General features: G+C 38.0%; 1 protein-coding gene across 5 annotated transcripts; it reads right to left on the bottom strand.

Annotated features, from left to right (window-relative positions):
• Nucleotides 1-60,086: 60,086 nt before the first annotated feature.
• LOC131047825 (auxilin-related protein 2) lies at nt 60,087-123,190 on the bottom strand. Of its 5 annotated transcripts, none has more exons than XR_009106292.2 (10): nt 122,426-123,190; nt 103,414-103,500; nt 65,633-67,532; nt 65,375-65,519; nt 65,092-65,189; nt 64,793-64,858; nt 63,694-63,783; nt 62,182-62,358; nt 61,838-62,031; nt 60,087-60,443 (listed from the first exon to the last, which is right to left on the bottom strand). XR_009106292.2 is itself a non-coding variant. In XM_057981602.2 (10 exons), exons 2-10 carry the CDS (start codon nt 103,601-103,603, stop codon nt 61,993-61,995), a joined length of 2,607 nt encoding a protein of 868 aa, XP_057837585.2. In that variant the 5' UTR covers nt 103,604-103,641; nt 122,426-122,557; the 3' UTR covers nt 61,276-61,992. The 5 variants fall into 5 exon arrangements, 4 of the variants coding, with proteins under 4 accessions (XP_057837585.2, XP_057837583.2, XP_057837586.2 ...); XM_057981602.2 differs by lacking the exon at nt 60,087-60,443 and adding an exon at nt 103,554-103,641 and having other exon boundaries at nt 61,276-62,031; nt 103,414-103,455; nt 122,426-122,557; XM_057981600.2 differs by lacking the exon at nt 60,087-60,443 and having other exon boundaries at nt 61,276-62,031.
• Between the last annotated feature and the right edge of the window lie 20,989 nt (nt 123,191-144,179).

Raw genomic sequence — 144,179 nt, 5'->3', positions numbered from 1 at the left:
ATGTATTGCCTCTTCCCTTTTCTTGTCTTCTTCAATTTCAACTTTTATCTTGGTGATCAATTGATTTTCTTCTTCAAGTTTCTTCTTTAGATCTTTGTTTTCCTTTAACGTTGAAACACTTTATTGTGTGACCTCTTTCTTCAATCTCTTGATTTTTTTCTAAAGCACACAATAACTCTCCTTCAATACTTATCTCACTATCTTCATCATCTTGCATCTCTTCATCACTTTGGTCTGCACTAAATGGTCCAACTACCATAAATAAAGTTCCAGCACTATACTCTCCACTGTTTTTTGAGTTTTTATTGTCTTCTTTAATGCATAAGCATTTCTTATTTAAAAAGTTTTTTTTGTTTGAAAGAAGGGTGTCCTTTATAATTCTTTTTTAAGTCTTCCTAAATATCTTCGTCATCTTTTTTATAAGGTCTTCGAAATAGAATCTTCATGAAATATTCCACAGAAGTTTTCATAAAATTTGTATATCAGTCCTCATATAACTTTCATATTCTTTTCACCACCATCAAATACTCTCACACCAAAAATATTGAATGAATGATGATAATATTTATGACTTCTTATTATCGGTTAGGAAGTTGTAGTTCTTCCAACACTTGTCTAACCTCTTATTATCAGTTTCTAGTTCAACTAACCATTGTCTTAACCACTTTCAACGTGGCTTGTCATAACACTCTAGATTTTGCCACCAAGGCACATATTCTAACTAACCAAGACAATGTGAATAAATAATTTAAACGATATGTTATTGATAAAGTCCAAACCCTTTCACCCGTTGAACTTTAAAACTTTTTAAGAAGTTTAAACAAAATCACAAAAAAATCTTTTTGCAAACCTAATGAAACCATTTTTTCTAGAACAAACAAACCATCAAACAACCTTTGTTGATGTTGTGTGCATTATTCAAAATATTTTATATGACCCAATAACACAAATCAAAGATCGTCTTTAGACGTTTTTTTTTTGTTTTGTTTTTTCTGAAAACACTTTCATGATGCATGCAGTGCAAACTGATAATTCTTAGACATTTTTTTGGAAATATTTGCATACGGGATGCAATGCAAATTGTATCACATAAGTCTGGTAAGATCTCACATGTTCGCAAATTATGGTTAGTTGTATATATTGTTGTCATAACAAAAACTGTAATATGTACATTCATTCTACTAATGTAGAGTCCAAAATGTGAAAATGTGAAATATTATTCAGTTCTCCAAACAAATATATCTTCAAGAACTATATTATTGAACATATTGACATCAATGACAAATAATAATGTCAACAATATCAACCCTAAATTATGAGTCCTATATCATAATCATGCGATTAAGATGTTATAATCAAATGTTATCTCATCTCACTTAAAATTAAGCAAGAAAGATGCAAAGATCAAGGAAATGGAGAGCCTTGTAGGGCAATAAAGAGACTTCAAGTTATAGTAGGAATAGTTTGAGCTTTTGTTCAATAAATAGAGGAAGATTATAATAGTTTGAAGCGAATTGAGCATAAGGTTGTGTACTTAACAACCTCTTTGTAAGATGTTAAGTGAAAAATCCAAAAGGCTCAAGCCAACAATTATGCATGCACCGTGAAAATTACACTTCTTGATCTAGGGAAGGATTCTTGCTTGCACCTCATATTTGTCTAAGAGCCTTTTATTTAATAGTCTTCTCAAAAATAAAGTGGACACAAAATTAGTCATCACATCAATTAGCAAGTAAACTAGAAATATAAAGGTCAAAGGGCTCATGAAGTTTCTTTCTTGCTTCCCTTCATAACAATAATTTTGAAAGTGCTGGTGTTATTGATAAGAATACAATAGCCATCCTAGTCATTGAGGCTATCAATTTCAATTGGAAAATCAAACAAGGTGAAAGCTAACAAACATTATCAATTAAAATAGTTTAATAATCGTGAAGGGAATTCAATAGTCTACACAAAAAGGGTTTCCAATCTCCACGAACTCTATATGACAAAAGTCTTTTTGCTCCTCTATCAATAGAGGATTTTTCTAAAGTTATCCAACCACTTGCAAGAACTAAAAGTATATATCAGTACTCTAGCATACTGCTAATAGATATTATCATTTGAAGATTTTTTATTATTGTCCATAGACATGGCCACAAGTAAAGGACACCAGGTCCCATCCAATTATTAGTAGGAAAAAATAGTAAATTCCCTTGTTTAGTTACCCCCATGATGTTCTAAAATTATTTGGATTCTGCTAGAATCAATGAACACTGAGAGGGGGGTGAATCGGTGTTCTACAATTTACAAAGTTATTAAATTGAATCTTTAACAATCGGATGCATAAGAATGAAAGTAAAGTGCAAAAACATAAACCAATCAACCACAAAACCATAACACCGAGATTTTTACTTGGAAACCTGAAAGGTAAAAACACGGTGGGATTTGAACCCACGATATTATTATACTTTGATCAGGAGTATGATAATATTACAAAAAAGGGGAATGCACTTACATTCAGGCTCACTGCCTAGAGCTCACTACTCAAATAGATAAAAAGGGATAAAACCCAGAGGACTCACTCTCCTACAATTGATTACAAATGATTATAATAATGAATGAACTGAAGAATAGCATCTACTAATGTCAAATAGCAGTTCCTGGCAGGCTCAATTTGACTTCTGCAACGGTTATGTCTGTCTGCTTTGTTTTCCTGCTCTTTTATATATCGGAGCACCAAAATCTTCAATCACATTCACCAAACCTCACACCTTCGCTCATATAGACTTCTCACTCCCATACTCTCTACCAAAATGCTCAACCAAATCGATCTTATATATCTGCACCAATAAAACAAATCAATTCTAATGTTGGCTTCCAAAAATGCTTAACATGCAACATGAAACGTGTGCCAACATGTCGGCCCAAACCATCCACAAATCCATACACAGACCCAAACAAAATGATAAAAATCTTTATATATGTTGGTCCAAACTCCTCGAACACGAAACCAATCACCGAAATCATCCCAAAGATTTTGAACCACACGTTACACCAAAGTAGCTCTGATCTACTTGAATTACCAGATATCGGACCTTCAATATCGCTCATGAATCAACACCGGTTACTAAGATTAAGGAATAATCTACCTCAAACCTTGAATCATCTGCCTCTAATACAACAACCAAAATCAGGATATGGAAACTATACTCATGCTCTATCGATTTCTGTATTCCACCTTCCAGACTTATGTTGTATGAAAAATGCAACTTTCGGTAAATCAGATCTATGTACACCAGATATGATTTTTGAACTGATTTTCCATCAATGACAACTCCTAAGCATTTCTCATGCATCAATCTTCACCAGAACAGTGTCTCTTACCAACACATTCACCCCTAAAAACTCAATTTTTTATTGTTTTATGTTTTCTCTCTTTTCCTTTTTGAGATAATATGTCATAGACCTCGATATTTCATTGACAATTTGAATTCACCCATACAAGCCCCAATTTTACTTCTTTTGTGATTCCTCTTGTATTTTTTAGGACAAAGTGCCTCTTATACCTCAATATTTTGTCAATAATAACAATATTTTGGTTGTTGAGACAAAGAAGCAATCTACATTAGGAAGATGAATGAAGAAAATCGTTAGGAAAAAGATGAAAAAACCCTCTACGCAATTAGAAGTCTCATGGTAAAAATTCAAAGGTTTAAGATTTGACAAGGATGAATAATGTGTCTGATCAAAATCATCCCGTTCAAAGAAACCCAAAGAAAATACGCTTTACACATTTGAATACTAGTAACCTTACCAATGGAATGTCCCATAGCACATCACATAAAAGATTGCATATGTACCCTTGAAACTTGAATTGATTTAGTGAGTAAAAAGTGCAAAACACTGACACTATTACACATGTGAAATGAACAGAACTAATCCAAAGGATTTCATAACTAGTTATAAATCAAAGATTGGAGGCCTCACTCAACCACAATAAAGACTTGTCAATCTATAATTGGAAGAAGAAAAATATGAAGGCTTCAAGAAATAACTATATGATCTTCCAAGGACATGTAGATGAAGGACCACCCATTCAGTTTTACTAAAAAATAAATGAGAAGGGAGGATTTTGAAGAGTTTTTCCAAGGTCAAGTGCTTGGAAATGTTGATATCTAAATTAAGGTATTCAATTACTTGGTTTGTGTGGACAAAACACCTATGGTTTTATTGGCCCATGGATCTGTTAGGATTACCAGTGAACAACTGAGAGGGGGGGTGAATCAGTTGTTAATAAATCATATCAATTAAACCACTTTATAACCTTTAACCGGACCACATAAACATTAAGTACCGGAATAGCAAAAACAGATACTGGTAAGCAATAAAACTTAAGAATGAAACAGAGAATTAACACAATGAAACCATACCACATAACACCATGATTTGTATGTGGAAAACCCAGAAAGGGAAAAAACACGGTGGGAAGACTACCCACAGTTAGATGATACTTCTGTAGAAAGTATGTGATACAATGAAGGGCCTGCACATACAGGAAGGCACGCTGCCTAGAGCATACTGCTCATTACAAAAGAGTCTCACTAACTACAAAGAGGTTATAACCACCTCAAGATAAATGGAGAACAATCCAGAATAATGAACTGCCAAAGATAGCATCTACCATGCCTGATTACAGTCTCAGTTAAGCTCAATACCAGAGGCCTTTGACCTCTTCCTTAATCCCAATTCGATCACCTATGATTGACCAAATCTCCTTCACATATGATATTACATTTTCATTCACATATCCTATATCTAAAATGAGATCTTACATCAATTTATACCAACCCTAAGGCCTAAACCAATTAGGTTGGCCACCTAAAAGATATTACAATAAGATCATTACATACATCCATATTACAATGATATACCATGTTGGCTTGAGACCAAAACAATAATAACCAATTCATAAAACATCCTGGTAACGTGTAGAGAACACGTTAACATGATACCAGTCCATAACCTAGATAGGCACCGGACCTAATCTGGGTCCACCACGCCAAAGCAATGTCTTCAATCAGTTGAGGCATGAACAAAGAACATCTTCAGCATCCTGAAATCCATCTAGAACCACACCAAAACCACTTATGCATCCTATCAAGATTTCTCAGTAAAAGTGCTATTGGTTAAACCTTCAACCCATATCGGTAAGGGTTTACAAGAGTGTATGATAGCATCTGATTACCAAATGAATACCAACTGACCAAAACATGCTCTAGGAAAATGTAACACATAAAAGAAAACATACTCCATTGATCCAAACATGTTGGAAGTGTCCAACAAATAGTATCTTATGTCGGTAACACTAGATCTTCTACCGGTAACCAAAACCTGTTTGTCGGTAACCAAAACATGTCTGCCAATAACCAACCATAAGAGCTAGTGTTGACATCAATGACAAAACATCAATGCAACACATAATCAATTCATCCATATTTCCAACAATCTCCCCCTTTGGCATTGATGGCAACACTAGATGTGAAAAATATCTAAATGCCAAATAAGTCTCCCCATGTGGAAGACAACCAACAATCTCCTGAATAACTCTCCCCCTGTGAATGATATCTTTGTAAAGTTCTGAATTTATTTTTCACATCACTATCTCTCCCCCTTTCACATCAATGCCAGAAATCTGACAAAAATATCAAAGCAAGAATATAAACCTCTGAATCTCAAAGCTGACTACTCCCCCTGAGTAGTAGCACCACTCATCAGTGCCAGAATAAATAATATCTCTTATAAGAATGCCAGACTGATGCCAAACTGCATCAATCAAGTCTCTATCGGAGGGACAAAAACCCTTAACCTGTCTCTCAAATACTCAAATGATTCCTTAGACAACGGTTTAGTGAATATATCTGCAATCTACTCTTTAGTGTTCACATAAACCAATTTGACTTCCTTTTCTTCTACCTTGTCCTTCAGAAAGTTATACTTTATTGATATATGCTTAGTCTTAGAGTGAAATACCAGATTCTTAGACATGTCAATAGCTACTGAGTTATCATAGTAGATAACTACCGATTCACTACATATTACCTTGATATCCTTCAATATTTGCTTCATCCATAAGACTTGAGTGCAATTAGTTGTTTCTGCAACATATTCAGCTTCTGCAGTAGATAAAGAAATGCATGACTATTTTTTGCTGATCCATGAAACCAATTCTTTCCAAGAAAGAAAGCTCCACTAGAAGTGCTCTTCATGTCATCAGTATCTCCTACCCAATCTGAATCAATATATTCACATAAAGTGAAATCATCATCTCTAGAATACCACAAGCCATATTCTGTTGTTCCTTAAAAATACCGGAATATCCTCTTTACTGCACATTCATGATTTTATTTAGGATTACTTTGATATCTTGACACAATACTTACGGCATTCATAATATCCGGTCTAGTCTGAGTTAGATATAAAAAACCACCAATCATAGACTTATACCTTGTCGAATTTACCGGTGTAAATGTATCCTTGATAGATAATTTCTCACTTGTCACCATAGGAGTACTTACCGATTTGGAATTATCCATACCAAACTTCTTCAAAAATTCTCTTACATACTTAGTTTGATAGATAAAGATGCCTTTGTCAGTTTGAGTAATCTACAAACCTAAGAAAAATATCATCTCACCAATCATGGACATTTCAAATTCATTCTTCATATTATTAGAGAATTCCATGCACAATTTATCTTCTCCTCCAAAAATGATATCATCAACAAATACTTCAATAATTACAATATCATTATCAGTGATCTTATAATATAAATTACTATCAGCACTGCCTTTAGTAAAACCAAGCTTTAAAAGATATTTATCCAACCTTGCATACCAAGCTCTAGGAGCTTGTTTCAATCCATATAAAGCTTTCTTCAATCTGTAAACCATATTTTTATCATCTGTCAGTGAAAATCCATCAGGTTGCTCAATGTATACTTCTTTCTCAAGTTCACCATTCAAAAATGCACATTTAACATCCATTTGATAGACCTTATAGTTCTTATAAGCTACATAGGCAAGAAATAGTCTAATAGCTTCAATTCTAGCTACAAGTGCAAATGTCTCACCATAATCAATTCCTTCCAGTTGAGAATATCCTTTACAAACCAATCTAGCTTTGTTTCTTATAACTTGACCATCCTCATTCAGTTTATTCCTAAAAACCCATTTAGTTCCAATAACATTCTTATTTTTAGGCCGGGGAACTAAATTCCAAGTCTCATTCTTCTCTATCTGATCTAATTCATCTTCCATATCCTTTAACCAATGTTTATCTTTACAAGCTTTAATAACAAATGCCGATTCAATTTGAGAAAACATACCTCTTCATTTTCCAGTCTTCTTCTTGTCATAACTCTCTTGTTCCTATCTCCAATGATTTGATCTTCAGAATGATTTAATCTTACATACCTTGGTGTCTTCTTAACTTCAGGTTCATTGTTCTGATCATCAATCACAATTGAATTTTCTGATTGTACTGATGTAACTCTTTCAATTTCTTGTACCAGTTGAGGCATTGTCGGTTCAGTTATGATCATTTTTAATGTTGGTTCCCTTTCATATGATATAGATTGATTTATGTATTGTTCATCCACTTTCGAATTAGCGCTCTCCACAATTTTCTGCAATCTTTTGTTATAACATCTATATGCTTTGCTTTGAATTGAATAACCAAGAAATATGCCTTCATCACATCCAGGATCAAACTTCCCAATTGAATCATCCATTTTGATATAGCATTTACTTCTGTAGCGTCGTAAATTGTACGCACTCGCTAGGGTGGTACAATTTCACACCTAGTTTAGCACCCGCCTTAGTGCGTTTTGCATTCTACATTGCATTTCTCCTTAAGCACTTAATTAATCAAATTAATTAGGTCTAAGGTCCTATTTCATCATTCTCTACATCACAAAGTTGGGCCCTTTCACTAAAGCGCGCCCTTCGCATTTTATTCCTCCAATACATCACTTAATCAAAAACCCTAATTAAGTCCTATTTTGAACTTGGGGGCTTGGTTTCGGGGTCAAAACATCTCGAAATCACCTGTAACTTCAGGATTCTCTCTAAAATCATCATATCCGACAGCCCTGAAAATTTGGTGAAAAGTTGTCGGGACCGTGGTGCCCGGTGCACATGGTCCCGGACATTTTTCCCGAAATTTTGGGAGCACGATCCAATCATAAAATAAAGCTTAACCCCAAGAAATTGGCGGGATATTCAATCTCTAGGTCGACCAAAATACAAATTTACGATCTAGGGTTTCCTACATAAGAGCTCTCTTTCTTCATTGGAAGGGATCCGATTTTTGTTTCCAGGAACTTCATATGCAGCGAAAGAGAAGATCTTTGAGGACTTCAACAACATTCAACATCATTCTATCAAGCATCTATCAAATTCATTCATCTACTTAGGGCTTGGAAGACATTGAAGAACAATAGGAGATTACCGACTGAAGATTGGCTTGTACTCCTCCCTTGAGGGTTGGGTATGATTTCGTATTGTTTTCATGTCTTTGCATAAGCTTTGATACATCATTTATTCATGCTTTAGATCACATTGCATCTTGATTTAGAGCATTCGCATTATCATTTACAAGCAATTAGGGTTTACTTTCTAGGTTGCTCTAGTTTGCTTTCTTGCATCTTTGGACCTTGCACACACACTAGGTCTGCACACACAATACATTTTACAAAACAACTTGGCTATTCATGGAGGTGGAAATCACCGAAGCGGGGGTTTGACTAAGGCAAAACCCTATATAGCCGCTCCTCCCCCTTTTCAGATATTATTGCAGGTTTCGGGATTCGGACGACACCGCGGGATACAGATCCGGAGAGAGAAGGTCGAGACAGCACCGTGTGTGAAATTGCAGAGCAGAAGACTAGGACAGGGGTGTTGGGCACCCTGGTCCTGCCAGGACAGGGGCGCTGGGCGCCCTGGTCCCTGGGACAGAGGCGCTGGGCGCCCTGGTCCTCCGGACAGACAGCTTGCGGACAGTTTCCCGACAGTGTTTCAGAGTGCAGAACAGTGGTTTCCGGTGCAGTTTTCAGGACAGTGGCGCCCGCGCCCCCGTCCCGAACATTTTCAGTCCGATTTTGACTCCGGGTACATATCTGTATTCTTATTTCATCCTTGTACTTACAGCTCTTCATTGTTTAATCTCAATTCTGCAATCTTGTTATTAGTTCATACTTGCATTTTGAGATTAGGGTTTGAACTTACATTACTTGATCTTACAATTTCAACAAGGGAATAGAAATCCTAATAGATATCTCGTGGCTCTCTCTTTCACCAAAAGAAGTAGCCAATTGTGCGATATCTCTAGGCTCTTTCGTATTCCGTAATGTGTGTCAAAAGGTAGGATTAGGACATGTTAACCTAGTCTCGCTTTTTTCCCCTACACATTTTGGTGAACCCGATGTGAATCTATCATTGCTTCCTCTTGCATTGCATGTGTTAGATCTAGATCTAGAGTTAGTGTGTCTTTCATTTCATTTTTATTAAAAGAGAAAAAAAGAAAAAAAAAAAGTGTGTTTCTTTGCATTGTGTGTTTAAATTTTATGCAATCTTTTCAAAATGTCAGATTTTTATTTGCAAAATGTTCATGCTTTTGATGATTATTATGAGTATAGCCAAGATGAATTAGATGAAGCTTTAGATGAGTTTTTAAACCCTAAGGATGCTAAACCTTCATTTTACCAAAAACTCATAAACCTTGTTACTATGCCATTTAGGTGTGATGAGAAAGATAAGTCGAATGATTCCTCTCAAGGATACATTCCTATCCACTCTTCCCCTGAATCTAGTAACATGGTTGTTTTCAACAATCCCCTCTATGAGGAGATGTCCCCTTTTGAATCAAAAGACAAACCTTTTAACCGATATGATCATGCTTTGTTGGGTGATGCTCTTGATGACTTTGTGGCTTTGTCGAAACCTTTAAACAAGAACAAGACCTCTAAATTGGTTAACATGATAAATTTGAATGAATATAATAAGCCTCTCTTTGAAGTCCAAGGTGCTTATCCTTCTCCCACCTCTCAAATTCCTAAATCACCTCTCCTTACTGTCCAAGGGAGGTATGATCATGATTCCTTTCATACCCCGAATAAACCGATCATCACTATACAAGGAAGAAAACCTATAAGTCCTTACAATTATGCTAAGCAAATAACTAGAGAGAGTTATCATGCGGTTGCCCATACCTATCATACCAGAAATAATAGGCAACCTAATCCTCCTCTTGTTATTCCAGTCTCTCTTCCTAATCCTCAACCAATTCTTCCTCAAGCTCCCCGTATTTCGCAAGTTATGGGTAAGGAATATGATCTCATAGAACAACTTAAAGCTACCCCTGCTAAGATATCCCTTTGGGACTTGATTCAAACTTCTTCCGCTCATCATGGAATGTTACAAGATGCTTTGAAAGACTTGAATGTTCCTCCACCGAATACATCTAGTAATATAGCATCTTTTGTTAACTCTGTGATGAATCCTAAAGCTCAAATTGTGTTTACCCAAGATGAGTTGCCTACAAGTGAAATTCAACAACAGTATGATCCCTTGATGATTGTGGTTGTCATGAAAGACACTGCTATAAGACGAACACTAGTAGATAATGGCTCTGGCCTTAATGTGTGTAGCATCAATTTATTGCATAAGATGAATGTGGATACATCTCTTATGGAGCCTGACTCTCGTTCCATTCGTGGCTTTGACAATGTGGCTAAGACTTCATTGGGTATCATCACCTTACCTCTCACAGTGGGACCTGTTACTTTGCCTACTCCTATCCATGTTATGCCGGGAAATTTAACATACAACTTGTTATTAAGAAGGCCATGGATTCACAGCATGCAAGCTGTCCCCTCTACATTGCATAGACAAGTTAAATTCGTTTATAACAATAAGACATATACTTTGATAGGAGATACTAATTTTCAAGCTTGTCTACAAACATCTAATTCCAAAGGAGATTCTTCTAAGCCATCCTCGTCTAGTGATGACTCTTTAAACAAGAAACCTATCGATGAGTCTTCGCTCTCCGATGATCAAAATCCTTCGGATGAGTCTGGAACTCCTGAAGAAGATCCTTCTCGACTTGAAACTACACATAAAAAGGATTTTGATCCTGAGAAGGTTCTCGCAGAAGATGATTGGGGATCTCTTGATTTTAACCCTACCTTTGTAGGTGAATATAAGGTTCCTTCTAGAGAACTTAAAGTTGAAAAGAAGGAAGAAGCTGAGAATCACAAAGTTGAAAATAAAGAAGAAGCTAAAAATCAATCAACCTTACCTGAATCTATGAGTAATAATTTTGTGGCCACTTCTCAAACTTCTTCTCCTCACATCTATAATTATGAAGAGTTTGATTCTTTGTCTTATGAAAAACCACCTTCTCTTCCTGAAATGGCTGATCGTTATGGTCGTGGTTTTCGCATTTTTGCTAAGCATGGGTATCATGGAAAAGGTTGTGGTGCTAATGAACAAGGGATTAGAGTTCCTCTAGAGACTAATTTTCAACATTATGCCTTTGGGCTTGGCTATAATCCCTGCAGACGTACTAAAGCTTCTAAAAGACCATGCATTAGTGTTAATGCTATCTCTACATCTTTATCAATACAACACCCTGAGTATATTGATGAGGATTCTTCGGGTGATTGTGCTTTGGATATCTTCCCTACCGACGATGCTTTAGCTGAGTTCTTGGGAGCCTATGACACTCTTCCTCGTTATCATCACAATAGGGGACTCCCTTATTGTTTGAACATTGAAGCCTATTTTGGAAAAGAGATTGATAACAATGAGATTGTTAAAGAATTTCCTCAGTTAAAGGATACTCCTCAACAAAGTAATCTTCTCATAAGTGACACCACTGATGTTAAGATGGATCCTTGCAACAAAGAGAAAGTTATTAAAATTGGAAAATGTTTGGATGAAGAGAAATAGAAACAATATGAAGAATTATTGCATGAATTCCCTGCGATCTTTGCTTGGACATATTCTGACATGCCCGGTATAGATCCTAAGATTGTTACTCATAATATTGTCTTAGTTCCTGATGCTAAGCCCGTGAAACAAAAGATTCGAAAAATGAATCATAAGGTGGCTCTGCTTGTTAAAGCTGAGATTGAAAAATTATTGGAAGCTGGATTTATCCGCCCTATTGACTATTCCCCATGGATTTAAAATATTGTCGCTGTGGCTAAACCAGATAACAAGATAAGAATGTGTACTGACTTTTGGGATTTAAATAAGGCTTCTTTAAAAGATGATTTCCCTCTTCCAAACATTGACATGATAGTTGATTCTACGGCAGGACATGCCTTGCTATCCTTCATGGATGGTTTTTCAAGCTACAATCAAATTTTCATAAACCCTCAAGATCAATACAAAACCGCTTTCACTACTCCTTGGGGTACGTTTTGTTGGATAATGATGCCTTTTGGACTTAAAAACGCAGGTGCAACTTATCAACGAGCGATGACCCTTATCTTTCATGATTATATGCATAAGATTTTAGAGGATTATGTTGATGATATTTTAGCCAAATCCTTTCTTCGCATGGATCATGTTAAAGTCCTTCGTCAAATCTTTGAAAGAATTCGTAAATATCACATGCGCTTGAATCCTCGAAAATGTGTTTTTGGTGTGGATAATGGAAAACTATTAGGGTTCATAGTTTCGCATCGTGGGATTGAGGTGGACACTAAGAAAATAGATGCTATTGTTAACATGCCACCTCCTAGAAATGTCTCTCAACTTAAAAGCTTACAAGGAAAGATTCAAGCTATTCGTAGGTTCGTGTCTCAACTTGCGGATCATACCTTTCCTTTTACTCAATTTCTTAAGAAGGATATCACTTTTCAATGGAATGAGGATTGTCAACAGGCGTTTGAAGATTTAAAAATGTATTTGGCTAGTCCTCCTATTCTTCAACCTGTCGAACCTTATAAACCCTTTATCCTGTATACAGCTGCTTCCTCTCATGCTCTCGCAGCATTGTTAGCACAACATGATAAAGATGGAAAGGAATGTCCGGTTTATTACATAAGTTGTACCTTACTCGATTATGAGACCCGATATTCTACGATAGAAAGACAATGCTTGGCCGTGGTGTTTGCGACTCAGAAATTGAGACATTATCTTTTAAATTCAGAAGTCCACGTCATGGTTAAGTTTGATCCTTTGAAGCATCTTTTCTCTAAGACTGATTTATCAGGACGTCTAGCTAAGTGGGTTATGATGTTAACTGAATTTGACCTTAAATTTGTTTCACAAAGAGCAATTAAAGGACAAGCATTGACCGATCACTTAGTTGAGGCCCCTTCGCCTTTCTCCTTCCCTAACCCTGAGTCCTTTCCTGATGACTTCATTCTTTCTATTGAGAAAGATGAAACTTGGGAGTTATACTTTGATGGCTCTAAGTGTCGTACGGGATCGGGGGCAGGTGTTGTTCTAGTTTCTCCTACAAAGAAACCTATTCCCTTATCATATCATCTAAATTTCCTATGTACCAATAACATTGCTGAGTATGAGGCTCTTATAGCGGGAATAAAAGCAGCCTTAGCTCTGAATATAAAACACATACATATCTATGGAGATTCGCAATTAATTATAAGACAAGTAACAGGAATGTATCAAGCAAAACAAGACAAATTATCACAATATAAAGACCTTGCTATCTCTTTATTACAAAATTTCGATTCTTATACCATGGAACCCGTTCCTCGAAAAGATAATCGACATGCGGATGCAATGGCATGTGTGGCTTCTCTAGTATCTTTAGAGGACCCTATGGTCAATCTTAATTTCGTTATTCACAATCTCATTTCTCCAGCTATTGAAGATGATTCTAGCTTGGTAACATGTTGTGACTTTGTAGACTTAGATGAATGGTTCTCGCATATCGTAAGATATTTGACCGATGGTACCTTTCCTGATTCTGCTAATAGGAACACTAGGGCTAGAATCCGCAAGCTGTCTGCTAGATATATCGTCCTTTCTAATATCCTTTATCGAAGGGGTCATGATGGTCTTCTCCTTCGTTGTCTTAACAAGTCGGAAATCCCCGTTGCTCTTGAAGAGGCACATTCAGGTGCCTGTGGGGGGCATTTTGGGGGCAAATCCTTGGTTCATAGATTGCTTCGTATGGGATACTATTGGCAAACTATGCAGAAGGATTCCTTTTCATTTGTTAAGAAATGTCATCAATGTCAACAACATAATAATCTGATTCATGCTCCTGCCCAAGAACTTCGTTCTTAAGTAGCTTCTTGGCCTTTCTCCGCATGGGGTTTGGATCTTTTTGGAAAAATCTCTCCTCCTTCATCTCAAGGACACACCTTCATTATAACCGCAACAGATTACTTTACGAAGTGGGTAGAAGCTATTCCCCTTCGCTCTACTACTGCTGAAGTGATTTGTCAATTTCTTCTAGAAAACATCATTTCTCGATTTGGGATACCTTCCACTATTATCTCAGATAATGGGACATCGTTTAAGAACAAGGGCGTGAAGAAATTCCTCGAGAAGTATCATATCAAACATCGATTGTCTACACCATATTATCCTCAGTCAAATGGTCAAGCTGAATCATCCAATAAGATAATCGAACAAATTCTTCGTAAAACCGTGAATAAGCATGGTAAAGATTGGAGTAACCAGCTAATCTATGCTCTTTGGGCCTACCGAACGAGTGTACGAATTGCTACGAGAACTACTCCTTATAATCTTGTTTATGGTGCTGACGCTATTATGCCCTTAGAGTTAGAAATTCCATCACTTAGGGTTTCTCTTAAAGGTATAGTAGATGATGACTCTTATAGAGAACAATGACTTCAACAGCTTGAGATGCTTGATGAACAGCATATAAACGCTCTTGAGCATATTCAAGTGTATCACAAAACTCTACAACGAAGCTATAATGACAAGGTTATTCAACGTTCCTTCTCAGTAGGTGACTTAGTCCTTTATGAGAATCAGCGCAATGTGAATGCCTTGCCTGCCGAAAAGGGAAAATTTAGTCCTAATTGGCTTGGACCATATATCGTTATTGAGGATTATGGATCAGGTGTTTACAAAATAGCAGACGTAGACGGTACGCCTCTTAAAGAACCTATCAATGCTATGCACTTGCGTAGATATTATGCTTAATTCTTCATTTCTTATCTATCTTCTTTTCAATTCTTCAACATTGGATAATATGTTAGTATTTCTTAATTAAAGAAAAATAGAATTAAATGTTATGTTGTTTAATCTATATTGCTTCGTTCCTGACAAGCGTGTCTTCTTACTTTATAGTTTGTCTTGAATTCATTAATGTAAATTGTAAAAGGTTTACATTTCCATTATGCTAGCATATTATACAATGTCTTTATGTGTTAAGTAGAATCGTATCATGTTGTGTTTAAGTTCAAAATTAAATCACATTAGTTATATGATTCTTAGACTTAATGCATATTTCTTCCTTATCATCAATGTTGTACTTGATTAAACATTTTAATTAAGTCACACATGTATCAATTTAATCATGGAGCATTGAGAAATCAATCACATGGAAATTAAATTCAGAACATACATGTACATTTACCAAATGTATTAGATTTAATCAAAACAAAACATACATTGTTTTAAGCATTAAAGATAACACATTTGAGACAAAAGAGAAGCATGTATATATACATATATATGTGTGGATCGTATACAAATCTAGGTCACTGTATATCCAAAATGTGACCTCTCTTTTACATCATACAATCATCTCCTATCCCTAGGGCTAGTGGCTGGAGAGTGTCGACTGGATGCTCCCTCCTGGTCTGGCCGTGAAGGTGGACCCATGGGTGTGTAGGGCGATACAGATCGTGAGTGACTCCGAGAGGAACTCCTACGATCCCTATCCATAAGGATCGCACGATAGGTGGTAGCCTCGGTCTGAGCCGCTGCTAGATCTCGTCGCGCCTGCTGGAGGTCCTCTGATAGGACTCTTTCTCTCTGCCATGCCTGCTGAAGGTCCTCTAATAGGACTCTCTCTCTCTCCCTCCATATATCTACCTATACTCGGAATGGGAAAAACAAATCCTCATGCCGACCCGCGTTCCCCTGAGGCCTGTAAGCAATCTGTGAGGAACTGGGGATCTGTGCTATCATGGAGATATCTGTCATTGCCTGTTGAATCAAGGAACACCATTCCTGCACATTAGCTGTGGCAGTAGAACAGATTTTTGTTAGTACCATTCTATATCATCAAAACATTAATCAATCAAAATAAACCTACTATACCTGGATCTCCCTCACGCCAGTAGGGATCATGATATGGTAGCATCTGTGACTGGGAACTGCTAGGCTCTCCTCGCTCACATACTCTATCCACGATGGGTGTAGGCTGGATGGTACTGGTGACAGGTCTCCGTATCGCCTCCTGTTCCCCCTGTTGGGGAATAAGAGGTGGATCCAGAGCTATGGTATCGTCTCCTAAATGGTGGGGAGCTGCATCCGACTCCTCCTCATCATCTCTATCATCCTCTTTGTCGTCCTCCTTGTCATCCTCATCCTCATCCACATCATCACCTCCATCTTCCTCGTCTTCCTCTCTATCTGCATCCTCCTCCTCCTCCTCCTCGTCACTGGGCTGATCGCCTGAAGGTGGATCAGGATCTCCCGCCTCCTCATGACCCTCTCCCTCCTCTGGCTTCTCTAACCTGAATCCCTCATCCTCATCTCAGTCTCCATGTCTCCACGGGCCTGGATAGCCTGTCGGATGATTTGGTGGAAAGATAGGACCTGGATATGATCTCATGAACCATGAAATATATCTGCGTTGTGCTCCAGGCTCTGCGGAATAGTCAGTGACTACATCCTGATCAGATCCCTCTTATGTCTCTCCATCGCTCTGATACACCATGTGAGGCCCCCATGCATGTGTGTCCCTCACCCATTAGGGCAGATGGCTAGTGCTATGATGGCTATCATAAGGCGTCTCAGAAGTGGTACCTCCCCTGTAGGATGTAAGAGCCAGCTGACCATGATGTGACCTCTAGTCTCGCTCGGCATGACTCTCCCTATGCAATACATCTGCTCTCTCTGATGATCCTCCGCTGACCGATCGGTCGCATATGTAACTGTCGCTCCTCTGATAGGAAGACGAAGTATACGGTACACATCCTCGAGTGTGACCGTCAGCTCTCCTACCGGAAGGTGAAAGGTACATGTATCAGGATCCCATCGCTCCATCAGTGCCATCAGCATCGTAGGATGAAATCGGATGGTCGGCATGAGAACCATATACCACAATCCTACTATCGATAGGGTGTCTCTCTCTTACTGAGTCAGCCGTGGAATCTGATCTCGCAAAGTGCGAAGAATATGTCCCGCTGTATGCTCTCTCATGTACGGGAGACCCTGCAACACGAAAACATGACCGTAATCAGTACTCGATCATCGAAATCGCAAATACAAACCGTTGCACATCATATACTAGCCTTGAAACCCCTCGTCGGGCCCTGATTGGGGACCATGGTGCCCTATCAGGGACCATGGCGCCCTGTCAGGGACCATGGCGCCCTGTCAGGGACCATGGCGCCCTGCAAGGACCATGGCGCCCCTGTCAGGGACCATGGCGCCCTGGGGGGACCAGGGCGCCCCTCAGGGACCATGGCTCCTTGGGTGGGCCCCGGTCGGCATTCAACGTCCACATACGATCACGAAAAAGTCAAACATGCGAAAAATCAAAAGTCAAACGTTCAGTCAACTCACCTCGTCCAGTGGCTCGTCGTCGATCACGGCCTGGCGCAGGATCTCGATCCTTGTGGGACGCTCTGGTCGTCGTGAAGGCATGGTGATGGCTAGGTGGGCTCTGCTGCACTGAATAGTATTCTGAAATCGACAAAGTGATGAATACAAGTGTCACTTTCGAAGTATATACTCTCGTTTGTTTATTCTTACTTTGTGAAACCCTAATTTTTCCTCTCTCATTCATCTTATCATAACTTGAGTTTGGGAGATGCGATTTTTGAGCCGTTTGTTGCGTTGGAATCGTATTTTCCTTCTCCTACTCTCGGGATGTTCCAAAAAGTGCTCTGATGAAGCCTATTTAGTGAACACCCCTCATCAACACTCTCTTACACAATTTGTCGCAAGTAAACATGCTACCCTGTTTCACCTCCCTAATAAGCAAGTCGAAACAGGGGGGGGCATATAGCTACTCACAGATTTCATCACTTTCCTTAGTAAGCATTAGGTGATTTTGTGATCTAACGTTTGTTTTGTAGGGTGCGGTTCCTAACTGTGTACTGCAGATACCGCTGGGGGCTTCGTCCGACAACTTATGGATATATCCTTTTTCAAATGATGTTTACTTTTCTGTACTTTAGCTTGCATATGCATGTAGTACCCATATGACCGCTAAAGTGGGGGCTAAATGTAGCGTCATAAATTGTACGCACTCGCTAGGGTGGTACAATTTCACACCTAGTTTAGCACCCGCCTTAGTGCGTTTTGCATTCTGCATTGCATTTCTCCTTAAGCACTTAATCAATCAAATTAATTAGGTCTAAGGTCTTATTTCATCATTCTCTACATCACAAAGTTGGGCCCTTTCACTAAAGCGCGCCCTTCGCATTTTATTCCTCCAATACATCACTTAATCAAAAACCCTAATTAAGTCCTATTTCGAACTTGGGGGCTTGGTTTTGGGGTCAAAACATCTCGAAATCACCTGTAACTTCGGGATTCTCTCTAAAATCATCATATCCGACGGCCCTGAAAATTTGGTGAAAAGTTGTCAGGACCATGGCGCCCGGTGCACATGGTCCTGGACATTTTTCCCAAAATTTTGGGAGCACGATCCAATCATAAAATAAAGCTTAACCCCAAGAAATTGGCAGGATATTCAATCTCTAGGTCAACCAAAATACGAATTTACGATCTAGGGTTTCCTACATAAGAGCTCTCTTTCTTCATTGGAAGGGATCCGATTTTTGTTTCCAGGAACTTCATATGCAGCGAAAGAGCAGATCTTTGAGGACTTCAACAACATTCAACATCATTCTATCAAGCATCTATCAAATTCATTCATCTACTTAGGGCTTGGAAGACATTGAAGAACAATAGGAGATTACCGACTGAAGATTGGCTTGTACTCCTCCCTTGAGGGTTGGGTATGATTTCGTATTGTTTTCATGTCTTTGCATAAGCTTTGATACATCATTTATTCATGCTTTAGATCACATTGCATCTTGATTTAGAGCATTCGCATTATCATTTACAAGCAATTAGGGTTTACTTTCTAGGTTGCTCTAGTTTGCTTTCTTGCATCTTTGGACCTTGCACACACACTAGGTCTGCACACACAATACATTTTACAAAACAACTTGGCTATTCATGGAAGTGGAAATCATCGAAGCGGGGGTTTGACTAAGGCAAAACCCTATATAGCCGCTCCTCCCCCTTTTCAAATATTATTGCAGGTTTCGGGATTCGGACGACGCCGCGGGATACAGATCCGGAGAGAGAAGGTTGAGACAGCACCGTGTGTGAAATTGCAGAGCAGAAGACTGGGACAGGGGCACTGGGCGCCCTGGTCCTGCCAGGATAGGGGCGCTGGGCACCCTGGTCCCTGGGACAGAGGCGCTGGGCGCCCTGGTCCTCCGGACAGACAGCTTGCGGACAGTTTCCCGACAGTGTTTCAGAGTGCAGAACAGTGGTTTCCGATGCAGTTTTCAGGACAGTGGCGCCCGCGCCCCCGTCCCGAACATTTTCAGTCTGATTTTGACTCCGGGTACATATCTGCATTCTTATTTCATCCTTGTACTTACAGCTCTTCATTGTTTAATCTCAATTCTGCAATCTTGTTATTAGTTCATACTTGCATTTTGAGATTAGGGTTTGAACTTACATTACTTGATCTTACAATTTCAACAAGGGAATAGAAATCCTAATAGATATCCCGTGGCTCTCTCTTTCACCAAAAGAAGTAGCCAATTGTGCGATATCTCTAGGCTCTTTCGTATTCCGTAATGTGTGTCAAAAGGTAGGATTAGGACATGTTAACCTAGTCTCGCTTTTTTCCCCTACACAACTTCAAAAATTCTAAAATATTTAACAGTAGGTGTATGTCCAAACCATAATTCATAAGGGATCTTACCGGTTTCACCTTTGATGTGAACTTTGTTGAGTGTGTAGATTGTTGTACTCACTGCTTCTCTCCAGTAGATGTGAGGTTGTTTTGGCTTCCATAATCATAGATCTTGATGCATCCAAAATGGTTTTGTTCTTCCTTTCCACTACTCCATTCTGATGAGGAGTTCAAGGTGCAGATAACTATCTCCTAATTCCATTTGTCTCACAATAACTGTTAAATTCATGAGAAGTGAACTCGTCGCCTTGATCTGATCTTAAACATTTAATTTTCAATCCAGATTATCTTTCAACCTTTACTTTAAAGATCTTGAACTTCTCAAAGGCTTCAGACTTCTCCCTAAGAAAAGTAACCCACATCATTCTAGAATAGTCATCAATAATCAGCATGAAATACCTATCACCTTGAAAGCTTCTAATCCTTGTTGGACCACATAAGTCGGTGTGAATCAAATCAAGCACATCATTAGATTTATCATGTATGCTATTAAAATAAGTTCTAACCTTCTTTCCCAATTGACATTCCTTACATACTGGATTATGAGGCTTCATAATCTTAGGTATATCTCTAACTGCCTAAGTTGAACTGATCTTAACAATACAATCAAAATTAACATGACACAACCTCTTATGTCATAGCCAACTCTCATCAATATAAGCAATCAAACATGTCTTATTACCAGTATTCAAGTGAAAGATATTACCTCTAGTCTGCATACCGGTTGCAATCTCCAAACCAGTTTTGTTAATGATTTTGCATTTTCTATCTTTAAATTGAAGTTGGAATCCCTTGTTCACCAATTGACCAACACTCAAAAGATTATGCTTTAAACCTTCTACATAATAGGCATTATCAGTATTCTACTTACCATCTAGAGAAATAGTACCTCTACCTTTGATCATACATGCTTTGTCATCTCCAAATCTGACTTGACCACCATTGTATTCTTGCAAGGATAGAAATTTTATATTATCTCCATTCCTTTCCATTGTCGGATCCACTAGAAAATTTTGTTGTTGGTTCATCCTTAGAGTCATCACTTACTCCTTCCTCATCTGCTATGTAGCACTGTTTACTTTTCTTGAATCTATATCTGTTCTGATTAGGCTTAAATTATTTCTTAACTCTCTCTTCAAATCTTGCATTCCTTTCAGGACATCTAGATGCAAAATGACCAATCTTATTACTTGCAAAATATTTAAAAGGTGTTTTTCCTTCATAATTACTTCATGTCGGTCCTCTAGGTACTCTTCTAGCAAATAAGGCTTCAAGTTGCTCAAATTCTTCATCTTCTTTCCTCATATCTTCCAATTCTTTTGTATATAGGGATTTCCAATCACTTTTGTCAGTAGATGATGATGCATTAAAAGCAGGTTCAGACTTTACAGCTCTAGAAGATCCAAATTCTTCAAGCTCAAAAGCAGATAATTTCCCAGTCAGAATGTCTTTGTTAACTGAAGAGTTTGCCATTGTTATCAGCTCATTAATTGAAGCTGCCTTCATCTTGTAAGCCAGTGAAAGGGCTCTCAAGCCTTTGGAAACTATTTCATCTTCACTAGGAGATCCTCCACAACATTAAATTCCCATAACAATCTCATTTACTCTTTCCATAAACACAACAATTATTTCATTATCTTCCATCATATCTTACCCAGTAACCATCAAGTTTAGCAATTTTGACAATAGGATCACCTTCATTTAGAGTTTTCAATTTATCCCACATAACCTCTGTCGATGATTTATCAATCAATCCCATGATTTGTTGATCAGTAAGTGCTCACATGAGGGCTTCTTTAGCTTTGCAATCATTTTCAATATTCTTGTCCAGGTCTAAAGGAGCAGGATTGTCGGATATCGGATCATAAGGTGTATATCCTTTCTCAGTGATCTCCCAAATATCCTTGCAAAGACATCTAACATGAGTCTCCATTCATATTTTCCATATCCCATAATTTATTCCATCAAGCTTAGGGATTTCTCTTCTGAAAATAGTTGTCGGTGGATTAAAAGTATTAGCTACCATAGGATCTACCTCAAGCGGTTAAGCTTCTATAAAAGAGGACCAAATCTCTGATACCAATTGTTAGGATAACCAGTGAACAACTAAGATGGGGGTGAATTAGTTGTTAACAGATTATATCAATTAAACCACTTTATAACCTTTAACCAGATCACATAAACATTAAGTACCGGAATAGCAGAAACAAATACTGGTAAGCAATAAAACTTAAGAATGAAATAGAGAATTAACACAATGCAACCATACCACATAACACCATGATTTGTACGTGGAAAATATAGAAAGGGAAAAACCACGGTGGGAATACTACCCACAGTCAGATGATACTTCTGTAGAAGGTATGTGATACAATGAGGGGCCTGCACATGTAGGAAGGCGCACTGCCTAGAGCGTACTGCTCATTACAAAAGAGTCTCACTAACTACAGAGATTTTATAACCACTTCAAGATAAATGGACAACAATCCAGAATAATGAACTGCCAGAGATAGAATCTACCATGCCTGATTACAATCTTAATTAAGCTCAATACCAGAGGCCTTTGACCTCTTTCTTAATCCAATTCGATCACATATGATCGACTAAATCTCCTTAGCATGTGATATTACATTTCCATTCACATGCCCTATATCTAAAATGAGATCTTACATCAATTTATAACAACCCTAAGGCCTAAACCAATTAGGTCGGCCACCTAAAAGATATTACAATAAGATCATTACATACATCCATATTACAATGATATGCCATGTCGACTTGAGACCAAAACAACAATAACCAATCCATAAAACATCCTAGTAACATGTAGAGAACATGTTAAGATGATACTGGTCCATAACCTAGATAGGCATCGGACCTAATTTGGGTCCACCACGCCAAAGAAATGTCTTCAATTAGTTGAGGCACAATCAAAGAACATCTTCAGCATCCTGAAAATCCATCTAGAAGCCGCACCAACACCACTTATGCATCCTATCAAGATTTCTCAGTAAAAGCTCTACTGGTTAAACCTTAAACCCATGTCGGTAAGGGTTTAAAAGAGTGTATGATAACATCCGATTACCAAATCAATACCAACTGACCAAAACATGCTCCAGGAAAATGTAACATATAAAATTGAACATACTCCATTGATTCAAACATGCTGGAAGTGTCCAACAAATAGTCTCTTATGTCAATAACACTAGATCTTCTACTGGTAACAAAAACCTGTTTGTCGGTAACCAACCATAACAACTAGTGTTGACATCAATGACAAAACATCAATGCAACACATAATCAATTCATCCATATTGCTAAAAAGATCTAGGTGGATAATAGTCAAGGTGGTTGCCCATCCTAAGCCCCCTTACTGATATTAGAAAATAATAAAGAGATATTTGGTGAGAAAAGAGGATATGGATAATGGAAGGAAAGTATTACAACTCCCTCCCACTATTAAGGTTGTTACTATTTCACCAAAGTCCCCTTGCAATAACTAGGAAAGTCTATATGTCTCCCTTGGGATTTGATTGGCTTGATGCATTTGGATGAAAGGGCCATGACAGTAACATTTCCTTGAAATAAAGATCCCTTGTATCCACCAAAAAGAAAACCATGATGTGAGATTTGTGACTCGATATACCAATCATTCATAGTTTTGATTCTACATCTTTTAGGTAAGAGTCATATAGTCACCAAAAATGTTGAGTTTTCCTATGCACATCATTCATCGAAGAAATTTGTGACACATCTCTTCCCTCTCACCTCCATTTTCAACATGGTAGAGCTTGTGTTAAGTAGTAGATCTAAGAATCTATATAACCTTTTGGAGGATATTGGAAATGTTCATCCTTGGGAGAAAGGCTTGAAAGATTCAAGCAAATATTTTCATTAATTTTGAGCTTTATCATGAAATTAAAAATTTGTCTACCATTAATATCATATCAAGCACCAAAGATCTACCAACTAAAAATGATAGGCCCTCATTAGGACCCACCACCCATATGCACATCCATTTGAGAACCCTGAAGTTTACATGGACATTTGCAATAAAATAAAACCATGAAGGCCTTTTAGGGCCCATAGCTCATCCAAATACTAGGTCTAGTGCTTCATGCCAGCTATTCATGCATACTTGTCTTTCTTTTGGACAAATGTTGCTCCTCATTGTGTACCATATATTCTAATAGTTTGGCACGCATATTCTATTGGAAATTGACACTCATATGGTGGATATTGATTCTTAATTAATGGTTTAGTGTTGTCATTGATAGCAACTCTCCTTATAAATCATATCCGGTAATCACATATTTTGGTATCTAGAAGTTATTGTGGCGCGGTAATTGGTAATCTGGTTTCGGTAATTCAGGTTGAGTAGAGTAGTTTTGGTTTGGAAGCTTTCTAGTGATTGTGGTGGATAGATTCATCCTTGGGATGATAGTGCCTACTTATAAAAATCATTTTATCATTATTTGGGTGATCCACATATGTTTTTGATCATCTGGTTCAAGCTAACTCATGATTACACATTACACTACAAGCCGACTTGATAATTGTTTATTTTGTGATTGTAGATATAAGGCCGGTGCAGATCTTTTTGATGTATGGTATAAAAGTAATATGAGTGATTAGTGATCGATAATACCTTTTGGTGCAGTTTCACATGTACATTCTTGATCTGGTAGCTGACCTGAGACAGAAAATAGAGCAGGGTTGCAGAGCAAATACAGTCAAAGTTTTGCATTTAACCAGAACCCATCCAAGAATTGTTAGATGCTATTTTGGATCTTATTCATTGTAATTGAGTTGTAAGCTTTAGGCAGTGTGCCTGAATGCTAGTGCATTCCCCTTCGTGTAATATTGTTTTGCTACTAGCCATAGTGGAATAATATTGTGGGTTCAAATCCCACCGTGGTTTTTTCCATTTGCGTTTCCACGTAAAAATCCTAGTGTTATGATTTTATGGTTGATTGTTTTGTGTTTCTGCATTTCAGTTTCATGCTTATGTTTCTGGTGGTTTAAGGTTGTAGTGTCATAAAATTGTGACCACTGCAATTTTAACCACATTTTTCGGTCCTCACCTCAGTGACGACATCTCCTTCCTTAAGCGAGGCCTATTTCTACATTTTCATCCCTTTCCCCTTTCTTCTCCAAGACTTGTGGTTGCTCTATATCTTGTTTGGGGCCCAAAATAGGGCAAGACAGGGGCGTGGCACCCATGTCCCTCTACGACAGGGGTGTGGCACCCTTGTCCCCACCCCTTAGGGTGGCCCTATGTTCAGTCTACCCAATCTCCTATGCACTACTTATCTTCGGGGTTTACAACTCCTCTTTGTTGGCCTCAGGTGGTTGAAAATTAATCCTTGAGGCATGTATAAAAAGGAATTAAATTCCCTCATTGATGGATAGACAGATGATAAGAGATAAGGAGCATAAGGAGAAGATACAAAATTTCAAGGTCATCATCAATCATTCAAGCCTTCAAGTCTTCTTTATTCATCCATTGGAGCAACATTACAACATTCATTGGCAAGCATGTGTGCATGTTAGGATTTTGTCATGTTACATGCCATTTCATATGATATTTGTGGTGCATTCAAGAAGCAAAGAAATCATCGTCAACAAGTTGCAGATCTAAAAGGTATACATTTTCATTATTTACATTCAAGCATTTGCAATTACTTTCTTTCAAGGTTGATTCCTCAATCAGGGTTTGACTGAGGAAAACCCCTATCCACAACCATTCCCCCTCCCTTTTATGTGTATAGGTTGCAAGTGTGTGGCTGTAATTGCAAGTTTGGGCTTCATTTGAAGAGATGAAAGAACCCTTTTCATTTCACAGATTCTTTTCTCCAAATTTACAGGGAAGATCCTCATCAGTCTAATTAGCTCATATCTAAAGTTACAGCGCGATCCCGAACTCGTAGCTCCTCATTTCACTCATTTCCTCTATTTTCCACATAGTCAACAAGTAAAATTTATCATTTACAAAAGAGGGTAAATCATACTTCAACCGCTTGCAATCCACTCAAAATTCACATCCTTGTTTCTCTTAGATTTGGATCTAATGGATTCAAGCCTCTTTTGAATGTAAAGTTCTTTTCCAAGTGAAAATCATCCTAGTGGCTTCCTTTCTCTCTCGTAGGTGGGGAGTCACTAAGATCCAATTTTCCACTTTACAAAGGTTAAGTCAGAAAATTTAATAACTGGTAGAACACTGATTCACCCCCCCCCCCCCCACCTCCTAGTGTTCCTTGATTCCAACAATTGGTATCAGAGCCTAGTTCCTTTGAGAAAGCCTAATCACTTGGGGAAGGTCTGGGAGATTGAATCAATAGATTATGGTTTGCAGAGACATCTTTGTGTGGCACTTAAGGATCTTGATGCAGCAAGAAATGAGATCAAATCCTTGAAGAGAAACCTGAATGCAGCTAAAGACTTCATTAATGACTTGAAGGATAAAGTGAGCACTTCAAGAGAAAAGAGGAAGGAATTGATGGACAAGCTGAAGGAGAAAGAAGAACTAAGCATGGAAAATCAGGACAAAACTGATTAATGTGATAATCTTGCAAGAGAGAATGTTGTATTGAATAATGAGATGCAATCCATTGTAATGAAGTTGTCTAAGGAGATTGAAGGCCAAAAGAAGAATGAAGAAAGATTGACACAATCATTGAAGGAAAGAGCAGATGAATGTTTCAGGCCTACCTATGAGAATGATCAGTTGAAGCTTGAGTTAACACAATCAAGGAATAATTGTCAAGAACTTGAGAGACAAATTGTTGGCCTAATAGATGAACTTGCTACTGCAAATGAATACAAAGACAAATTCAATGCTAGCTCAGCAAAGCTTGACAAGATGCTAGAAAGTAAGAGACATAGGAAAGATATGAGAGGACTTGGATTTGAGAAAGGAGAATCCTTTGGATCTGGAAAGAGCAATGCAAAGCCAAATCATAAGAAGAGCAAGAATCCTTCGGTAAGACAACCTAATGCTCATAAATTCAATGGTAGATGTTTTACTTGCTATAAATTTGGTCATATGGCGAATCAATGCAGAAGTAGGATGAATAATGGAATGAATAATATGAACAATGGTCCTACCTTTAGTGGTCATTGTTTCATATGCAATAATTTTGGTCACAAGTCAAATATATGCAAAGTAGTAATGAATAATTTTCAAAATAAGAAATGTTGTGCTTGTGGGATGTTTGGACATATCTCTAACCAGTACAGGATGATACCAAATCAGATGAACTTCAGACCTATGTAGAGAAATGTTGTTTGGCATGCATGCAACAAACTTGGTCACATTGCAAAATTTTGCAGAAGAAAAAATGTGAACGAGTTCTTTGGTAGACAAGAACAAAACTGATGATAAAGGCAAGGCAAAGGCAGAGGAGATCATAGACAAGCATGAGAAGATGTGGGTCAAAAAGGATGAATCTAAAGCAGCTAGTGGATCTGTGCCTAAATATGATGCAGATTAGCCTTAGGGGGTGGCATCTTCATGAAAAATCTTATAGAACCCCCACCCCTTGGAAAGATCTGTGATCGATCATGATAGATTGCAGATGCTTGTAGATGATTATTTGAATCCCTAGATCATCCAGTGAGTTGATTGATGTTGGACAGGGCATCCGATTGAACCTTATCAGTGCATTTATGTCAAGTTGAAATTAGGGTTTGCGAGGTTAGAAAGGGAAAATGTGAATCATTTCTCACATTACGAGCGAAGAGTTGAAGCATCAGAGCTAGCTGAACCAGTTTCCAAGGAGATCAAAATCTTTGAGGCGATATGATAGAAGCTATTATGCATTCGTCAGGAGCAAGAGGTATTTACACAAGAACACTCTTAAGCCTAAATTTCTCAAAATGGAATCTTCTTCCTCTGTTGATACTTCATTGGTAGTAGAGGTTTTCAAGAGAGAAAGGCTGCAATTTAAGAAGCACCCATTTAAGTCTATAGAGGATGATCCAAATGGTTCCTTCTCATTTGTGCCCTATGGTGTTTTGCATATGGATGATGTAAGAGCCTATATTCACTGCAATATTGAAGAAACCGGTAATGAGGCAATCCTTGTACTATACAATAGGCATATCAGAGATAAGGATGGGAACCCAAAACTAGAATACGCTTAATTGTGGAAGAAGGGTTTCATGTAGTTTAAGCATTTCCCCATGTTCAATGAGGATGAATGGATGAGGTACATCCTAAGTTGTGTGCATGATGAATTTATCTAGCTAGAAAATCCATACCAAATCACCAAGCAAGCCATCATTGTCTACATCAAACCAGTGGTAAGCCGAATTTGAGAAACGTATCAAACACTAATGTGACAAAGGTAACCGGTGCGCAGTTTGATAGCAGGTCCATGACTATTGATGATATCTGAGAGCATGATGTGAGATTTGTGTCCATGATCATTGGCTACAAGGTCTACCAATCTAGCAAATTGAACTCAGTCTTCGGAAAAACCATTTATGTAGCATACCAAATGGTGAAGGAAGACATTCAGTATGATCTTTGTTCAGTTCTTCTTGAGGATCTCCTAAGCAATTTGAAGAAGATAAAATCTGATAAGAAACATGTATTTAAGTTCGGTTCTCTAATTGTATGTCTAGAATTGTACTTCATGAACCAAATTCACAGTACATGAAGAGTGCAATGGGCTTTTGACATTCCGATGGTGACCCAGATCAAACCAAGTTTACAAAAAATTGGGAAATAGGGAAAATCAGACAGCAGCCTTGTGGAGTTTCTTTAAGACTTTCCAAGGCCGGATGAAAGATAGAGAAAGGAATCTCAAAGAGATTGTTGAGAAATATGAGAACACTATCTGCTTCATGGTGGACAAAGACTAATGTCACATGGAAGTTGTGGAGCCCAGGACATTATGTACCTTGCCAATGGGTTATGAGGTGGATGGTCAGACCCTTGAAGTTTATGTTCAACACCTTTTGAGCAAACCGGTGGACCCCAAAGAACCCAGGTTTGGCACCTTCAAGGAGAAAGATATGGAGTTGCACAAGAAGTTCATCGAGCCTGCAAGAAAGAGAAAAATATCTAAAATGGCTAACAAAGTGGCGTAGTGAAGCAAGCAAGGGAGAAGCATGCTCACATGGAAGCTAAGGAGGAATCCAAGAAGTCTAAGGTTGAACCGGTTCCCTCCAAGTAAAACCAAAGGAGGTCAAGTCTACCCCTACTCTGGTAATACCATCAATGGGACAGACCTCATCCAGAAAGGGAGTTTTGAAGCAAAAGGAGAAACCCAAACGAACCTATGTTGTTGTATCTCTGGTGGCATTTGAGACTGAATTAGATGAAGAAGCAGAAAATGCCAAAAATAAAGGAGAATTTGTAAGGGTGGTGAGGAAACCGCAATCTAGTGGTGCAGAGAAGAGAAAGAAGGATAAGTCAGAACCTACCCTTACTGGAAGGCCCAAGAGGGGAAGGAATCTCATAACACAAATTGATGATGATCTTGAAACCGGTAATTTGCAAGGTAAATATACCTTTGTTCCTCCAATGATAGCAGATCAATTGATTGATGAGATAATTATTGATAGAAATTTGAAGAACATTGGAGAATACTATGAAAATATAGTAGAGGAAGATCAAATAAAAGTTGAGGAAGTTGTTGTTTTCTACTTACACAACTTTAGTAAAACTTTGATTGAACTGGAGCGTGGCATCCCTAAGAATCTGTATAATATTATTGATGTGAGGAGGTTGATAGATAGTAAAATAGTTAAAGAAATGAAAGAGATAGAATTGATCAATATCTGCACCTGTGTCTACCAGGATGAATCCAAAAGGTTCATTGAGGAAGCAAATAAGAAGGAATTCAGAAGCAGGAATAGAGTAAACAGATTAATGATTGGCAGAGTTGAAGAAGTGAGGAAGGAGACTGGAGAAATCTGGAATAAAATCATCAAAAGAAACCCTATATAATGATGCCACTCAAAAGGAAGAGACTTCCCATCTAGAAGTAAAGGAAGGTGTCTCTGGTAATCAGAAGGATGAAACTCAAATAGAGGGACGTCCGAAAGATCAAGGCCATGTAACCATTGATGTTGAGATCAGTACGAATCCTTTGGTGGTAGAAAATATTGAAGAAGTCCCTGAGATTTCAAATGGTGACACCACACCAATGCATGGGATAAAGGTAAAGATATTGAGGAAAAGGAACCGGAGAAGACAGAGGTCCAAGGTGCAAAGGTAGATAAAGGGAAGAGAGTCATTGATGCTTTGACAAATGACACTCCTTCAGTCAAAGGGACAAGGACCCTACCTCAAATCTTAATCAATCTTGATAGACCCTTGATATTGGACAAATGTCACATGCTAAGAATTTGATGCTTGCAGCAGTAGTACAAGCTTAGGCCAATCAAGATATGGTCAAATCGGAAAATGAAGACAAAAAGCTTATTCGGGTATCTATTGATGTTTTGCAGAAAATAGTGTTGGATACAACACTAGATCCTAACTCTAACCCCTCCGGAAAACTATTTCAGTTGATAACTAATATAAACACCAATTTTGAATTCTTGGAGAAGACCACCACCAAGCAAGTATTGGACACATTTAAAGAGGTTTGTATGCAAACATTCTCAAAAATGATAGAGGGTGACAGAGTAAGATTGAATAAAGGTTTGTAGACAATCTTTGAAGCACTAACAAAAGGTGGTAATATAAATAAGTCTTGTCTAATTTTGCCAAAGTTCACAACTGACATAGACAAGCGAATAAGTATTTGCCAGGGTAAGCTAGTTGGTATTTCACAATCTTTTGATTCTAATGTAGCCCTAACCAGCAGTATAGAATGGCAAGTAATGGCTCTCAACGATCAGATCATGAGCCTAAATGCAGAGAAGGGTAGAATTTTGAGAAGAGTTTGTGAACTCCAAAACCTTATTGCCCTCTAGATGGACACCATGTTGAGCAATAAGGTTGGTTGCCTAAAGACAATGGGACAAGAATTTCCATCTGAGTTGAAGGTGTAGCATCATAAAATCATGACCTTGCAATTTTTTCGACCACATTTGGGTCTTCACATTGGCAAAATGAGTCCCTAAGCCTGATTGGAGACCCGAGACATGCTCATACCTCCTGAAACATGCATTTCCTCGCATCCCACACTTTCCTCCTGCACTTCTTGTCCTAGATTAGGGCAAGATAGGGGCATGGTGCCCCTTTCCTCCTATGACATGGGTGTGTAACCCTTTTCCTTTCCCTATTTTGGGCCCCCTCCACTTAAGTCTTGCATTGGGCTTGTCAATGGAAAGCGGGAAAAGGTTTTCTATGTCGGCCTAAGACGGAAAATCAGTTACAAATCCTAATTGGCAAGTATATAAGATGCATTTTCCCCTCTCATTTTCATAATTTTTATAAGTTCAATCAAGTGAAGGAGTTCAAGAAGTTCAAGAAGCAAAATCAAGCATTCAAGCATCATTTCAAGTATTGAGCATCTCAAGTCTCCTTTCAAGGCTAGGTGTTACATTCAAGTCAAGGATTCAACCATTGAAGAGGAGATCCTTATCAACATTCAAAGCATTCAACTTCACATATCCTTTCAAACAGCTCTATCAACATTTCAATTGCACCCTCTCTTGAGGTGAATTCTACTTCAGTCATTTACGTGCAAGAACTTTTCATCATTTGGTTAATTCCAAAATCATGGTTTGACCTAAAGGCAAACCCCCAATCCCAACAACATTTCCTCTCTTTTATGTGTGTAGGTTGTAGGTGTGTAGTTGTATTTGCAAGTTTAAGCTTCATTTTTCAGAGATGGAAAAACCCTTTTAGGCACAAATTTTTCGGAGGACCAAGTACACTTTCAACACAGTCCCGACAACTTTTGCTCAAATTTACAGGGGAGCTTCATCTCGGCATTTTACTACTAATTCCAGGTGCACAACTTCATCCCAAATTTATATCACAAGTTATAATCATTTCTTTGCCATCTTTACACTTAGTCTCAATTCACTTAATTTATCTCATACATTCTAAAAGAGGGGTTACTTTTACTTTCCAAATTTATTGTTCATTCACTTAGCATTCAATCTCTCCATTGATATTGGATCTAGTGAATTTAACCCCCTCTTTTAAATGTAATGTGTAAAAGAGGTTGAAGAGGATCCTTTGTGAAACTTTCACTCCTTTCTTGAGGAGGGTAAATCTTTCCACTTGATCTCCATCATCCCCTCCTTTTCACCATTACAGAAGGATGTAGAGGTATATGCATATGTTTTTAGTGCATTCATTATAGTTTTGGACAACTTGAAGACAGGGTGGGATAATCACTTAGGATTTTTGAAGACCATTTTTGTTGATATCTTCAAGTATATGTAAAGTCTTCGGTAGATATCCCTGTATATAAGTTTTGGAAAGCACCCCATCTTTGGCATTGTTGTCAAAGGAAGAGATTAAAGGTGAAAAATGTACACCGACTAAGGGAATAGAAGAGTGCAATGTACAGAGCATGATATGGGTTTTGGATTTTTTTTTGTCTAAGGGGGAGCCTTAGTAATTTTGATAGCAATTTTTATCTGGTATCTAGGTTGTTTCAACACTTAGTCATTTTTCTCGAGTGTTGCCATCAATGCCAAAGGGAAAGATTGTTGGCAATTAACACTCATTTGGTGGATATCGATGCTTGATTAATGATTTAGGCTTGTCATTGATGGCAACTCTCCTTATAAATCCTATCTGGTAATCACGGATTTTGATATCCAAAAGTTATTATGGTCCGATAACCGATAATCCAACTCTGGTAATTCAAGTTGAGCAGAGAAATTTTGGTCTGGAAGCTTTACGGTGATTGCGGTGGACAGATTCACTCTTGGGATGATACTGCCGACTTGTAAAAATCAAATTATCATTATTTGGGTGATCTACATATGTTTTTGATGATTCGGTTCAAGCCGACTCATGATTACACGTTACACTACAGGTTGACTTGATAATTGTTTATTTTGTGATTGCGAATATATAAGACTGGTGTAGAAGATCTTTTTGATGTATGGTATAAAAGTAATATGAGTGAGTAGTGATCAAGAATCCCTTTTGGTGTAGTTTCACGTGCACATTCTTGATCCAGAAGCTGACTAAGACAAAAAACAGAGCAGGGTTGCAGAGGAAATACAGTCAAAGTTTTGCTTTTAACCGGAACTCATCCAGGCATTGTTAGATGCTATTTTGGATTTCATTCATTGTAAATGATTTGTAAGGCAATGAGCCTTCCAAGGTTGTATCCCTTATTGTAATTGAGTTGTAAGCTCTATGCAGTGTGCCTAAATTCTAGTGCATTCCTCTTCATGTAATATTGTTTTGCTACTAGCCATAGTGAAATAATATTGTGGGTTCAAATCCCACCGTGGTTTTTCCCATTTGGGTTTCCACATAAAAATCCTGGTGTTATGATTTTGTGGTTGATTGTTTTGTGTTTCTGCATTTCAATTTCATGCTTATGCTTATGGTGGTTTAAGGTTAAGTTAGAAAATTTAATAACCGGTAGAACATTGATTCACCCCCCCTCTCAATGTTCCTTGATTCCAACATTTTCATCAAGTACATGTATTTAGATAAAGCCATCATCACCAATAGCGACCACCAACTTGCCCATATAATGGCTTATAGCTAGTGGATTTATTTAGCACATCTTAAATGGTTATCAAATTATCCTCCAACTTATTCAATCCCATCATTGAAGAGGGTGTGAGTTGCCTAACCATCACTATTAAGCATCTCATTGCTTCAATAGGAATCTTCATCTAGTCATCAAGTGGGTCATCACTCTTGCTTGACATATGTCTCTCTCTTTTCTTTTGTACATTGTAATTCATTTATGGCATAGATCACTATAAATGGTGTGATCCTTATGGTTGTCTTTTATAAATTGGGATTAACTCCCTCCTACAAATATCTTTTAGTCAATTAAGTAATATATTATCTCTACTTTTTTTGCTTGACACATTCCCTCAAGGAGAGTCCTTAGATTTAAAAAGTTGCATTTATTATGTCTACTCTTTATCCTCAAATAGAAGTGTCTTTGATTAAAAAACCCTTGGAATGCCCAATTACTTTTTTTTATCCTTACATTTTTTATTTATTTTTTTTAATTAAGCCATGGATGTATGTTGAACCAATTGTAGTCACATAGTCAACCCAAAGTGGATGGAAAATTGAACGTTGAAGAGGGAACTAAATTGATCTTCTTCTTTAGTGAAAACAGAGTAACCCTTCATCTAAAAGGAATCAACCTACTCTAAAAAAAAAATTCACATTTAAGGAAAGACTATAGAGCACGATGAATTTTCATACGACTAAGGTTCCAAAGTGACAACACGAGAACAAAATATTAGCAAAAAAATATTAGGCCTAGTGACCAATGCAATAAGGATAGCTACTTACAACAAACCCTTCTACTCCCTTATCAAGGTATACCTCGTCACACTTACCCTTTCGCCACCCCTACAATTGTGGACTTGAGACCTTGTTGCCTAGGCAAAGACGTGACAATCAAGGCCACAAAGACATAGGCCATCTTGAAATCATCATGATCTAAATATAAAGGTAGTTAAAATATATACTTCAAAACTCTAGTTGATACCTTGTAATAACAATAACAAAAGCATCCTCAACTCTCTATAGATGCCAAGGAATCTCTAAAGCCTGGCCTCCTCTAGCATTGGGTCACTATCCATATGAATAACTTAAATTCCCAACATGAAGCTACTCTTTTTTACCAAATTTCAATCTCAACCACTCTTCTTCCTTGATATGTCAACCAATGATGGACACTTATCTGTATTTTCAACACACTAAGCCCTTTCAAGTGTGCCCACCAATCTCAAAAACTCATCTAATACTTTCATATGCTCAATTTTGTGTCATTCAATTACAAGATTACATGAATGGAAATTACAAAGAAAGAAACTTTTCCACTCCCATCCAACCTAGCCATTTAATCTCCCAATATAATTGTACACATAAATTTTTTCATACCCAACCACACTTGACCTTATCCTATTATAGCCAATTAAATAAATATTTATTATTTATTTAATTAATCTTATACCTTTACGTCTCACCCTTAATTAAATAAATTTATTTAATTAACTTTAACCTTCACCTTTGACCCTCATCCTTAAATAAATTTACATTTATTTAATTATGCCTAACCTTGTCCTACAAATCCTCCTACTAAATTAATTAATTAATACCTACTTAATTACTTGACTTAGGCTAATTAACCTACATTACCATTTTCCTTACTATTATATTTCCACCTCACCTCAATCTTTCACCAGTCAATCCTAATCCTTGAATCCATCTACATGGATCAAGGTATAAACTTGTCATCATGTGACAAGTGCCCCTACCCTCCTCTTTCTTACATGTGTGAGCATGAAAGGTCACCTCATAGCCACCCTACCTATTACACATGGCATCGACATGTCACTTTGACAAGCCCTCTACCTTTTACACATGTGAGTTTCAAAGTCACCCTATCTCTTAAATGTCATAGACATGTCCCTTTCATGAACTTTCGCATGTGTGCTCATGCATGTGTGAGCACATGCACCCTCACACCTGACTTCTCCTTGTGACAAGGCTAAGCCTCCAAATTTGGAACCACATTCTCGTTTAAATCCTAACCCTCTATTTGAGATTGAATCTTGGCCATTTATTTTCATCATAAAAAATCTATTAATTGAGGCCTCTTCTCTCATATCTTCATATGTTATCATCATAGTGTCCATCTTATAATCCTTCTTCTTCCTACCCTTATGTTGTCATTCTTTTTATCCAATCCATCACAATCCCAACATCATGTTGTTGGTTTAAGCAAACACATTCCTCCCAACAACAATCCATCAAGAGCAAATCAAATGGATCATGGGTGCACTCATTTCTAGCTCTATCCATTAAGGAAGGTACTTTGTGTTATGTTTTACATTTGATTTTATGTTTTACATGTTAGCTAACACATTTACTTTTTATTACTTTCATTTTGACATGCCCGGTAGGACCCATGCCCCTAAAACTCAAACAAAGATTTTAAGTTTTTTGTGAGTTGACATGTACAAGTAAATGGAATGGTATTTTTTACTATGAAATGATGTCTCCACCTCTAAATCAGCATCTCCGATTCTACAAAATGGCATTTGTGCATTAACAAGTTTACTATGCTTTGTGGGATTTTTTAATTCTTTTGTTTTTAAGCTAATTGTTCTCTGCAGGTCCTTGAAATGGCGTCTCCACCTTTGAAACAACATCTCCACTTATGCATCAACGTCTCTGATTGATCAGAACGACATCTCCACTTTAACATTTTTTATATTGTTTGTCTGCTATAGGACCCTAAATCGACGTCTCCACCTCTAAAACAACATTTTCACCTGAGTTTCAACACCTTTGCCTAAGTTAAGATTCTTTTCCTTGAGTCTTTCATTAAAAATTATGAATCGGCATCTCTGCCTATGAATCAGCATTTGTTCCTATGAATCTAAGTATGCATTTCAAAAAAAAATGTAAAACAGGCATAACTTTTCACTCAAGTGTCAGATTTTAAAAATTCAAAATTCATTGAAAAGAGGACTCCAATCTCTAAAATGGGTTGTTAGTATATTATACATATCTTTATTAAAAAATAAAGTGCACACATTAAAAGTTAACCTTTCTTTTTGAACTTCAATACACATAACTTGGTCATATAAAATCATTTTTTTTTAAATTATTTAAAAATCATAAGGAATCCATTTTTGTAGTTAATGTTTTCTTTATACAATATTTTTGGTGTGTTTTCCTCATATTTATAAATTTGGGCTTAAAATTAACTCACATTTGGATTTGGCTCTAAAAATCAACATGTCTTTTAACCCAATACCACTTACGTATGCTCTCCTCTTGCATGTCTTAGTGGAAAACTTGAGTGCACCATAAATAAGTGGTCTTGTTTTCTTTTTTTTAGGAGGCCTACTTGAGGATTTCATCACCCCAAAGGATGACCTCAACTCTCATGTTTCAGTAGAGTATAAAAAGCGAGAGGTGAATCTAAAGACACTCCTCTTGGAAGTAGAATCTTGTCAATCTTGACTAAGCCCCAAAGAACTTTATACCTTTGGGAAGTCAAGGTGGAGATTGGGTTACCATCTCCTCCTAGTTTTTTGGCATTATTCTCTTCATTTATGGACTTGGGCCTCACGTACCTTGTGTATATAGAGGAAACCCCCTAGTTGATCTTATGAAGCCTAGTTAAGACTTTTTAGCCATCTTTCCTTGTGGTGCCTTGTGCATACAAGAATTGATAGTACCATGTGAGTAGGTTTGTTGGTGTGTCTTATGTGTTTGAATGTTTCGATCACCTTCCCCACTTGACAACAAAATGGGACACATCATCCAAATTGAGCCATAGGGTTTGTATCATTTCATTGTATATTTTCATATTAAATCACAAAACTCAACAATCCAAAAAAAATTTAAAAAATTTAAAAAACTCATCAAAATCAAAACATTTAAAAAGCCAAAAAAGATTTGTTTAAGTCTAGATGCCCTCCAAGTTGATCTTTCCACATCATCTCCAAGTCATATATTTCTTCTATCAACCTCATCCTAATTACCTCCTTAATCATCCCAATCATCCATCTCATCCTAATAGCCCCTAATCATCTCAATCATCATCTCCTAATCATCTTCCTAATCATCCTAATCATTCCTCTTATCCCAATTTTTTGCAAGGTGTACACCCTTGGTCTCCTTGTATTGTACACCACAACACTCAGGTTTGTGACATGGCTTAACCACCTCTCGTGGATTCATTAAGTTTGGTGGTTGTATCAGGCATTAACAGGTAGATCTTTTGGTGTAACGACAACCGTATTTCCAACAAGTGGCATTAGAGATTGGGTCAAGGGTTCAAACCCCTCGCTTGCACTGGGGATAAATTATTGCTAGGTGTGTGTCCTTGGTCTCCTTGTGTTTTGCAACATAATGCTCGGGTTTGCAACATGGCTTTACCACCTCCCATGGATTTATTAAGTCTTGTGGCTATATCAGGCATCAACAGGTCGATCTTTTGGTGCAATGGCAACCATGTTTCCAACACAATCATCCCCAATCCTCTCTTAATCCATTTATAATACATCCATTAGGAACCTAATCCTCATAAAATTTATTAATCTAATAAATTTCCTAATTCTCATCCTAATCATCCTCCATAATCCACATCAAAATCCACTTCTCTTAATCCAATATCATAACTCATCATTTTCCTAATCATCTTCTATTCATTATCATCCTTAATCCCCAACCTTCATCATCATCATCATCATCCTAATCCAATTCCTTTGTCAACCTAATACCATTCCAACCAAATCTTATTCCAAACCATCTATCCCTTCATCCAAAATTAATAACTCATTATCCATTCACTTATATCAATCAAACCTTCAATCTTCAATCATCATTTAAAAATCATATCCAAACATCTAGCATCCTTCACATTCCAAATTTTCTCCATCCTCCAAATGAAAATCCAACTCTCTTAACCAACATTTCCTCTATCATCATATTCTTCTAGCCTAAACCCCATCTGAAATCATCCCTAAACATCCATCATCCAAATTTCATGCATACTTGATCCCAATCCTCATCTAATCCAAATCCAAAACCCATATCCAAATATCATGGGTTGGTTTGAAAAAATGGTCATGGAAGTTGCGCATCCCTCCCATGCAACCTATCAATCATGCCCATCCAGCTCATGCATGCCTCAAATTCATCCAGCTTCCACCCATTCATGTCTCCCACCCCAACCCACTTACCAAGTCAATCCCATAACCTCACATCCATATTCCATACCTCCCTCCATTCCACCTCAACCAATTATATCCGATCCCAATCTATCTCATATTCCTTATCCGTCCTCTACCTTTAACAAGGGAAATCCATCTTATCCCTCCTCCATGTCTCCATCTAATCCTTCACAAACACACCCCTCCCATCTAGTATATATACCTCCATCTTCTCCCCCATCCACATCCCAAGAACTTGACCTAGCCAAGAAGATCCAAGACATGAAAAACATGCTCAAAAACCTAAAGGAAGGAACTCACAAGAAAACTTATACATCCCAATCTATGTCTTTTTACAACACCACCACTCACCATCCAAATCCCTCAGACTACAATCCTTCAAACCATAATCCTAATCTTCCATCTAAGCCTAAGCCTCCATTTATTTCAATCCCCTTCATAATCCTAATCCCCCAAACTATAACCCCAATCTTTTGTCTAATGCTAAACCTCACATAATCCTAATCCTCCAACCCATAACCCTACTCTTCTAATCCTAACCATCCATATAGTCTTAATTCCCATTAATCCAAAATCACTCCATCAAAATCCACATTTTCCCCATCTCCTATCCAAGGCATACTCCAAAAAACAATCGAAGAAATACAAGCAAAGAAACAAAATCCCCACCTCCCAAGAAAGTTGTCCAATCTCCTCAAGTCATACATCCACCTCCATCCCCTCCAAATCAAGACAAACCCCAATCCCCTAAGTGTCATTATAATCCCATCCCTCCATCCACCCAAGTTAAACAATCCATATCCTCCTCCATCATGCAATCCCCAAACATACCAAGACCTTCCAAAGCATGCTAGCCTAGATTCCTCTCCACCTCAAGATCAAAACATCCCTCCATCTCATGATACCTCTCCATCTCAAAAATCCAATTCTATCCTCCACTCCATCTCATTATCCCCTTCTATCTCATGATAATATCCCCTCCACTCCACCTAAAGGTCAAAACATCCCTCCAACTCATGATATATCCCCATTCATAATCCCATTATATTTCAAGAGGAAAGTATCCTCTCCACTCCATTGCATGATCCCTTTCCATCTCAAGATTCATTCATCCCTTCCACTCCAACGTATGTTCCCATCCCACATCAAGATAAAATTATTCCTTCATATCCATGTCATGATCCTAATCCATCTCAAGTAACCAATATTCCTCCTACTCGACCACATGATCCCAACCCCCCACATGATCCCAATCTTACACAAGATACAACCACCTCTATCCATTAATCCCATACCTATCAACTTGGCTCTTCCACCTTGATTTACTATGGTTTCCTCCAAGAGCTTACAATCGCTTCCACCTCCCATCCCTCTCAAAATGCACTCGCATCTTGTTTCCAAAATAATAAGTATTCTATTGGAAAAATAATTTGTGAAAAAATGAATTATCAAGCAAAAGGGTTAGGCCTCCATGAACAATGCATATTGGAACCCCTCCAAATCAAATAAAATACAAGTTTCTATGGCCTTGGATACCAAGCTATGCTTAAGATGTTGGTACTCCCATCCCTTCCAAATCTAAAAGCCCTCCATCTAAATCCAAAAGTTCCCATTCCCCATATTCCAAATCCCTTTTGGGTCCTTATGTTCTAAAGTCCATTCCTTCCTCATCCACATCCATTTTGGGTCCTTATGTTCCCAAACTACACCCTTCATACCTTCCATCAATCTTGGGTCCTTACATCCCTCCATCCACCACTCCATCACCTCAAATGATCCCTAAGAAATATCAAAAAAGGCATATATCCTTGAATTACTTCCAACATTATCCTTGTTGATTGGATTAAAAGCATCAGAATACTAAGAGAGGGGGGGGTGAAGTAGTATTACCACATATTCAAAAACAATAAACTTTTCACCAATTATAACTGTTATCAAACACACTTGACTAATATAGAGCAATTAATGCAGAATAGACATGAAGAACACAACCACAAGATAAACACCAAATTTAATACATGGAAAACCCAAATGGGAAAAAACACGGAGAGTGTTAACTCTCACGAGAATATAACTAGCTATAGTTTGAGTTTAGAAAGGGGTGACTCGCTGCCAAATTACAAAAATGACTCACTGTCGGACTGCTCACTGTAGATATACAAAAGATGGCTAACTCTCAGAATGCTCACTGCAATTGAAAAAAGTTTGCATCTCCAAATGCATAGGATCAATTCCAAGTTTAATCTCAGATTACAAATCTCAAACTCTACAGTAGATCCGATTAGAGATATTTGTACAACTATCCTATAGCAGGTCCGGTAAAGGACTACTGCAACATTGATTTCCTTTGTTGTTCGCAACTCACACTTCACACACTCTGCTATCTTCGTTGTTAATTATCTTTTGCACATCACTCACCTTCACATTCACACTCACTTGTTTGATCTCATCTGCCACTACACATGTATAATTATATATACCAGAGGGTATAGATACAAAATAGTGTGTTGGCCAAGCCCAACACGTTACCAATATGCTCATGTTGGCCTTCGCAAGATTTCTACATGCTTCCTTTTCATACTCTGATTATCAATGCATATACTGGGATTACCGGAAAGGTGCAGGGTCATCTGAAGCCAAGAATAGCGACCCATTATCTCAAGATCAAGCCCAATATCTTCAAAAAGGTAAACTCCACATGAACCAAGGAAACCGAAACACAAAACTCAAAGAGATACTTCTGATAATCACTAAAGCTGCTAACACCGAGACACATAACCGATATTGAGATCTATAAGAACTCCTAGCACTCGGATACCGGGATCAATGAGAACTCAATGAATCCAAAAAAATCATTATCCAGAAATGTTTATGCTACATACTAACTTCTGACCAAAATTGCAACATCTAAATTGCACATACATACTGCATACAATATTATAACATCCATAATATCCAGACTAATATCCGGGCCTCAAAACACAATCTGGTCCAAAACCGGATGAGTGGTTTAAGATCAATGAAAATATTATTCACACAAGTCTAACACTCCCTCCATCCACCCTTTGATAAATTATCTAAGTTATCCATCCTCATGCACCCCTACCATTGCTATTGGACACACTTTGGATGCCAAAGCTAAAATACATAAAGCCAAAAATCCACAAAAAACCAAGGTTCAACATGTCCCATCAAAAAGATATGCTCAAGAAAAGAACAATATGATCCAAAAGAAAGAAAAATCCAAGAGGTCACAAAGGCCCAAAAAGAGAAAATCAAAAACTATGTGGATTCCCAAACTACTCATAGAAGAAATGCATCTCAAAGTAAAATCCAAATTGGCATCCAAACTTGCTCCTCCAAAAGCTCCCTCCACTATTAAGTCCTCCAATCCTCCACTAACAATCCTCCATCTTCAAAATCCATTTTGGGTCCTTATGTCCCAAAATCCACTGTCTTAAGTCCATCATACCCTTCATCTATTTTGGCTCCTCATGTCCCAAAAACCATATTTTATCCTTCATCTAACCTAAAATCCTCTCCCACACAACTCCACCACCCTTCAAGGTGTGTACCAATGTTGATCTTCCCAACATCCCCATCCATTTATCCACAAGTGCTCCAAAACCCCATCCATTATCCAAATGCCATCTTCCATAATCCCATTCCTTTAGTCCAAACTTTTGCATAACTAATTTATCCCCCTCCATCTTCCATCCATTCCATCACGCTATACATTTATACCAACATTTATGAGCATATCTCCAATTATTTTGGTTAATTATAGCCTATCTTCAATGGATACCATTCATGTAACTCGATGCTTGAGTCCTCCATCTTCGTTTCACACATCCACTATCTTCCACATTCACTTATCCTCATCCATATCCATCCAAACTATTCCAAAAAAAGGAAAAAGTAAAGAAAAAAATATTGTTGGTGTAATTAATTATTCATGTTGGATATTATTACACCTTACTTAAGTTTACTTAGGTACATGCATTTCATAGTAGTTTGGGTATGAGACACTCAGATGTTTGTGCCACATTGGGATAGTGTGTTGTAGGAGATTTCCACCTTCTATGGTGTGATCTTGTTATTTCTTTATCATATCCACTTATTCAGGGGTGATAATTCCACTTTCGGTGGGTGATCCACCTCATGTGGAATATTTTATTGTCTCCTACCTACCACACTTATTTCTTACCTACCCTTGTTTCTCATTGAGCCACATGTCATAATTGTGTGCTCGCATATTCATATAGTCTTTCCTATATAAGCAGGCTCATCTACATTGCATGTATTGGTTGATGATCCAATTGATCAGTATTTTCATCTTGATAGAATACAATTTCTTCCTATCATCTATTTTGTCTCTCTATTGTACTTTTCATTGATCTCTTGATCTTGGAAAAATCTCCAATGGTATCAGAGTCTAAAGGGCTTCATTGATTAGCCTTTTGGAAACATTTTGAAGGCTTCAATTTTTGGATTTTGGGATCTATATTTTTTGGGGGTGTCATATAGCGATTTGGACATCACGATTGTGTTAGGGAGGTTGTTTCTATGAATTTTGAGTATAAACTCAGCCTATTTCGGAGAAAGTCGATTTTGGCGGAAAAATTTAGCCTATACTGCTAGTACGATAAAAAAAAATCAAAAAAAATATTTTTTTATTCTGTGAATTTTTTTATTTTTATCATTTACAATTTCGCAGAAGTTTTTTTTAATTATTGTAAAAAGTTAAAAAATAAAAAATAAAATAAAATAAAGTTATTTGTTTTAGGGGGGGTTCCCCCCCTCCGACCTCGGTACTCTGTGCTTTTTGCAGAGTTCGTACTCTGCAGACCTGTACTGCTTCGGCCCCCGCACCACTATTGGCCATCCTCGCCGCCTACCTCTGTTGCAGCCCGTCTTCCGACAACGTCACCCGTCGAGGTCTCTGGCAACCACCCTACAATTTTTGCTTTTCTCCGTGACCGGGACTCCTACCTGTCACCCCTGCTTTGACCGCCGCCGATCGTATTTGTCATCAGCCTACACTCCCACCCAATTTCTTCTCCCCTCATCAACCATTAGCGGCTTCTCTCTAGTTGCCAACTGACCAACCGTCGCAGCTCTAGTCTCCTTCTGCCACACGGCCCATTTTGCCACACAGCGAGCCCTGTCAACATCCACTCTGACAACACCTCCACGTGGACCCTGCCACTTTTGTTGCTAGACACGTCAGTCATTGGCTACACCTATTGCCACTTGGACTTTCGTACTGCCACACAGGTATTCAGTCAACAAGTCACATCAGCACTTTGCCACATCAGCATGACACCTAGACGGACACGTCAGCATCACCTATTAATCACATCGCACCACATCAGAATGTTCGTACCATATAGATGCCACACAAGTAGGGAGGAAACTTTTTCATGACAGCTTGACGGTCATCAGTTTGCTAAAATCAGCAATTTTGGAAAAAAATTGGACCCCCTCTCATTTGCATTTTTTATTTTGCAGTTCAACTTCAAATGGCTATATCTTGCTCATTTTTGCTCCTTTTTTGGTGCAATTTTTTTTGCAATGGGCTATAATTTTGTGTTCTTTGCAGTGGTGGAGGAATTTTCTGATTTTAATGGATGGAATTTTCATAAATTGCATATTCTTATGACTGTACCTGTCTAATCCCAGATTTTGCAACTTCAGAGGTTTCGTTTGGGGTCATATGACCTCCTTTTCAGGTGCTGTTTTTTTTAAAGTACATAATTTTTTGTCTACTTTCATAATAAGCCTTTATTTTGCAGTGATTTCGAGTAGAAATTGTACTTTCAGTATTTGGTCATTTTTGGCCTATTTGGTACTTGCATTTTGCTTGGATCTTAGATTAGATCACTTGCAGTATTTGTTGAAGTCTCTTATATTCCATTTTGAGAAGTTGTAAAATTGAAATTAGAAGTTTGTCTTGCCTTGTTTTGCAAGTGGCCCATTGTATACGCACTAAGTATAAAGTGTCAAATCACCATTTTATTTTTTTTTGGGGGGGGGAGGGGGCGGGGGGGGGGGGGTTTCTTGATTGAGTAGTTTGGGGGGTGTCTTGTGTGATTCTTCCTCTCTCTATCTTGTGTTTTTTTCATTTTGGTGCTATGGGTTCTCCTAAATTTCCACTTTTAACTCCTCATAATTATGCATCATGGAAGATAAAGGCATGGAGTAAACTAATGGAAAAATGACTCATTCATTATATAAATGGAACTATAACAGCACCACCTGATCCTAAGGTTGATCCTAATGCTTAAATTGAATGGCTCACTAAGAATGCTATGGCACTTGGAACTCTTAGAAAGTATGTATCAGATGACCTCATTTTTCACGTTGATAAGTGTACTACAGTTAAAGAGTCTTGGGATATTTATGAGAAGTTGTATGGTCAAGTTGATGAGATTAAGGCCTACAAGCTTGATAGTGAACTCAGAACTTTGGATCCCAAGGATTTTGATACAATCCAAGATTATGTCACAAAAGCAAATGAGCTAAGAGAAAAGCTAAAGGATTGTGGCATTGACAAAAAGGATGTTCAATTGGTTTATAACTTGTTGGACAAGCTTCCATCAGAGTATGCAGCCTTTGTATCTAGCTTTCACACCCATAGGTTAGCTCAAGGTTCCTCATACACTTCTCCCTCATTTGATTCATTCATGGAGATGTTGATTCTTGAGAAATCTAAGTTTACCAAGATAGAGATTCTCAAATCTTCAAATTCACAAGCTTTGGTGGCTAATAAGGGGAATCAAGCCATCCAAAAGGAAAAGGCAAGAACCAAAAGCAACCTAAGTCCAAACCACAACAAGATGGAGCATATTCATCCTCTCCACAACAAGGTGATTCTACATTCTCACCTAAGAAGAAATCCTATAAGGGCAATCTTTTTTGTGCATATTGCAAGAAGTCAGGACATGATGAACAACATTGTTACAAGAAGGATATTGATGAGTTGAAGCATCTTCTTGAGAAGGACAAAATCAACCTACCTTCTAGAATGTCTACACTGGCTTCTTCTTCCAAAGAAAAGGATAAAGGAAAGGATCACTCTTTTGGTACAAATAAAGGAAAGGGACAAGCTCTTTGTGCTACTACAAGTCATGATTCAGGGAGATGGCTTCTAGATTTGGGGGATTCTCATCATATGGCATCTTCACAGACTATGTTCTCTTCATTTGAGCCTTGCCACATGCCATAGATTTTGATGGGCAATCATACATACATCAATGTGATTGGGAAAGGATCTATTGCCATTGAGGATAACTCCTTTAATGATGTGTTGTGTGTACCCCACTTGACAAACAATCTTCTTTCCATCTATCAAATCACACATGGGGCAACGAGGAAAACTGTGGAGTTCACACCTGATTCAGTTATCATTAGAGACTTGGAGACTAGAGCTATCATTGTGACTGGGGTGGTTGATCATGCATCTCGGTTGTACTCCTTTTCACATTTTGGTTCTATTGATGAGGTTGATTCTTCACCTGATGATTCAGATTTTCAGGAGAACTTTGGGTACTTGAACTTGGGGATTCTCACATGTGACCCTGTTCTTGAGCCTTCCATTTCATCTCCTCCTATTGATATCACATCACCTATTGCACCTGATGATGCAGCTAGTGCGACAGTTTTGTCTTCTTGTGATTCAATGCAGCAGGATATTCCATGTCTTCCAGCTTCAGTTGATTGGGATGACTACTTGACAGACATTGCAGGTTTGTTTGTGGAATCTTGCATTGCAAATTTGGGAGACATCATTGATGACATTCATCTTCTCTTTGATGAAGATGATCCTTCTTCGATTATTGTGAGGGAACGCTCTGACCCTCTTGTGCATGACCATTCTTTCGAGGTTGACATGATTGTGGATACTTTTGTACAGCAGTTAGAGGAGGTCTCTTTATGCTTAAAGGAGACATATGAGTCTTTGGCTATTGTTCTACATTCTTCTCCACTAGATCTTGGAGTGCCTTTTTCAGCAGTATGGAGCAGTTCACCACCTTTGGAGAGGGTAACTTTCAGCATCGACATGGGGACACGAGCAATTTTCAAAGATTTCATTAATCATGAGTTTTTTTTCCTGCATCTTCCCTTCATGATTGGGGAGACTTCATGGATACACCTTTGGTTTTGTTTCTTCCTAAGGGGAGGAACGTTGTTCGACATTCATGGAGGAGTTTCTTCATTCATCTCCGAGCTTCTACCATTGGTGCATATTCTACATTAAGAGGGGGGGCACCTAGCTTCTCTTCTTCTCTCATATTGGGGGAGGGGGGGGCGGGGGACTTTTTCCTCACATGGGGTTTTGTTCCTCACATACTTCTTTGAGATTTCTATGTATATAGTTTTCATCTCTCTTTTGGGGGAGGGTTTTTTCCCATTGTGTTTTTCTCTCTTTCCCCGCTTTATGAGAGATTTCATTGCATTTGCATTTGTACATGGGTACCTAACATGGCCTAGTAGTCGGAGCCCATCTTGCATTGCTTAGTTGCATTGTAGACTTAAGTGCGTTCCCCTAAGTTGCACTTAAGCGGGGGTGTTGGTGTAATTAATTATTCATGTTGGATATTATTACAGTTTACTTAAGTTTACTTAGGTACATGCATTTCATAGTATTTTGGGTATGAGACACTTGGGTGTTTGTGCCACATTGGGATAGTGTGTTGTACGAGATTTCCACCTTCTATGGTGTGATCTTGTTATTTCTTTATCATATCCACTTATTGTGGGATGATAATTTCACCTTCGGTGGGTGATCCACCTCATGTGGAATATTTTATTGTTTTTCCTAGCTACCACACCTATTTCCTACCTACCCTTGTTTATCATTGAGCCACATGTCATAATTGTGTGCTCACATATCCTTATAGCCTTACCTATATAATAAGGCTCATCTACATTGTAAGTATTGGTTGATGATCGAGTTGATCAATATTTTCATCTTCATAGAATATAGTTTATTCCTATCATCTATTTTGTCTCTCTATTGTACTTTTCATTGAGCTCTTGATCTTGGCAAAATCTCACAAATATTCATCCAATGGTGAAAACCACTTCTTGTAGTGCCTTGGGTAAGTACCAAAATAATAACTTGGTAAACAAGCATCAAATGTAATTCCCCGTCCACTTGCACTCTACACTTGGAGACAAGCTTCATCCATGCCATCCTACCATCCATATTCTCCATATCCTTTTTCTTTCATCCAAATCTTATCTATGTCCATCTTCCTTTCCATCTTTGATCTTGACTATCCTACCCATATCCTCCATCTCATAATCCCCAACTTATCCAAATACATCCTCCATTCCTACCTTTGATCTGGATCAAAAAACTAGAAGCAAAGAAAAATGTAAATGCATGCTTTGGAAACTACAAGCCTTAATTCCTCCACCATCCATATCCCTTACACCTTATCCTTCCATCGCATACATTTTTATCCACCACCCTTCAACTCCACTACTTCTAGCATGGAGCATTGCACTCTGTAATATAGTCCTTGGGTCTCCATCGTCCTACCTTCCATCCTTTAGTCCTCCATCTCCTTTTCCTATCCATCCACTCAATCTATCTATCTTCTCTCCAAGAAATCTCTCCATCCATCCATCATTTTACCAAGCCTTGGTTTTCCTTTGTCATTGGTCCCAATCTATATATCCTTTATCGACCATCCTATCTCATCCCTTTTAGCCTCCTTTTCCACCATCCAATCCTATCCTATCCAACTAGTCCACCTCTTCATATCATATCCAATCATTTATCCTCCTCCTATCATATCCAATCATTTATCCTCCCACCATTCTATCCAACCCATCAACCCCACCAGCCATCTTATCCAATCTATTTATCCTCTTCCCATCCAATTTATTTATCCCTACAATCCACAAATCCCAAATCAATCCAATCCAAATGCAATTATTACTAATCCATGCAATCCAATCATGTAATCCAGCCCAACATCCTTAATCAATCCATCATCTTGATCCAAATCAGTTGATAATACATTGCTCACCTTTAATCCAATCATCATCATGGGATGTATCCTTCCCAATCCTTGGGGTATGCATTGTTCTTATCGTTAAATTTTCTATCATCTTTATCAATTGATCAATCATCAATCAATTGGTTTTCATCTTGACTAGGGGCAAAATTTTGGGTTTGCTTTTGGCTTGTTGTGCATACTTGCTTGTTGCTTGTGTGTGTTATCATTGTTTGCATTTATCAAGGTCTTTGCATCCTATTGCCACAAAGGAATCATGGTCTTTCCATATCATGGTGTCATAAGGCATTTGTTTGCACTCGACCCTTTTGATCACATACTCGGCACATTGTTATCCCAGTTCCTTATACCGTGGTGCATAACGTCAAGTACAATATCAAATCTAGGTTGCTCATATCATTGCAGCATTATTCTCCTTTATTCTTCTGATTATCCACCCCTTCATCATCCTTATCTTTTTCACATCCTTAATCCTCTACTCCTCATATCCATTTCAAGAGCACACATGTGTTCTTAGAACATGCATGTCCTCTTGAGGGGGCATACCACTACCTCCTCGTCATCCTTCCTATGACTGGGGCATCATGCTACTACTTTTTATCTCTTTTATCCACTACATTTTATTCTTCTTCGATATAACATCACTTAATGATGCTATATCAAAGAGGGGCAAAATGTAGATACATAAATTTGTCCATACCCAACCACATTCAACCTTATCCTATTCTAGCCAATTAAATATTAATTATTTTTAATTAATCCTATACCTTTATATCTTGCCCTTAATTAAATAAATTTATATTTGTTTAATTAACTTTAACGTTCACCTTAAACCCTCACCCTTAATTAAGCTTAACATTCACCCTTAATAAAAATAAATTTACATTTATTTAATTATGTCTAACCTTGTCCTACAAATCTTCCCACTAAATCAATTAATTAATACCTACTTAGTTACTTGATTTAGGCTAATTAACCTACATTACCATTTTCCTTATTATTAGATTTCCACCTCACCTCAATCATAACCCTTGAATCCATCTACATGAAACAAGATCTAAACTAGTCATCATGTGACAAGTGTCCCTACCCTCCTCTTGCTCACGCGTGTGTGAGCATGAAAGATCACCTCATAGTCACCCTACCTCTTACACATGTCACTTTGACAAGCCCTCTACCTTTTACACGTGACTTTCCAAGTCAACCTATCTTTTACATGTCATAGACATGTCCCTTTCATGAGCTTCCCCATGTGTGCTCACACGTGTGAGCACACATCACTTCTCCTTGTGACACTTGTCACAAGGCTAAGCCTCTAAATTTGGGACCGCATTCCCATTTAAATCCTAACCCTTCATTTGACATTGAATCTTGGCCACTAATTTCCATCATGAAAAATCTATAAATTCAGACCTCTTCTCTCATATTCTTCATCTCTTCATATGCTATCATTATGATGTCCATCTTATCACCTTCTTCTTCCTACCCTTATGTTGCCATTCTTTCTATCCAATCCATCACAATCCCAACATCATGTTGTTGGTTGGAGCAACCACATTCCTCCCAACAACAATCCATCAAGACCAAATCAAATGGAGCATGGCTGCATCCATTTTTAGCTCTATCCATGAAGTAAGGATGGTAATTTGTGTTGTGTTTTACATTTGATTTTATGTTTTACATGTTAGCTAACGCAATTACTTTTTATTACTTTCAATAATAATAGCCTTATCAAGATCTAAAAAACCAAGTAAATGAATGATCTTTGTTAACAATCACCACCACACACATCTCAATTAACTTCAATTACCCAAGGGTATAAATAGGTTTGAGATTTTTCTACGAAGCTGTCATAGGTGGAGACTGTGTCCATCATGCCATTCTCCAATTCTAAAATCTCATGTCTCACTATCTTCACTTTGGACATCACAACATAAATTCCAGCACCTTTGTCTCCTATTGACAAACTTTATTAATACATTTCTTTATGTTCTTCCCATGTGACTTACTAGTCTGATCACCCATACTGCTCAATGAAATTGAAAGTATAAGGCACAAAATGTGTGGGGATCAAAATGATTTGTAAAAGATAAGCATTGTATTCCTAAAGTTGTTAGTTTTCAACTTTGAGGTCTAACATGTCCTCGCCATCCTTGTGGACTCTCTCCTTGATATTCCCAATAAAAAACATTAAGAAATTGATATCTCCTTGGCATGACCTTGATACCAAATCAACAATCTCTTATCACCTAAAAATCAGCAAGCTCAATATCATGTGCTACCTTTTCCTTAAAATGAATATAAATCTCAACAATCAAGGGCCTTCATTTCTTCACACTTGATTGCTTCTTTGGTTTATTTGGCTTTGCCTTAAAAATAAGACAACTTGTCTAATAAGAGGATACAAGATTAGTCTTCCTCATAACCTCAAACATGACTAACTTCATTGGTTTGTTTTCCAACTCATGTCATCCAGTAGTGCTTCTTACAAGAAAGAAATAGTAAAAATGAACTATCTTGGGGATGTGGTGGATAAGGTGATGGGATGCTAGGGATTTAGAAACTAGATGCCAAGACAACATATGTAAGTTTGGGTGGTGGATAATGGCATATAGGTAAAATAGATGGTGACCTATAAGGTGGTTAAATTAGACTAATAACAATGCCAAAATGGTTGATGGGACTAGAGGCTTTTGATTTAGTTGAAACAAAGGAGACTTCAAATATATTTGCAACCAACTTGACTTTTCTAATCTTCAACACTAAATCAATACCATAAGAAGTATTTGTGTTCTTTATGCCTCCTTATCACCACCACTACCTTTGTCAACTCATGTCTAACATTTTATGTGAAGAAGATGAAGATGGAACCACTTTTTCTTCTATGATTTACAATGGGTTGAATGATTTTAGGTGTTGGCTTGATGATGATGATGATGATAGAATTGTAATAGGTTGATTGATGACTTGAATTGTGTTGTCATTGATGGAAACCATGTTTTGTCATTCATCTAAGTCATTTAGTCCAACCGGTAGCCAGTAAACAGGACAGCAAAACCGGTAAACAAGAACAGTGCTATGTTCAAGCGACTACGGAAGATCGGTGAAGAGTTAAGTTTTGCGGTTTGGAATGTATGTTCATGACATTGGTAGGAGTCTATGACTGGAACCGCATTAGCAGATTTGAAGTTTGGATCGAGTTATGATGTACTGAGCAGTCAATCAGGAAGAACAGTTAACCGGTAGAGCAGAGTTACTTGATCAGTAAACCGGTAGACTTAATGTTGTATTTTTTAGTTATGATGTATGTGGCCGACATGAGTAAAGAGTAATGTGCAAGATTGTCTATATACATTGCACCTAGAAAATTGTTCCAAGGATATTTGTCGGCTTAGCAAACTTATTTATAAAAAGGTGAATATTGTGTGATGATGTATGAGATGAAGGATCTACAATGAGAATTTGATTGTGCAGTGTAGGTGAAGCTCTGTATTAATGTTTTGTCCATGCTGAAGCGGATCTATCAAGCACAGAGGTGCTATATGCAGATCATTTACATGTTGTTTCCTAACAATTGTAGCAGTATTAAAATCTCTTAACCGAGTAGGTCCTAACAGGCCTGATCTTGTAAATCCCTTCACCGGGTGACTCATTAATTTGGGTGTAAATCCTTTAGCAAGGTTACTCCTAACAGGGTATAGCTCTTAACAAGGTTGAGGTTGAAATCCCTTTATCGGGTGACTCCTAATAGGGTCTGCTCTTAATCGGGCATTGTTGTAAAGCTCCTAACCAGGCTAGGTCTTTAATAAGGTGCATTCTGCAAGAGTGCATATTTTTGTGGGTACCAATTCCCACCGTGGTTTTTCCCATTTGGGTTTCCACGTGAAAAATCTATGTTATGAGTTGCATGTTTTATTGGTTGTTAACTTATGTGGTTATCTTTCTTACATGCCTATTGATTTTGAAGTTGATTAAAGTGGTGATCAGATTTATACTATTTTTGCTTGCATTGATTCACCCCCCCCCTTGCCCCCCCTCTCAGTGCCTTATAAGTTTGTCAATTGGTATCAGAGCCTAATTCCCGTAAGGCTTAATCGCTTTGGAAGGATCCTTAAGGCTATCATGAGGGATATTAGTTATAGAGAACTTTCTAACCAGCTTGCAGAATCTGAAGAAGCCCTAGGTGAGTTAAGGGTCAAGTACAGAGCTTCATTGGCTAAAAGGAGAGAGCTAGCTGAGCAGTTGTATGAACTTAGTGAAAACGGTTCATCTGAAGAAGCTAACATTGATGCGTTGGCTAATGAGGTAGAAAAGTTGAATGATGAGAAGTCAAATCCGAGAAGAGAGTTGGAAACCCTAACTATCAGGATGAGTCAAGAGTTGGAAGCCAGGAGGACTGCTGAAGACAAAATAAGAGAGAAGGATGATGAGATCTTAAAGCTGAACCGAGAGATTGGTGCCCTGCATGCTCATCTTCATGAGGAAAAAGAGAAGATACAAGTTGATCTAGACATGGCTATGTCTCTTAGAGAGAGTCTTATGAAAAATAATGAAGATCTTACCAAGGAGTTGGTTGATGCTAATGAGATATTGGCTAAATACAACAAGAGCATTGCTATGCTTGATGAGCAAATTTAGTCACAGAGGCAAAAATGAGAGACACATGGCTTGGGTTACACAACTTTCGAGAAAGGAGAACCATCTGATACTAAGGACATCATGCATGAAGATAAATATGTACCTAAGAACAAGAAAAGCACCGATAAGAAATCCTACAAACCAGTATGCTTTAACTATCATAAGGTAGGTCATACTGCTAATGTTTGTAGAAGTAGATCCAGTGTTGTTAATGGTAATAGACCTAATACATATGATGGATATATGCCTAGCACTTTTAATGGTTATTGCTACAATTGCAACAAGTATGGGCATAGAGTTGTTGAGTGCAGATCTAGAATGAATAATCAGAGACCTTACATAAATTAGAGGTCTGGTGGTGATTGGCAGAGATCTTTAATGATCTGAGAAACCCTAAATGGCAGAGACCTTATGTAAACCAGTCTAGTCCTTATGAAATGGAGAACAGATGGAATGTGATTTGCACTATTTGTCATAACTATGGACATGTAGCTATGAATTGCAAAAGAAGAGCTAGTAGAGCCAATGATGGACCCTGGAGAGCATTTGGAATGGCTTGTTTTCATTGTCACAAATTGGGACATATTGCAAGGTTTTGTAGAACAAGGATGAACCAACTGGTAAATCAATTTGTTGACCGAAAAGGGAAGAACAAAGTTGATGTGGAAGAGACCAGGGCTGAGATGAACAAGATCTGGAGAAAGAAAAGTGAGGAGAAACCATCGAAAGATTCTAATTCGTCACCTAGTGTGGAGAATCCCTCACCGATAAACTAAGCTATATATAAATCTTAAGGGGAGCTTATTGTCAAATCTATTTTTGGACCCCCTGAATGATGTGCAGTAAGTTAAATCAACATATTTTGATGCATTATGATGTTGTGAAGTGATTGTGTTCTAACCAGTAAGATTGAATGTGTTATGTGAACCAGTAAGCGTGTATTAGGGTTGAACGGTGTTTAGGGTATATTCAACCGGTAAAGCATTTAATGCAATTGGTAAAAGGAAATAAAAAGGGAGTTTTTCAGTCTCATTTCTCACCTAGAATTTTCGAGAGCATTTGGAGAGCGAGAAAAACTTGAAAGAACTTTTGATTGTTGCATTGGCGAAGTTGACAAGGGATTGAGGAGATTTGCAATGAAGTGAATTGTTGAAAGTGCATTTGGTTTAGAAACCCTAGCTACAAAGGAGTTGAAAGGTATTCTTCTATGATTTGATTATGTGTTTGATATTTTGCAATGGATACACCACACATTGTTGATGTTGTTGTAAGGCCTCGACCGGAATTCAAGAGGCATCCTCACAAGTAGACAAAAATCGATCCAACGGGAGCCCTATCTAGCGTGCGCGACAGAGTACTACATGTAGAAGACATCATATCATACATTCACTGCAAATTGGAGGATTTGGGTACATTTGCTATTTTCGATCAATACCGGAAACTGTGGGATAAGCAAGGATTGTTGAAGGATCAATTTAGGAGGGTTACCGATAAAGGTTTTCATCGTGCTTTGAACTTTCTTGATGATTTTGAAGAGGAGCATGTTAGATATGTTTTGAGCAGAGTTCATGACCAATTTATGTGGTTGGATAGACCACATAAGATTACTAAGGAAGAGATTCATGTTGTCATTGGATTGTCTGCCACTTGTGAAGTTCCTGTTTTAAGATCAATCCCAAAGGATGAGGTCAATCGAATCACTAACTCTAAATGGGATGGTGTGCGATGACTGTGAATAATATTGATGATCCACAAGTAAAGTTTGCATCTATGGTCATTGGTTACAGGGTTTACCAGTCAAGCAAAATGAATAGCATTCCCAAAGCTGCTATCCGTACAGCTTATTGGATGTTGAAGGAAAATGTTGACTATGATCTTGCAAAAGCTTTGAGAGCTGAATTGGTGTTGAATCTTGAATCTATCAAGAAGGACAAGAGACAAAGATTCAAGTATGGTCAATTGATCATTGGTTTGTTTTTCTATTTTCAAAACTTCTTTCTCGGTATAGGTGAAATACAATGGTCAGATGATACACCGTCATCCCTGCAAATCAAGAACAGTATCAAGATGCTTGGTAATAAGTTTACAAAGGTTTTCTAGGGATACTTTAAGGATTTCCAGAAGAAGATGCATGACAGAGAAAGGATACCAATTTAGGTGGTGAAAAGGTATGAGGACTATCTATTTTATGGTTGATACAAATACATGTCAGATGGAGGCGACAGACCCTAGAACTTCATGGGTTATGCCTATGGGATACAAAGTAGAAGCAGATATTTTGACTATGTATGCTGATCATCTTCTATCTACACCGATACCAACACTGGTATGCAAACTAGGAGTGTAAATGTGAAGAAAGAGAAGCCTCTGATAACTCAATGATGAATGAATAGTACCAAACCGGTACTGAGAGGGGGGGGTGAATCAGTACAGGCAAAAACACAGTCTTAAACCGGTTTGACAACAAATACTTCAAATAGCTGGTAAACAGTGATACTAGTTTGTAACAGAGAGAAACCAGTAAAGCTAAGAGTGACTGAGACAAGCATTAACCGGTTGATCACTTAGCTTTCCACTCAACTCAAAACAACACTACCATTTCACCCTTATGCATGAACAGTTAATCTATCATCAAAACATAATAACAACTAGTTCAACATGTTTTATTGACAGGCATAAAACACAGAACCATCACATGCTTGACAGACAATAACAAGGCATCACAAGATAAAAGCATCACACATGACACACATATTTTTCACGTGGAAACCCAACTGGGAAAAACCATGGTGGGGATGAATACCCACAAGCTTGTTTTTGAACCCTTTAGAAGTCCGCTCTGTTAGGAGCCTTGTCCTGTTAAAGACATTACAATAGGTTCTGCTAGGAACCGATCCTGTTAGGGATCACCCGGTTAAGGGATGGCTAGAATACCCGGTTAAGGGTTAAACCTTGTTAAAAGATTTCAAGAACTCAATAGCTAAAGGATTTCATTAACTCAATAGCTTCAAGTTACCCTGTTAAAGGATTTATAGCAAGCCAGTTAAAGCTACCTTGTTAAAGGATTTCACAACTGTTGAAGTGGTTTAAGATCAACAAGGATAACAATGATCTGATGATAGCACTCAATGCCAATGCAGATCCGCTTAAGCTCCTCTTTACCTTCTGCATTTACACTCTACAGGTATCACTTCTCTCCTCTGGTCTGGCAAGAATCACGTATCCTTTCTCTTGGATACACACAACTTTTGCCAACAACTTTAAAAAGAAACACAACATCGACCTTATAGGAAACAGACAGATCGGAAGCATAAACCCTAAACCCTAAACCTGTTAGGTTAAGCAATTCAAACGGTTCAATCCTAACCGTTGAACATAATGCATTAAATGCAACAGTTCTTGATCCAATCTCAAGACTTCCTCCATCGTCCATTTTCCACCGATTTCATGGCGACTAATAACCCATCACGCGTTATCATCTTTTACAAACTTCGCACATTCCCGAGGTAGATAGGGATAGTCTTCTTCATGCAAGATCTTTCACGCGCATAGGGCTTACGTGGCAACACGATCTGTTCTTCGTTACCATGTTAGCTCATCACACAAAGATCACCGATTGAGTCACACAGGCTTGAGGCGCTTCAACCGAAAACCCTGACACTACCAACCGGTAGTCACACAAAGGTTCCATGTACTGGTTCTCATAACAACATGCCGGTTCACCATGAACAAATATACCACTTCACTTTGACATATATACCGGTTCACACATATGTCGGTTCTCTCTTCTCACATGCCGATTCACTTCATATCACATATTGACATCAATGACAACATACAATATCATTATGTCAGTCATACTGGTTCACATAATGCCAACAACCCTCCTCATAAGATCCAAATTAGAAGAAAACCTAAATCAAAAAAGCCTCAAGCACCAAAAGTGAAAGAAGTGTACAAAAAAAAAAAAAGGAAGAAACAAGAAGCTCAGAGAACTCTTGAGACTATTGCAGAGGATATGGAAGAAGATATTGATTCTGAAGGTGAAAAGAAGGAATTAAGGGCCAGGAAGAAATCTAAAGTGGTTTGAGCACCTAGTTTTCTCCGTTTTCAATGAAAGCGCCTTTATAAAGAATAGCATGTCTAGTTTTATCCTTACAACGTTTTGATTTGACTCTACTTTGCAAAACGTGTATCACAACTTCTTTTTTGAGCTCTTTATAATTTTACTTGTAGTACATCCCTTGTTGCAAGTGGAGTCACATATAGCTTATTCCTTTATTACTTTTTTTCCTTTTCTTAACTCACTTCAACACCACCTTTGTAGACACACTTGAAGCTCGATGGCACCATTTCAAACACCTAAAAAATTATCCTTTCCCACTGCATGTACGAGCACACACTTGCCCACTCACCCCCTTTTTTGTCTTTTTTTATTGATCTGATTTACCCTTCAAAGAGGTGCACATTTTAGGCAAGTTCAAAACTTTGTGCCTTCCAAGTGGGATGCTTTTGCACACGATTTTAAAACACAAACAAAAAGTTTGTTACATTCCCCTGCATAGAGGCGCTCTCTTTTGATTTTTTTTTTACTTAATAATCTGACATTTTTTTTTGACATGGGCAACACTTTTTAAAAGTTTTAAAATCTCACTTATGCTCATCCCTCCTACAGAAGCACTCTTGAAGGCAAAATGCATTCCTTTGCAATTTGAAATTACCTGATATTATAAAGGTTAGCATCCATACACTAGGTAACACATTTCCATGCTTTTTCACAATGGGACATCCTTTGACAGGGGTGTGCCTATACACTCAAGTGCATCCTTTTTTTGTGCCATTGACTATCTTCTCATTTCTTCCCTTGTCCAAACTCCAATCTTGCCTCACCTAACGTGTTGGAAAGCCCTTTTCATTGGTCTTGCAATTGCATTGACTTTAAAAAAAATGACAATTACATCATTGATGACCACAGAGCAAGGATTTGGCTATGAATCACAAAACCAAGGATAAACAAAAGATATAACTCAAGATAACCCAATACTAAAAAAACGTACAGCTACAGAAATTAAATATACACTAGAAGACCTAGCATTTTAACCAAACTGCTTGCCGTAGTTTTAACCCACCAGATTACAGTCATCTGTGCTAATGAAGCAAAGGTCTCTCGCTCAGAAAATTCCTCCAACACCAACCTGTATGGCATTTATCCAAATATTTCTTCAATGTTGTACATCAATTTATATACTCATTTAGTTCAGTTGGATCTCTTTCCTTGCGGTAACTCTTTACAAGAATCCAAATTTTAATCCATTAAAGGCCAACATATTCTGCCTGTTGGCACCCGGACCGACAATGGACTGGTCCAAGAGGGTCCAATAGCTCAGTGGTAGAGCACTTTAGCAGCATATGGAAGGTCCTAAGTTCGAGTCCTAGCTGGTCCATGTCCAGGCTAGGAGCCCCAAGCACACGAGAGGTGTGGCTTAAGGGGGGGTGTTGGTGTTGGAAATAAGCCACACCCAGACCGACGATGGACTGGTCCGAGAGGGGCCAGTAGCTCAATGGTAGAGCACTCCAGCAGCGTATGGAAGGTCCTAGGTTCGAGTCCTAGCTGGTCCATGTCTCAACATGGTATCAGATCCAAGTCCAGGCTAGGAGCCCCAAGCACACAAGAGGTGTGGCTTAAGGGGGGGTGTTGGTGTTGAAATAAGCCACACCCGGACCGACGATGGACTGGTCCAAGAGGGGCCAGTAGCTCAGTGGTAGAGCACTCCAGCAGCGTATGGAAGGTCCTAGGTTCGAGTCCTAGCTGGTCCATGTCTCAACACTGCCTGTCTCATTCTTTCTCCCATTTACTCTTTGTTTCATTATATTCAGTCTTCTTTCTCCCATTTACCCTTTGTTTCATTATATAAATCAGGCTCCATGGCAAATTTTAACAAGCCAAAAAGGTCACAATATGATTCATCATTATCATAATAAAGTGAAATTTTCTTCTTGCTGTTTAAACCTTTTATTTGATTTACCTGCAGCAAGCTGGTCATGTTTGCTCCTATTGCAGAAATGTACCATTGGGAAATTCAGCTTTTCTAAATCAACCTCAGATATTTGAAAAACATTGAAAATCCTTTTCTTTGATCTTTTCTAAAATCACTACTTAATGTAGACCAAAATATGCTAATCACAATCCCTCATCTATAGAGTCAGAATTCCTAAAAAGGATCTCAGAAAGCAATACTCTATACAGGTAGAAACCCTACAGAGAAGCTTGGACAGTGGTACTCCAATATGTCTATGAAACACCCAAAACTCAAAAAAGATTAAACAAGTATTGCAAGATTGATCATCCTTGGATTTCTTAAAAGCATAAACTATGTTATGCTATTTATTATATTTAATGGTTATACAGACCAATAAGCTCCACTGCATAAAAGCAGAACCTAGCAAACCCCCATGTTGCAAATTCTTGCAAGGGCACGAGTAAAAAATTAAAATACCTACAAGCTGAACACGAAATAAATTATCCATCGTCTTAAGATCACTCCTTCACTTAGTAGCTGAAAACGGAGAAGACCAAGTGCTCCACACTTTATAAAGATCCTCACAATTAAATACAGGGCAGGTACATCTTCATCGTCAACTGGAACTGGCCATCAAGATGACTGACTTGAAATTAACAGATCCTTAAACCAAGGAAACTTTGTCTGAAAGCCTGGGCAATATAGCATGATAGCAGCAACATTTTCACACAAAGAAAGGTCTTGCACTAGCCTGCAACAAGTTCCCCATATAGATATGTAGTTCACTGGAAACGAAAAATAATCAAAAGCAGTATCACTCCTCAACAACAATGATAGGTAAGAGAACAAACCAAAATAAATTACCTACTTACCAGTGACTCCTTTAATAAAATATTAAAAAACAATATATGCATCTAGCCTTCCCCTAAAATTTTCATATATAGATTTAATTAACTGCAACTAACCCCAAAAATAATGTCGAGTGAAACATTGATCAAGAAAAGACCTAACAGAAAAGCTTTTGAAATCGCAAATACCAGACACCAAGTTTCACTCACACACCATGCTGCTAGAGATGACATTTAAGGTCTGGCCAGCGGTTCACTAAAATCTGGTGGCTTGAAAAAACCCTCTGCTAGAACATATCATCAAAGACTAATAACTACAACACTGACTTGATTCCGAGCAATAAATGAATATTATTTTAAAGACGTAAACAGAACTTCGTACCATTCAAAAATAAAAATGATCAGTTCCTCCTTATTTGGAGGACCCAACATTATTTCACTCTTTCTAAATTTCTGAACATAAGATCTTCAAGCTCCTGTAAACATTAAATGCTCGGCAGTTAATTTGATATGCTAGGCAATCCAAGATTGTTCAACCCTGCCTGTAGATAAAATTATTGGAAAAAATGCTTCCCTTCAGAAAATCCCAGCACTGTTTGATCATACAGGATCTCCAAGGTCCCACTTAAAAAAGTCGGATAGCAAAGACTTCAAAGTAATTTGCCATGCCATGAGGGCAAATTCATTGTAACAATTCCAGTTTCACTGGGTTTAAAATTGCAGGGACACCACACATCAAGAATATGAATTATATTCCTCAGAGATTGGCTCAAATAAATATCATTCTTGTAAGTGGCATACTGTCAAATTGTCAATGATTGTGCATTTTGCACAAATTTTTTAATAGGCAAATAATAGAGCACCACATCCAGGTTGACTTGGCCGCCATTCCTTGAACATGCCATCACAAGAAGCATGACCAATAATTCAACTCTTACATGTTTTAATGGAAGTAAGCACTTTGACCAAAGCTGCAATATGTAAATGAAACTGGAGGCCAAAACCGTATAGATGCCATTTTGACCGGATGTTGAATATCAAAGGTTTTGATTAGTGACAGCGGCCAAGAGAATGACCAGATTACGGAACTGACCCTAATTGGACACAAATCATACAACTTAACACTCGATGCAAGAGCCTAAAAGAATCTTCTTATTGTATATTAGAATAATCTGCTTTCCAGCGAGTTCAAAAGAATATATAAGCCAGCTGAACATACAACAGCAGCGAAGTACATAAGAGTGGTATGTCATATTGGATGCTGAACTCAATCGCAGCACAATAACCAATTATATACCTTTCTCATACCACCATGTTGCTCAGGGGCCCAAGCAGGATACGTGCAACCAAAATCAATTGCTGCGAGTAAAGGAACAGCATCTCTTCAACTGACAGTTGAGAGAGGCGCTTCCGGTCAAAAGTCAAAATAAATAAGAGATGCTGACTGCTGCTCTAGAAAAGCTCCTCTGAATTGAATTTGTTCCATGCCTCCTGCATTTCAACGGAACATGAGATTTGCATCAAAATCATTTTAAAGCAACATTCAAAAGAAATGAAATTGCAATACAAAAAGCTTGCCAGCAAATAGCTTACTAGAGATACAGAATTGCTCAATTTCTTAAATATTCAAGACTACAATACCTTTAAAAGGTCAAACACCTTCTCTGCGACATATTTCTGTTGGATAGTTGCACCCTTCTGCTGCACTTTATCCGGATGCACACATAGTGTGGCTTTCCTATAAACTTTTTTAACGGCAGCAGCAGTGATTATATCTGTTAGTGGCACAGGCTTCCAACCACTCTCTGGCCAAAGGATCTGAACATGAAGAAAATAAATGAGGATTAAATTACTAATGGCCAGTGCAAATGAATAAAATAATTAATAATACTTCTGTATAATGAAATAGTACGATTAATGAAAAGATAATTATCTGCATTTTGAACAGAAATATATCACTACTATAGATGTTTATGTAATAGAAACAATCAAAGTTACTAAGGCAAATTGAAACAACATACAACAGGTTTTGTTTGATGAGCTATTTCAAAATTGAATGCCAGGAATTTCTTAACTAACAATGCCCTATCCAGAAAAACCTCTTCACAAGTTTTTTTGCAAGCTCAAACATGAAGGTATTCCAACTTTGATCTCCCCCGTCTATGTTTTCCTGAAGGGAACCCATTTTAAATAACAAAAGAAACTAGTTCATCATCAAAAATTAAGTTGAAAAATTAGTGCAGGTTTTTATTTGTTAATCTATGTTATTTTCTTCCAAAATAACTTATTGAATGTGATGATTAAGTCCTTTTAATAAGCCTAACCATGCAAGTTTTCAGACAGTTGGTGGAAACTTAAAAACTTCAATGACACCTTATCATTATCACCATAACAAAAAAGGAAACGTATATGCTTGCCATCTCACTGTTATTTGCCTCAAATTATTAATCATGCTACCTTTATTTACCAGTGTTCCATCGGATCACCATAATTAAACTGTAAATATCATATCCATACTATTATCGAAGCAGATTGTTGCTTGTGTTGCACCATGATTTGTCCTTATGTTTACAATTTCTGCTTACACAAACCACTTGCATATGCAATGTTTTTATTGTGCCACAGTCTGTCTCTCACCATTGAGTTCAGATTAGTTACCTTCGGCTTAAATGGTTAGCACTAATGTTTATAATCGATAAATTTATAATAGATTATATAAGACTGTAATTTAAGTAGGAACAGTAACCATCCATGGTGTGCACGCTTTTCTATTTTGTAGCTCTATGTGCTGCCATATCATTCTTCCAGTTAAAACTTTGGAATGGATTATGTTTATTCTGCTTCATTAATGTTTGAAGCAGTATGATCTACCAACCCCTTCTAGACCAAAAATAATCATGGACAAAAATATATACCCAAACACATCTATAGCTCTTCATACTGAAAATTGAAGCAAGATATTCAGATCAATTACAAGTGATCTCGTATGACAATGTAAATGCTAAAGCTATAATTAGAAGATGTGGTATATCAATTCATTATTTATCCTAAAATATAAGTAAATCAAGCATACTGAGCCTTGCAAATTTGACATCAGTTGTACAACATGGGAGACAACAGAATTGATAATACATATATAGGAAAGATGCCTACATATTGCAATGTTGAAAGCAGGGCCCTCAAATTGCCTTCCTTCCCTGTTGCCCACCGCTTTACATCAGCATCCAATGTTTCTGCTAATCTCTGCATTTCAAAAACATGAAAACATTAGCATATCTTGTTTCCTTACAGCTTATAGTGTGCTCCACACTTTCATTTATTAGGATATTTCCTAAAAGCAATTCCTACATTCAGGGCCACATTTTATCAGCTATAGATAAGTGAAATGAATAATAAAACAAGAATCCCTCTGTTAAAATGCAACATTTAGTACTAACCAGCAAAAACTACTCTTTCCAATCAATTAAATATAAACCATCCAAAAGAAAGTATGATGTTCTAGAGTACTAAGATCTAAAAGATAATGAATTATACTCATGTTGAACTTCAGCATCATTTTGTTTACAAATTTGGAAAGCAATCTAATCATGGGTAATAGATGAATAGTGTTTTACAGTGTGATTGAAAGCATCGTGCTCACCAACATTGCAGGAAGTCATATAGAACACAAAAAAATTATAAGAGAAATTGTTGCAAATACGAAGGGCCCCTATAGAACTTTCTTCTAGATACCACGACTGGCAATGGAATCTAACTTGCTGAGAGTTTCCCGTCATTGGCAGTTACAAATACAAAATAACAAATGAAGGTAGCAGTGTAAAGGTATTGGTTGTTATTTTAGGTCAAAGCCAAGCCAAATGGCAGTTTAGCATATCAGATATTTCACTCCATTTACCTTGCATAAATAAAGTTCAATTTTGCACCCATGATTTCCATCTCAAAAGTAAAACTGAACCTTGCCAGTCCACTTCCACCCATACTAGCTTAAAGATACTGGGTGAATTTACATATTTTCTGCTTGTTCTCTTTGAGCTTGATATTAGTATTGATTGTTATCTTAGGACAAAGCCAAGCCAAATGGCAATTTGGTGTGTCAGACCCCCTTATGAGAAACCACTGGGAGATTTCACTCCATTTACCCTGTATAAATGTTCAATCCTGTACCCCTTGAATTTCATCTCCTAACCAGGTTCACAAGCAAACAGAACCTTGCCAGACCACATACAGCCATAAAGAAACTAGGTGAACTTACATGTCTCTCTGCTTGTTCTCTTTGAGCTTGCAAATCACGGTCATTCTTTTCCGCTAACGCTTTAGCCTGCAAACATTAAAGGCAACTCCAAGGATCAACCAAAATGTACTGAGCTCCAATTCAAGTCACTAAATGTAGATAGAAAATCATTCTAATGCATTATAATATTTACAAGAGTGTCATTTCAAATTAGAAAAAAACTCTAATTTTGGTTTCTGTCACTACAGAACAATTCACAAACTTATTATGAATGCTCTAAACAGCAGAAGGGATTCCTATGCATAATTGGTAACCCATACCGCACGCTCTCGTGTACGTTGGTGCCGCTCCAACCTAGCTCTTCTCCTTTCAGAAGATTCCCCAGGGATTTCTTGAAACTCTTCAGAAGACGGAGCATCTTCACAGACAAACAAATTACTAGTTAAGAAAAGTTTACACCATTTGAGTTTAAAATTTTGATAATTGATGCAGGATGAGAGAATAGGCTTCATATAAACAAAGTAACCTATTTAAGGTGAGAAGGAAGCATAGTCTTCATAAAGACTAATACATAAGTGGGAAAAAATTTAGCACAATTCTTACTAGAAGTAAAAGACGATATCCAATCGTCAGCTGTGTTTGTTGACACATTTGATCGATTATAATTTTGTGATGTTCCTGCAGTTGCTTTCCGGAAAGCATCACCAGAAGTCCCCTTAGTTGAAGATTGTGCATCCGAAGTAGCATCCTGACAAGGAATATGTTCAAATTTCATGAGATAATATTAAGTGTTAAAAAACAACAAAATCATATATTATAAACCAAAGGCATTAACCATATGAATTTTATGCTGGACCTTACCGAGGTAGGGGGTCTTTGCCTTGGTGCACTTTCTGCCCGAACGCCCATACCAAAGAAAGCCTCCAAGTCATTCTCATTTCTCCGTTGCCTCTCTCTTGCCCCTGCAGCAACCCTCTCTGCTCGTTCTCTAGCTTCTGCAGCTGCCTTCTCAGCAGCAGCTCTCTCTACTGCTCGCTCTCTTGCTTCCGCAGCTGCTCTCTCAGCAGCAGCTCTCTCAGCTGCTCGTTCTCGAGCTTCAGCAATGGCCCTCTCTGATGCAGCTCGCTCTGCTCTAACCCTGGCTTCTGCTGCCCTTTCAGCTGCTGCTGCTGCCCTTTCTCGAACTGCTGCCACTGACTTTTCTGATGCTGCTCTTTCTTTTGCTTCTGCAGCTGCCCTTTCCCTTGCTTCAGCTGCAGCTCGCTCAAAAGCAGCTCTGTCTACTTTCTCCCTAGCTTCTGCAACAGCTCGTTCCCGTGCTTCTGCAGCTGCCCTCTCTACTGCTGCCCTCTCTGCTCTCTCGCGTGCCTCTTTAGTTGCCCTTTCTACAGCAATCCTATCTTTCTCCCTCTCTCTTTCACGTTCCCTCTCCCTTTCTCTTTCACGTTCCCTCTCTCTCTCTCTTTCTTGTTCCCGTTCTCTTTCTTCTCTTCCGCGTTCTCTTTCCCTGTGTCTCCTCTCTCTTTCTTTCTCCTCTCTTTCTCTTTCTTCTCGTTCACGAGCTACCCTAGCTGCTTTTGCTGCAGCCTCCTTTTCTTCTCTTTCACGTGCTTCTCGAGCTGCTTTGGCAGCCTTCTCTTTTTCTTCCCTTTGACGAGCCTCTCGAACAAGCTTAGCAGCCTTCTCCTTTTCTTCCCGTTGATGAGCCTCTTCTGCTGCTTTTACCAACCTCTCTCTTTCTTCCAGTTCCCAATCATCTTGTGTGATTCTTTCATCTCCTATGTTTTGTTTTTCTTTTTCATTGAATTTAGCTGTCTTTGCTTCTCTTTCCCAGTCCCCTCTTTTTCTCTCTCTTGCTTCTTTAGCTAGTTTCAATCTTACTTCTGCTCTCTCCATAGCTTCCTTCATAGCAGCAGTTGATGCTGCAGCAGCAGAACTACCCTCCACCATCCCATCCATTAAAACTGATGATTTATCTCCTCCAAGTTGAACTCGAGATCCACCAGATGGAAAATCTTCAAGTTCTTGAATAGGCAAATATTTAGATGCTTTGCCAGATTGAAGCAGATTTGTACTCAATCCAGCATTTGAGTCTAACATTTTCTTCGAAGTGCCCTGCTTGATAACCAATGGAGGAGGTGGCCTTGAAGGTGGTGGAAGCATGCTAGGTTTTGTTCTAAGTTTAATTTCATCCACCATAACTAATCTTTCAGTTACCGCATTTGTGCCCTTCTCGGACTTCTTTAAAGGAGATACCCCTCTTGTGCCTAAATCAGTAACATATGTAGAGTTTTCATGCAATGGTTGCCGATGCCGCCTTGGGGAAGAAACTTTAGATGATGAAGGAGGCTTGCTATGATCTCTAACAAAATTGCTAATCATAGAGTTCCTTTTTACAGATTTGCCTTCCACTAACTCATTATTACCACTTGTATGAGTAGGACTGTTGCTGTGACTTGTTTTCAATGGACTCTTAGCTACTCTGGACTTACTCATTGGAGAAGAGGCTGCACGTCCTGTTGATGGATATCCATCAAAGGCATTGATTCCATCAATTCCTCTTGTACCATTGCCTGGAAATTTACTATCTTTAGTGCTTGAAGGATGAGATGGTACATTCAATTGTTCCAAGGGATTAGATAAGAAAGTAGATGCTGAATTTGATGACAAATCTGGATCTAGCACAACAAAAGAATCCTTTGAAGGCTTCTGAGAAGAAGCAGTGGACACCCGGTATTTTGGCCTGCTCTCTCCTGCTGATCTGCATAATTAACAACATTTAGCCCCTTTTAGATGGTTATTTTAAAGGGCAGGAACATAGCAATTCTTTCAAAAATAAATGCTCATCTGAATACAATAAATCATGAGGCATCAAATAACTGTTCTCATATATAATACTATTCTAGATAAGGTTCCATGACAACCAACTATCTCATGTAGCACATAACATAAGCTTCCCTTCGAAAATTATGTGTAGGGTTTCCACATTGCTTTCCAAATAAACCATCTTCTACAATTAAATTCATTATATTCCTAAGTTTTTTAATGTTGATTTGCAAAATGAAATTTTTTATTCATTGAAGACATGATATTTCCTTAGTCCATTTAATGAATATAAAAAACTTTATATTCATATAATACAAGTACTATTTTAAAAGCTCTCTTTCATTGTGATAATTATTCCTCCAGTTTCTTAAGGCAATTCAAGGTGTGAACAAAGTGTTTATTTATAATAATTCAATTACAGCCAATATCAAGAATCAAACAAGATGAACATCCAATTGGACTAGTTTGCATACTTCTCAAACATTTTCGCTGACTAGGGAGTATCATCTCAAGAAGAGAACCTTACAAGTCTATGTTTCATCTGGGAGAAGACTTGGGGCAGGAAAATAATAAATTATAATGATTTACCTAGTGCATCAGAGAATATGAAAGAACCTAGATGGAAGTTCCAGCTGTGAAAAAAAACACTTGACTGGGTTTTTACAAGTATAAAGAGCTCCCCTCATCGTGGAATTCTATATACTGTCTTCTAAAACTACATTAGTTAAAATCATAAGCCTTGTTATGTTTATTTACGAAAGTAAACATAGAACTCATTTAATAGAACTAGTTATTTTTCAAGCTAATTCATTAGGATAATTGTTCAGGCCGCCTCTTTTGGGTTGAAGAAATGAACTAAGTCATTGTATGAGATACTTCAACTACAGCCTAGATCAAAGTATCAGACAAGATGATTCCAATTGAGCTACTTTTCATATTTTTCATTTGTTGTTCTTAAACAAGACAGTTGCTATCTCAAAATGAGAATTTTTCAGGTCTACTATTAATATTGGAGATGGGGCTTGGAACAGGATGTAACAAACTATAATGAGGAAGCTAATATGAGTTATTAGCGAGTATAGGAGTTAGATAAGACAGGATCTCCAGACGAGAATAAAACAAACTTCACTTAGATTTTACAAGTATGATTCCTTTCCTATGAATTGCTTCAATCTTGTTGCTATGCTTTGAGCAGTAAGCTTTCATGAGACTCAGAAATACTGAAAACACATATTCATAACCAAAGTTGAAATACTTGCAGAATACTTGGCAAGTTTTTTTGCTCTACAAGTTTTTTAGCTAAAAAATCGCAGAAAAAACTCACTGAATTTTTGGCAAGTTCTTAGCAAAAACTTTGTGAGTCTCTGGCAAAAATTCAGCTGCATTAAAAAAAGAGGCCCAATAGCGTCCAAAAATTATCTAAAAAAAAAAAATTCTTCAAGTCAACCTCATTCTCTTCATCAAAATATATACATGAAATATAACATTTATATTGGCAGGATGTTTAAGAGCGGTTTCAAGTCTCTAGAAATTATAATGCAAATTCTAGGTTTTAGAAGATCTTATAAATTTTCAAACAGTCGGATTTTAATAATCAGCAGGCTCCTATCAGCATTCTCTCGCTCTCTCTATCTCTCACTTTATCTGCCCTAAATTCTAGACCTATCACTCTTCCTCTATCCCCTCTCTCTACCGCTCTCAATCTCACTCTCCTCTCTCCCCCAAGATCTAGACCTTTCTCTCTACCTATCTCTCTCTCTCATCCTCAGACCCCCGTGAGGGGTGCTACCATCAACCTTGTTTTGGCGAGGTAGAGAAGCCACAACGGACTCCTAGGACTAGACCCTCTAGTTCTACCTCTCCTCTAGTTTTCACTATAGCTGGGAAGAGGAAGATGTAAATGTTTTGATCTAGTATTTACTTTTACTTTCACAAAAACAATTTGCTATTTTCATTTTGTTTCAACTATCAGCCATCAACATTCCACATGAAGATGCCATTTTGTACACAATTTGTATTTAAATCAATCAAAGATAACTAGACTCAATTTGTTTATTTTATGTACTCATTTATTGACTCATTGGATGCATATCCTCATTGAATTTTGAAAAAAAAAAATGTGTTTCTAATGAAATTTAAGCAATTTTTTAAGTTGCTGAATTTTTGCTGAGTCACATTTTTGGGCCTTGCCGAGTTTTTGTGGAGTCCGAGTTTTTCATTTATGTTCATAATCATCTATAAACCTATTAAGCAGATAATTGACACTAATCATAAGTGCTCATTATCCTCTAGGATACCACGTTAAAAAAAATGTCTGAAAATGAATTTTAATGCGGCTGCTAGTGGTAAATCTGGCGTGGCTGATGCAAGTATTGTTTTTTGTTACCTTTTGTAACATTTTTCTAAGGAGCTCCTTTCTTTTTGAATGCCAAATCCAATATGAAGCAGAGGCTTTGGTAGCTTTGTAAAGGCTTAATTTGGCAGTTGCTTCAGGGTGGAAAAGATTCGAGATTTAAGGCAGATCCACAACCCATAAATGAAACTTCAGTTTCAGAACATAAACTCTAGCTTTTATATATATGGCCAAATTCCTTTCAAGAATACTCCTTTCTCATAACCAGGTGAGAAATTACTTAAGTAGTTTCCAGTCTGAAAAAAAACGAGACAAGTGCACTATCTGATCAAATCTGTGAAGGATCCTGAATTTGAGAAGTCTCCCAGGTCTGCCCATTCCATAGCATACTCTGTGACCTACATAGGGCAAACAAAGGTCTAAAAGCTCTCATTTTCATTTCTATAACATCAGAGAGTGAATTTATTTCTGTAGTGGATGGTTTTACTAAATCAGGGAATTTTTTCTTCTCCCAAACTTTAGTTTTTGGATGATAATCTCAGACTTTTGACTGTGGGAGAATTTTCGTGTAACAATTTTTCTCCATAATTTCAATCAAGGAGGGCAGTTTCCAATTTTTTCTTCATAATTTGTCTCCGTCAAGTTTCAAAAATAACAAGATTAGGATTTTTTTTTAAAGGGGAGAGAAAATATATGCAATGCTTTATGAAATTCCAAACATTTTATGCATGTTTTGAATTGTTTGATTTTATGACCACATATTTGGCCATGTTTAAATGACTACTATCCTTTGTCTTGTCAAATCCAAGCTTGGCTACTACATAACGACCAAAACCAAAAAGAGTATTAATTGCAGTCAAGATGCAATCGAGAAAATGAATAATGCAAGATGGGAGTGAAAGAGCAAGAATGGCTCAAAATGGAAATTGAACATTGGATATGTGAGACAACAATATATACAACTGGAAAGAAAGCAGAAACACAGAAATATTGGTAGAAATATCAAAAGATAAAAAAATTAACAGTTTATTGCAGAAACACTTGATGGAACAGTACACAACAGATACACAATGGAAGATAACTGGAAATCACAGCCAGATGGAGGCTACAAGGAACACAGTGACACCATGCAAAGCAATTAAGTGCATACTGATAAACAAATCCAAGAGTAACAAAACATATATAAGTTTGGAAAACGCACACCAATTAGCTAATTTTTAATGTTATTATTATTATAATATCTCAATAGGGCAGCAAGATTGTAAGGGGACGGAGCCAGGTGAACAGAGGTATGCAAGAAGGTGGAACTACAAATGAACAGTGACACCTGCAGAGCTAAAAAAAGAAACAGATGTCTTCTAGGTAATTTGCAATGGAGAATTAATTTATTAAGTCGATAATCAAAAAATTAAAATTGTGCAAAAATGTAGTGAATGGGTATGCTGATCAGAGGCATGGTCAAATTGGAAGGTCTCAAGGGCTCAAACAACAGAAGCAGTGAATACACTTCCAGATACCTCTTGTCATGATGGATTTGCATTGGCAAAATTAATGGTGATACAAATTTTACACCCAATAATCCTCAACAGAATTTCAGAAGAGAGGTGAAAATAAGTTAGAATCCAGTTTAGGTCATCCTTTCCAAAAAGAAAAAGAAGGAAGCATTGACCTCTGAATCCAGTGGATGTATGTCTGAACCACAAAGACTCAGATACAACAGTAAAGTCACAATTAAACCAACAGAAGTTCCATCGTAGATCTAGGAATTATTACCACAGATATAATCAAGACAAAAGATAGAAGTGGTTTTTTACACTTTTTCATAACATTGCATGCAAGTTATATGCAGCACTTGTAAAAATGGTTCCATGAGCTTTTGTAATGTCCCCTTTCTAGGTGACAGGAGAAGAGTAGTGGAATGGTCTATTATTTGGATCTAGTAGGCTGGCAGTGGTGGATAGAGACTCACACAGGGTATTCAATATCCGGAGTTGGTGTTTCGGGCAGTTTGTGGGCCGTTGGGAGCAGTTCCTTGATTTTAAGGAGATTCCCTACTTTTTAGGAGGTTGTGGCAGTTTCCATATTTGAGGTTCCACGGGACCATACCATGGTTTCAGTTTCAGGAAGATTGGGTGTGTTTCCTAATTTCTAGGAGTATCCCTAGATTTTAGGGATGGGACTGCCAGTTAGCTCAGCTTTTCCAGCATCGGTCACAGATAGGTGACAAAGTTATATTCATGATTGTTTGGTCATTTTGGGCTATCATTGGATATCTAGAGATATTTTAATATATTTAAATATTTCCTAAGTTAGCGATTAAATAAATTAAAATAAGGCTATGTATTTAGTCATTTCGGAGTAATAAGGGGTTTCTAGCTTCATCTGAGTTGATATGCCTATGTGTTATAGCTCGTTGGAAAGGTCTTGAACTTTGCTACATGATTCTCACCTTCCGGAGTCTTTTTGGATGCCTGAAGCTATTTATTTGCAATTTAGTGTTATTTTCCTATAGTTGACGCCATAATTAGAAAATAACACTCTTTTCATAATGCGCCAACTTTACTCCCTTTTAGGGTTTGGCTTGGAAAGGAAAGGAGATATAAGGAGATGAAGACCAAATTGTTCATTATCTTTTTACACAATCAAACTTATTTTGCGAATTAGCTCTGAGTGGGCAATTCTTCATCTGGGACGCAAACCCCAAGATCTGGACTGGCTGAGACGTAGCCCTCAGCAGTTATTGGCATTGGATTCTTCAGGCAGAGTGCATTGTTGACAGAGATTGAGTACGCCATTCTTCATTGTGGATTTAGGTTGTAGAGTAAGGGTTTCAGCATGGCAAATTGATTCTTCAGCTTGGGCGTGATCCTTGCAGCCTTAGGGCCGCCATTTGCAATAGGTACATCCCACGTGGAATGTAAGGAATGCATGTATTCAGCCTTGGAGGTATTCTTGATTCATGATCACTATTCACCTTTCAGTTCGGCATCATTGTTGGATGTAAGTTCCTTGGATCTGCATTGGAATTATTATTTGGTTTTACAAATCAGAAATCTGTCTGGTACAGCTTGTAGCAATTTTGAATTTGGTTGTATGTTCTTATTTATTTTCAGTCTCCTTTCATGTTTACTGTTCATTATTCATTACTTGTTTGAAAACTATCAAAAAACACAAAAAGAAACAAACCTTCTGCAACTTCTGTCTATTCTCTAAAACCATCAAAGGAATCACAGGAAGATATAGTTTATTAATTTAAAAACTACAGCAGATCAGCAAAGGGATCCATTAGGGATCTTTCAAGCTTCCATAGAAACCAATTTTGTTAGAGAATCAGAATAAGAATAATTATATTAATGTCTACAAGTGTCCAAATATAGGTCAATGGGACTCATGAATACATCAGTCAATAATAGGAAGTCCTAGAAGGAAGAACCCTACAGAAGAAAAATAAATGGACGAAAGCAATAAAAATAAAATAGAGCAGCTCAATGCCAAAAATAGTTAACAAATGAAATCGCCAAAGAACAAGGGCTAAAGAAGATTGGACAGATAGGATTCAAATTTCATCAAACATCTTTGCAAGGTCCTGGAAGGAAGGAATCATTGGTGTCATTGTCAGTCACTGTGAAAGAACCAATACACAATTTGATGACACTCATTAGGGAGTACTGAAGACCAAGAGGGCTTGGCATGGTGATGCAAGTAGGAAGCAAAACACAACACTAGAATCTCCGCTAACATCCAAGGCTGGTGAACTACTTTACTAGTGAGGAATCATAATGTGTCTGTCCCTATGGCCCAGGGGGTGATCAGGAAGAAGTAGATCCATGTCATCATGAAATAGCAGATTCATATCATCAATAAAGAGCGCAACCACATCATCAAAAGATGCTCAAAAACTGCTAAGGCAAGGCAAGGGTGGGACAAGGGTGGGACTAGACATAATGAAGATTGAAACGAGAAGGAAACATGCAAGGTACAGAGGACTGAACTATGGCAAGATGCATTTTCTTTTTCATTCCCAGGAGCTTGCCTATAAATTATAAACTGCAGCATTAATTAGTGAAATCAATGTATATATGAAGGCAGTAGGTGGCATTGCTGAAAACAACATGTGGAATTCAGGAGAAAATCCACCTGAGATGCTAATTAATTGTATGCTGCTGCCATGGCAATGGAACTATGCATTCAAAGCCTAATTTGCACCCCATACGGTTAAAAAAAATTGAAGTCAATATGACAATTTAAGCATGATTGAAACAAATTTCAGCAAATATATCAGAGAATTAATCTTGTTCATTCCTTCAAATGAGGTATACTTTTGTTAATTCCAATAAGATGTAGTTACACAATTTTACAAGTTCGTTGTGCACCAACATTTTTAGGATGCACGCCATATTTCCATGCTAATATCCCTCGCATCTCTAAACCTAATTCCAAACTAATCTCTCCTATGATTAACCCTAAACCTAAGTTACCGATTCGGGTTCCGGCACACGAACCCAGATCATGGGTTCAGGCAAAACTTTTTCGCCCTTTTGGTTCGTGGGTTGGGTTCGTCCGTATATATATATACAAAAATTTAAAGAAATATATAAAATTATTAAACTAAATACATTTGATAGTATGATACTTCATTATTGATCAATGACAAATACTGTTTGATAGTTCAGAATTGAATTGGAAGATGGAATAATGCATATATATACAAAAATTTAAAGAAATATACAAAATTATAAAACTAAATACATTTGATAGTATGGTACTTCATTATTGAGCAATGCCAAATACCGATTGATAGTTCAGAATTGAATTGGAAGATGGAATAATGCAAAATGGCAGAAGAAAAACATTTAATAGTATGCTACTTCATCATTGATCAATGTGTGAGGAAAACCCAACGATAGAAGGGGTGCTTTTAGGGACATTTTAGAGTTTTTGGATGCAAAAAAAGGTCAAAAATGTCTGTTTTTGTTCTGTTTTGGTGCTTAGAGCCTTTGGATACACTCAGGTGTGAACCCAAATCCTTGGGTACATACCCAGGGCGAACCCAGATGAACCCCTGGGCAAACCCGAACCCAAGCAAACCCGGTTCGAGTGCATGGACCAAAATAGGCAAACCCGGTAACTTAGCCGTAAACCAAACTTACATATTTACCTTGAATAATAAAACATAATAGCTGAAGAGGTTTCAACCCATGGCTCATGCTCCCATATCGCTTAGCTAAGCAATTTTGGGTTTGATATAAAAACCCTCCAACAAAGTAAAAACATGCTATAATGTGGCAATTTTATCCTAACATTCATCCCAAGAAATAGCAGGAATAGCCACACTATGCTTCTTCAGTGGGAATGGCCCCATTACAGACATGAACCATCACACACTTAGCTATTCATCTTTCAAAGTTGTGAACAAGGACACAAACAACTGTCTACAACACCTTGCAACTAGGGACACAGCTATTCACAGAACCAAATTGTTCATTCAATTTAGTACACATTCCTCCTCATTGTCCTCGCGAGAAAGTTCTTTGTGATGTGTTCCAAAACCATTCTGTCATTATTCTTCCTAGTAACCAATACCTTCTCAGTTGTTTGTCTTCAACTTGCCATCTACCAAGTCCCTTTGCTTGTTCAGCACAGTTCATCACAATTAGACCATGTTCATTGCAGTAAAGCGTATATCAACCCTTTTATTGAAGCATTTTTGTCATTGATGTCGAGAGTTGTGTTTCGGTGCTGGATTGAAAGTTGGAAGTTCTGTGTTTGTTATAGTTTTGTGGCTGTCAGCTTCAGCATGTCTTTTTGGTCAACTGAGCTTGTGGTCAGGCCACAAATGATGGTACCTCTGCAAACAAATGCCTTGTATACTTTTATTGTGGAATGTTCTTTTGCAGAGAATGTTTTTCGACTTCTGGTGATGTACAAATTCTTTTTGCTGAGTGTGATTCTTTTCAGCAATACATGTCAATTTACTTGCTTTCGGTTCAGTATGCCTCTGAAGTCATTCCTTCTTGACGGTTTTGTATGTGTTTGTCCTTTCTCCATTTGTAAAATCCCCGATTTTACCCTGGAATTGTTTGAGGAGAAATAAGGAGGAAATTTATTTAATTTAATATTATATTAAGTTGTCTCATTATATTTATTTAAATCACACGTGAGATTTCATGTTTTATTAAATTAATAAAGTGACTAAAGGATAAAATAAAAAATAATTGAAGTCGCTTAAAAATAATAAAGTGTACCTACCCTCTTCTAGAAGGTGATTGTGACGTGTTATGTAATGAATAAATAGAAGGGGAGAAAAACATGTTGGGCATGAGTTGTTTATGTTATCTCTTGTTGAGTGGTGAAGACACAGGTTGTCCGCGGAAGATCTTAGGGAACAATACCTCCCTATTGGTCAGCATAACTGAGGAGGTGAAAGACCCTCTGAAGGGTTGCATTGTGAGTGGGAATCATTCAGTTTCTTGGATTTGAGCCTAAAACAATTTACATCAGACCATATATGCCTCAGATTTTCAGAGCTTTCAGATTTGAAGGAGATTGCTAGTGGAGGCATATCCTTGAGCTAAGAGGTCAGCGATATTTTCTCTTGATAATATGGTGAATTCATTTGGAAATTTGGAGATAGATTGATGCAGATCGAAGAGTATTAGCTTGCTGTTGACAGAGGTTGCAGACCCCTTGGTACCCACGTTTTCATTCCTATCTTTCCATTTATGCATCGATTTTGCTCATTGATGATTGCAGATTGAAGGTGAGGCAAAGGCAATACTATTAGGGGCAATTATTGGGAGTCAGAGTGCTGATATGATTTTATTAGAGAAGCCGAACCAGACCAGGTCCGCCACCTCCTTGAACCCTCGATTTCATGCTTAGTCACTCAACATTGCCCAAAGTCCATCATAAGAGTTAGGCGCTGCCATTGAAGGGAAAATCCGATTAGGTTAGAGTCAATTTGGGAGACATCTACCAGCAGTGACAGCAACATTTCTGAGGCAACACCTACAGCAGATAAGGCGGTCCCTCTTGTGACACATTTCGATATTGGGAAGGCTTGAATGACTACCAATTTGGCTCCTTACATCATCACAGATTGTTCAGGTTCCTTATTGCCCATTCTATAAAGTATTTTCAGAGGTTAGAGTAATTATATCAGTCAATGTCTTCAGACAGATCTGAAAATGTATGTGTTTTCAGAATAAATGCATAGTCGAAATCAGTCTATGTAGTTAAGATTTGGTTTCATGAATAAACAATCAGAAGGTTGCCTTGTTTGGTGTCAATATTAAAAGTTGTTTGCCAGCTGTTTGTAGTTATGTCTATCTGCTGTTCCATTAATTCATGAACACTATAACATCATAAGATCATATATTTGGGAAAAAGTGTTGATTGGTCATCCCATAGCATTCATATTATGTCTAAAAAGCCCTCTTACTGTTGAAAATAAGAATCTTTTGATAACCATTGAAGTCTGAAATGTTTGATCAGTCATATGCCAAGTGTTTGACGAAATTGTCATAGGGAAATAAAACTGAAAATTCAAATCAGAATAGGAGAGGGACTTTACAGCAAGCTGGAAGGTTGCATATGAAGTGTTCGACAATATTCCTTGAGTTAGAATACATCATTTTCTACTCCTATTTGACCAAGGGATATTACACCATTGTGTCGACTTGGCAAATGTATTTGAAACATGGCTAGAAATGTTCGGATATGACACATTGAGGTGTCAAATTCTTTTAGAAATCATATCATGCAATCAGATGGCATGGATGAATTCAAATGGAATCCGTTCTTCTGTGTCAGCAATTTTTTTCTCTGGAGGCATTAGTCAGTTGGAAGGTTGTTTTTAAAAAAAACGTTTCTGAAGCTTTGTGCATTATCTTCTTCGGGTGGCTAAGCTATGTAAAATTTGAAAAAGAATTGATGACCATGATTATTTGACTCAAAAATTATATGCGTTTTTTTTCTTGGTGCAGCGTTTTTCCTACATTCTGTATGTAAGGCATTAAAAACATATGCCTTTGGTAATATTCTTTTTCTGTAGAAGCCATCAATTCTGGAAAAACCTTTTTATTGGAACAGGTGGCATAGTTATCAAATTTGTCTGGATAAGTTTCTTTCTGGCGGGGCAGACATGGTATCGTGTGGCGCTTAGTTAGCGATGAATGAGTTTTTCATCTTTTTGTGACATTAAGATTTATTTTGAAGAATGTCCTGGGCATGACTTTTGTCTTGAAATATATTGTGGCAGAATATTATCTTTGTGAAGTCACTTTGCTAAGAGGCTTTGCTATGTTAAAAAACAACTACTGTTCGAGTTATTGCTGAATCGACTGGCTTCTCAAGCTTTGATTAGCTCTTTAGAGTTCATAATTATGGTTTCTGTCATATCCCTGTGTAGACAGCGAGAGGCATAACTGTATGAGATTTATAACACATGTATATTCTCCGAACTTACCATTAATAAAATGATGTTGACCAATTTAAGGTGGTTTACGCTTTAACTAAATTTATTAATGAAAGTATGCATCCTTTCCAACCGCCTCCAAAAAGACGCCATGCTTTCAAAAAGAGGTTGCGTGATTTCAGGAAGATATAAACCACGCCACCAAGGGAAGTGTTGCCATTTTATGACACCCTTGGTCCATCAATAAGAACCGATCAGAGATATGTTCCATGGACCAGTGCTGCCCCAGTTGATCAAGGATAAAAGCAGTGGAATCATGGTTTGAAGTGTTGCCATGGGAAGTTCCTAGGCCCTCTTTTCTCTTCCCCAGGAACACCGGAACCCCAAGGTTCCGAGTTCTTTGCCTTAGCCACTTTCTTTCTTGCTTTGGAACTTCGGAACCCCGAGGTTCCGAAGTTCCCTTCCTTCCCTTAGCTTTTCTCCAGTTTCTCTGGAACTTCGAAACCCCGAGGTTCTGAAGTTCCTTCTTTTCTTCTCCCCTTTCCCAGAACTCCGAAACCCTGAGGTTCTGAAGTTCCTTTGAGCAATTCCCCGGAACTCCGAAACCCCGAGATTCCAAAGTTCCCTTCCCTTGCCTTCCCCGAAACTCTGGAACCCCGAGGTTCTAAAGTTCCCTCTTAGCCCTTCTTCCTTCTTTTTCTTTCCAAACTCCGGAACCCCGAGGTTCCGAAGTTCTCTTCCTCGTCTCCCCCCCTTCTCTCCGGAACTCCGAGATTTTGAAGTTCCTTCCCCATTTGCCTTCTCTCTAGTTCCTCTGAAACATCGGAACCCCGAGGTTCCAAAGTTCCTTTTCTTCTCTTCCTCTCTCTATCCCGGAACCCCGAGGTTCCGAAGTTCTTTCCTTAGCCTTTTGAAAGTTCTTCGAAACTCTGGAATCCCAAGGTTTTGAGGTTCCTTGCTGCCATCTTTGTCTTCCCACTTCGGGAGTCCGAACTTCCGAAGTCTTTGGACTTCCTTCCGACTGGCGACACTTCCGGATGGCGTGATCGACACTAAGGCTTTTAATGCTCCGACAGTTTTGGTGACTTGTGCACTTTCTTTTTTGTGGAGCCACAAGGGCACATTAAATGTTTTTGGCAGGATTTCCATCAAGGGAGGTACGGGGCCATGCTTGGTGACTTATGTCATGCCTGACTTTAGAAGGTTAGTCAATCCACCTTCTCAGGATTGCCCTTTGTGGGTATGGCTAGGTTGCTTGCATGTACAGGTCAAGTGCATGCACTTCCCTGCACTTCCAGACTGACATGCAGGGGTCATGATCACTCTTGTAACCATTTTTCTATATAAAGGTTGTTAAGCCTCATTGTAAAGGGTTCTCTCCCTGTTGGCTGGAGCTATTCCATGCTCTCCCACTTCTCTTGTATTTATCTTGCATTTATGCAACTGTAAGTTTGGCCATTGGCCTTATAATTAACTGAAAATCACCATTCTTGCCTTCTTTCAACCTATGTATGTTGTGTATGTTTTCTTACCTTCATTATAGGTGTATGTCTTGTGGCTTTTCTCTCCATATATGTTGTGTTAACTTGTTTTCAGAGTGTGACTTGTGGGAATCCTTCTCCCCTCTTGACACTTAGCGAATTCTAACCTCCGTACATGCATTGGAGTCACTCATGCAACTAAATTTTGTGCATCTCCAGGGTGTTTCAGTTAATTCTTTGTGTCATCTCGGTGGGGAGAGGAATAATCTCTTCTTGGTGCATCACCTCCTTCTATTTCCAGCATTCTCTCTTCCCTTTACCTCTGCAAGTTGTTTAGGTAGGCTTAGGAATTAGTTTTATAGCGTTGAGTTGGTTCAACACCTGCACCTATTTGAAGAAGGAAGTCGGCCTTCTCCGAAGATTCAACCCCTTGCGCAAGGTCCCACACTTCGAGGTTGTTTCCATGTTTCACAAGGTTGCTGAGTTGATAGCTTAGCAAGGGTACAAGCTTTTGAGATAACAGTTTTGGCACGCCCGGTGGGACTTCATTCGATTTACATGCTAAGGATTTAGTGCTATTCTTGGCATCTCAGCCTTTAGAGGCAGTTATCTTCAAGCACTTGGCGACTCTGCTCAAGGTCCAGTTCTTGTTCACACGAAGTCCATAACTCTGGGACCCCGAAACCCCCAAGTTCCCAGGTCATAGCAACTCTCACAACTCCGGAACCCCGAGGTTCCGAAGTTTGCTACTCCGGAGGGCCAGAACCCCGAGGTTCCGAAGTGCTTAACCCCGGAACCCCGAGGTTCCGAAGTCTCTGCTCAACAGGTCCACTGTTTGCTCATGACTTGTTGCAGCTCCGGATTTCATGTCCAGAATTCATACAAGGGCGTCTTCTAGAGGTAGTTTCCAGTTCAAAGAGCTCCCATCTGCAGGCTCTAGAAGGCGGAGAGGTAGACCTTCATTGACACTAGTCAGGGGTGTCAAGGTTGTAAACACTCCATCTCCCAAGTCTTGTTCTACTCCTCCATTTACAAGACCATTACTATCAAGGGCTCCCACCACTCGTATCAATAGACCATTGTTTCACATGGCTTACCTTCAATGGAAGGAGTCCCCTTATTTTGACTCAATGGAGTGACATAGTGGCTGCGTTGAAGAGTATACCATACTTCACTGGTGAAATAGCTACTACCCCCATTGAGCACATTCAAGACATTGCAAACATCTGCTCTGTCCATAATATCACTCAGGATAATGTTGTTGTTAGAGTCTTAGCCACATCTTTGAAAGGCAAAGTTTTGCAGTGGTATAGAGGGTTGTCGTCTAGCTCCATTCACAATTGGGACGAATTGGGGGAGAGGTTGTGCAACCATTTTGAAGACAAAAGTGATCACCTATAACTTGTGGAGTAGTTGACTACGATCAAGAAGGCACCCCACGAGTTCATGGTAGATTTCAATTTTAGATTTCATAAGACATGGAATAGAATTCCTACTCTAGTGAAGCCATCTCCAAATCATGCCTTCTTGTATTATCTTAGAGCTCTCAACAGCGATATAGCTGTCATGGTACAATCAATCGGTGGAGCCTCTCTACCGGGTGCATATGACACAGCCATAAGAGCGGAAAATTGTTTGATTCGGGCTGGGAAAATAGCTCCAAGGCCTCCAATGCCTCTCTTCCCAAAAGCTCCTACTCAACATCCCACCTTGGCTCCCACAGGACAATCATCCACACCCTCTACATCCTCCAATGAGCTCCATGAGGTCAAGGCTCTACTGCAAAACTTTGGCAATGAATTGGTTGCACTAAAAAGGCAACAAACTCAGTATAGCAAACCTTACCAAGCACAAAATCAGAACTATCAACAGAATAGGCCACCCTTTCAAGGGCAAAACCAATGGAGCAATGCCAGGCTATTGAATAGTATGAACCCCGCAACCGCAAGCAACTCAAAGGTGATAGTCCCAACACAAAATAACCTCGCCCAAGAGAAAGATTGGTGTCAACCATCCAATCAGCCACACAACCAAGGTGCATGCTAAAATGGAGGGTTTGTCCAAACCTTAGTAGTGCAAGATGAGCCGACCACTTCTAACCAGCAATATGACCCAAATCAGCGTAGTATGGGTACTCAGGCACACTTATAAGGGGATTCTACCTTTGTCAATTGGCAAGAGGAAGAATTTTGTGGTTTGAACCAAACAAATGGTGAGTCCATGCTGCAGTATGCAAGGTCAAAGAAGAGAGCCATGGAGGCTGCCTCACCTTCAACATCAGCCCAAGCTCCAACACCCAATGTAGTCGTCCATGATACAAGCCAAAATACCATGCAAGGGAGCAAGAGGCGGGAGGAGGCCAAAGTCGTCCAAAGAGCAAAGGCAGACCTTGTAGCCTCAAAGGGGCCTCTAAAGTCAGCTGGTGTTCCTTTCAACATAGTTGATCAGATGAAGAAGGCCAACCTCAATGTCTATGTGGGAGGCCCTTTCAATCCCATCTCAAAGGGATTTGCTTAAAGAGGCACTGAAGGATGTCAATTAGTCAGGTGATGAGGCAGTAGTCAGAGAAAAGGCAGTCTCCACCAATTTGGTGCAACCCAAGGAGGAGTAAGATTCAAGCAAGAACAGCAAGCCTCCCCCCTTCTATCTCTCCTTAATCATAGGAGATAATTTGGTTCACAACTGCATGATAGATTCAGGAGCTAGTAGCTCAGTCATGCCTAAGAAGGTAGCTGATCTTCTTGGCATAGAATACGAACATGTGACCAAAGGGGTGGTCCAATTAGATGGCACTTCTATTAAGACAGTAGGGATGGTAAAAAATTTGAAGTTAACCTTGCATGCATGCCCTGGTTGCACTGTCTTGCAAGACGTATCAATTATCGACCTCCCTGCATTCTTTGCCATCTGCCTATCTAGAGACTTCATCGCCAAGATAGGTGGGTACTTGTCTTCTGATTAGTCCCAAATGCTATTTCAAACAAGGTATGGTACCAAGGTCACCATAAGGGAAGAGCCCATTGCCCAAAACCACATTGAGCCCTACACCCCCAGCCCTATAAACATGAATTGCACTTTGCATGGAGAGGGGGAGGAGTGTACTGCCCGTGAGCCTGCCACTCTTTTGCAAGAGGTTCCTGATTGCTTGCTGGACGAATGGGCCAATGCTTTTCAGTTTGATCCATTAGCTGAGACTGAAGAAACTGGGCTTGGCACCTATTGTATCCATGAAGAGGATACTCCTATCCCTAACCTCATCAAGACACAAGGAGACTCGGAGGGGTTATGGAACATGTTTTTTGATGGTTCAAGAAACAAGAATGGTGCAAGTGCAGGTGTCGGTGTGATGCATGTTTCTCCTAAGTAGGAGAAATATTTCTTCTCTTTTAGGCTTCAATTTGCTTGCACCAACAATGTCGCTGAGTATGAAGCCTTGATCCAAGGTCTCCAACTTGCACAAAGCAGAAAGATCAGATCTTTGCAGGTATTTGGAGATAATGTAGCAAAAAACAACCTACTCAAATCATACAAACACAAGGTTTGGGATTTGATTGAAGGATTTGAGGCCTTCAATATCCAGAGCATTCCTAGAGGTCAGAACAAGCATGTTGATAGGCTTGCAGCGGTTGGTGCTCAATTCGACATACCAGCACATGTTGCAAGTGAGAAGGAGCAACACATCAGGCTTGTTGTGGGGCCTGTTGTCCCAGACAATCAAGTAAATTGGCAAGTGTTCGAAAGCGATCAGCAGATCGTCAACTTCTTGCAAAATGAAGCAAAATTTTCTGCTAAAAACCAATCTAAGTTGCAAGACCAGTATAGAGACCAAATCATGCAGCTCAGCTCCAACAAGTTGCCTAAAGGTCTAGTTACCTTGTAAGGCATTTTCAACTCGGATGATCAGTTGAAGAAGAAGATGAACTTGGCTGCAAAGTGGGGTGATTACAAGCCAGTTATTGTCGTCGAGGGTAGGTCCTTAAACTTGGGCAAGGTGTGTTCCTCAACCAAGCAAGAGGCCTTTGTTGAGCTTTGCCAACAATATGATGGCATAGTTGCTTGGACCTATGAAGATTTGAAGGCTTTTGACCCTATCTTAGCCAAACATAGTATAGAGCTAAACCCGAATGCAAAGCCAATTCGACAAAAACAAAGGCCAATAAACCCCAAGATTGAGCCACTAATGAGGAAGGAGTTGACCAATCTCATAGAAGCCAATATCATCTTCCCTATCAAGCACTCCTCCCGGGTGGCCAACCTTGTACCTGTAAGAAAGAAGAATGGGGAAATCAGACTATGTGTAGACTTTAGGGATCTAAATAGAGCCCTCCCTCAAGGATCACTATCCCCTTCCCTCTATGGAGCAAATTCTCCAAAAGGTCAATGGCTCGGAAAGATTTTCATTCTTGGATGGGTGCTAGGGCTACAATCAGATCTTGGTCCAAGAATCAGACCAATACAAGACTGCATTTACTACTAAGTGGGCTACCTATGCTTATTGTAAAATGCCCTTTGGGCTAACCAATGCAGGTGCCACGTTCCAAAGAGCAATGGACATGGCTTTCAAGGGTGTATTAGCAAAGTCTGTGCTTGTATACCTTGATGACATAACTGTTTATTTGAAGCATGCAACTGAACATCTTGGTCATCTTGAGCAGGTTTTCATGAAATGCAGGGAGTATGGTGTGTCCTTGAACCCTAGCAAGTGTGTATTTGCTATTGATCAAGGAAGATTGCTAGGACACATCGTATCCAAGGAGGGTTTGACCATTGATCCAGAGCGAGTGGAGGCTATTCTTTCTCTTCCACTCCCCAATCACAAGAAAGGATAGCAAAGTTTCCCTGGTAGGATCAACTTTGTGAGGAGGTTCATTCCCAACCTTGCCACCATGGTAAAACCCCTCACTTCCATGTTGAAGAAAAACTTGGCTTTCAGTTGGACCAAGGAGGGATGGGCCAGTTTCGAAGAGATCAAACAAGCAATTGCTCAGGCCCCTACCCTTGTCAATCCTAATTACGAAAGGGATTTTATCCTCTATACCTTCGGAGGAGAATCCAGCATCTCAGCTGTCCTAACACAGCTAAACGATTACAATTTGGAGCAACCTATTACTTTCTATAGTGAGGGGCTAAAGGACTATGATCTTAAGTATAGTTATGTAGAAAAACAAGTCCTCACTATTGTAAGGGCATTAGAAAAGTTTAGACACATGTTGTCCAACAATAGGATCTAGCTCTTAGTTCTGCATACAAGTGTCAAAGATTTCCTTCTAAACAAGGATATCAGTAAGAAGAGAGCTGGGTGGATAACCAAGGTCATGGAGTATGACATCAACATCAAGATCACCAAGCTTGTAAGAGGCCGAGGCCTACGTGAACAGCTTGTCTCATCTTCTAAGACTACTTCAGAGGTCGCCCTTGTGTTACAAGAGGATCAACCAACTGGCAACAACACTCAATTCAGTTGGGTAGGTGACATGACCACCTTCTTAATGGAAGGTCGATACCCCCAAGGTCTAGACAGGACCGAAAGAAGGCATTTCAGGTTGCAATCCATTCCCTATGTCTTAGTGAATGGCACTCTTTTCCGAAAAGACTTTGATGGAGTCTTACTAAGATGTATTGAGCAAAACCAAGTCAGCAGATTGTTAGAGGAATTTCATGATGGCTCTTCATGGGGCCACTTCTCTGCAAGGACTACGGCTATCAAAATAATGAGGGCTGGTTATTACTAGCCATCCTTATTCAATGACTCACATAGATGGGTGAAGAATTGCAAGAAATGTGCTCTCTTCTCTGGGAAGCAAAGACTAGCTGCCCTACCTCTTCATCCCATCCAAGTAGATCAACCATTCGCCCAATGGGGTTTAGACTTCATTGGCATGATAACCCACCTTCTAGTGCTAGCCATAAGTGGATCTTGGCCGCAACAGATTACTTCACTAGGTGGACAGAGGTAGTTGCATTGAGGGATGCCACTGAGGCCTCACTGTTGGAATTCCTTGAGGGAATTGTGACAAGATTCAGTGTCCCCTCCACCATCATATCAGACAATGCCAAAGGCATATGTTGGAACCCAAATCAGTTCTTGGGCAGTTAAGCATGGTGTATGCTTGAAAACATCATCCAACTATTAACCTCAGGGTAACGGCTTAGTTGAATCTTCCAACAAGAACCTCATCAGGATAATTAAAAGGACAATTGAAGACAATCAGAGGGCATGGCACACTAAGTTGAGGACAGCATTATGGGCTGACAGGATCACACCCAAGAGGGCGATTGGTAACTCCCCTTTCATGCTAGTATATGGGAAGGAAGCAAGACTCCCAACTTCCCTAGAGTTACCCTCTCTTGAACTAGCACATCAATTGGAATTGATAGAGAATGATGCAAGACTAGCTAACTGATGGAGCTGGAGGAGGTTAGAAGTCAAGCTATGCATACACTTAAGACTCATCAAGAGCAAGTCAAGAAGCTGGGCGCAGACAGAGCCAAAGCTGGGCGCCACTCCAAATTTGATGCTATCCGGAGTGGTCCATATGTCATCATTAGTTGCAAGGAGGCCAATGCATTTCATCTCTCCAGGCTTGATGGCAAAGTTCTTCTAATCCCAGTGAACGGGATTCATCTCAAGCCCTACTTCTAAAGAGGGTGTTGATAACTATGTAAATATTAGACTAGAAGTTGTTTTGCTTTCATAAGTGCTTATGCACATGCCGCATTCTCCTTAAGAGGGTGTGCGCTCTAGTTTTCAGTTTTCCCAAGTGATGGCGCACACATGTTTTGGGTCTTTTCAATGACTCAGTGCCCAATGGATGCTTAAGGTTTATGGACTTCATGCTTAGCAGGCAAGCATCCCGCAGAAATCGCCAAAAATGTTGCCATTTTATGATACCCTTGGCCCATCAGTAAGAACCGATCAAAAATATGTTCCATGGACCAGCGTTGTCCCAGTTGATCAAGGATAAAAGCAGTGGAATCATGGTTTGAAGTGTTGCCTTGTCGGAAGTTCCTAGGCCCTCTTTTCTCTTCCCCGGGAACGCCGGAGCCCCGAGGTTCCGAAGTTCTTTGCCTTAGCCGCTTTCTTTCCTACTTCGGAACTCCGGAACCGCAAGGTTCCGAAGTTCCCTTCCTTCCCTTAGCTTTTCTCCAGTTTCTCCGAAACTCTGGAACCCCAAGGTTCCGAAGATACTTCTTCTCTTCTCCACTTTCCCGGAACTCTGGAACCTCAAGGTTCCGAAGTTCCCTTCCCCGAAACTCCAGAACCCCAAGGTTCCGAAGTTCCCTCTTAGCCCTTCTTCCTTCTTTTTCTTCCGGAACTCCGAAACCCCGAGGTTCCAAAGTTCTCTTCCTCGTTTCCCCCCCTCTCCAGAACCCCGAGATTCCGAAGTTCCTTCCCCCTTTGCCTTCTCTCTCTAGTTCCTCAGAAACTCCGGAACCCCGAGGTTCCAAAGTTCTTTTTCTTCTCTTCCTCTCTCTATCCCAGAACTCCAGAACCCCGAGGTTCCGAAGTTCTTCCCTTGTCTTCCCACTTCAGGAGTCCGGACTTCCGAAGACTCCGGACTTCCTTCCGACTGGCAACAATTCTAGATGGCATGATCGACACTCAAGGCTTTTAATGCTCCAACAATTTTGGTGACTTGTGCACTTTCCTTTTTCTGGAGCCACAAGGGTGCATTAAATGTTTTTGGCAAGATTTTCATCAAGGGAGGTACGGGGCCATGCTTGGTGACTTATGTCATGCCTGACTTTGGAAGGTTAGTCAATCCACCTTCACAAGATTGCTCTTTGTGGGTATGGCTAAGTTGCTTGCATGTTCAGGTCAAGTGCATGCACTTCCCTGCACTTCCAGACTGACATGCAAAGGTCATGATCACCCTTGTAACCATTTTTCTATATAAAGGTTGTTAAGCCTCATTGTAAAGGGTTCTCTCCCTGTTGGTTGGAACTATTCCATGCTCTCCCACTTCTCTTGTATTTATCTTGCATTTATCCAACTGTAAGTTTGGCCATTGGCCTTAAAATTAATTGAAAATCACCATTCTTGACTTCTTTCAACCTATGTATGCTGTGTATGTTTTCTTACCTTCATTATAGGTGTATGTCTTGTGGCTTTTCTCTCCATATATGTTGTGTTAACTTGTTCTCAGAGTGTGACTTGTGGCAATCCTTCTCCCCTCTTGACACTTAGCAAATTCTAAGCTCCATACATGCATTGGAGTCACTCATGCAACTGAATTTTGTGCATCTCCTGGGTGTTTCAGTTAATTCTTTGTGTCATCTCGGTGGGGAGAGGAACAATCTCTTCTTGGTGATCACCTCCTTCTATTTCCAGCATTCTCTCTTCCCTTTACCTCTGCAAGTTGTTTAGGTAGGCTTAGGAATTAGTTTTAAAGCATTGAGTTGGTTCAACACCTGCACCTATTTGAAGAAGGAAGTCGGCCTTCTCCAAAGATTCAACCCCTTGCACAAGGTCCCACACTTCGGGGTTGTTTCCATGTTTCACAAGATTGCCGAGTTGATAGCTTAGCAAGGGTGCAAGCTTTTGTGATAACAAGAAGCACAGATAAGAAAAGAGAGGAGGGAAAAACGGAAAAGGAGAAGCAACAAACAAGTAACCCTATTACTCAGCATTAATATTAATTCAGTTTTATTTGCACTGCATCCTAGTGGCCAGCGGGATAGTCTGTGAGCGCATCAGGCTGAGTCGATGTGGGAGGTAGTGGTGCTGGTTCTTCCCAGCAATGAAGAACCAGAGCCTAGACGTGCAGAACCCCCCCCCCCCTCCCCATTGCCGACAGTTTGGTACGCTCCCCGGCTAAACCGTCTGGGTGGCTCAGGTCGTCCATGTTGTTTATATTCCATTGAAAGTATTTTTATATGCGAGTTTGCTTCAATCTTAATTTTTGTAATTTAACTTAATCTTAACGAGAATAAACATAGTCCATGTAATAGCACAGGCAGAATGCTAATAATCAGATTTATTATTACTCCATACATAATGCAGATCCGTAAATAAACATTTTCTGTGAATCAATCATATTTATAATGTGTAGAACGTAAAGCAATCAAAGTTGTAATAAACTTATCATTCACGCCTTACATAAGATCTGAAATATCAGGTCCAATCATTAATTAATAAAATAAACTCTAACCACAGACAGCAATGAATTGAATAAATATACATAAACCATTAATCCATAAAACACGTTAATGTGAGATAAGAAAAAGAACTATAATTACTGGCAATCATGCTTCTGTAAATAAACAAGAACATAATCCACACTACCATTAATAGGAAAAAGGGTAAAAACACATAACACATATCCTGAATTCTTTGTTCCTTGTAGACATTGTTATCTTTGTTTGCCCTCTCGGGTAAACGGTTAAATGCAGAAAGTAAATGCACAGAACATAATGGAAATATATTAAATAACCAGCCTCTGTATTAATTCCACAGTCCATGTACAATAAGTGCTTATAACATTACATCTGACACGACTAACATGCTCCTCCTTCGAAGAAAAGGTACACAATATATAATATCCGAAGGGGTATGACACAACCGTCGCGACTCCAACTACCTACCCGTCGGCTAACTAACTGACCGCCGTAACTCATTATTACCGACGACAACATAAACATAATATAACAACATAAAATAATGATTATTCTCGACAACATCATCCCCCCCAAGAAAAGAAGTCGACTCCGACGACTTAATACAAAATAGAGATGAACGGCAAGAACTACTGACGCCAGTCGGGCCCAGATCTTATACACTTGCTGCGTCCTCGCCTGAAAACCCTTTTCTGCTACCATCTGATGCTCAAGTGCGGATTTCACCAATATTGCTTCCTTTGCCATCACAATCCTCCTGTGCCTAACCCAAACTTGTTTGCAAAACACATTTTCCAGTCTCAGCTTCCACCAACTGCTACTCAATTGATACTGTCTCCCTAGCCAATTTGTCCTCGATAGCCACCCGTGCTGCTCTCCTGGCATCCAACTCCTGGGTACGCTGAACTAAGTCTCACGCGACTATCGCCTCCAACATGGTGGTCAGCTCTTCCCGAGCCCTCTGTACATCCACCAAGGCAACCTCACGTCCAGCCGAGACATACTCCAAGTTCCTCAAAGCGTACCAGTCATGCCTGGAGGTGGCCACAATCCGCTGGCACAAATGCTAGGAGACACCTCAAATCCTCCATCACACTCCCCAAAGGCTAATAACTGAACTGAATAACTCCATGTTGTCGTACGACTGCGCGGACCTACAATGCCTTCCCTCAAACTTTGTTTATTCCCAACCTCCAAATCCGTCTCCCTCTACGGCTTATGGCTTCCCCGCCAATGCTTAGCTGCAGGCTTCATTCTCATAGTACGGACAACTACAACACTTCCCGTGGTATTTTGTAGCTCAAAAATAAACTGGGGGTTTGGGGGCAACGCCCCCAGCGGGGTCAAGGGGCAACGCACCTTGCGGGGTTTGGGGCAGTGCCCCCGTGGGGTCAAGGGGCAGCGCCCCTCACGGGGTCCTGGGGCAACACCCCAGGTGCCGCCAACACCAATTTACAACCCTCAGAACCATACGAAAGTCCATGGCACACAACATTTCTGTGATATTTTAAGATGCCAAAAACCCTTCTTCTCCACTCTAAATTTCCAATGTCCTGGCTTCAAACTCCAGCGAATCATTTTAAATCTGGTCGTCGTCGTTTTTTTTGGTTTGTTTTTTTTGGCACTGTAATGTCCCCGATGGCGCCCAAGCCATACAACCTCCCTGTACGGTCAACAACAGCACTGGCACCTCCAATCGTGTGGCCACCTTCCCATACGATCAACACCCTCCACCGTACGACTGTGTTTGTTTGTGTGGGGGCTGCGTTTATGTCTTCGTGCTCCGCGACAGCGGTGGTTTCCACCGCACGGTGGTGGACGTACTACCATACGATGGTTCCACCGCACGATGGTCCCACCGCACGATGGTTCCACAGCACGGTAGTTTCACCATCGGTGTTGCCATCGCACAGTGGTCCACCACACGGTGGTTCCACTGTCGGTGTTGCCACCGCACGGTGGTGCTACCGTACGGTGGTTCCACTGTCAGTGGCCCCACTGTCGATGTTGCCACTGCACAGTGGTTCCACCGCCGATGTTGCCACCGCACGGTGGTGCTACCGTACGGTGGTTCCACCGTGGCTTTCTTCCTTTTTCTTTCTTTTTTTTCTTTTTTTTTTTTCTTTTTTTCTTTATTTTTTTTTTTTTAATTTTATATAACTTTTTCAGCCGTACGGTCAATTGTCCTACGGATTCGTATGGCCATATGGTACTCTCTCTTTTTTCTTTTTTTTTTTCGATTTCCTGATTTAGTTGTCTAGAGAGTCTTCGGCTCGGGTCCCCTGTCTCTGGGATCGCCCTTCATCCTTCTTGGTTTGCCTCACCCGAGAGTCTCCCGTTTTGGTCCTGTGCCTGGCGAGTTGCCTGCCCGGCCTCTCGGGTCCCCTTCCATCCTCTCGGGTCCCCCTCCGGACTCCCGGGTGTCCTTCCGACCTCTCGGGTCCCCTACGCGCTTCTCGTTGTAGGGTTTCAATTTGAACCTATTGGTGGCAAGTTTATTTTCCATGGCCATCCGAAGACCTGGAACCACAAATTCTACAGGGACCATGGTCTCCTTCCCGTACATAAGAAGAAGAAGAATAATAAATATTTTGAAGGTTGTGGCCTTCCACACAGGGTTCCAATCGTTGCCGACACTCTTCGGATTATTTACGTCGCCAGGGTTTGGGGCGTCTCCCTTCCAATATTCTCTGTATTCCGGCAGGTACACCTCTGTTGGTTGCTCTGGTTCCTCTACTTCGAGCCTGTAGCTTTGGAACATTTCGTAATCCTCCATTTGCCAGTGGAAGAGCCCGTTAAGTGAGCATACCTCATCTTCAAAACATCCCTCCAATTCGAGCACCCCTTCACTATTCGGCTCCATCGCGTTCTTGCCCTTGCTTTCATCAGGACCCCCTTCCCCTTTATTAGAGTCCTCTGAGTCCGAGTCGGAAGAGGCGAGCTCTTCGCCGACATCTTGGGTGTGTAGGTCAATGGTATATTTCCGCCCTCCCTTCTCCATGGAAAGTGTATTTTTCTTCCAGTTGTGGTTTACCCTCGCGTTGATCAACCACGCTCTCCCCAGGATGGCGTCATAGCCTTTCTTCTTCGAGGGAATAACCACGAAATCTAACAAGAATGGTTGCGTACCAATTGTCACTTGCTGGGCCATCAATAGGCCGAGTGGCTTAATGCCGTGTTGGTCCGCTCCCACCAGGTTGAATGTGGGTGGCCACAGGGTGGGCTTCCCCAGCCGCTTCCATGTTTCTTCTGGTAGTACATTCACCCCAGATCCCCCGTCCACAATGGTGTCCTTCAGAATGGTCCCACGGATACCCATTTCTACCACAACTGGGTGTCTACCACTACTCAAGGCTAGTAACATCGGGTCAGTCGAAGGGTTGACGGAAACCTCCACCTGTGGTGTACTCTTCGAAGCGGTGGCGGGAACCCCTACCTGTGGTGCACTCAACGATGCAGTGGCGGGAACCCGTATCTGTGGTGCACTCGACAATGCGGTGGCGGGAACCCCTACCTGTGGTGCACTCGATAATGCGATGCTTTGCACATTGGTGAGGATGGCAGTCCTCAATTGTGGCATAGAGTCTAGAAGGTCTTTTACCTTTATCGACACCTCTCTCTGCAAGATTTGCCCAATGTTGTTATTTTCCGCTTCCGTACGGGATGATGTACTTGCCACCTCGTTGTCCCGTCGTTCGGTCGTCATTTCACATTCAATATTGGCCTTTGCCTCCCATAATCTCTCCTTCTCCGTATGGGGGTCGGGATAAGTGGCTTTTTTCGTCTGGGCGCGGGTGATCGCCAGTACTTCTTTCTCACCAGTCTTCCCAGCCTTCTCAATGTTGAGGAGATTAACCCTTGCCTGCGGGCAATTTGCGTCCTCATGGTCGCCTGGCCCACACCAACGGCAGAGGTGCTGAGGGGTGGCTTCCTTTGTGCAATCACGGACGAAGTGCCCCCACTAATTACAGGCCCTACATTGGATAATTGGCCGGCCCTTGGCGTCATACTGGATACGGCTTCCGTTATTGTTATTGTTATTGTTGCTATTCCTTCCACCGCCGCGTCTGTTGTCCCGGTATCCTCCAAATGATGCCGTTGTGTTAGTATGTTGGCCGGTACCCGCTGGCGCGAATGTTGTGGCCTGCTCCGTGAACAGCACCTGGTTCATTTGCGTACCTCGGGTTTTCATGTTGTATGGGCACTCCTTGGTGGAGTGTCCCATCACTTGGCAAATCTTGCAGAATGCCTTCTTTTGGCAAGTACCCTTTGTGTGCCCTTCCTCTTTGCACTCAGTGCACCATATGTCCCCTTCGTTCCGACCAGTGCTTCTCATTATTTTGAATTCCTTTCTCATTCGCTCCATGTCTTTCTGGAGCACTTGCACCCGTTTGCCAGCCTCGTCGTCACTACTGCTTTCCTATGAAGAGTCATCGTCCTCGGATGAGGATTTATTACTTTTCTTCTTCTTTGATGTTTTGTGTTCGCTCTCCAAGTCCATCGCCCTATTATAAGCGTCAACATATGACGTCGGGGGTACAATTTTCATCTTCCTCCATAGGGAGGATTTCAACCCTTCAACGAACCATCGTTTCTTCAATCCATCTGTGGGTTGGCTTTCCATTTTACCCAAGAGTTCTTTCAGCCTCCACCTGTATGCCCGTACTGTCTCCCTGGTACCTTGTTTGGTACTGTATATCTCCGTTACAATTTCATTATCATCACGGAGCAACCGAAACTCACCCGTGAATTGCTTCTATAGATTGGCCCACGTGGCCACTTTTTGCTTGTCCACATCGAAGTACCAATCTATGGCAACTCCTCGTAACGTGGTTGGGAACTGTTGTACCCAATCATCCTTGTCTGTTACTCCATTGGCGGACCAAATGGTTTCACATGTACGGCAGTGCCGTAAGGGGTCTTCCTTGCCCTCCCCTGTGAACTTTGGCAATTTTTGTTTACTCGCCATCCCACCGCTGGGTCTCGCTCCTCTAATTCCTTGTGTGCTTGTACCTGGCGATCCTCCGCCTCCTGCAATTGAACCTCCACTCGTGGGTCCTCCGGAAAAAGTTGCTGACACCGAACCAAACAAATTGCCTTCCGTACGGTACCCTTGTGCTCCCTCGGCACCTTCAATCGTACCGTCACCTTCCGTTGTCTCCCTCCGGTTGTCCTCTGAAATGGACAAATTCTTTAGCAAGTCTCTAGTAGCATCGATCAGGTTTAGACTTCGCCTTATTTGTTCCACCAACTCTTCGCGGCTTCTTACCCTACGGTGGTATTCTGGCGAACTGTAGAGTTCTCCTTCGGCACCCTCCGTGACTCCTTCTGGCAGCCCTACAACAGTGTAGACAGTGTAGTTCTCTCCGTCTATCTCTGCCTCCGCAACCTCCGTGACACCTCCTGGGTTCCCTTCGGGCAACCCCTCGACCGATCGTCCTTCGGCAAGCTGCCTTAGCCTACACCTTCGTTCTATCTGCTGTCTGAGATTCAACGCGGTTTGTGCCACTTCCCATTCGTCACTCTGTATCTTTTTATTTTTGTCCTTATTTAATCTATTGGGCATAAGTCACTTCCATACACAGCAAACACACGCCATGTACACAAAAAAACTTTTATTATTTTTATTTTTATTTTGCCTTTCGGCCACAATTTATATCAGCAGTGTGTCGGGATTATTACAAGGTTCAATTTCCTCCTGGCCTGGCGCCATCTCGTTCCGTTTCCCGTCGGTTGTTCTCTTCGTAGCGTTGCACGATTTGTTGTCGTCGCTCTTCCTGGGCAATCTCCTCCAAGCGGGCCTGTTGTGCCAACGATGCCTATGCAAGCAACCGGAGGAGGTGGTTCATCAATCGATTTACTGCCGGGCTAACCTCCAGCGCTGTCCACATGGCACTTGGTGGGATTTCTGCCTCCGCCACCTCTCGTCGGACGTAGGTCTGAATGGCTACCCGGAGCAAAATTGAAAATTCTCGCGTTGCCGTGTCTTCTCCTGTGTAAAGTTTTGTTCGGGCGTCATCAGCCTCTGGGTTTATTTCACCAACGGGTAGGCCCATTGTGTCTGTGCGCCATCCGTGTCTTCCGTTCCCGAGTACGTCTAGGCAACGGCGCCAAATGTTTGCCCTCTCGGGTAAACGGTTAAATGCAAAAAGTAAATGCACAGAACATAATGGAAATATATTAAATAACCAGCCTCTGTATTAATTCCACAGTCCATGTACAATAAGTGCTTATAACATTACATCTGACACGACTAACATGCTCCTCCTTCGAAGAAAAGGTACACAATATATAATACCCGAAGGGGTACGACACAACCGTTGCGACTCCAACTACCTACCCATCGGCTAACTAACTAACCGTCGTAACTCATTATTACCGACGACAACATAAACATAATATAACAACATAACATAATGATTATTCCCGACAACAATCTTCCTGCTGTTTTTTGTTTGTTAGCACATTCGGAATAAGGGGGTTCCAACCAGAGGTATGCTGGGCCCATCCTCAGGTGACCCTATGAGCCCTAAGAGACGGGATGGGTTTGGATGGGTAGCCTAGCCAACTTGGAGTGCCCCCAACATTCTGAGTGGGTCTGTTTTTATGTAACTGAATTACTATTATTGCTGATATATATGTATTGCCATGTCTATAATGTTGGAGGGAACCCTCGATCCGATTGATTGTTTTTCTTGCTGTGGTTTTACCCGAAAGGGTTTATCACAAGATAAATCTTGTGTTGGCTCTCTCTGTATTTTGTCCTTCTCTTCAGTGAATTTTAGTTGTAATTTTCTATGAATTACTGATTCACCCCCCCCTCTCAGCATAACGAAGAAAACAATCAAACAAGCCATTAAACTCAAACACCTCAAGATCAGAATGGTAAAACTAAAACGGAGAACAAAATGATAAACAATGCAAACCACGATTCCCGCTTTAATTTGATTATTCTGTGATTGGATGTGTGCTCATGACGTAGCTTCAAATCCTCGATTATGCTCCATGATGATAGATCCAAATGATGATGGATGATTTGGTGCAAAACGTGATGTGAGTAATGATTCCAGCAGCGTAACGGTGCTTTTTGGTATGACGATGGATCCTTTGGTCTAAAAATGGGGGGGGATTAAATAGAAGAAAGGAAGAAGGAGAAGGGGTTAGAGGATGAGACACTTGTCTTCAAGGAGGACAAGTGTCAAGCCTTGTGGAAGAGACTCCACACTTGTCTTCAAAGGGGACAAATTGCTCAAGGGGGAAGAGACTCGTAAGCCAATAGTTATTCAATGGTTCATTTTGCATGTAGTTGATGGCAGGGAGAATATTACAAATTTCCTATCAAAGAGAGCAAGGAGAATTCAGCATGTGTAGGGATGGCCATCAACCATAAAGGAGTCTGCAAGGCAGTTTTGAGTTAGAGAATGCCCATCACACAAAAACATGTTTTGCTGGAACAGAAACCCTCTGATTGAAGCTCCCCAAGCCAAATGGTATTTCTAAGCTTGATAGCAAATTTCTCACGTTCGGTTGATAATGGTATGAATTTTAAAATGTCTCTAAAAATTAAAAAATGGCTCGTATTTAGAGAAATTCAGCAAGGTGTATTGTAATTCCCTTCAACAAAGGAGGACTTGCCCAGTAGTTAGTGCCAATTGTAAATTTTGTAAGATTGTGTTGCACCACTTACTACTGGACCAGAACTATTTTTACATAATGGTGTTTTATCAGCAAGGATTTGGCATAAATTGCACACAGAAAAACCAATGCTTCATGTTATCATTAGCAGCCGCAAAACAGGACAAGTGTCCTTTTCTAATCAATTGAAATAAAAAAAATCATTATGTCCATTAACCATCGCTGTCTAGAAGAACACGAAGATTACAGCTGACTCAACTACCAATAAAATAGCTTCCTTCTGAAAATTGGATTTTATCCTCTATTAATTTTAGTTTTTTATTAGAAATTTAAATACCGTTTCCCTCTTTAACTTGACCCTCAGCCAGATGCCCACTACAAACTGGACGATACAGAAAGTGGGTGGCCATAATTTGGAATTGCAAAATCATTTCACATCTTGATCTATAGAATATACAAACTCAGTCACAATTGAAAAAGGAAAAAAGAAACCAGTGACTTCAGCCCCAATGTGCCAAGTGAGCAAAACCACAATCAGATAATTCAAAATCAACAGAAAATCAATTTCAAAAACAATCCAAGGACTTGTCAGCCAAAAATGTCTGTCAGAGAATCCATTATCCATTACCCCTCTTTCTTAGAAAGAAGCTGTAATACAAGCTAACTGCATACTTTTATGGCATACAACAAAGTTGACAGCTATTGGATTCCCATGGAAATTCAAGTGTGCAGCTACTTTTCATGAAGACACTCTCTACCTCTCACACTAGGAGCATTTAAGATTTTTTAAGCAAGAGTTGGCTATACTGATCAAAGTAAATTCAAGTGTTTCTGATCATAGGTTGTATTTGCCTACTGGTACACAGATACAAGGCTCTTTTTGTTTTCTAAGCAAGAGATTACCCTCCCTGTTTAATCGATGTAACTCTTTGTTCCCTTAAGTAATATTTTTTTTAAATGAATACAATCAACAAAACTCATTTTTTAAAAAGATCCTACGAGTCAAGAATAGCAAATAATGTACGTAACTCAGAAACCACTCAGAAGGTATTTCTAAGCTTGATGTAAAACTTTCATGTTTGATTGATTGGGCAAGTATTACAATTTCCCTACAAATTAGAGAAATTCAATAAGGTATATACCAAAGTCAAAAAGATGAGAGAAATTGGTTAAGGGGGTCCACAGTTTCCAGCATAACCATGGTTTGAGTCTCACCCCCACCATTGTTACAATGAAAAACTCACTTCTCCTTGTTTGTGGAGGGTCCTACAAGGAGGTTCCTAAGAGTATTAAGCTTAAATATAACATATAAACCAATGCCTATAAACAAGTGCAGGTCCATCTAGTAGTATAGTGAGGCACTTGTGAACAACAAAGTTACCCATTTGCTCAGAGAAACCCCTTGAAATGGGTCTTATTTGTTTGAAGCTCAGGTGTCTCGTCCAGTCTGCTGTGGGCACAGGCAGCGCATGGACTTTGGGCCAGCTGAGTTGAAGGTCCAAATCCTGCACCCAAAGCAAATCCTCTGTGAACCAGGGCTTTTATTTTTTTTTCTCCTCACTATAAGTTTTGTTTTTGTCATCATATTAAAGAATAAATAAAACACATTAATGGTTAGGAACTTGTACAAACGGCACTTTAACAGTTAGGAAGCCAAGAAGAATGTTGTAGGAAGGCCATCATTCCCTAGGGCTTCTCATTCTTCTATTTACTTCTTCATCCAATGATGGCCATTGGCCGATGAGTATGTTCACAAAAAGATAGCATTTTGGTGGTGACATTATCATTGTTGGTGCTGCTGCTGTTTTCAGTTTGTATCCTGCTCTTTCATTTTTATTTTTTTTTATTTTTAGTTTTGGGGATTTGTACAGCTGTTGGGGTTTTATTACTTACCTTTCTAGGGTAAGCCTTGGAGTACTACCTGCTGCATTCCTTGGTAAAAAGCAATAATTACCCACTTCACTTAAAAACAACAGTTGCTCTATTTTTACATGTCTACAAGAGTCCACTGCATGCATATCATGGGTTTCATTTTTTTACATGATCCAGAGCTCATGGTGGGGTCCACATAGAGGCTCACAACTTTTAACATTGAGGTAAATACAATCTTATACGTAAATTATCATTGTTTTGATTATTATATGTATGTTATGTGTTATTTAAAATTAATCCCAGTTTTTACGCTAAGGTATCATAAGTATATATTTATGATTATTATATAGTTTTTGTAAATGTGTACCCACAACATGTTGAAGATATTGTAGCTACGGTCGGATTCATCTAATCTACCTAGCTAATCCGAATGTCTAATTGGCCTATCGGCCTTAGACATTTGGTGACTCAACTTACTTGCTTCAGTTAAGTATGTTTCGTATTTTAACTTGCTATTGGAGATTAGTTGTGATTACCATTTTCCATGTTGTGTTTACCTTAGACGTATGTATCCGATTATCTATTTACATTACACAATCAATGATCGGTTAATATCATATCTGATTGATAGTCGATCTGTTATTAATTGATTTGTTATTATATTAACTAAATTGATTATACATAACCGATTATAATTGAATCGGTTTGGAAGTAAAACCGATTACAATTATGAATCAGCTTGTGTCCCTTTGCCTTCACGTCTCGTGGTGTATAGTCACGACTTCTTATGAAGTCATCTATATGTATGATACAAATTCCTTTGGAAGGAAAAATTATCGTGGTTGGTAATCGGCAATAACATACAAACAGCAGAAGATAATATACAGCAGATTGAAGTATACCCATAGATCGTGACAAATAATATACAGCAGTCTATAACATATACATACATTAGTTTGTGATACTCTCTTCCCGTGAATGCAATATATTTCCTGCAGATTGGATTTCCACCAAGCATAAGGTTGAATTGACCTCAAACTGAGATTAAAGTTCAAATAAAATTTAAAATACCTACCTATTACAATCTGATCAAAACTTAACATGGTATCAGAGCCGGGATAAGGAAAGATTAGATCAGATTTATAAAAGTGAGACTAGCCATGGGAAAGGGTGGTGTTGTATTGCTTCTTACAATGTTATTCATGGTAATGACATCTGCTGGTTCCTCAGAGACTCAAGAGATCATTGCAGTGTCTTCACCATGAACATATGACATCTACCGAACCTATGTCAATACCAAGGGCAATGGAAAGCAGATCCTCAAAGTCTCCAGGACAGTGGTTCTCGCGTTTGGATGCCTTATGGGTGTTCTGGCAGTGGTACTGAACAAGGCTGAAATCTCTTTGGATGGATGTACTTGGGCATCGGAGTGCTAATTGATTCAGCTGTAATGCCCATAGCTTTCATACTCCCATGGAGAAAAGCAAATGCAGTGTGAGCAATATGAGGAGCAATAGGAGGCTGTATATTTGGAATAAGTACAAGGCTCACTGTGACTACTATAGAATATGGGAGGGTCAATCTTGACACAACAGGAAGGAATGCACTCTTGCTTGCTGGGAACATGATGTCAATACTAACAGGTGGTCTAATTCATGCAGTCTGTAGTTTTCTTTGGCTCCAAAACTATGACTGGGAAATAACCAAATGCATGACCATGGTCGAGATGGATAAGACAGACTTACCTGCAGAAGAATTCAAGGGGAAAATAAATGGGACAAGAAATCAATATGACAATTATAATACTTGGTATATCTAAGGTCCAAAGATGACAGTTTTATGACATTAAGAGGCAACACAAACATTCTCTGGTTAGTTCGATGTATAGTAAGAAGATAGGGTTGATGCCGTGAGTAGAGCTGATTCCTCAGTTTACTGTATTGAACTCCCATGGTGCTAAATGTTATAAAAGGACCTTAGAGAGTGCAAAATTAAATGCCTAACCTAGATAGCACATTCAGAGGAAAGTTATGTGGATAATCTATGTCATTTGGATGATCTAATGGTTAGATTCCTCACGAAAATGTCAATGGTTCAGAGCTGAATCAAATCCTTAATCTCAGCTTGCCCTAAACTGAATAGACGAGTTAACAGAATTGATGATGATTGTTTCAATAGAAATCTGTAGTAAAGAATGAAATGATATACTTGGTTAAACATCTGTGCATTACTTATGACTACTTTATACAGTTCATTATGATCATAGATGGAGCTGCAATAATGTTAAGAGCTAAAAGGATAAGACTCGCTCTATCACAAGGGAAGGTGGTGAGTAGCAAGCCAGGTTATGAATGAGGGGCATAGTTGATAGGGCTTCATAAGGCATATAGAAATGATGACAGATATGACAGTCTATGAGAACCAAAGATAAACAGTGGACAGTGGTATTGCAACCAAAGTGAAAGCAGCAAATATAAAGAAGGAAGGATATTTCAGAAATCCAATGATTTAGATGTGACAAATATGGTCACTATGCAATGCAATGTCCTACCAAGACTATGCCTCGAGCTTCCATTGCAGATGTTGATGAAACTCTTCCTCAAAAGGATTCAAATGGATTCATATTCTGACTTGAAAGAGATTAAAAAAAAAAATTGATTGAATAATGTTCATGAATTTCATATGTAGTTATTAATTCATGGAATTACATTATGCGGGTTATTTGTGAATCAACATTGTTAGCAGATGTCTGTTTACGACAAGCTACATCTGGATATCCTGTGGTTAAATTTCTTCAATTTCCTATGAGAAACTTATCCCTTACATATAGGACATCCTTAGGATCACAACTTGTGGAGTTTTAGAGTTCTATTTGTGATGAAGAGATTGAAATTCAGGAGGAATATGCAGAGGACTTTAGTGGAGATTCTAAGACTTTGAATTTCCATTTTTATGAAACAATATTTACTTACAGAAGTGCAACAGTCATCTTGGAAAAGCTATCAAGTCATTTGTGCAGACGTATGAGGATCATACCAGAAAATGAGAGTCTCCTGAAGCAAGATATCTTCCATGATTGGGTCCATGTGAGCAGAGGATGCTTTTGTAACAGAGGGAGTAATTGAGAAGATATGCTTCGATTGATATTTGAGGATCTTTATCATATTGATTCAAAGAGAGTACACCATGTCAAGATGGTTTCTCTAGTGATTAATCAAAGAATTATGCTTCATGAGATGGAGTCCCATGTATATAGGTTGGAAGGCCTTTATGCTGATTCATAGGTCATGATATTTCTGGATAGATGAATACTTGGTGAGCTTGGAATACATCAAGAATGATGCAGACTCCAACCTTGTACTTCATGAAAGGTCAAGGCATGTGGAGATCAAGTGGAAAGGTATGTTATTCAATTAAGATACTAATGAGATGACGACGGACATTCTCACCAAGCCTCTCTTCAGAATAAAGTTTGCATACTTTCGAGGTAAGCTTGGTATGGTAGAAAATGTAACTCTAGCTGAGATTGAGTCTCAGCAACATTGATTTGTTTTAATAGTGCTAATGTATTCTCTAAGATGTTTAAAGTGTAAACTCTTATTAATGCAATCTTATTAATCTGATATGGTTTATGATTAGTGTCATGTGTGTGACTCCATGACAACATTGGTTCAATACTTGATAAACCCCTGTGAACATTATTGTGAGGTGACGATCTCTCAATAATGAACACTTGTACATCTGATCATTATCATAAGGTGACGATCTTACGATATTGATTGATCATACCACTATGATGGATATCATGGGACTTGATATCTATGGATATGTCATAGTGGTTTATATCTCTAGAAGTAATATCTATGGATATACCATAATGGTGGATATCATGCGACGTGATATCCGTGGATAAGCCATGATGGTGGATGTTACATAAAGAGATATTCATGCTGGATATTATGTGACGTAATATCCGTGGACATGCCATGAAGTAATATCCTTGAATATGCCATAATGGTGGATATCATAAGACGTGATATCCGTGGACAAGCCATAATGGTGGATATTACATAAAGAGATATTCATGGTGGATTTCATGTGACATGAAATCCATGGACATGCCATGAAGTAATATCTTTAGATATACCATGATGGTGGATATCATGAGACATGATATCCGTGGACAAGCCATAATGGTGGATATTACAATAAAAGATTTATGGTAGATATCATGTGACATGATATCCGTGGATATGCCATAACTCTTGATATCACAGTGAGGTGATATCTTTCTCTCACACAACAGATGAAGCTATTGTGTTGACTATGTGTAATATAACTTATTTGAAGGATAGAAGAATTCCTCCCTTGCTAAGAGGGAGAGTTGAAGATATTGTAGCTATGGTCGGATTCATCTAATCTACCTAGCTAATCCGAATGTCTAATTGGCCTATCGGCCTTGACATTTGGTGACTCAACTTAATTGCTTCAGTTAAGTATGTTTCATATTTTAACTTGCTATTGGAGATTAGTTGTGATTACCATTTTCCATGTTGTGTTTACCTTAGACGTATGTATCCGATTATCTATTTACATTACACAATCAATGATCGGTTAATATCATATCTGATTGATAGTCAATCTGTTATTAATTGATTTGTTATTATATTAACTAAATCGATTATAATTGAATCGGTTTGGAAGTAAAACCGATTCCAATTATGAATGGGCTTGTGTCCCTTTGCCTTCACGTCTTGTGGTGTATAGTCACGACTTCTTATGTAGTCATCTATATGTATGATAAAAATTCCTTTGGAAGGAAAAATTATCGTGGTTGGTAATCGGCAATAATATACATACAGCAGAAGATAATATACAGCAGATTGAAGTATACCCATAGATCGTGACAAATAATATACAGCAGTCTATAACATATACATACATTAGTTTGTGATACTCTCTTCCCATGAATGCAATATATTTCCTGCAGATTGGATTTCCACCAAGCATAGGTTGAATTGACCTCAACCTGAGATTAAAGTTCAAATAAAATTATCAAAACTTAACACAACAAACCCAAACCTGAACCGGCAACTTAGGTGAATAACAATTGAGGTGCAAATTGGCGACATTCCTTAGTACTGGAACAAAATGATTTTTGCAGTGGGCCCTATTCAGCAAGTAGTCAGCATTAGGTCAGAACGCCCAACTGGCAGCCACTAAAACTTTAATATATGATGCATTGGTCTAAACAGTGAAAAATTGGGAAAAAAATTATTAATTGAAATAAAGAATTATAAGATGCATTTCTCCAAACAAAAGAAAATTAGCAGAGACCCAATTCATAAAAAGAACTACAATGTAGAATCAATTTCTATAAAACGATGCAAAAAAAAAAGAAAGAAAAAACCTACTTCATAAATATCTATAATATATAAAGAATTTCTCCAGACTGAAAAATTAATGAAAAACCAATTCATCGAAAGAAAAACTGCAATATGAGATACATTTCCCCGAGCCATAGTTTGACTACTCAGCGAGTTGCCTACGCACCCACAGCTAAAGATCAGACCAACATTTGAGCATTCTTGAGCAAATTGAACTGAATTTAGAGCAGATTTTAAAAAAAAGTGAGGAATTTTGGGTTTCGCAGTTAGTTGTTTTTATTTACTTTCCCCCCTTTTTTACAAGCATGTAAATTCTTTATAGCATGTTGAATTATTTCTAACATTTAAATTCTACAATTTTAAATGCATTGAGTTCAATTTACATAAATTTTATTGCTGATTATGCAAGTTTGTCAATGAAATTGCTGGTTTTTCATCCCTAATCATAGGGTTATTTCTTTAGGGTCAAAAAAATGTTAGTTTGATTGAATTAACTAATATTATTGCTATTCAATTACAATATTGCATATGAAATGCATTTATCTGATTTTATTAATTTATTGTTCAAATCATTGTATTTTTTTTATTATGGTGTTTTTTTGTCCTTAAAAATGTTTTAAGTTAGAATACAATGGCATCCAATTCCACATCGGGCTTAGAATTAACAAGTGGAAGCCGCCCTGCTGAAACATGACACAGCTTGAAAATATGCCACTAGAACCAATAAACCTTGGCAATACGCTATGAGAACCAACATCAAGGAGTTTAATTTACCTCTTCTGCTAGAAGAAGTTCATGAAGGCATCAATTGTCTCAAGTAACACATCACATGCATTCCTTGCCACAACAACAAGCCATGGGAAAAAGCCATGAAAGAGGCAAGACTAGAGAAAGCAAGCAGGCTTTGCGGTGTTACATGAGAAGAAACTAGTGAAGGCAAAGGCATTAGCAGCCATTAATCATACTCAAAAATGGAAATAGAGGAAGATAAGGAAAAGATTGTGTACTCTAGTGATGATCCATGCACAAAAGGTACATCCACCTCACCCAATTCAAGTAAAGACTACACAGATTTTTCTATTTAGAAATGTAGCTAGAGCACAACCTGCATTGCAAGGTATAGGACGGAACAAGGCGTACCAAGAAATAGATAAGGCATGTGTGACTTTTTGGTATTACAACCACCTTCCCTTCAACATGGCCAAGAGCTTATATTAGGAGTAATTCATGACGACATTAATGTACAACACAATTCTTCAATTACGAGGGGAGGGTGAATGAGTAGAAGCTCTCAATTTCGGATCCTTAATCAATTAAAATAACTTTGATAAACTAAGAAGCATAAAACCAGAATTGAAAAGAAAGCAATCACATATGGAAACCACAACACATGAAGTATGTGGAAAACCCAAAATGGGTGAAAATCCACGGTGAAAAAAGCTGCTAAGATCTACTGTCTTAATCCAACATCACAAAGAAATAATGTGTGCAAAGTTTGAGGGCACCAACCCTAAGAAATCACTGAACTCCTAGCTTGAGAGCACCGAGTCTTACAGAAGCACCAACTTCTCAATCTGCTTCTCAGCATCCTTGAGACACCAACCATAAGGATGTTATAAATACAAGCTGTCACTGACTTATATTTCCATCGATTCAGAAATATTGCATTTCACAACATCTGAAGTCTGCAAGCAAACTTTTTACAACATGAATTCTGTCAACCTTCAAATATTCTTTTCATACATGTTCAAACAATCTCATCAAAACATCCAATAATGTATCGCTGCCATCTTACTTCACAGCCTCATAATAATTGACTCCATTCACACTCAGACTTCTCTCATTTGCAGAGATACTCTACAGCAATTATTACATAATAGAAACTCTCAAACGTTTGATACTTCAATACTACACACTAATTGAAACCACACCACACACAACATTTATATACACTCATCAAGCTGTCAATCAGGTATAGATGGTAACAAGGAGATGTTGTAACTTCTTTCAACCAATCTTACAGTTGTAACTAAGCTTAGTTATAACCGACAACTGAAAGAGGTGTATTTCATTTACAATATTTATGAAAGCCCATCAAAAATTCTTCATTATTAAACTTGAATGCTAGGACTGTGATGGCGGTTCAATATGATATTCTGAGAGTTACTAATTAATCTTGATCATGACTGAAGCCATCAACATATTCTGAGATATCCTGTGAGTTACATAACTGAACATAACTGAAGCAACGATGAAACCCACTCAATGAAGGAACCGTTTACACATTATACAGATCATAAACTTCAAAGAAACATAGTTCTATCTGATAAATACAACCCGTGCTATTCTAACAGACCGTTTCTGTCACAATATTTGATTAGAACAATTCATTATCACAGGAGAGAGCAACTGCAACTTCAAAATGATCAACATCATTCAACCACTGAGTGTTCGATGTAAAAACAATATTAATATTTTGTTACTGCTCTTGATCAATCTAATTCACAGAAAGATCAAGAATGAAGTTTACAGAAAGATCAAGGATATAATCATCAATCAAATATAACATCGATATTTGCAAACCCTACTCCCTGTCATGCTACCATTTTATCACTTACAGATACATCTTATCAAATATGTGAAGCCATCTACTAATAAGATTCACGGGAAGTGTATTAGAAGTTTGTTCCAATGTCAACCCAGCATATCTTCCACATTTGAATGTGTTTGGTCTGCAACTCAACATCAACCCGATCTGCACTCGTATGTGTTCGTTCTGCAACTCAACATCAATGAATCTGTTTGGTAATGTCTGTTTGGTTTTAACATCAATGAAAAATTATCTAACATTCTCCCCCTTTGTCATTGATGGCACAAAACTCCAATCTGAAAACCACCTCATTTTGCAAATAACAAAAAATTGCAATTTGCACTCAATCTGGCAATCAATCAATCGGCAACAATAAACATCCAATCAGTCTGCAATTCTACACCTGCTGTTTGGTCTGCAACTCAACATCAACCCGATCTGCACTTGTAAGAGTCCATTCTGCAACTCAACATCAATGAATCTGTTTGGTCATGTCTGTTTGATTTTAACATCAATGACAAATTTTCTAACATTCTCCCCCTTTGTCGTTGATGGCAAAACTCCAATCTGAAAACCACCTCATTTTGCAAATAACAAAAAACTGCAATTTGCACTCAATCTGGCAATCAATCAATCGGCAACAATAAACATTCAATCAATCTGCAATTCTACATTTGCATCAATATCTCTTTCTCCCCCTCTGACATCAATGATAAACGGTGAAGATTAGAAGCTGCACCATTTAGGGATAGAACAGAAAAACAATAACATACTCCCCCTGAGCAAATGCTTGCCCTTGAAATAAATTAGAGAGAAGGAGAAACCAAAAGCCCGAGCTTCTAACAAAGAGTAAGGTTTCCTTGGGAAGGGGTTTGGTAAAAATATCTGCCAACTGATCCTTAGTTGCAACATATTCTACTTTCACTTCATGATCAGCAACGTTTTCTCTCAAAAAATGATATAGATATATGTTTAGTGCAAGAATGTAGAACTAAATTTTTAAAGATATTAATGGCCACTAGTATTGTCACAAAGAATTGAAATAGGTTTATCATAGCTGCAACATGTTTAGCTTCAGCAGTGAATAAAGATACAGATTCCTGCTTCTTGCTTAACCAAGAAACTAATTTATCTCCTAGAAAAGATGCTCCACTACTAGTGTTGCATCAATCACCTATACCACAAATCATAATCCGCAATGCCTTTCAGATATCTAACGATTTGTTTTACAGCATTACCATGAGAAACTTTGGGAGCAAATTGAAACCTAGCATCCATAGAGACTGCTTGCATAATATCTGGTCTTGATGTAGTGAGATACAAAAGACGGCCTATCATGGACCTATACATTGTCTGATCCCCATCAGATGATTCATCATACTTACTCAATTTGCAACCAGTAATAATTGGTGTGCTCACACGTTTACAATCTTCCATTTGAAACTTCTTGAACATTTCTTTTGCATATTTTGTCTGAAATAAAAATATATCTTTATCTAACTGTGAAACTTGTAAGCCAAGACAGAAAGGAAGTTCACCAATCATAGACATTTCAAACTCTGTTTGCATTTTGAGTAGCAAAATCTTTGCATATGTTATCATCATTACCACCAAAAACAATATCATTAACATAAATAACTACTACAAACATATGCTCACCTATTGATTTGAAATATAAATTACTACCAGTATCTACTAAAGCCTTGCTGCTGAAGATACCAATCTAGCCTGGAATACCAAGCCCTTGGTGCCTTTTTCAGTCCATATAAGGCTTTCTTCAATCTCCAAACATGTCCTCTATCTGGCAACTAAAAACCTTTTGGCTGTTCTATGTATACTTCCTCTTCCAAATTTCCATTCAGAATTGCTGATTTCACATCTATTTGCCAAACTTTGAAGTTCTTATAAACAGAGAATGCTAGAAACATTATAATGGCTTCCAATCTGGCTGCAGGAGCAAATGTCTCTTTGAAATCGATGCCCTCAACTTGTGCATACCCTTTGTAGACAAGTCTTGCTTTATTTCTAACAATTTTGCCATCCTCATTAAGTTTGTTCTTAAACACCCATTTAGAGTCAATCGCATTTGAATTTGTAGGTCTAGGAACTAACTCCCATGTTTTGTTTTTCTCAATTTGACTCAACTCTTCTTCCATTGCCTTTATCCAACTTTCATCCTTGTTGGCTTCATTTGTATGTCTTAGGTTGAACTTTGGACAAAAGAGAAAGATTAACTACATCATTTGTCTTTGCAACACGCCTTCTTGTTTGAACCCCATCGTCTTTGTCCTCTATAATCTGCACAAACTTAGGGGTCTTTTCAACAATGTTTGCAAGAGTCTTTTCATCACCATTTTTAGAATCTTTTTCACTAACATTTTCAGATTTTTCTTCATCAATAGGTTTCAATTCAAGTTATTCCACATTATAGAATTTATAGGATTTGCTATGATATGTGGAATATCCAAGGAATATTCCATCATCACATCTAGAATCAAAACTGCCCAAACCATCTTCATCTCTTTGATAAAACATCTACTACCAAATACCCTAAAGTGTTTAACAAAAGTTGGTCTACCATACCATAATTCATAAGGAGTTTTATTGGTGTTTGGCATTAACTATACTCCATTAGGAGTATGTATTGCTTCAACCCAAAACATATCAAATATCTTGGCCTCATTAAGTATGGTTCTTGCCATCTCTTTGACTATCCTACTTTTTCTCTCTACTACACCATTTTGTTGTGGTGTTCTTGCTGCAAAATAATGCCTTTTGATACCATGCTTCTCACATATTCATCAAACTCATTAGAGGTAAACTCGCCACCACTATCTAATCCAAGACACTTAATTGTTAAACCACTTTCCTTTTCAACCATAGCTTTGAAAATTTTGAATCTTTCAAATGTTTCAAACTTTTCTTTTAAAAATGTTACCCATGTCATTCTTGAAAAATCGTCCACCAATAATATAAAATATCTTTCATTTTTCAAACCCTTAGTTTTCGTGGGACCAAAAAGGTCAGTATGAACTAATTCTAAAGGTTTTGAAGTTGAATATTCTTTAGATTTGAAACTGACTCGGCTTTGTAATTTTAGGCATATGTCTCACAGATTTCATAGAACTTACCTTGACAAGATTATCAAAGTTAACATGTCCTAATCATCTATGCCAAAGCCAACTTTCATCAACTTGCCCCAACAAACAACTTTTACCTTTTACCTCATTGAAATCATAGACATTGCTTTATGTTCTTTTCCCTTTGGCAATTAAGATTTCACATCCTTGAGCATTACAAATTACAATGTATCCATTGTCACACTGTACACATTTGACTAACACTTAGCAATTTATATTTGAATCTTTCTACATACCAAACATTAAGTGTTTCTAAAATGCCATTAATGCTCAAAGTACCTTTACCACATATCTTAGCTAATGACTTATCTCCAAATTTCACTAAAGCACCATTCCAATCGATGAACTCGATAAACTTACTCTTATCAGCAATCATATGTTTAGTGCAGCAATTGTCCATTATCCATAGATTCTGCCTTTTAGCATGAAAAGTTGTTTGAACAATCATGGATTTTTCAGGCTTCTTTCCTTCTTTCTTCTTCCACACTTTCTATGTTTCTTTCTTGAAATTTTCAGGAGCACTTGAGAACGTGTTTCCATTCTTCTCTATTCTGTGAAACTTATTTTACATTGTCTTTCAATATGACCAATATTTTTACAATTATAACAGATCACATTAAGATCTCTTAAATAATCAAAAAGAATTTCTACTAACAAAGTTAGTTCTCCTTCTTCGTATAACTCTACAATCAATTGCCCGATGACCAAAATAATTGCATAAGTTACAATTACCATAAAATTAGGGATAAAACCTGTTCATTGCAGCTCTTCTTGTAGGAGGAAAACAGTGTGGATACTTTTTCTGCCTTTGGACTTTAACGAAACCATCATCATTATCCTTCTTATTGAAAAAATTAATTGTGCTGGTGCTTTGACCTTTGTCAAAACCCAAACCAAATTTGTTTTTGTCTAACCTTTGAACAGGTAACATTTCATCCAACATGTTAGAACTCTTCACAAATTTTATCCTTCTTTCATACTAACTTTTGAATTTCTCAAGATCATTTATTAAAGTCACTACTTAACTGTCTAATTTCAACAGAAGTTCAAATTGTACAAATTGTATTACCTCTTCTTTTCTCTCGCCTAGTTCAACTTCAACTTTCAGACTGATAATCATTTAATTGCCCTCTTCAAATACTTTCTTTAGTGCTTCATTTTCTTTCAATGTCAAAATCTTTGGCTTGTTATTCTCCTTCAAGATCTATCTCTCCTTCAACATCACGCAAAATGTTTGTTTCATCATTACTTTGAAACTCATTAATTGATCCAACAGCCATGAACAATGTTTTTTTTCAACATCAGATACATACTCATTGTTGTCTTCTGAATTTGTGTTGTTTTCTTCTTTGGTATACAAAGCTTTTCTTGTTTTTGAAAATTTCTTTGCTTGTAACGAAACTAGTTTTTCTTTTTCTTTTTAAAGTCTTCTTCACTATCTATCATTTCCACCATAAGGACATTTAGCAACAAAATGCCCAGTCTTTCCACAGTTGAAGCATTTAAAAGGCATCTTCCCTTTATACTTGCCAAAACCCTTTTTAAAATTTTTCTAACAAGATTTGCAACTTCTTCATTAGTATCACAATCTGATTCAGAACTCGTCTCCTTTGTTTTCTTTGCAGCCTTAACGCTGCTTCTCTTTTAAATGTATCTTCACCAACCATTCTCATCTCATATACTGTAAAAATGCCATGTAGATCAGCAATCGTAATTTTAACAAAGATCTTTGGCTTCTTCAATTGCAAAAATTTTAAAATCATATCTTTAACGCAAAGATCTCAAAACATTATGAACAATTATGTCTTCTCCAAAACCTTTAATCCCATTCACTATCTCATCAACTCTAAGAAGATAATTAGCAATCTGCTCTTCTTCTTTCATCTTTAAACCTTCAAACTTTGCCTTGTATGTTTGTAATTTTGCTTGCTTTTGGCATCACCTTCATAAATACTCTTCAATTTGTTTCAGATGTCTTTAGCAGTTTGACAATACATAACTTTGACAAATTCTGAATGGCATCTTTGCCTTTGCATTATTCTCATAATCCCTCTTTCCAGCCTGATCAGTTAGAAGAGTTGTAGGGATTGCATATCCATTTACAACAGGCATCCATACATCAAATCCCAAAGAAGACAAATAACTAGCCATTCTAATACTCCAAAAAGCATAATTAGAACCATCAAATAAAGGAGCTTTATTTGAGGAGGATCCTTCTAGACAAGCCATGTGTTCTCTATCCAAGATCTACCTTTGAAATTTAAGCCTTGTCCAGAACCATGCTCTGATACCAATTGTAGAATACAATTCTTCTACTAAGAGGGGGGGGTAGAACACAACTCTTCAACTGAGAGGGGGGGTGAATCAGTAGAAGATATAAATTTCAGTTCCTTAGTCAATTAAAATATTTTTTTTATAAACTGATAAACATAAAACTGGAACTGAAAAGAATGCAACCACCCATACAAGTCAAAACACATTAAATACGTGGAAAACCCAAAATAAGTGAAAAATCACGGTGAGTAATGCTGCTAGAATAAACTGTCCTAATCCAGCCGCACGAAGAAATAATGTTTACAAAGCTTAAGGGCACCAACTTTAAGGAATCACCAAATTCCTTGCTTGAGAGCACTAACTTCTCAATCTGAGCACCAACTTAGCATCCTAGAGGCACCAACCATAAGGATGTTACAGATACAAACTGTCACTAATTTATATTTCCTTCAAATCAAAAACATCTAAAATTTAGCAAATAAACTAAGATGTATCTCTGTTTTCACGTTACCCAGCCTTCACATAATGAAAACTACTCACAACACTCAGATTTCTCTTCTTTGCAAAGATACTCTACTGCATTATAGAAACTCTCAACACACTCTCTATGCTCTCAAATAATATACATCTCCTGCAAAGATCAGAAAATCGCCTCGGACTCGCCAAACTCAGCGAGTCCGAGTATGAGACATGCCCCCCGAGTCTGGCGACCTCGGACTCGGACTCATCCTGCAAAGATCGAAAAATCGCCTCGGACTTGCCAAACTCAGCAAGTCCAAGTACGAGACATGCCCCTCGAGTCTGGCGAGCTCGGACTCGGACTCATCCGAGTCCAGAGGGCGAACTCGCCAGACTCACCGAGTTGGCGAGTTTGGCGTAAACTCGCCAAAATCAGCAAGTGCCGTGCCTGGACTCGGCCAGCGGCAAGGCCCAAAAAGGCCCAAAAAAAAGCATTTTTAATACATTTTTTTACTTTGTTTTTTTTAAGTTATTTATCCTCCAACCCTAGAAGTGAACTTCATTTCATTCATTTGGAAAAATAGGAGGAGAAAAGTGAGTTGTGAAAAAAAACAAGGGTGCATTGAAAAAAAACCAGCAAGGAGGAAGTTCAAGATTTCTTCCATTTATCACATTGGGGCTGCATTGTGTTTGGATTTGGTGCATCAAGAGTTGGATAGGAAGAGTTTGCAGCGCATTTCAAGCTTGTTGTAAAAGGTAAGATTGTTTTTTTGAAGATTTTTTTGTTTCTTGTATGCAAAAATTCCATTTTCTATTCATTTATTTTGAAAGTTTTACATTTTCTTCCAAAATCTTTTGAAGGTTTGTAAATTTATTATGTTTTATTGCAGCAAACTTCACTTTATTATTTGCCTCAACTTCAAGTTTCACAAAACTATCCTACAATGTCTACTTCAACTTCTAGACCCCCCATTAGAAAGGACCCTGCTTGGAAATATCATGTGATTTTCCAGGGCAAGGAAAGGGGCAAACAAAATGTACATTTTGCAAAACAATATTCCATGGAGGTATATATAGACTAAAATACCATATTTCCAGTGTGCGTGGACATGATGTCGAACCATGCCTAAAAGCACTGCCTGAGGCCGTACGTGATTGTTATGTAATGGTTGAGGAAATTGAAAGGAAAAAGAAACAAAAGGAGGATTGAGTGGCCATTGGGAGAAAGGCAACTTTAGGAAGAGGGACACAATTAGGTTGTGTTGGAGGCTCTTCTTCCTTACCTCCATATCGTCCCACTCAGTTTGCTATTGCTAGTGCTTCTGCTTCTGTAAGTGGCAGTGCCACCGCCACTTATCATGCTCCTAGCACTAGTAGTTGTAGTGGGAGTGTTAGCATTGGACCTAGGATTCGTAAATCTAGGTTGGATACCTTCTTTGTGCCTCGCACTACTTCTTGGTCCCAACAGTCGCTTGAGAGCATGGGTTGGAACAAGGAGGTCCATGATGCCGCTAAAATGGCAGTTGGCAGGTTTGGGGTCTATAGCAGTATTCCATTCTTTACATCCAGGTGAATGTTTTATAACTTTTATGTTTGATTGTTTTAATTTTTATACTTTGATTCTCTTCATTTTATTTTTTCTCGTACATACTACATAGTACATAGAACATACTTGACTTATCTCATTGAGTTTATTTGTGACAGGTCTCCTTATTGGCAAGAAATGGTTGATGCCCTTACCATATGCGAGGTGGGGTTCAGAGCCCCTACTAAGTGTGATTTGAGGGGACCCATTTTGTCTCAATTGGTGAATGATGTGAAGAAGGAATTAGATGAACAACACCAGATATGGAGCACTAAAGGTTGCACCATCATGACTGATGGTTGGACGGATAGGAGAAATAGAACTCTCCTTAGTTTTCTTGTTTCTTCCACAGGGGATTGATTAATTTTAGTTTCATTTAGTCTTTAATTTTTTATTTTTTATTTAATGGTTTTTATTGAATGATCATCGATCTAGCTTTATTTTTTTATTTCAGGGGGCACCATTTTCATCAAGTCCATTGATGCCTCCGCCCATTGCAAGAATGTCACCTACCTATGTGAGCAGATAGAGGAGGTGATTGATAGGTAGGTGAGGAGAACCTGGTACAGGTGGTGACCGACAATGCAGCAAATTATGTTGTTGCGGGTAAACTTTTGATTACAAACTAATTTTGTTTGCAAATTAATTACTATTTTGTACCTCCATTAATTACAATGCAACAAATTATGTTGTTGTAGGTAGACTATTGATGGAGAGGCACCCATCTATAGTTTGGACTCCATGTGCTGCCCATTGCATTGACCTCATGTTGGAGGATATTGGAAAACTCCCATGGGTCAAGAGATGTGTAGAAAGGGCAAGAAATGTGTGCAAATTTGTATATAATCATGCATGGGTGTTGGCTCTTATGAGAGACACAGAGCAGAAGGAGTTGCATCATCCAGGAATCACGAGATTTGCCACAAACTTCATCACATTGCAGTCCATGCTTAGCTCTAAGTTGGCCTTGAGACGTATGATTGTTGGTGAGGAGTGGTCTTCCTCATCCTATGTTGCCACCCCTGCAGGGAAAGTTATGGTAGACTGCATTTTTGATGAGCGAGACTTTTGGGTCCCTTGTGATGAGATAGTGAAGGTAATTTTTTTATAAATTCTACAATTTAACTTTTTGTTTTATAACTTATTATATATATTCTCTTATTTGCTCATTTTTCTAAATTACACAATATTTTCAATTTTGCAATTTGTTAAGCCCTTGGTGGTTTTGTTGCGAGTTGCGAATGGAGAAAAGCCTGCAATGGGCTACATATATGAGGGCATGGATAGGGCGAAGGAGGGCATCAAATCCGTCTATGGAGGAGATGAGAGCAAGTATGGTCCCATTTGCGAGATCATTGATAGGAGATGGCATCATCAGCTTCATAGGCCCATCCATGCAACAGCCTATTATCTGAATCCGACATTCCATTTTATCCCTTCTTTCAAGGTTGATGTGGAGGTCCTTAATGGGCTATACTCAATCATGGAGAAGATGGGACCTGCTGGTACTACTTAGATAGAGCTTATTCGAGAGCTACTGTTGTTCTCAGATGCACAAGGGGAGACCTTCTCTCATCCTGTCGCCAAAGGCGGTAGGACAACTATGATGTCAGGTAAAAATAAATTTCAAGGCTTAATTTTAGTTTTATTGTATATTGTAACTTGTTAAAATGAGTTCATAAGTGAGACTGATTTTATTTATTTTTCTCATTTCAAACTCAGATCATTGGTGGAGCTTTTTTGGCCCAATGACACCAAATATTCACAAGTTGGCCATTCGCATCTTAAGCCAGCCATGCAGCGCATCTAGTTGTGAGCGCAATTGGAGTATGTTTGAGCACATACACTCCAAGAGGCGCAATAGATTATTTGTGGAGAAGATGAATGATCTCATCTTTGTTCACTACAACCTCCGCCTGAGAATGAGAAAGAATGCATTAGTTGACATCTCTCCTATCATTCTAGATGAGGTTGATCATGAAGCAGAGTGGGCCAATGAGAGTCAAACAGATCCTGCAATTCCTGCGGCTGTATTTAGTGATGATGACACTGATTGGATTGACCAGGTAGATATAGAGGCTGAGGCTGTAGCCATGGCAGGGCACGAGCAGAGAGCAGGAGCAGAGACAGGAGATACTGATCGTGACACAGAAGTTCCTGATGTTGGTGAGCATGGCATGTGTCACGAGGAGCGACTATGGCTGTCGAATCATCCAGGACCTACCTTAAACGCCTTCGCAAGGGGCCAGGTGCACACTCCTTTGAGCCATAGGCTTGTAGTTGTATTTACCTTTGGTATTTGTGTGGAACATTTGATGATGATCATATGATGACATGGATTTTTTATTCCATGAGTTTTGTAATATCATATACATTTGACAATATTTATATATCTATGTTTGTTATTTCCTTCAGCTACAATTTGCGTTTATGCTTATGTGATTGATGTATACTTGTGTATGTAATCAAATGAGGAGTTTGATGATGTTATTGTGTCTTTAAGGTGTATTCAATAAAGGGTGCATGAAACAAGTTTTAAATCTTTAAAAATCTCTAAATTTCTTGAGTTTTTCACTTTCCCGAGTCCAGCCGAGTCTGACTCCGAGTCCTGAGTCTCAAGTCCAAGTCTGATTCGGCCTTGCTGAGTCCGAGTCCGGTTTCTTTGATCTCCTGTTCAATACTTCTATACATGACACAAATTTGTCAATATATTCTATGCTTGTGCATTACATATTTACATGTCTCTGCTTTTTTTGTCTTCTCATAAACGATATTAACTCTTTCCATTGGACTTTCAAGTCTTTTTAAATAGACACCTCTATAGTTTGAACAGTTATAAGAAGTTCAAACTACTAAAACTGCCGACTCAATTACAACCAATAAAACCAACCCTACAGGTATATTTGCCATACACAAATCAAGATATGAAAATAGTTTTCTAAATAATAAAGACGATATGTATAGGTGGCTATTGTCAGTTGTAACCAAATCACCAAGACATGACCAACTTGATATATACAGATCAATCTAAGTGAAATACTTGATCATAAAAAAAATTATACCAATCACCAAGATGACCCAACAGACATATGCAACATAATTCTGAACAAAGGCATCGCAGAACCAAATATATTTGTAGAAGTCTTTGACCTTTCATACCACAAATCTCAGTCGATACCATGCCCAATATGTACAATACCATTGTTGCATCTTGAGAGATAAATACAATCAGAACAAAATGACGGTAAAGACAGATATTGTTTTCGTTGTATATCTAATGTTTGATCTGTTACCATTCATCATTAACATTGGTCTGAAAAACGCAGGTACTTGTAAGACTGCAAATCAAGGAAGTATTCAAAAGTCTCTAACCCAACGTATGTGTTTGTCCTTCATCATCATTCTACAGATTTCATATAACTTCTGCATCTTGTTAGATTTTCTAATTTTGTACTTGACATCAACGATAAATTTTCTAACAGGGGATGAATCAATAGAAGATCTAAATTTCAGATCCTTAATTGATTAAAATAACTTTGATAAACTGATAAGCATGAAACCAAAATTGAAAAGAAAGCATCACATATAGAAACCACAACACATAAGTACGTGGAAAACCCAGAATGAGTTAAAAACCACAGTGAAAAATTGCTGCTAGGATCTACTGTCCTAATCCAGCCTCACAAAGAAATAATGTGTACAAAGTTTAAGGGCACCAACCCTAAGGAATCACTGAGCTCCTTGCTTCAGAGCACCAACTCTTACAGAAGTACCAACTACTCAATCTGAGCACCAACCATAGAGATGTTACAAATACAAACTGTCACTAACTTATATTTCCTTCAATTCAGAAATACTACATTTCATAACATCTGAAGTCTGCAAGCAAACTTTTTACAATATGAATTCTGTCAACCTTCAGATATTCTTTTCATACAGGTTCAAACAATCTCATCAAAACATTCAATAATGTATCGCTGCTGTCTTGCTTCCCAGCCTCATAATAATTAACTCCATTCACACTCAGACTTCTCTCAATTGCAGAGATACTCTACATCAATTATTATATAATAGAAACTCTCAAAAATTCAATACTTCAATACTACACATTAATTGAAACCACGTCACATACAGCATTTACATACACTCATCAAGCTGTCGATCAGGTAAAGATGGTTACAAGGAGGTGTTGTAACTTCTTTCATCTAATATTACAGTTGTAAGTAAACTTAGTTAAAACTGACAACTGAAAGAGATGTATTTCGTTTACAATATTTATACAATACCTTAAGTACGCCCATCAAAAATCATTCATCGTTAAACTTGATCGCTAGGATTGTTATGGCAGTTCAATATGATATTCTGAGAGTTACAAATCAATCTTGATCATGACTGAAGCGATCAATGATTCAATATATTCTGAGATATTCTGTGAGTTACATAACTGAGGCAACGATGAAACCCACTCAATGAAGGAACCAATATACATTATACAGATCACGAACTTCAAAGAAACATAGTTCCGTATGATTTGGCTTCGGCCTCTTATTGAGCAAAAAAGAAACATAGTTCTGTCTGATAAATACAACCCGTGCTATTCTAACAGAACGTTTCTGTCTCAATATTTGTTTAAAGCAATTCATTATCACAGGAGAGAGCAACAGCAACTTCAGAATGGTCAACATTATTCAACCACTGAGTATTTGATGTAAAAACAATATAATATTCTGTTACTGCTCTTGATCAATCCAATTCACAGAAAGATTAAGAATGAAGTTTACAGAAAGATCAAGGATATAGTCATCAATCAAATATAACATCGATATTTGGAAACCCTACTCCCTGTCATTACTTTACTGTCTGAAAGATGTCATGCTACCATTTTATCACTTACAGATACATCTATTGAATATATGATGCTATCTACTGATACAATTCACATGAAGTGCATTAGAAGTTTGTTCCAATGTCAACCCAACATATCTTCTGCATTTGAATGTGTTTGGTCTGCAACTCAACATCAACCCGATCTGAACTTGTAAGTGTTCATTCTGCAACTCAACTGTTCATGGACCAGCTACGACTTGAACCTAGCACCTTCCATACGCTGCTGGAGTGCTCTACCACTGAGCTACTGGCCCCTCTTGGACCAGTCTATCGTTGGTCCGGGTGTGGCTTATTTGCAACACCAACACCCCCCCTTAAGCCACACCTCTCGTGTGCTTGGGGCTCCTAGCCTGGACCTGGCTCTGATACCATGTTGAGACATGGACCAGCTAGGACTCAAACCTAGGACCTTCCATACACTCCTGGAGTGCTCTACCACTGAGCTACTGGCCCCTCTTGGACCAGTCCATCGTCGGTCAACACCAACATCAACATCAATGAATCTGTTTGCTTTTAACATCAATGACAAATTTTCTAACAATTAACAATTGCAAGGAAGGATACACGGCACCCTCTCCCAAAAACTTAAGTGGATGGTTGCTCTAGGATGCTATTATAAATGCAAAGTTAATTTTGGAAGATGAAAAGAAATAGTGGTGAAAGTTCAAATGCACCATTTTTCAAATGGATGAACAAATGGAAAGGAATTAGCACCCTCATCAATTTTTTGGTGGCTCAAACGGTGAGATGGCTTTCTTAAAGTCCAGTGATGCATCTAACGTAATAAAGAACGTAAAAAAACTGATCCTAATGTTGAAGGAGGTTGTCTTATAGGTGAGGATTGGGATTGTGTTGCAATTTGTCATTGCCAATGCATAAACATATGTAGCAATTGGACGATTTTTTCAAGAGGGGCATCCATCAACCTTTTAGACCCATTGCCTTGACCTTTTTAATTTGGAGGGAAAAGGAAAAATTGATTGGGTGAGACCAATTGTAAGAAAAACAAGGAAAATCACAAAATATAATTATAACCAACCTTGAGTTCTTAGCTTGATGAAAAATCACGAGAAAAAAGCTCGTATGACCAAGGGTCCCAAGGTTCACATATAACTTCGCAAAGTTGCAAAGCATTTCAAATTCATTGGCATCGTTGAAGTAGATGTTTGTGAATTAAGCATAGCTAGACTCAACATATTCAAAGAAGGTTAATCTAAAGAAGACCATAAACTTAGTTTTTGATGATACCTTTGCATAGAAAGCCATTGAGATCATCAAGGTAAGTTCAAACTTCAATTTAAAGTTCAAATCAAATCCTTTAATTTCAATTTTTAAAAGTATTTACTTTAATTGGAAGTCTATAATTTTAACTTGTTTGTACTTTGTAGGTATCAAAGCCTTTGATGAGCGTTTTGCACTTAGTGGATGGGAACAAAACCTAATGGACTACATTTATGAAGCCATGATAGGGCTAAAGAGGCCATTCAATTTAAAGTTCAATTTTTAAAAGTATTTACTTCAATTGTAAGTCTATAACTTTAACTTGTTTGTATTTTGTAGGTATTGGAGCCTTTAATGAGCCTTATGCACTTAGTGGATGGAAGCAAAACATATGGAATACATTTACGAGGCCATGATAGGGCTAAACTAGCCATCCAAAACTATTCCAAAGAGGTAGAGATAGATATGACTATTGGGAGATCATTGATAAAAGGTTGAAAATTCGAGTCTTTACTATAAGTTACAAATTACAATTAATACGATTGCTTACTCACAAAATTCTAACAATAAACAAAAAGTTAAAATACAACGTACAAAAAAGAGTAACATAAGATGAATTTCTTCAATACAATCAAAAAATTTGATTGTATTGAAGAAATTAATCTTATATTACTCTTTTTTATATTAGAGGGGTTTGAAATTTTATGTTCAGAAATTTAGAAAGAGTGAAATAATGTCGGTTCCTCCAAATAAGGAGAAAGTTAAACTGGTTATTTTTATTTTTGAATGGTAAGAAATTCTGTATTACGTCTTGTCTTAAAATAGAATTCACTTATTGTTCGGACTCAGTCTGTGTTGTAGTTATTAGTCTTTGATGATATGTCTAATAGAGGGGCTATGTTTTGAAGCCACCAAATTTTGGTGAACAGCTGGCCAGACCTTAAATGTCATCTCTAGCAGCATGCTCTGCGAGTTAAACTTGGTGTCTATTATTTGCGATTGCAACATCTTTTCTGTTTGGCCACATTCTTGATTATTGTTTCACTCGTCATTATTTTTGCGGTTAGTTGAAGATTAGATGCATTTATATTTTCTATTAAAGGAGTCACTGGCACTCATGGTAGGTAATTTATTTTGGTTTGTTCTCTCACCTATCATTGTTGAAGAGGGATATGCAATCTATATGGAGAACTTGTTGCAGGCTAGTGCAAAGACCCTTCTTTGTGTGCAAATGTTGCTGCTATCATGCTATATTGCTCAGGCTTTCAGGTGCATTTCAGACAAAGTTTCCTTGGTTTGAGGATCTGATAATTTCAAGTCAGTTATCTTGATAGCCAGGTCCAGTTGACGATGAAGATGTACCTGACCTGTATTTAATTGTGAGGATCTTTATAAGGCTCGGAGCACTTGGTCTTCTCAATTTTCAGCTACTAAGTGAAGGATTGATCTTAAGACGAAGAATGAATTGTTTTGTGTTCAGCTGGTAGGTGATTTTTAGTCATATAAAAAACTAATATAAGATAAATTTCAACTAGCAGTTAGATAAAAACCCAAGTTATTAAAAAAAATGCAACATAAGGTGCATTTCTCCAAATGTTGGAAATTTAGTAAAAAATCCGCTTCATAAAGAAAAACTGTAATATAAGATGTGTTTCCCTAAACGATTAAAAAATAGCAAAAACCCAATTCATAAATGAGTTGTAAACATAAGAAACCGTTTTCCAAACGATGGAAAAATAGCAAAAACCCATTTTCTGTAACGCTGTAGTATAATGTGCAATTCTCCAAACAATGGAAAATTATTGAAACCACAATTCATACAGTAGTATAAGATGCAATTCCAAAGACTGAATAATTTGCTGAAAGACTCCCAATTATTAAAATTATAATATAAGCTGCCCGTCTATTTACAGTGGTAAATTAGCGACAAAAAACTAATTCTTGAAAACTGCATGCTCCCTTACAGTGGAGTATTTGCAAAAATATATATATATATGATATTAGCAATTCTCCAAACGGGGGAAATGAGCAAAAACCTATTTCTTATAAACTGTGACGAAATATCCAACACTCCAAACGGTGGAAACTAGCATTAACAAATTTCCTAAAACTATAATGCCAAATGCATTTATCCTAGCAGCAGAAATTCAGCAGAAACAATTATCCTCAAAATGGAAAATTAGCAGAAACCTAATTCCTAAATGACTAGAATACAATAAACATTTTTCCAAACCAAGGAAAATTCGCAAAGCCACAATTTAGAAGAAAACAATAATATAGAATTCATATTTCAGCACAATGAAAAATCAGCTATAACCCCATTTGTAAGTTTAGGTATCAAAAAAGACGCAACATTTTTAAAAACGCCTAAATCACAAATATTAACACAACATATTGAAACCCCATTTCACCGTGTTTTTTCGACGGAGACCCCTGGAATCAAATCATCGAAGAGCGAAGAAGGACCCTTTTCTCGATTCCCCAAATTCGAATTCTCCCCCACCAGATCCCCAATTGGCGCTACAGATCCCCCGCTAAAAACATCATCATAAGGAACTCCGCTGGTCTTCACCCCTTTCAAGCCTCCAAATATATCGTCATCGTAGACCGGCGTATCAAAGACGGGAACAGAGGAATTCTTTATGGGCGCAGAAAAGCTCCTGAAAATGTCGTCGTATGCACCTGTTTCTGGAAAAGACTGTGCTGTAAATTTAGGCGGCCCACCGAAGACATCATCGTAGACAGAGGAGGCACCCGTGCTAGCGGTGCCTGTTGCGTTTCGCTGCTGCGACATGGGCGCAGATTTTCCTTGCGGCTTGAACCCATAGTCTCTCTGAAGCAAATTGGGCAAATCCTCCATTTTACAAGTCAAGGGTTCAAATCCTAAAACACCCACAGATCAATTCCAACAACCCACCTCAGAAATGACTTCAAATTCAAAAAATTGAAACATGGATGGGGTTATTAACAAAATCTGGGCTCGTCAAATTTGGGAAGACGAAAACACTAAGTGTTCGGTTTTTTCTTAGATTTCTCGGACTTTTTCCTGGGTGTTTTGTTGTGTCAAATGGGGGGATTTTTCGAAGACTTCCATAGGGCAATCCAAAAAATAATTATTATTATGTGTGTCTGACTTGGACAATAATCGTAAATACGGTACAAAATATACATATGCAGAAGCGAGGTTTTTTCAATCATTCATATTTATTTATTATTTTGTCCAGTATTTTCTAACCGCAGCTCAGTTTCACTTTCACCTCTGGTTAAGATTGTGACATGGCAGACCGCGTCGGCTGCGGGACCCACGCGGATGCACCTGACCTTATAATAGTTTTTTTTTAATTGCTTCGGGAAATACTCTGGTTATGGGGAAACTGGGGAGTTTTTAGTGGAAGGAGTGCCTGTCTTTTGTCAGCTTTGATGTTTTTTTTTTTTTAATTGGGTTTCATGCATTCAGTTGCTTTCTGTTTTTGGGTGCTATTCATTTCAGCTATGAATTGTTGCAGTTTCTATTTTAGGGCGTTTTTTCATTTCAGCTATGAACTGTTTCTTTTGGACAACGATGGTTACACAATGATTTCAATAATCATTTTGGACCAAGTTTTTAATGGCTGTCATCTTTAACCTAGATGAAAGATTTTAGCTTTTGAGAATGTTTGCCTTTTTCCTTTGATTATGTGGATTTGATGAATGTATATATTAGTGAGAGAGTAGGAGTGTTTTTTTTCAGTATTTTTTAAATCAAAGGATGTGGAGATTTTGTGATATTTTATTAAGGAAAAATTTAGAAATTATTACAAAATTTGAATAATAGAAGATCAAGAGTCATCATATAATTCCATCTTAGTTGTCACTTTTAGAGATATGATCTCAAGTTTTCATAATGAGGACTAATATTTTAACTACTCGATTTTAATCTATTAGATTTTTATGGTTGGATTTAGAAGTAGTATATCACTTTAATTAGTTTTGGTCAAAGTGTATGCTTAACAGAAAGTAAATTGTCTAGATTATGCTAGCAAAAATTTTAACATTAGAAAAACCTAGATGGTGTGTAGCCAAGCTTGACTACGTAACATTTTCCAACTTCATTGACTTGGTATATTTATAAAAGAAAATATTTTTTCAATGAGCTTAGTCTAGGTTAATCCAATAAAACACATACAACTCTACATAAATCAACCTAGATTAACAAATGAGAGTTTTGGGCATGATAATATAGAATTAAATGTTATAGATAGGTGTCCTAATTATAGACAATGAAGATGAATGTAACGGATCTAACACCAAATATTATATATCTTAGAAGTATGAATAGGACATCTTTGTTTATGTTTACTTTGGATTTGACATAAGATTTGCCCTCACTCTCTTGATTTGCCCCCACTCTCTTGATTAAGTCTATGCCTACAAACTATCAAACCTTCCATAGATTTGTCCTCTATTGGGTGAATTAGGCACCAATAGAAATGATCTAGGCTAACAAAATGTTGAAGTATATGAATGGAGTTCAATCATGATAGGTGTAGTAAATGTGAAATATACAAATAGGTACAAAAATGGATAAGATGTGGATAAATGTATGGAAATTTATGTTGTGAAACTAGAAATCTAAACTAGCATAATCATCAGTGGGTCAATCACAAAAAGCCTCAAACCTATGCAAGAATCTAATCTCCCAACGAAGCATATGAAAATGACTGCAAGAAATTAAAAAAACAATAGGCAAAATATACCTTTGAGCACCCATGTCACTTATCTTCATTGCCCTTTGAGTTCTCTTCAAAAGGTAGTAATGTTCTATTCGAAATTCAAAACTATAAGTGATATCAAGATAAAAGAAAAGCTCAAAGATTTTTGGTTAAAGAGAAAATGGAGATTTATTAACAATCCAAATTTGAATTCATCGCAGAAAGATATCAAAGATTGAGATCACATGGGAGAAATGGAGGCTAAAGATAGAAAAGTGGTGGAAGGGTGGTGGAAGAGAAGAGAAGCCAAGTGGTTGGAGAGTGGAAAGAAACAAATAAACTTATTTAATTATTTAATTCATGTCTAAGGAAAAAGAATTAATGAATTGTAAATTTATTTATTAAAGATATCAGTTTTCCACAATCCACATAGCTAATTGTTTGTTGCTATTTTTTGTTGTTTCTTGATTCGAAGTCAAAAAAGGAACACAATCAAATCCAAAAACAACAAATAAAATATTTACAAAAGAATGGGTGTTCCTGGCTATCGAGGAAGATGTTCTGACACTTGAAGAGAATGTACCTAAAGAATGGAAGTTTCTATCTTTGCAAGAATTTGATAGCGGTCTGGTTAGATTTGGAGATGACAAAGTATGCATGATCAAAGGAAGAGGAACTATATCATTAGATGGTAAGCACAATACTAATAATGTTTATTATGTTGAAGGTTCAAGGCATAATCTTTTGAGTGTAGGACAATTGGTGGATAAGGGATTTCAATTACAATTCAAGGATGGAAAATGCAAAATCATTAATAGATCTGGATTGGAGATTGCAACCGGTACTCAGACAAAAGGTAATATATTTCATTTGAATTTGGTGAGAAGACATATTTGATTGCACAAATTGATGACAGTTGGCTTTGGCATAAAAGGCTATGTCATGTGAATTTTGATTGCATGGTAAAGATCAGTTCAACTAAGGTAGTTGGAGATATACCTAAGATTGTAAAGCCCTATAATTCGGTATGTAAAGAATGTCAAATGGGAAAACAGGTTAGAACCTCTTTTAAGAGTATACAAGACAAATCTAATGATGTTCTTGGTCTTATTCATACTGATTTGTGTGGTCCTGCTAGAATCAAAAGTTTTCAAGGTGATAGATATTTTATGCTAATCATTGATGATTATTCTAGAATGATGTGGGTTACTTTTCTAAGGGAGAAAACTGAGGCTTTTGAAAAGTTTAAAATCTTTAAAGCTAAAGTTGAAACTGAGACAGAATTGAAGATTAAGTGGTTAAAGTCGGATCATGGTGGAGAATTCACATCCAGTGAGTTTAATAACTTTTACGAGAAGCATGGCATAAGGAGACAATTTTTTGCTCCCCGGACACCTCAGCAGAATGGAGTCGTGGAAAGAAAGAACACAACTATCTTGGATGTTGCTAGAACCATGATGATGGAAGCTAATCTACCTCATATCTATTGGAGAGAAGCGGTGAGCATGATAGTTTACACATTCAGTAGAGTTCATATCAAAGGAGAAACCGGTAAAACACCTTACGAGTTATGGTTTGGCAATACACCTGCAGTTAAGTATTTCATAATCTTTGGTAGTAAATGTCATATGAATATCAGGAGAGATGACTTCATTGGCAAATTTGATCCTAGATGTGATGAAGGAATGTTTCTTGGTTATTCCAATGAAAGAAAAGCATATAGATGTTATAACAAAAGATTGCAAAGAATTGTGGAGAGCGCTAATGTCAAGGTGGATGAGTAGAATAAAAGTCAAATCAGAATTTATGATCAAAAACCGATAGTGGAAATGATCATAACTGAACCGGTAACACCTTTACCAAAACAGAATGTTGAACCAGTTACTCCGGCAGTATCAGAAAATTCAACAGTAACTGAAGATCAGGGAAGAGGAACAGAGAGTCAAAAGACTCCTAGGTATGCAAGGTTGAATCATTCAGGAGATAAAATCATTGGGGATAAGAAAAAAGGAGTGATGACAAGAAGAAGATTGGCAGCTAATGAGGCATGTTTAATTTCTCAAGTTGAACCGGTATCAGTAACTGAAGCATGTAAAGATGAATGTTGGATGAAAGCTATGGAAGAAGAACTAGATCGTATAGAAAAGAATAATACATGAATTTTAGTTCCCCCGCCTAAAAATAAGAATGTTATTGGAACTAAATGGGTTCTTAGGAATAAATTAAATGAAGATGGACAAGTTGTGAGGAATAAAGCTAGAATGGTTTGTAAAGGATATTCTCAAAAGGAAGGAATTGATTATGGTGAAACTTTTGCACATGTAGCTAGGATTGAAGATGTAAGATTATTTCTTGCCTATGCTGCACATAAAAAGTACAAAGGTTTATTAGATGGATGTTAAGTGTGCTTTTCTAAATGGGGATCTTGATGAGGAAGTTTATATTGAGCAACCTGATGGTTTTTCACTTTCAGATGATAAAAACATGGTTTGCAGATTAAAGAAAGCCTTATATGGATTGAAACAGACACCTAGAGCTTGGTATGCAAGGTTGGATGAATATCTTTTAAAACTTGGTTTCACTAAAGGTAATGCTGACAGTAATCTATATGATAAAATCACTGATGATGATATATTGATAATTGAGGTCTTTGTTGATGACATCATTTTTAGAGGTGAAGATAAGTTGTGCATGGAATTTTCTAACAATATGGAGAATGAATTTGAGATGTCTATGATTGGGGAAATATTTTTTTTCTCAGGTTTGCAGGTTATTCAGACTGATAAAGGTATTTTCATCTGTCAAACTAAGTATGCTAGAGAGATGTTGAATAAATTTGGTATGGAAAATTCTAAACCAGTTAGTACTCCTATGGTTACAAGTGAGAAATTGACAAAGAAAGATGAGTCAGCACCAGTAAATCCTACAAGATACAAGTCTATGATTGGAGGTCTTCTATATTTGACTCAGACTAGACTAGATATAATGAATGTTGTTTGCATTGCTTCAAGATATCAAAGTGATCCTAGAGAAAATCATGAGAGTGCGGTGAAAAGGATTTTTAGATACTTACAAGGAACATCTAAATATGGTTTGTGGTATCCTAAAGATGATGAATTTACTTTATGTGCATATACAGATGCGGATTGGGCAAGTGATGTTGATGATCGGAAAAGTACTTCTGGTGGAGCTTTATTTCTTGGAAAGAAACTTACTTCATGGATCATCAAGAAACAGTCATGTACTTCTTTATCTACTATTGAAGTTGAGTATGTTGTTGTTGCTACTAACTGTACACAAGTTCTATGGATGAAGCAAATGTTGAAGGACATAAAAGTGCATTGCATTGGACGGGTAGTTATCTCTATTATAACTCTACTGCTATAGACATATCAAAGAACCTGGTATTTCACTCTAAGACAAAGCACATATCTATCAAGTATAACTTTTTAAAGTAAAAGGTGGAAGAAAATGAAGTTGGATTGGTTTATGTGAACACTAGAGAGCATATTGCAGACATATTCACTAAACCTTTGCCTAAAGAATCATTTGAGTACCTCAGAGATAGATTAGAGGTTTATGCCCCTCCAACAGAGAATTGATTGATGCTATTTGGCATCAGTTTGGTATGCATTATCAGAGATATTATTCATTCTGGATTGATGTGGTGATGCTACTACTCAGGGGGAGTAGTTGGTCCTGTGATTAAGTGGTTTATGATTTTGCTTTGATATTTATGCCAGATCTTTGGCATTGATGTCAAAGGGGGAGAGATATTCATGTGAAAAACTTAAGGAGATATATACATTAGGGGGATAGATTTGCAGAACTTAACTGTGATATCATCTATAGGGAGAGTATGGATCAAAACTTCATTGCTATATTCTCGTATGGGAGATTTGTTTGGCATTTCTTGGCACTTGGATGTTTTTCACATCTAGTGTTGCCATCAATGCCAAAGGGGGAGATTGTTGGCAATTTGGAGGAATTGATTATTTGTTGCATTAATGTTTTAGCAGCTTTGGTTGTTTACCGATATCTAATTGGTCCTGGTAGGATGTTTGGTTTCTGGTTGATTAGTTCATGTTGATTCGGTATACTCCGGTATTCTTTGGCTTATGGAAATGGCTTAGATATGTTATTTATGCTACGCAGATACATGTTCAGTTAGTTGGTATTGATCTGGTGATCGGATGCTATCTTGTATGCTAGTAAGATTGATTTGTTGATCTAGTGAGGGTTTCACCGACAGAGCTTTGTTGAAGATATTTTGATGATATGCGTAAGTGGTGTTGGTGCAGCTTCTAGTAGGGATTCAGGATGTCGATGGTGATCATGTTTGAGCCTTGTTTGATTGGGATCATTGCTTAAGTGTGTGTGGACCTAAATTGGGTCTGGTACTATCTAGGTTATGTATCGACTTAATGTAACGTGTTGTTTGGTCTTCTCGATGTGTTTCTGGGATGTCTTATGGGTTGGATAATATTTGTTTGGTATCAAGCCAACATGTTTTATAATTATGTATTTTGTTTATTGTCTGGTGGTTGACCTTATTGTTTATGGTTGAGGGTTTGTACATATATGATGTAAGATCTCATTGTAAATCGTGATGGATAATGGATGGAATGGTATAGGAGAGAATAATGCAATAATCATTCATGCAAAGGATTTAGTCGATCATTGGTGATTGAGTTGGGTTAATGTAAGAGGATTAAGTCCTCTGGTATTGAGCTTAACTAGAACTGTACTCAGGCATTGGAGATGTTATCATTGTAGTTCATTCTTCCTTCTAGATTGTATTTTGGATTCTTATGTAGTCAGTGAGATTCATTTTGTAATAAGAAATGTGCTCTAGGTTGTTTGCCTTCCTACAAGTACAGACCCCTCAATTTGTAATCACATACTTATTGCAAAAGTATTCTCTGACTGTGGGTAGGCTTCCCACCGTGGTTTTTCCATGTACAAATCTTGGTGTCATGTGGTTGGTATCTATTCTCTAATTGTTGGTTGTGCTTAATTGGTATATCTGCTATTCCAGTAATTGGTTTATGCATTCTGGTATTGATCTTATGTGGTCCAGTATTAAAGTTTTAATTGCTTAAGGTTTCAATAATCTAGTGACAACTGATTCACCCCCCCTTCTCAGTTGTCTTCCGATTATTTGAATTGTCTAACAAAATGATGGTAAGGGGATGAAATAAATGAGTAAATGAAAAGAGAGAACATATTTATGCAAAGTATTGGATGAGAGGGATGGATAGTTGGAAAATAAGTGTTAGACAATAGATGGGGTGTTGGGATAATTATATATGAGTGGATGGAATTTTTTACAAGATCAACATCAACACACAACTTGAGGGGTAGCTAGGTGATGGAGGAAAAGTGGATTTTGGATTTTGAGATTTTGATGAAGGAGTGGATATGCAATTTAAAATATATGGACCCAAAATGGACGAAGGAGATGATGGAGGATTTAAGATAGTGGATTTTGGGATATAACCTGACTCATAATGGATGAAGAAAGAGATGGAGGATTTAATATAATAGATTTTGAAACATAGCAACCTAAAATAGCTTTGAAAAGTGGGAGACTTTTAGATATAGGAACAAAGAAATCTTTTGGAATAGCAATTTTGGATGCCAAATTTTATCTCTTTGCGATGCATTGCTTTTATGAGCAATTTTGAAATCTACATGTTTTTTTTGTTTTTATTTTTTCTTGATGGGCCTTTGTTGCCCTCTTGGATTTTTTTTTGGCTTTTGGATCAAGATTTACTTTCTTTTTGCATATTTTTTAGATGGAACATATTGATCCTTGAATGTACATGGATTTTATGTTTGGCATCAAAATCACTTCCAAGCAGAATGAGATTTATGGATGGATAGGAATGATATGGAGGTATTTTGGATGGGTTTATGTAGGTGGATTGTTGGAAGGTTCTCAAGGATATGTGCCTTGTTGATCTTGATTTATGATAGAGAAATTAAATTGTGAGATATGGGTGATATGGATAGTGGATGGAGGGATATAAGGACCCAAGATGGATGGAAGGAATGAAAGCTTGGTTTTGGGATATAAGGACCCAAAATGAACTTGGAAAATGGAGAACATGTATGTTTGGATTTAGATAGAGTGGCATGAGATTTAGTATGGATACTAGCATCTTGAGTGTGAGCTATGTAGCCAAGGCCATGATAATTGGGATTCTCATTAATATGAAGGGGTTATAATATACCTTTCTCACAGAGGCTTTCTTGATATGCATGTTTTGATAAAAAAAATTACCAATGGGATACCTATGATGCAAGAGAATCTCTAGTTATCAAGCAATCCTACATCAACCAATATCATTTCCTTTCTTGCATTTCAGTTTGTAGTTGTCTCAACTTTCTATACATTGCATCATATATTTGTCTACATTCCTTGCAAATCTAGATCCACACTTTGAACGTGGTCATCTATATCATATCTAAAGATCTTTTGATTTTTATGAAGTTATCACGTTTGGAAGCTCATTCATTTGCTAGAGCATTTTGTGTCTATGGTGCCAATTCACTTGCGGACCCTTCCCATGGCGTGCATATCCAATTGGAGCATCATTCAAGACATTTGGAACCTAGGAGAATCCCTTCCTATGGTCCACATTTTGTTTTCTCCTTTCATAGTTTATTTTGAGGCTGACCTACACGTTTCATCATTCTTTGAGTTTGAGACCTTTAAGGTCAATGCAGATCTTCTAAAACTTGTAAAGATTATATAATAACCTCTTGTAAGCATTCATGGAGATCAGTAGCTAGATTCCTAATAATATAACATCCACATTAAGAGTTGAGTTCCACCATTTCTTGGGACTATGATCGGGCTGATGCACCCTGTATAAACTTGTAATGCCTTGCGACAAGCCTTTGAACCCATTGTTATTTTGGATAGATGTTGCCAATGATAAATATATTGATCTTATTGCTTACTAAGTATTTTGTTGAGTTATTTTTGTTGTGTTGACTCTATGTTGCATAGTTGGACAATCTTGTTATGGACCCTCTATCCGTGACTGCATCAAGTAGTATTAGAGTGAGATTTGAGACCTTGTGGAGCTAAGGCATTCTTTGAGGTAAATATATCACCGACCTAAGGAAAATTGTAAGTGTTGTCAATTGATCGCCAACTATGAGGCAGTTGAGACCTTGTAGCTAGATCGTTGGATTAAAGCAATTGCATTAGAGCCAAGGAAGAGATACCTCCGAGGATCATACTTGTGCAAATGTTGCTAATGGAATGGATGGAATAATGGAAATTACGAGAGAAATGAGTCTGATTGGACACCATAGAAGAGGATAGAAAGAGAGGCTTAAACCCTAGACCAAAAGGCAAAAGTGATGATGAATTACACTAAAACCTAGTGGAAGATGATTCCAAAGAAGAGGAAGAAGAATAAGATCAAATAAAGATGATGAAAGCTATTTCAAAGACCTATAAAAGACCTAGAATTGAAATTCAAAATTACATGGGAAATCTAAACCTAAAGAAGTTGATTGATTGGATAAATAACATGGAAGAATACTTCGACTATGAGGAAATTGAAGATCCAAATTGGGTGAGATTTGCAAAAACCAAGTTGAAAGCTCATGTTGCTTTATGGTGCAAAGAAGTTTGGTTGGAAAGGAATAAGAGAGGAAAATGGAAAATTACAAAATGGGATAGGATGGTGACAAAAACTAAAAAACCAATTCATACCTACTAATTATGAGCTTGAGTTGTTGAAAAGATTACGAAACCTAAGAAAAAAGGAGAAGTTTGTGAAGGAGTATATTGAGGAATTCCACAAAGTAACCATTAGAGCTAGATATAGTGAAGCAAGTAAAGAAAAGGTTGAATGGTATATCAATAGATTGAGAGTAAGTATTCAAGAAGAATTGGGTTTGGTAATTAGAATAACATTAGTTGAGCAGGCATACCAATTTATATTAAAGGTAGAGGATAAGTTGAATAAGAAGTTTGAGCAAAGACAAAGGTCTGAAAGAAGTAGATTTCAAAGAGGCAAAATACAATGTCAAGCAAGAAGGTCCTACACCAAGCAAAACAAGGAAGATAGGCCTATTTGGAATGATAAAAAAGAAGGCATTGATCATATACCACAAAGGAAAAGATGAAAGAAATACTTAAAATGGTGACAAAGGAGGCTACAACTCATTCCATGATGATAGTTACTGGAGAGATGAGAATAGATCTAAGAAAATACTATTCAATGGAACTTGTTTCAAGTGTGGAAGTGAAGGACATAGAGCATTTGAGTGTCATCAAGGGAGTATCGATAAGAGAATTGAACACAATGTTAGGATAATTGATGTGGAAGAAGAACCTGTTGGATCACCTTATTCAGTTGGGAAACCTGAGAAAGGCAAATCAGAGAGCTTTATTGCAAAAAGAGAACACTAAGGAGCCACCACAAAGGAAGAGTTTGTTCAGGTTTAGATGCAAATTTGGAGGTAAATATTGCAAAGTCATTGTTTATAGTGGTATTAAAAATAATTTAGTTTTTGAGGAGATGGTGACCAAGCTGGATTTGAAGAGATTGAAGCATCTAAGACCCTACAGGATAGCATGGATTTGAGATGAACACAAAGTACTTGTAAGTGAACAATGTTGGGTGAAATTTTGTATTGGGTCTTATTATGATGAAGTATTATGCAATATTATGCCATTGGATGTATGTCATATGTTTTTTGGGAGACCATGGCAATATGATAGAGAGGTGGTTCATGATGGGAGAAGGAACACTTATACTATGGCATCTAATGGCAAGAAACATATATTGATACCTTTGGAGGAAGAAGAAGAGAAAAGTGAAGTGTGTGGTAATGCCAGAATCTATTTGGTTGATTGGCAGAAAATTATTGGGAAGAATGAGAGATGAAAATATGTGTTTGGCATTGATTCCAAAGAAGTTCGGTAGTCCAAAAGTTGAGAGCCATATCAAAAGAGAGGATGAACCACTGTAGAGAGAAATAGCAGAGTTAACTTGTAATGCCTTGCAACAGACTTATGAGCCCATTGATATTCTAGATACCAACACATATTATGCAATTGATGTTTATAATGATAAATATATTAATCTTCTTTCTTACTGAGTGTTTTGTTGAGTTATTTTTGTTGCGTTGACTCTATGTTGTATGGTAGGATAGTCCTATTTTAGACCCTCCATCCGTGATTGCATCAACTTGTTTATTTTCAAATAGGATTTGAGTCCATTTTGAGGTGGATATGGTATGGAAGGAATGATAAGATCATGGAGTAAAGTAGATTGGGTGAAAATGGAGGAACCAATTTGATAAGTATGGGATTGATGAACAACTTGGGTAAATGTAATGGGATCTTGGGGGGGATTAGTATCATGAGGAGGTTTAGGATGGATGTTGGGATCTTGAGGTGGATATGGAGGATTATGACATGGATATTAAGGGATACTTTGATCTTGAAATGAAAGAGGATCATTGGATGGAGTGGAAAGGGTGCTTTACTCTTGATTTGGAATGGGATCATTGGATGGGATGGCAAGGATATCATGATATTTCTTAGGAAGTGGATTATGAATGGGACTTGGAGGGACACTTTTCTCTAGAGATGGAAGTGGATCATCTTGGATGGAATGAAAAAGGATGATGGGATCATCCTGAGATTCTAGAGAGATGGGATCTTGGTCAACAATTGGATGGAATGGGAAAGCTTTGGAATCTTGATCTTGATTCATTTGAAGAATTTTTTATTCATAACATAGATCTAATTCTAATAATGGGGTATGATTATGGATCACATGTATATAGGATTCTTGGAAGGATTATATATTTTGATAAGATACAAATGAATTTTGAATAGGAATCTCTAGATTAGGTTTGATTGGCAATAGAGTAAATGCTGGTATTGGATCTAGGATTTATGAACCATAGAAGGGATTTGTATCAAGAAATGAATTAGCTTGAATACCATGATCATCTATTGTGTATATACCTTGGGTATAAACTTGAAAGGTTTCATTGTTAGGTAATTTATTTGATGGAGATGATACATATTGTTGTTGTGAAGCTTTCGAGGATGAAGGAATCATGGGATAAATGGAGTAATATGAGGTGGACGTGTTATGGCCATTGTTAGACATAGGTAGATGATTTTGATAAACACATAAAAGTGTCTTGACATATGTATAATATCTCATAAAGTGAATTATTGGGATGTCCTTTAATAGTAATGTTACCTTGATCAATAAGGTCATGAATGAGATTTTTTAGTTATTTGCAATCAATAGTTTCATGTCCTTTGGTCCTATGGTATTTACAAAAGTTTGTCTTTCTACCATGTGGGTTTGATTTGAGGTTCATAGTGAAAAATTTTGGGTAATGTGATGATGTTTGACTAGACCAATTTTCTTAAGCAAGATTCGTTTTGTTCTCCAAGATTGGTTTATTTTCATGAGAGTATAATTTGTTGTCATGGGGATGAATGTGGTAATATGGATAGGTGATATGGTTTGTTGGTAGAGGGGATTTGTGAATTGCAAATTTTTTGATTGTGATTAGGGAGGTTTTCATGTTGAATGTGAAGACATCCTATGGTAATATTATTGGCCATTTGGAGGAATTGATTATGTGTTGCATTGATGTTTTGTCATTGATGTCAACACTAGTTGTTTTGGATGCGTTATTGACACCCTTCTGGTCCCAATAGGTTGTTTGGTTTCTGGTTGGATTGGATCCGATATAATCCTATATGCTCTAATATGTTTGGGTTATGGAATTGGCTTACTTGTATTCATGTTCAGTTAGTTGGTTTTGCTCTAGTGATCAGATGCTATCTTGTTTGCTTTGAAGCTTGGTTTGTGGTTCCAGTGAGGGTTTCACCAGCAGAGCCTTGATGAAGATCTTTGATGATATGCATAAGTGGTATTGGTGTGGATTCTTAATCTCCACTAGAAGCCACACTAACACCACTTATGCATATCATCAAAGATCTTCATCAAGGCTCTACCGGTGAAACCCTCGTCAAAACCACAAACCAAGCTTCCAAGCAAATAGGATACCATCTGATCACTAGAACAAAACCAACTAACTAAACATGGATATGAGTAAGCCAATTCCATAACCCAAACATATCGGATTATGCTGGATCCAATCCAACCAGAAACCAAACAACCTACTGGGACCAGAAGGGTGCCGGTAACGCATCCAAAACAACTAGTGTCGACATCAATGACAAAACATCAATGCAACACATAATCAATTCCTCCAAATGGCTAACAGTCTCCCCTGTTGGCATTTATGGCAACACTAGATGTGAAAAAACATCCAAGCGCCAAGAAATGCCAAACAAGTCTCCCCCAATGAAAGACAACCAGCAATCTCCCACACAAAGATATAGCAATGAAGTTCTGAAACAAAGACCAAACTCCCCCTGTGAATGGTATCTTTGTAAAGCTCTATTTTTCACATATATCTCTCCCCCTTTGACATCAATGCCAGAAATCTGACAAAAATATCAAAGCAAACACACAAACCACTGAAACACATGGCTAACTACTCCCCATGAGTAGTAGCATCCCCAAATCAATGCTAGAATGAATGATATCTCTGATAATGCATACCGGATTGATCAATGCAACACATAATCAATTCCTCCAAATGGCCAACAATCTCCCCCTTTGGCATTGATGGCAACACTAGATGTGAAAAACATCCAAGTTCCAAGAAATGCCAAACAAGTCTCCCCCAATGGAAGACAACCAACAATCTCCCACACAAAGATATAGCAATGAAGTTTTGAAACAAAGACCAAACTCCCCCTATGAATGATATCTTTGTAAAGCTTTTTTTTTCACATATATCTCTCCCCTTTGACATCAATGCCGAAAATCTGACAAAAATATCAAAGCAAACACACAAACCACTGAAACGCAAGGCTAACTACTCCCCCTGAGTAGTAGCATCCCCAAATCAGTATTGAAATGAATGATATCTCTGATAATGCATACTGGATTGATGTCAAATAATATCAATCAGTTCTCTGTCGGAGGGGCAGACACCCCTAATGTGTCTCTCAAGTGCTCAAATGATTCCTTAGGAAAAGGTTTAGTGAAAATATCTGCAATCTACTCTTTAGTGTTCACATAAACCAGTCCAACGTCATTTTCTTCCACCTTCTCCTTCAAAAAGTTATACTTGATAGATATGTGCTTTGTCTTAGAGTGAAATACCAAATTCTTTGATATGTCAATAGTAGCAGAGTTATCACAGTGAATAAATACCGTTTTAGTGCAATGCACTTTAATATCCTTCAACACTTGCTTCATCCATAAGACCTGTGTACAATTAATAGCAGCAACAACATACTCAGCTTCAACAGTAGATAAAGAAGTATATGATTGTTTCTTGGTGATCCATTAAACCAACTTCTTTCCAAGAAAGAAAGCTCCACCGGAAGTACTATTCTGGTCATCAACATCACCAGCCCAATCTGCATTTGTATATGCACATAAAGTAAAGTCATCATCCTTAGGGTAACACAAACCATATTCAAATGTACCTTGCAAGTATCTAAAAAATCTTTTCACCGCACTCTCATGATTTTCTCTAGGATCACTTTGATATCTAGATGCAATACAAACAACATTCATTATGTCAGGCCTAGTCTGAGTCAAATATAGCAGACCTCCAATCATAGATTTGTATCTTGTAGGATTTATCGGTGTAGATTCATCTTTTCTTGACAATTTTTCACTTGTAACCATAGTAGTACTTACCAGTTTAGAATCTACCATACCAAATTTCTTCAACAATTCCCTAGCATACTTAGTTTGACAGATGAAAATACCTTTATCAGTCTGAGAAATCTGTAAACCTAAGAAAAATTTCATTTCCCCAATCATAGACATTTCAAATTCTTTCTCCATATTCTTAGAAAATTTCATGCACAACTTATCTTCACCTCAAAAAATGATGTCATCAACAAAAACTTCAATAATTAGTATATCATCATCAATGAATTTATAATATAGATTACTGTCAGCATTACCTTTAGTGAATCCAAGCTTCAAACGATATTTATCTAACCTTGCATACCAAGCTCTAGGTGCCTGTTTCAATCCATATAAAGCTTTCCTTAATCTGCAAGCCATGTTTTTATCATTTGAAAGTGGAAAACCATCAGGTTGCTCAATATAAACTTCATCATCAAGATCCCCATTAAAAAATGCACACTTGACATCCATCTGATAAACCTTGTATTTTTTATGTGCAACATAGGCAAGAAACAATCTTACAGCTTCAATCCTAGCTACAGGAGCAAAAGTTTCACCATAATCAATTCCTTCCTTATGAGAATATCCTTTACAAACCAATCTAGCTTTATTCCTTACAACTTGTCCATCTTCATACAATTTATTCCTAAAAACCCATTTAGTTCCAATAACAAATTCTTTTTTTTAGGTTAAGGAACTAAAGTCCATGTGTTATTCTTCTCTATCTAATCTAATTCTTCTTCCATAGCTTTCAACCAACATTCATCTTTACATGCTTCAATTACTGATACTGGTTTAACTTGAGAAATTAAACATACCTCATTAGATGTAAATTTCCTTCTTGTCATCACTCCATTGTTCTTATCCCCAATGATCTGATCTTCTAAATGATTCAATCTCACATACCTAGGAGTCTTATGACTCTCTATTCCTCTTCTCAGTTCTTATGTTACTGTTGAATTTTTTGATACTGCCGGAGTAACTGGTTCAACATTTTGTTCTGGTAAAGGTGTTACCAGTTCAGTTATGATCATTTCCACTATCAGTTCTTGCTCATAAACTCTGATTTGACTTCTATTCAACTCATCCACCTTGACATTAGCATTCTTCACAATTCTCTACAATCTCTTGTTATAACATCTATATGCTTTGTCATATAGATGTTATAACAAGAGATTGTAAGATAGAAACTTCCCTTTATCTCCAGTCATATGATGTGAACATCCACTATCAATTGCCCATTCATCCTTATCTTCAATTTTAGTGGCAAGTGCCTTCTCTTTAGGTTCCTTCTCTTCTAGTGCCAGAACATCTTCCTTGATACCCAGGAACACCCATTCCTTTCTATTATCAGAACCACTAGTAGAGTTTTGTTGGTTCATCATCAGAATCAGTCACACCTTCTTCATCCGCTATGTAGCTTGATTTGTCTCTATTTTTCCTATACTTATACTTGTTCTAATATCTAGGGTTACGCTTAAAAGATCTTTTATCTCTCTCTTCAAATCTTGAATTCCTTTCAGGACACCTAGATGAAAAATGACCAATCTTATTACATGCAAAACATTTAAAAGGTGTTTTTTCTTCATACTTACTTCCTACTGGTCCTTTACGTACTCTTCTAGCAAATAGGGCTTCAAGTTTCTCCAATTCTTCATCTTATCTCTTCATATCATCCAATTCCTTTGCATATAAAGCTTTCCAATCTTGCTTGCCGGTTGATGATGTAGATGCATGAAAAGCAAGTTCAGACTTCATAGCTCCAAAGGTTCCAAATTCTTCAAGCTCAAAAGTAGATAATTTCCCAACCAAGGTATCTCTATTGACAAAAGTATTAGCCATTGTTCTCAATTCATTAATTGCAGTAACCTTCATTTGGTAAGTTGGTGGTAAAGCTGTCGGAACTTTAGATAAAATTTTATCTTCACTCAGAGTTCCACCACAACATTGAATTCCCATAACTATCCCATTTACCCTTTCCATGAATGCAGTAATCCTTTCACCTTCTTCCATCTTTAAGTTTTCATATCTCACCTGGTAACCATCAAGTTTAGCAATCTTCACAGTAGGGTCACCTTCATTAAGAGTCTCCAACTTGTCCCATGTAGCCTTTGCAGATGATTTGTCAGTTAATCCCATTATTTGTTGATTAGAAAGTGCACACAAGAGGGCTTCTCTAGCTCTACAATCATTCTCAAGCTCCTTATCCAAGTTTGTCGGAGGAGGATTGCCAGATGTCGGATTATGATGTAAGATCTCATTGTAGATAATATATGGAATGGGATATGGATATGTAAGGAGTGAATAATGTAATAATCATTCAAGCAGAGGATTTGGTCGATCATAGGTTTATGTAAGAGGATTTAGTCCTTCAGTATTGAGCTTAATCAGAACTGTATTCTGGCATAGGAGATGCTATCTTTTTAGTTCATTCATTCTTCCAGATTGTAGTTTGGATTTCTATGTAGTCAGTGAAAATCCTTTTGTGATGAGCAGTGCACTCTAGGATGCTGCCCTTCCTGCAAGTGTAGGCCCCTCAATCGTAATTCACATAGTTACTACAGAAGTATCATCTGATTTTGGGTAGGCTTCCCACCATGATTTTTCCCTTTACCGGGTTTTCCATGTATAAATCTTGGTGTCATGTGGATGGTATTTATTCCCTGATTATTACTTATGCTTAATTGGTTTATCTCCTATTTCGGTATTTGGTTTATGCATTCCAGTATTGATCTTTTAGGTTCCAGTATTAAAGTTTTAATTGCTTAAGGTTCCAGTAATTTGGTGACAACTGATTCACCCCCCCACCCACCCCCCTCTCAATTGTCTTCCAATTATTTGAACTGTCTAACAAATATAAGCTTGTAGGATTGAACATTGAGTCTTGTTGAGGGTCCATTTTTGTTTTCTCACTTTGAAATCTAGTCAAGATCAACATGCAAGAGACCTAGAGACTTGTGATATGAACTAATTTCATGTCCATACAAATTTAATCTAAGCTAAGTAATGTTTTTGAATATTTGAATTTTTGGATTTTTGGGGTTTTGGGGAAATTTTATTTTTTTGGGAATTTTTTTTTTTAAATTTAATGTTTTTGGAATTTTTGAAAATGTTTTAATGAATATTAAACTTCAACCTAAAGGAAGATCTAAGATTATCAAAGATTATTTCTAGACCTTAAGTGATAATGATTGGGGTGATGATTAATGTGTCAAACTTGCACTAGATTGATGAGTACAATCCCAACAAATGAGAGATGTCGATGAGTTAATCTTAACATAGATGGATGCTAAACTAGTGATAAGTAAGATTTAAGGTCCAAATAGTTGATAATTAACCTTGGAATGACCCAAATCAATTTGAGCTAAATGTGAAAGCTTTTGAATTCTAAGGATACAAGACAAGTGCAAAGGTAAATAAAAGTGCAACCTAATAGGTCTCAATTATACTCTTAGGTTTGTTTGTGTGTCAGCCTAATGGTAAGACATTTTTTGATAGTTTTTATTTAGACATAGGCACAACAAGAAGTGACAATAGCGTAAGGTTCAATGACAATTTTATTTTTGGTCTAATTTTGATAAGGCAACTGCGAAAAGTTTGTCAATGCCTGATTTTTTTGGATTGTTTAGCAAGAAGACACTCAGAAAAAAATGAAGACACAAAAAAACCCCAAGCAAGCTCATTTATACACAACAATCTGATCTCTTTTGTAATGCCATGAAGGAAAGAATAATGTGCTTATCCATAAAGCTAGACAAGATAATCTGGGCAACTTCAAAATTTGGAACATACTCTATCAAAAAAGGGTACGCACTTTTAAGTCAATCAAAATACCCCTTTCAACCCCAATGAGCATTTACCTTTTGTTGGAATAATAGAGTCTTACCTAAAGTGGGTAGTTTTGCGTGGCTTGCCATATAGAAAAGAATCCTTACAAGTGATCATCTGGTCAAATTGAAAATTGTAGATCCTTTTAAGTGCCCTTTATGTGAACAAGTGTTCGAAATTTTTGATCACTTGCTTCTTCAATGCAATTTTGCTAATCAGTGTTGGTCTATCATTAAACACAAGTTAGATCTCTATTTTCCTCTCCCAAATATAACTTGGGACCTCTTTCAAAGTTGGCCATTACTTTACCAATCTTCTTTCTTTGCATGAATCCGACATATTGTCCCAGTGATTGTGGTTTGGAACATTGGTGGGAAAGAAACATGAGAATCTTCTGAAAAGAAAATCTCTAGTAAGGCTAACAATGGTAAAAATAGAAAAAGCAATATCAAAAGGGGTAAACACTTGTGTTCAGAAAGAGAAATTCACAAATTCATTATTCACAAATTGGGACAACTTCATCTTGAAGAATTGGAAGAGCATTAAGTTGTCATTTGATGGTAGCCTACTTAAAAATATTACCAACAAAGTTGACAGGAGCTTAGTCAAATGGATCCCACCTCAAGAGGGCTTTACCAAATTAAATTTTGATGGCGCATCTAGAAGTGAATCAAGACAATTGGGAGCAAGTATATGTATTAGAAACTCATCAAGGGATATTTTGGCAGTTTCTTCAATCCATTTAGTTCATGGCACAAATAACAGTGCAAAAGCACAAGCATTATTATCGGGGTTGGAATTGGCATCACAATTGGGGATTTCAAATGTACACATAGAAGGTGATTCTATGATAATAATAAATGCATGCAGAGCAAGAAAAGTTTAGAATTGAAATTTAAACTATATTTTACAAAAAGTATGGGCTATGATAGACAACTTTAACACCTCCATAATCACCCATACTTATAGGGAAGGCATTGATAAGATAACAATTTTTTTTGCCAACTTAGGATGTGAGGGCAAGGAGATAAAGGTAGTACAAGACATAAGTCAGCTAAGTGCATTAACATGAGGCATGTGGAAATTAAAATGGGTAACTTAAATTTGTCTCATTCTGTAAACTATAAGTACATCTCACTACCACCTTCAAACGGAGTTACAACCATTGTGGACACTATTTGCACATTACAAGCTTGCAACAGAAGGTTCGTAAGCAGAAATTTGGAGAAGGTTTGAACAAATAATCCACCTCTTAAGTTGCGCCATCTGTGGAACCTGAGGTTATCATTACCAGTTAGATAGTGGTAGAGGCCATTCAAAGACTATAACACTCAAGATGCTCTTCGAACTATGTTCAAGATAGATAATGAAAGGTTTGAAGATTGAATTCATATAATTTTGGGGCTCGAAGTCACTAGTTTGCATGCACGTTAGATTATTTTCCCTTCTTAGGCCAGTTTCACACCCCAACTTCATAGAGCTCTTGTTCGAAGTAGAAGGGTTTTCAAGCGGGGACTTCAACTAGCAGAGGGTTTCAAATTGGAGGATGAGAACTCAATTAATGGGGGGTCATTGAAAATGTAGAAGTTGTCTTAAGTGGTTTTTGTTTAAAATGGTTGGGCTCACTTTATTTTGTATAGGGATTAAAAATGTTAGTTGATACTTAATATGGGTTAGATTAGCTTGTGGGATTAATGTTTTGGCTAAATGTCATTTGATATTTAATACGGGTGTTAGTTCAGTTTTTTGAGGTAGCTATTTGGATTTTGAAAGCTAATTTTGTACTATCAGTATGCTTTTTCAAGCCATAAAATTGTACAAACTCGTAGTTTAAATTTTGGGCTATAACTAGAGGTTTTCTTACTCATTCTTTCTTGCCAGTATACCCCTTAGAACCAATTTTTGTAATATCCTATTTATATTTAATATAATGTTATAGTGGCTCGCCACTCTTGCCTAAAAAAAACAAAACATTTTCTAGGGTAAAAGGCCAAATGGTTTCATTGGTATAACACAAGAGAAGACACTCTCAAAACAAAAACACAACTCAATTATCTAGGTAGGTATTTTTTCAATGGTGTAGGCTCGAGCAATAAAATACTATAGGATTTTCAAGCACACTCTAACATCAAGATTTAATGGCTAGAGGTCCAATGTCACAAGGGATCACATTTCCTCTTGCCTCAAAGGTTTAAAAAAATTTAACTAAGGGATTTCCACCTTACTCAAGATGGTACATGTCAAGTAACTTTAGGCATGATGTTGTACCTTGCACCACACTATGGAAACAAATCCTAAGATTCTACAACAAAGGTTCTCAATGGGGGATTCATTGTGAACACCAATCTATCTATAAGTATGAGACCTAAGTGCAAGCGAAGGTCCCTTCACCTTGTGTCTTAAATTACCAGGCCCCCCAAGGATGTTCCAAACATGATGTGATTGGATTGAGATACAAGTTTCATTCCCCCTCCTTTACACAACCTACTAGAAAACATGCTGAAGGTCAAAACAATGGGGGATAGGCTCCCCAAGAAATCCTCTCTACCAAAAAGAAGAATGTTGTGGTTTCTCTCGCAACCAAGTTCACATAAACACACAAAGGGAGAGGATAAGCCACAAATACCCTTAAGTATAATAGAATGTGCAAGTGCACACACACTTCAAACAAGGTTCATTCCATTAATAAAAATGAAGTGTAAGCTAATATAGAAATTACAAACACATAAAACCCAACAACACACTTATTAGTAGTTTCAATGTTTACCTTCTCCCAACAATCACCAACCTTTGGATTGAGCAACTACAATAGAAATATTAAAACCATGATAACTTTGTCAAATCATAACATAATTTCAAAC

Source organism: Cryptomeria japonica, chromosome 4, assembly GCF_030272615.1.
Source record: "Cryptomeria japonica chromosome 4, Sugi_1.0, whole genome shotgun sequence".
NCBI lineage: Eukaryota > Viridiplantae > Streptophyta > Pinopsida > Cupressales > Cupressaceae > Cryptomeria > Cryptomeria japonica.
The sequence above is the reverse complement of the archived record's forward strand: the minus strand, read 5'-3'. Positions and strand labels throughout refer to the sequence as shown.

What these genes read in the sequence shown, in the direction of transcription:
- LOC131047825 (XM_057981600.2), bottom strand. Translation starts at nt 122,874, where the DNA reads ATGGAGGATTTGCCCAATTTGCTTCAGAGAGACTATGGGTTCAAGCCG. An exon ending in GGCAAAGACCCCCTACCTCG is followed by an intron (nt 65,520 to 65,632) that starts GTAAGGTCCAGC and finishes ATTCCTTGTCAG; the next exon opens with GATGCTACTTCGGATGCACA. An exon ending in TGCTTTCAACATTGCAATAT is followed by an intron (nt 62,359 to 63,693) that starts GTAGGCATCTTT and finishes CTTCATGTTCAG; the next exon opens with ATCCTTTGGCCAGAGAGTGG.